General features: G+C 53.6%; 21 protein-coding genes and 1 long non-coding RNA gene across 38 annotated transcripts in view; 12 read left to right on the forward strand and 10 right to left on the reverse strand.

Annotated features, from left to right (window-relative positions):
* Positions 1-969: 969 nt before the first annotated feature.
* On the forward strand, positions 970-12082 carry LOC117643018 (protein phosphatase PHLPP-like protein). Its single transcript, XM_034381655.1, has 14 exons — positions 970-1221; positions 4363-4513; positions 4616-4765; positions 7702-7855; positions 8054-8114; positions 8228-8491; positions 8636-8848; positions 8920-9360; positions 9502-9880; positions 9960-10118; positions 10203-10403; positions 10477-10692; positions 10780-11142; positions 11314-12082. Exons 1-14 carry the CDS (start codon positions 1064-1066, stop codon positions 11560-11562), a joined length of 3159 nt encoding a protein of 1052 aa, XP_034237546.1. The 5' UTR covers positions 970-1063; the 3' UTR covers positions 11563-12082.
* A 12-nt stretch (positions 12083-12094) lies between these two features.
* LOC117642678 (trichoplein keratin filament-binding protein-like) lies at positions 12095-15147 on the reverse strand. 3 transcript variants are annotated; one of them, XM_034381102.1, is made up of 11 exons: positions 15036-15147; positions 14722-14928; positions 14505-14619; positions 14256-14417; positions 13938-14164; positions 13727-13855; positions 13408-13644; positions 13220-13325; positions 12958-13116; positions 12730-12876; positions 12095-12646 (listed from the first exon to the last, which is right to left on the reverse strand). In XM_034381102.1, exons 2-11 carry the CDS (start codon positions 14889-14891, stop codon positions 12614-12616), a joined length of 1485 nt encoding a protein of 494 aa, XP_034236993.1. In that variant the 5' UTR covers positions 14892-14928; positions 15036-15147; the 3' UTR covers positions 12095-12613. The 3 variants fall into 3 exon arrangements, with proteins under 3 accessions (XP_034236993.1, XP_034236992.1, XP_034236990.1); XM_034381101.1 differs by having other exon boundaries at positions 14722-14952; positions 15036-15143; XM_034381099.1 differs by having other exon boundaries at positions 14722-15142.
* Positions 15148-18774: 3627 nt separating this feature from the next.
* LOC117642681 lies at positions 18775-24243 on the forward strand. Its single transcript, XR_004587587.1, has 3 exons — positions 18775-19027; positions 23971-24063; positions 24212-24243. It is a non-coding gene; the product is annotated as an uncharacterized LOC117642681 (long non-coding RNA).
* Positions 24244-24526: 283 nt separating this feature from the next.
* On the forward strand, positions 24527-28891 carry LOC117643019 (WSCD family member AAEL009094). The gene is made up of 5 exons (XM_034381656.1): positions 24527-24872; positions 25834-25849; positions 26102-26369; positions 26503-26754; positions 26986-28891. The coding sequence occupies exons 1-5, from the start codon at positions 24559-24561 to the stop codon at positions 27324-27326; spliced, it is 1191 nt and encodes a 396-aa protein (XP_034237547.1). The 5' UTR covers positions 24527-24558; the 3' UTR covers positions 27327-28891.
* A 116-nt stretch (positions 28892-29007) lies between these two features.
* Positions 29008-35402, reverse strand: LOC117641967 (fructose-bisphosphate aldolase). Of its 5 annotated transcripts, none has more exons than XM_034379675.1 (6): positions 31692-32077; positions 31416-31606; positions 30959-31309; positions 30801-30878; positions 30478-30552; positions 29008-29803 (listed from the first exon to the last, which is right to left on the reverse strand). In XM_034379675.1, the coding sequence occupies exons 1-6, from the start codon at positions 32068-32070 to the stop codon at positions 29711-29713; spliced, it is 1167 nt and encodes a 388-aa protein (XP_034235566.1). In that variant the 5' UTR covers positions 32071-32077; the 3' UTR covers positions 29008-29710. The 5 variants fall into 5 exon arrangements, with proteins under 5 accessions (XP_034235566.1, XP_034235562.1, XP_034235563.1 ...); XM_034379672.1 differs by lacking the exon at positions 29008-29803 and adding an exon at positions 33506-33654 and having other exon boundaries at positions 30208-30552; XM_034379674.1 differs by lacking the exon at positions 29008-29803 and adding an exon at positions 33220-33347 and having other exon boundaries at positions 30208-30552.
* A 107-nt stretch (positions 35403-35509) lies between these two features.
* Positions 35510-37023, forward strand: LOC117641968 (glutamine amidotransferase-like class 1 domain-containing protein 1). Its single transcript, XM_034379676.1, has 7 exons — positions 35510-35695; positions 35789-35865; positions 35946-36051; positions 36130-36237; positions 36314-36462; positions 36546-36754; positions 36838-37023. The coding sequence occupies exons 1-7, from the start codon at positions 35647-35649 to the stop codon at positions 36860-36862; spliced, it is 723 nt and encodes a 240-aa protein (XP_034235567.1). The 5' UTR covers positions 35510-35646; the 3' UTR covers positions 36863-37023.
* On the reverse strand, positions 36868-38102 carry LOC117641969 (actin-related protein 2/3 complex subunit 3-like). Of its 2 annotated transcripts, none has more exons than XM_034379677.1 (4): positions 37943-38102; positions 37576-37758; positions 37304-37499; positions 36868-37215 (listed from the first exon to the last, which is right to left on the reverse strand). In XM_034379677.1, the coding sequence occupies exons 1-4, from the start codon at positions 37946-37948 to the stop codon at positions 37058-37060; spliced, it is 543 nt and encodes a 180-aa protein (XP_034235568.1). In that variant the 5' UTR covers positions 37949-38102; the 3' UTR covers positions 36868-37057. The 2 variants fall into 2 exon arrangements, with proteins under 2 accessions (XP_034235568.1, XP_034235570.1); XM_034379679.1 differs by having other exon boundaries at positions 37895-38079.
* A 22-nt stretch (positions 38103-38124) lies between these two features.
* On the forward strand, positions 38125-41354 carry LOC117641966 (ubiquitin carboxyl-terminal hydrolase 14). Its single transcript, XM_034379670.1, has 11 exons — positions 38125-38286; positions 38833-39011; positions 39095-39202; positions 39313-39427; positions 39516-39688; positions 39771-39859; positions 39949-40105; positions 40203-40268; positions 40345-40527; positions 40616-40901; positions 40985-41354. The coding sequence occupies exons 1-11, from the start codon at positions 38271-38273 to the stop codon at positions 41116-41118; spliced, it is 1506 nt and encodes a 501-aa protein (XP_034235561.1). The 5' UTR covers positions 38125-38270; the 3' UTR covers positions 41119-41354.
* A 2631-nt stretch (positions 41355-43985) lies between these two features.
* Positions 43986-44975, forward strand: LOC117642307 (cuticle protein 16.5-like). Its single transcript, XM_034380381.1, has 2 exons — positions 43986-44073; positions 44559-44975. The coding sequence occupies exons 1-2, from the start codon at positions 44062-44064 to the stop codon at positions 44844-44846; spliced, it is 300 nt and encodes a 99-aa protein (XP_034236272.1). The 5' UTR covers positions 43986-44061; the 3' UTR covers positions 44847-44975.
* On the reverse strand, positions 44894-47069 carry LOC117643020. The gene is made up of 7 exons (XM_034381657.1): positions 46929-47069; positions 46680-46856; positions 46443-46577; positions 46086-46337; positions 45814-45888; positions 45497-45586; positions 44894-45291 (listed from the first exon to the last, which is right to left on the reverse strand). Exons 1-7 carry the CDS (start codon positions 47067-47069, stop codon positions 45235-45237), a joined length of 927 nt encoding a protein of 308 aa, XP_034237548.1. The 3' UTR covers positions 44894-45234.
* Positions 47070-51094: 4025 nt separating this feature from the next.
* LOC117642454 (cleavage and polyadenylation specificity factor subunit 6-like) lies at positions 51095-52005 on the reverse strand. Its single transcript, XM_034380692.1, has 2 exons — positions 51900-52005; positions 51095-51524 (listed from the first exon to the last, which is right to left on the reverse strand). Exons 1-2 carry the CDS (start codon positions 51909-51911, stop codon positions 51228-51230), a joined length of 309 nt encoding a protein of 102 aa, XP_034236583.1. The 5' UTR covers positions 51912-52005; the 3' UTR covers positions 51095-51227.
* A 3240-nt stretch (positions 52006-55245) lies between these two features.
* Positions 55246-57206, forward strand: LOC117642616. The gene is made up of 4 exons (XM_034380947.1): positions 55246-55471; positions 55719-55908; positions 55997-56125; positions 56247-57206. The coding sequence occupies exons 1-4, from the start codon at positions 55398-55400 to the stop codon at positions 56691-56693; spliced, it is 840 nt and encodes a 279-aa protein (XP_034236838.1). The 5' UTR covers positions 55246-55397; the 3' UTR covers positions 56694-57206.
* LOC117642617 (alpha-crystallin B chain-like) lies at positions 57151-58783 on the reverse strand. The gene is made up of 2 exons (XM_034380949.1): positions 58564-58783; positions 57151-58155 (listed from the first exon to the last, which is right to left on the reverse strand). Exon 2 carries the CDS (start codon positions 58153-58155, stop codon positions 57421-57423), a length of 735 nt encoding a protein of 244 aa, XP_034236840.1. The 5' UTR covers positions 58564-58783; the 3' UTR covers positions 57151-57420.
* A 954-nt stretch (positions 58784-59737) lies between these two features.
* Positions 59738-69138, forward strand: LOC117642731 (nuclear pore membrane glycoprotein 210). Its single transcript, XM_034381215.1, has 26 exons — positions 59738-60000; positions 60202-60473; positions 60589-60782; positions 60864-61004; positions 61083-61384; positions 61461-61748; positions 61835-62043; positions 62134-62363; positions 62447-62677; positions 62758-62901; positions 62996-63295; positions 63376-63621; positions 63700-63981; positions 64061-64300; positions 64383-64625; positions 64703-64885; positions 64998-65147; positions 65236-65399; positions 65491-65695; positions 65777-66133; positions 66213-66434; positions 66517-66790; positions 66870-67105; positions 67200-67367; positions 67458-67668; positions 67759-69138. The coding sequence occupies exons 1-26, from the start codon at positions 59843-59845 to the stop codon at positions 67932-67934; spliced, it is 5826 nt and encodes a 1941-aa protein (XP_034237106.1). The 5' UTR covers positions 59738-59842; the 3' UTR covers positions 67935-69138.
* Positions 69139-69294: 156 nt separating this feature from the next.
* On the reverse strand, positions 69295-71142 carry LOC117642736 (glycine-rich protein 3-like). Its single transcript, XM_034381226.1, has 2 exons — positions 69963-71142; positions 69295-69832 (listed from the first exon to the last, which is right to left on the reverse strand). Exons 1-2 carry the CDS (start codon positions 70029-70031, stop codon positions 69575-69577), a joined length of 327 nt encoding a protein of 108 aa, XP_034237117.1. The 5' UTR covers positions 70032-71142; the 3' UTR covers positions 69295-69574.
* LOC117642735 ((Lyso)-N-acylphosphatidylethanolamine lipase) lies at positions 71143-75136 on the forward strand. 5 transcript variants are annotated; one of them, XM_034381222.1, is made up of 11 exons: positions 71143-71234; positions 71402-71415; positions 71450-71604; positions 72027-72065; positions 72278-72357; positions 72444-72650; positions 72739-72913; positions 72994-73142; positions 73229-73352; positions 73442-73628; positions 73727-75136. In XM_034381222.1, exons 3-11 carry the CDS (start codon positions 71561-71563, stop codon positions 73907-73909), a joined length of 1188 nt encoding a protein of 395 aa, XP_034237113.1. In that variant the 5' UTR covers positions 71143-71234; positions 71402-71415; positions 71450-71560; the 3' UTR covers positions 73910-75136. The 5 variants fall into 5 exon arrangements, with proteins under 5 accessions (XP_034237113.1, XP_034237115.1, XP_034237112.1 ...); XM_034381221.1 differs by lacking the exon at positions 71143-71234 and having other exon boundaries at positions 71360-71415; XM_034381224.1 differs by lacking the exons at positions 71402-71415; positions 71450-71604 and having other exon boundaries at positions 71147-71234.
* Positions 75137-75252: 116 nt separating this feature from the next.
* LOC117642734 (synaptic vesicle membrane protein VAT-1 homolog-like) lies at positions 75253-87525 on the reverse strand. The gene is made up of 9 exons (XM_034381219.1): positions 87072-87525; positions 77823-77952; positions 77473-77688; positions 77123-77265; positions 76931-77034; positions 76789-76844; positions 76508-76702; positions 76253-76430; positions 75253-76174 (listed from the first exon to the last, which is right to left on the reverse strand). The coding sequence occupies exons 1-9, from the start codon at positions 87314-87316 to the stop codon at positions 76104-76106; spliced, it is 1338 nt and encodes a 445-aa protein (XP_034237110.1). The 5' UTR covers positions 87317-87525; the 3' UTR covers positions 75253-76103.
* Positions 87526-87641: 116 nt separating this feature from the next.
* Positions 87642-90341, forward strand: LOC117642733 (protein O-linked-mannose beta-1,4-N-acetylglucosaminyltransferase 2-like). The gene is made up of 2 exons (XM_034381218.1): positions 87642-88134; positions 88219-90341. The coding sequence occupies exon 2, from the start codon at positions 88330-88332 to the stop codon at positions 90100-90102; it is 1773 nt and encodes a 590-aa protein (XP_034237109.1). The 5' UTR covers positions 87642-88134; positions 88219-88329; the 3' UTR covers positions 90103-90341.
* LOC117642732 (retinoblastoma-like protein 1) lies at positions 90339-98949 on the reverse strand. 2 transcript variants are annotated; one of them, XM_034381216.1, is made up of 17 exons: positions 98520-98949; positions 97655-97794; positions 97372-97572; positions 97095-97285; positions 96862-97022; positions 96636-96771; positions 95915-96004; positions 94548-94648; positions 94295-94467; positions 93964-94186; positions 93680-93886; positions 93243-93594; positions 92921-93117; positions 92548-92842; positions 92270-92442; positions 92001-92171; positions 90339-91914 (listed from the first exon to the last, which is right to left on the reverse strand). In XM_034381216.1, the coding sequence occupies exons 1-17, from the start codon at positions 98658-98660 to the stop codon at positions 91744-91746; spliced, it is 3123 nt and encodes a 1040-aa protein (XP_034237107.1). In that variant the 5' UTR covers positions 98661-98949; the 3' UTR covers positions 90339-91743. The 2 variants fall into 2 exon arrangements, with proteins under 2 accessions (XP_034237107.1, XP_034237108.1); XM_034381217.1 differs by lacking the exon at positions 95915-96004 and having other exon boundaries at positions 91744-91914.
* Positions 98950-102026: 3077 nt separating this feature from the next.
* On the forward strand, positions 102027-112542 carry LOC117643021 (short stature homeobox protein 2-like). The gene is made up of 6 exons (XM_034381659.1): positions 102027-102211; positions 108472-108637; positions 110011-110068; positions 111692-111848; positions 111957-112002; positions 112106-112542. Exons 1-6 carry the CDS (start codon positions 102027-102029, stop codon positions 112304-112306), a joined length of 813 nt encoding a protein of 270 aa, XP_034237550.1. The 3' UTR covers positions 112307-112542.
* Positions 112543-119891: 7349 nt separating this feature from the next.
* Positions 119892-124697, reverse strand: LOC117642032. Of its 2 annotated transcripts, XM_034379813.1 has the most exons (13): positions 122924-124697; positions 122760-122849; positions 122487-122668; positions 122202-122397; positions 121948-122128; positions 121635-121874; positions 121406-121528; positions 121230-121319; positions 121064-121146; positions 120777-120981; positions 120607-120698; positions 120408-120516; positions 119892-120328 (listed from the first exon to the last, which is right to left on the reverse strand). In XM_034379813.1, exons 1-12 carry the CDS (start codon positions 124475-124477, stop codon positions 120412-120414), a joined length of 3141 nt encoding a protein of 1046 aa, XP_034235704.1. In that variant the 5' UTR covers positions 124478-124697; the 3' UTR covers positions 119892-120328; positions 120408-120411. The 2 variants fall into 2 exon arrangements, with proteins under 2 accessions (XP_034235704.1, XP_034235703.1); XM_034379812.1 differs by having other exon boundaries at positions 119892-120516.
* Positions 124698-124838: 141 nt separating this feature from the next.
* LOC117642031 overlaps positions 124839-130098 on the forward strand; it is an 8236-nt gene continuing 2976 nt past the window's right edge. The window contains exons 1-9 of one of the 4 annotated variants that reach the window (XM_034379811.1): positions 124839-124862; positions 125469-128118; positions 128215-128339; positions 128425-128685; positions 128767-128965; positions 129049-129249; positions 129380-129527; positions 129639-129758; positions 129851-130098. The exon at positions 129851-130098 is cut by the window's right edge and continues 2231 nt beyond it. In XM_034379811.1, coding sequence (XP_034235702.1) covers positions 125478-128118; positions 128215-128339; positions 128425-128685; positions 128767-128965; positions 129049-129249; positions 129380-129527; positions 129639-129758; positions 129851-130098 — 3943 coding nt within the window. In that variant the 5' untranslated portion in view covers positions 124839-124862; positions 125469-125477. Of the gene's footprint in view, positions 124863-124915; positions 125045-125131; positions 125250-125468; positions 128119-128214; positions 128340-128424; positions 128686-128766; positions 128966-129048; positions 129250-129379; positions 129528-129638; positions 129759-129850 lie in introns of those variants that run through there. The other 3 variants (XM_034379809.1, XM_034379810.1, XM_034379808.1) reach the window with 3 other exon arrangements.

Consider the following 130098-nt stretch of genomic DNA (forward strand, 5'->3'; position numbering starts at 1 on the left):
CGCCTCCTTGGCACACACGCATCGGAAGGGTTGGCCGAGCACGCCGAGCAGGGCCACGGCCACGACGACGGCGACGTCGCCAGCCTGGAGGCTTTTTATTTCGAGTCAAGAGGGTCTGCCCGTTTCCAGGTTTGATTCCTGCTCGAGGATGACGGGGACGGGCCGGGGGTGGGAATGGGAGTGGTGCGTTTTCGGGGCAAGGCCAACCTACACTGGGATGGCATTGGGGCACTGCACAGGGCACAAGGCTAGGCGTTGGCCGTGGCGCCGTGGCCGCGTCCTTCTGGAACGAGCCGCTCTGCGCGCTCTGCTGGAGCCGGGCTGGAGGGCTGGAGGCATGCTGGAGGCGGCGCTGGTCTCGGGGCACGCCAGGGGCAGGCCGTGCGGCATGGGCTTGAGCCGCGCCGCGCTGCAGAGTGACGCCAGTGACACGGAGGACGCACATGGCGACGGACCGGCGGCGCGACGTCGGTGCCACATCGGCGTGCTCGGGGCCGCCAAGACGCCCTCCGCGGTGACGGCCTCCGCGACCTGCCCGCCGCGACGCGCTCCCTGCAGTGTAGCATGGGCTGTGTGCCCGCCGTGCCTGCGCCTCGCGGCCACTGTCCGAAAACCGTCGTGTTCCCGGCCGGACAACGGGCTTGCGGCGCGGCCGACGCGGCTGTGACTGCGACTGTGACGCCGACGCGCCGGTCTCTGACACGTCACTGACATGGCCGTGACGAGGCGGCGCCAGGCCGCCGCCGGGCTCAGACACAGAGTGAGCTGAAACATCGCGACGTTCGGCCACCTAATGGCTAATAATGGGCCGCGGTGTCGGCGAGTGTCGCACGACGGCGCCGTGGAACAACAAAAACAACAGAAACGCGCTAACAGTGGTGCCTCGTCGGCCTCGTCCTCGTGTTCGCAGGCCGCGGCGGCGGCGCGATCGTCCCCGGGGCTGCTGGACCTCACGTCGGGCGGCCTGGAGGCGCTGCCGCAGGCGTTGCTGTCCTTCCAGGACGCCGTCGAGGACCTGGTGCTGAACCGCAACGCGCTGGGCAAGGCGGACGACCCCCTGGAGATGCTGACGCGGCTGCCGCGGCTGCGGCGCCTGCAACTGCGACACAACCAGCTCCGCCACCTCCCGGCGCACCTGCCCAAGCTGGTGCACCTGGTGCACCTGGACCTCGGCGACAACAACATCGACGCGCTGCCCGATGACGTCGACGGCATGGCCAAGTGAGTACCCGGTGGGGATTCGAACCAGCCGCCCCCGCCTCACCCCTTCCCCTGGCCTTGCCGCTTTGATTCAGGGATTCAGGGATTCAGGGATTCAGGGGCGAACGGGATGGGTAATTATTGCCCCGGCACTGGAAGGCGGAGGCAGGCAGTGGCAGGCAGTGCGCCCCGAGGCGTGACTCACCGTGACATTCCGTGACATCCAGCGCACAGCCACGGCAGGGCTGCAGGGCCACGGCACTGCGCACGCCAGCGCGTCCACCGAGTCTACGCAGAGCACCGCGCAGCACCGTGCAGCGCACGCGTCGAGTGGAGTGGGGGAAAAGCGCGCTGCCTCGTCCGCTAAACCGCTGCCACGTCCTCCTCCATGAACGCTGTCTTCACGGTCCAGCGACCGACTCCGTTTTGGTCTAAAATAAAGAAATCTCAGAACGAAAGCGCGCGTGCTGATCAACCTGGCCGCGACCGGCGTGACCCTCCGAGTCCTATGGAGTCAATCTCCACGCGTTGCAGAGCAGCTGACCGGTTCCGAGGGTCCGTTTTGTCGCTCTGTCTCTGTTGCACTCGCGGGGCGTGCCGTGTGAGTGCGAGAGAGACAGAGCGACGAAGACGGCTTTTGGAATCAGTCTCCAGGCCGGGGGCGACAGGCTCTACTGGCTGCCGAACAATCGGGCATTGTTGGCCTGGATCCTAGTCTGCTCTGGCGGCTCTGGCGGCGTGGACCGCCACCCAGTGGCCTAGGCGCCTGCAGGCTGACGCCGAGAAAGGGGCCTGTCTCTATCGCACCCACACGAGACGCCCCACGAGTGCGACAGAGAGAGCCCATCTGCTTGGCGTCAGTCTGCTGGACTCGGTTACCGACAAAGGCCGTACTTAGTCGCCGGTCGGCCTGACCACTCATTTCATCTCGCTCTCACAAACGGGAGCCGCGCACACGGTCTGGCGGCCGTCTCCACGCTTCCGACTGATGACGGCGAGGGTTCGATTCCCGGCCGCGCCGGCCCCTTTTGTCAAAAACGCGGAGTCACCCACCGCCCTGGCTAACGTGCCGCCACACTGCCCCCGACTCATTTGACCAGAGAGAGAGGAGAGAAACCTCTCCGGCTCGTGGCACGGCCGGCCCGCAGGCCGATTCCGAACAGTCGCTTTGTCTCTCTCGCACTCGTGGGGCGCTCTGCAGGGGTGCGAGAGCGAGAGAGAGAGCAGCGAGCCGCGGTGGAATCAGTCGGGTGGGCAGTACGTGCCCCTCATTGTCTGGCGCCTCGCAGGCATTTAGGCCCGCCGCCGGCCGCCGCCGTCCCACTGATACGGCCAGGGCGATATGACGGTCCGCTGCGCAAGGGCCGCTGCAACAAAAGGCCGCGCCGGCCGGGACTCGAACCCGCGATCCGAGATGGCAGCGCGCGGAGCGAAGCGCAGTGGAACGCCTTGGGGCTAGGCGATCCGCCGACACGGCTGCGCCACGGGACTGCCTACACTGCCTCTGCACAAGGGGCCATGGCGCCTGTCGGGTGGGCAGTCCCGTAACGCAGCGCTGTCGGCGGGACGGCCTATCTCGGGACGACAAGGGGCCCGCGGCCGACGAAGCTTCTTTCTTGTTTCACCAGGTGTTTTACCTGGTGAATGTTGTGGTGAACGTAGCAACGCGCATCAGGCAGAGGGGAAGGGTGCAGGCAGGGGGAAGTCTCTACCGCGCCGCTGCCCTGCGTATCCTCACAGTGGCCGGCAGACTTTCGCTTCCGCGGCTCCGCAATCCACCCGGTGGCCGCCCTGTCCTGCCAGTGCCGGCGGTGCGTTGCGGTGCTGGTGGTGCAAAGGGTGCCGCTGGAGGGGGTCTCTCCGGGCCGGGGGCGGCCAGGGGCTCCGGTCTGGCACGCCTGGGGCACGCCGCCAGTCCGCCCCGTGACGCGCACGCGTGCTGCCGAGTAGCGCACACCGCGCAGGGACGCCAGGGTCCAGAGTCGCACCCAGTCTCGAAGTGAACATCGATTGAACAAGTGGGTCGTGTGCACGTCCATCGCGCGCTCTAGTACACTGTTTTTGCATCAAGCGCAAAAGGAACCGAGGATTTGTGCATCTTGCAAAGGACACACGCGACAGTGACGTGGTAGACTGTCGCCTTCGGGCATCGTGCGTTCTAGGACACGAAGTGCTTCGCGTCGTGGAGGAGGAGGCACGTGATTGCCCCGTCGTGGACGTGTTTTCGCGAGTGCCGTGGACGACGAGGACGACGAGAGTGTGCGCCGATCGGGACGGTAGTGCAACACCGCGGAGAGGATACATTCATCGTTCACCAAGGATCGGCTGTTCGCGGCGCATCGCCGTGCCGCGTGCGCCAGTGCACGGCTGCACGGCCTGGCCGCAAGGTGCCTGGCGGTGCGCGGCGCGCGGCGCGTGGCGGCCGGGGATGGCGTAATTCGGGGCCATGGTTTCGCTGGCGGCTACACAGTGTAGCGTCCGCAGCGTCCGCGGCGTCCGCAGCCCGGCCGTGGCCGCCCTGCCGCCGCCGCCCCTACCCATGGACGCGATGGACACCCCCGGGGACACCGCGCGTCGTCTGCCCGGTGAGCACGGGGACGCTCAGCGACGCCCAGACCGCCACCCCGCTCCTTCCCCTCCCTCCTGTACTCCCTGAGTCCCAACACGTTGCCACCAGAAAGCGGCAGGTATGGGGTGAGCAGGGCATTGGCACAATTGTAAATTTTAATTTCCAGCTTCAAGCGGCTTGGCAGGAGTTTGCCCAGGTCTTGAGGTATTTTGCGAAGCAATATTATTGTTGTTTCTTTTGCTATGTGCGTGTTGCATGGTGTTGTCGTCCTTGTTTCTCTATTTCAATAACACGCCGCCGGTCACCGCCTTCATGGAATGGAATGCTCGGGTTTCATAAGATTCCGGCTGTCAAGCAGCGCCGGGTGGACGTGGCGCGGCGTGGTGGGTGCAGCGGGGCGCGGCGGATGCGGATGCTGTTGCAACGCGTGGCTCCGCGTGGCTCCCACCGCCGAGACCACGCCGCCAAAGAGGCGGCCGACAACAAGCACGCCGACGAATGAATAAGCAAGGCGTTATTTGTTTTTGTGCACAACAATGCGGCTGGACTGGTGGACGGACATGACGGGCGTGTCGTTGGTTCTTCGGTTGCAGCCTGGAGGAGCTCCGCCTGGACCGCAACTCCCTGCGCGCGCTGCCCGCCGCCCTGACCCGCCTGCCGCGCCTGCGCGCGCTCTCCGCGGCCTACAACCTGCTGGAGGCCGTGCCCGCCTCCCTGCTGGCCATGCGGGCGCTCACCCTGCTGGTAAGTCCATGGCCCATGGGCCTCATGGCGCCCAGCAACGGGCAGCGAACGGACCCTCACCTCGGTGCGGTTGCTCCAATGCCACGCCCCTTCCTGCCGCAGGACCTGCAAGGGAACCGGATATCCGAGGATGGACTCCCGCTGCCGGCCCCGGTGCCCGACAAGGACAACCTGGACCCCCTGGGCCCGCCGGGGAGGGTCAGCCTGCGCGCCAACCTGCTCAAGGGCCACATCATCCTGGGCAACTACGGGGTGAGTTCGGTCGATCTGTTTCCTCGCTCTCTTGGGGCTTCTCGACAGGAAGACACGGCAATGACAAGACCGTGGCGCCCTGCTCGAATAATCAGACTGGCTGCGGACAGGGGCAGCGGCACTGTCTTGCCCTGGAGCCCTTCTGTGGCGCAGTCGCCGACTGTGGAAAGAGAGCCGCTCGAAGATGAGAGTCATGCTGATGCGGAGAATCGTCGCGCTCTCTCCCACCGCGGGGTGCCGGTCCGCGGCAGGCTTTGAGGCGTTGAGGCGTTGCCGGCACGCCCTGTGTGATAACCACACATAACCTGCACATGAGGAAGCCTCTGCGGCTCTGCCCGGCTCTGCCCGCCGCGATGCGAGTCACGCGGTCTTCCCCGCGGTCTTCCCCGCGGCCTGGCGCCGTCCTCGTCGCGCTGGCTGCGGCCAGGCTGCGGCGCCGCGGGTGCGAAGGAGACGCGCCGCGGCCGTGGCGGACGTGACCCGGGGCGGCGAGGCCCGGGGCGGCGTGCCGCGGACCGCGTGGGAGCTTTCCGTACAGCCGGCGAGGCGAGGCGAGGCTCGTGCCGTCGCGGGGCGGCTGGCGGGCCTGGCGGGGCTGGCGGGCCTGGCGGGGCGGTCGCGTCCCGAAGCAGCGAAGCCGCAGGACGCTCCATCTCCCTCCGTCATTACAGCGCGGCGGGGCGCGGGGCCGGCCCGGCCCGGGCTCGTGGGAGACACACGCAGGGCGTGCATTGGCAGGTGCAGCTCCATTGCGGCCCTGCGGCCCTGCTCGGGGCTGGGCTGGGCTGGCCCCCTCCAGGCCACCGCACTACTCTTGCTTTCCTACGAGGCGGGCGCGGGCCTTGCCTTGCCTTGCCGCGGCCGGGGCGGGGAGCGGCAGGCCGTCATCCAGGCCGAGCAGGCCAGTCCAGTGCCGGCCTTCCCGACGCGCGCCGTCGCCGCTTCCGTCGCGATGCTGCCGTCCGCGGCGTCCGCGCCGCCACCGCCGCCACCGCGCCGCGTCGTGATCTAGGACCGCCAGGATGCGCTCCCTGCGCCGCAAGCGCCGCTGGCGGCTGCTGGGTGCGGCGACGTCGTCGGCCAAGAGGACGTCGGCGTCGTACCGCGACTGCGCCCTGTGCGTGCACACGCCGCAGAACCAGCACCGCCACCCCCTTCACCGGGGCGGCGAGGAGCGGCGCAGCCGGCACCGCAAGGCCCGGCACGGCAAGGTGGCCGCCAAGGCCGTGCGCGTCATCTGCTACTGCGACACCAACGCGGACACGCTGCCCCTGCTGCACGGCAACTGCTACCGCAGCCTCAACACGGCCGTTGGCGAGGAGGGCGCGGACAAGGCCAAGGCCAAGAAGAGGCCCGCGTTCCGTTGCCTCAACATGGCGCGCGACCGCAACCTCCGCGACAACCACCCCTGCCCGTGCGTGCGCGCGCCCAACGCCTCCAACGGCGACCACAACTTCTTCTTCGGCCGCGTGGACCTCAACAACAACGGCGGCCAGGGCAAGGACGACGAGCACGTGCTGCTGGACGACACGTGCGTGCGGTGCTGCGTCGTGTCCACGCAGCCGCCCCCGCGACTCTTCTGCTTCGACAAGGGCGGCGCCCGGGCCGCGCCCTGCCCGCCCGCCCCCGCCGCCGCGGACTGCGACTCCTGCTGCGGCGACAGCTTGGCGTCGTGCTGCGGCGGCCCGGCCGAGGACGCCGAGGACGCCGTCGCGCTGCGCCGTCCGTCCAGCCGGTCGCGCTTCACGCTGCCGCTGCCCGTGTTCCTGCGCAACCCCAAGGCCCTGCAGCGGGCCTCCACGCTCGCCCCGTCCGTCATGTCCGTCATGTCCGTCGGCCGGACTCCGGTGGCGCCTCCGGTTGCGCTTCCGGGTCCGCCCCCCGTGCCGGCCGCGCGGAGCACGGCGCGGAGCGGTCCGCAGTCCGGCCAGCCCGGCCAGCCTGGCGGCGGGGGCGTGGTCAGCAACCCGCTGTACCAAGAAGCGCCTCGGCCGCTTCCCCCGTTGCCGGAGGGCTCCGTGTCCGAGAGCACGCCGTCGACGCCCCCGCCACCCCCCGAGCCGCCGGCGCCCGACTTGGACGACGAGCCGGAGACCGAGGGCACCGAGGACGGCCCGGCGGACGAGGGCGACGACGAGGACGAAGACGACGACCGGAAGGACCGCGGCAACGGGCGGGCCGAGAGCGTGGCCTCGGCCTCCACGTCGCTCACCATCGGCCCGGGGGACGCGCTGTCCCCGGGGTACTTCCTCGACTGCGACGGCGTGTTCAAGGTAGCCAATGTGCTCGACGGTAGGTGACGCGACGCGACGCCACATCACGCTACTTTTGGACGGTAGGTGAACCAGGCAATGGCCACCAGGACGACGAGGACGACGACGACTGCGACACCCATCGAGTAGTGACGCCCCTCGAGAAGCAACGAGATAGCTTTCCTGCTGGTTTATGCACAGTGACGAAACGCCTTCCGGATGAGCGCGGGCGGCGCCAAGCCCCATTCGCGGATGAAGTAAGAATATAATTGTTCCCACGAGCGGCGCCGCTGGACGCGTGGCACGCGTGGCAAGGGGCGGGGCGGGGAGGGGCGGGGGTTCGGTGTGACACAGTGCAGCGGCTTTCTCTGGGAGGATGCTAATATCAGACCTCGCCATCACACGCTACTCTGGAAACCGACACCCCGCGCCTCCCCCTCCCCACCGCCTCGCTCTATTGTGTTATCATTCATTCATTCATTCATGAAGAATGGAACCTCCTTCTCGCTGGCCTGCAGTGGCGGGGCCAGGCGGGGCTCGGCGCTCCGGAGGGCAGGCGTCGTCCCCGCGGCGGAGGCACTTCTTTGACAGGAACAGAGTCCCGGCACGGGACGGGAAACCCTGCAAAATAAATCGGACCGTGTCTTCGACACCAAGCTGACAGATGCGTTTGCGTTTGCGCAGAACTTGACCCAGCTGGACGTGAGCGAGAACGCCATCGAGGTGCTGGACCTGAGCGCGCTGAGCAAGCTGCAGACGCTGCAGTGCTCCAGGAACAGCCTCCGGGAGCTGTCCGTCAACGGGCGCCACCTCACCTCCCTCATCGCCGGCAACAACCGTAAGTGGAACCAGTCACTTTCGCGATATCCGAATGAGCCGTTTGTGGACAGTGGCGGATCCGGAGTCGGCTTGGGGGGGGCCACTTTTTGCCTACTTCTGGGACAAAGTGTTGCTTTTTGCCTTTATTTAAGGCGGCAATATAGGGAGGGAGGGGGATTGACCCTTTGTGAACGTCGGTGTCGTGTGTGTCCTGCAGAACTCCGGACGCTCAACGCCTCCCCGACGCCGCTGCAGTTGGAGCATCTCGATGTGTCTTAGTAAGTAAACGCGAAATTTTCTCGAAAACGAATGGAGAGGTCCAAGCCCGTTAACTAGAGCCGCCCTGTGACTCTGTGACCGCGTTCTGACCGTGACTGTGCTCTCCCTGCAGCAACTGCCTGGCCTCGCTGCCCGCGTGGGTGGGCGGCTGCTCGCGGCTGCGCGCCCTGTTCGCCTCGCACAACGACCTGACGGCCGTGCCCCAGCAGCTGCTGAGCGGCCAGCTGCCCCACCTGCACACGCTGCAGCTGTCCTACAACCAGCTGCAGCAGCTACCGGCCGCCAGCAGTCGCCTGCCGCTGGCCCTGCACCACTTGTTCCTGCAGAGCAACCGCCTGGCCGCCCTGCCGAGTCACCTCTTCGCCGTGGCCACCAGGTGGGTGTCGGTCGGGGTGTTCACACTGTAGTTTTGTCGTCGAGTGTCACGTCCCCAGGCGCAGATCTAGGATTTTCCGAAGAATGGGATGAAGCAGTGCTCTTGCCTACGTAGGTTAGGCTACCCCTGTTGCTTTCGTTCCAGGCTCCGCGTGCTCAACGTGTCCAACAACCGGCTGGAGGAGCTGCCGCCGCCCGCGCCTCTGCAGGACCTGGAGGGCGACCGGGGCAGCCCGCTGGACAAGCTGTACCTCACGGCCAACTGCCTGGGCGACGCGGCGCTGCGAGGACTGGCGGCCTTCCGAAGGCTGCGCACCCTGCACGCCGCCTACAACCACCTGTCGCTGCTGCCTGACAGGTATTCCACGTCGGGGTCACATTCCACCCTCCCAGCATCTGACCCTCTGACACTGTTTGTCCGCCTTGCAGCTGCGTGGCGTCATGGCCCGACCTGGAGGAGCTGGTGCTGTCGGGGAACACGCTGCGCAACCTGCCGGAGAACATCGTGCAGCTGCGCCACCTGCGCGTGCTGCGCGTGCACTCGAACCAGCTGCGCAACAGCCCCTGCTTCGCCCGGATGACGTCCCTCAAGGTGCTGGACCTGTCGCACAACCAGCTGGACCGCGTGAGCCTGGCCAAGCTGGCGCCGCCGCAGCTGCAGTTCCTGGACCTGTCCTGCAACTCGCGGCTCCACGTCGACCCCCGCCAGTTCAGCGTGTACCGGTCGCAGCGCCAGGGCGGCCCCGCCACCATCAGCCTGGTGGACGTCTCGGGGCTGAACCGGAGCGCGCTGCCCACCGCGCCGCCCGTCCGGTCGCCGCCCACGCCCTGGGCCGTCGGCTTCTCGGAGACGCCGGGGCTGCGCGAACGGTACGTCTCCGGTGCGCCGCTGTCTCTTTGGTTCACCCCGCGAGTGCGAGAGAGACAGCGACAATGACTCTCGAAATCAGATTACTGGACTCTGAAAAGGAGCAGCGCTTGAACCCACGGCGTCTTCTCGATGGTCTGCAGGTTGTACATATCCCAGCTTCGACTGCCGGCCTTCTGCAGCTCGGAGGGGCTCTTCGGCCTGTTCGACGGCGGTGGCGAGGGGTCGCTCCCCGCCGCCCTGGTCAAGGCCGTGCCCCGCATCCTGCTGGAGGAGCGCGCCGTGGCCGAGACGGCCGCCGACTACCTCAAGTACACGCTGCTGTCGGCGCACCGCGAGCTGCGCGAGCACGGCCAGAAGCAGGGCGCGTGCGCCACGCTCGTGCACGTGTCGCCGCGCGGCTCGCGCTACGTGCTGCGGGTGGCGAGCGTGGGCGAGGCCAAGGCCATCCTGGCGCGCACCGACGGGCCCATGACCCTCACCAGGGAGCAGGCGCCCGGCAGCAGCAGGCATCCCCTGGAGGTGAGCTCCTCTGCCGTACGAAAAGGACTCAGTTAGGTCCCAGTGCTGTCCATGACGTAACTGAATGCCTCCGCCACAGAGCGCCGTGCGGTCGCAGCTGGGGTGCTCCGCGCTGTTCCCGCTGGTGCTGCCCGACCCCCACGTCGTGGAGCTGGAGCTGCGGGAGTCGGACGACTTCCTGGTGCTGGCCAACCAGCGCCTGTGGGAGGTGGTGTCGGAGCGGGAGGCGGTGCAGGAGGTAGGTCCACCAGTTGTATCCGCGCCTGGTTCATCGTGGTGTTTTTCTCTTCGACGGCATCTGAATGTTCTCTGTGGCGTCCAGGTCCGGGCGGCCTCCTCGCCGCTGCTGGCGGCCAAGCGCCTGCAGGACGTGGCGCAGAGCTACGGCTGCGAGGACAACGTGAGCGTGCTGGTGCTGCGGCTGGGGGCGCTGACGGCCAGCGTGCAGGGCCAGCAGGGCCAGGCCCACTGCGTGGTCACGGACTTGAGCTCCACGCTCCGCAGCCACCGCCACACGCTTCCCGTGAGTACACAGCGCCGCGCCGCCGCCGAGGGCAGAGCCCAGGGCTTGAACGTGAACCCTTCCCTGTCCCCAGGACGTCGCCGACGACAGCATATCGCCGTGCTCGTGCTGCGCGCCGTGCTGCCGCTGCCGCCACGACCGCTCCTCGCCGTCCGGGCAGAGTGACCAGGCGAGCTGCGAGTCGCGGACCGCCCTGCCCGTGCCGCACATGGCCAACGTGACCATGGCGCCGCAGCCCGCGCCGCGCCGCCCCACCGGCACCGTGTCCAGCGGCACGGGCATCTTCAAGGTGAGCCCGCGCAGCCAGGCCGGCCAGGCCAGGCAGGCCGCCCCGCCGTCGTCTAAGGCGTCTAACCGGCCCGCGTGTGCCCCGCAGTCCGTGCGCTGCCGCGTGGACAACGGTTACAGCCAGGGCTACAGCCAAGGCTACAGCAGCCACCGCGGGACGGGCACCAGTGGCTCGGGCGGCTCGGGGTGCTCCGACTCCGGCGGCGACACGAGCGGCTCCGGCGGCTCGGGCTCGGACCGGTCGCACCTCAGCGAGGAGCAGTTCCGCTGCTGGGAGTACATGCTGGAGCAGAACACGCAGCTGCTGTTCGACAAGGAGCTGGACACGCTGTCGAGGGCCTTCACCAGGACGGGGCCCAGCAGGCCGCTCGCCATGCCGGTGCACGCGGCCCGCGGCCTGGGCCAAGGCCTGGGCAGCCGCGCCCTGTCGTCGTCTTCGCCGCACCTGGCGGTGGGCGCGGGGGCGGTGCCGGCCCTGCCCACCGTGACGGCCACCCCCGCGCCCTTCCTCTCGAGGCACTTCGGCTCGGCGCGCTCCCTCAGCACCTCGCTGACGCCGGCCTCGCGCCGCCTCGGCCCCGGCGGCATGGCGCTGGGCGGGCTGGGCGGCCTCGGCTTCGGCGCGTCGGCGTCCCGGCCGATGCAGCTGCTGCACACGGGGCCCAACGCCGCCTACTTCGGGTCGCTGCAGCGACTCATGCCCTACAACCTCGAGTACGACTTCGACGTGATCCACGAGCGGGCCGAGAGCCGCAGCGCCAACGGACACAGCATCAGCTCGCTGGCCGACCGCGACCGCGGCGACCAGGACTCGCTGGAGCAGGACGGCCGGATGAGGAAGTACTGGGACGTGGCCACCACGGAGCTGTAGGCCAATCGGGCTCCAGTGTACAGATGTAGACAAGTCTTCGTGTATCTATATGTGAATATGTGTAAATTTGTGTGAGGATGTTGTGCGTGTTTAATTTGACACTGATGACTGATCTGAATGAGCATGAGAGACTCATGGCATGAATCATGAATAGCCAATTACGGTCATGGAACCAAAATATCGGGGAGTTTTCTTCTACTGAAAACTGTCTTAAAAGCAGTATTAAATGTATTTTTTGATCTAGTCGATTCATAATAGTTTCTTTTAGGCCGCTTTGCTCGCGGTGCAGCGAGCTCACCTGGTCGTTCCTCACTGTTGGTAGCAAAGAGGAATGACATGATCACAAGTGTTTACAATTTGAATGTACAATTTTTCAGAGCAGGTATTGTTAGGCCTATGTCCACCCTCTTGTGGCCCATTTGCTCTTTTTGTTTCCAAACAGTAAATGCTGGTAATTTTTTCTTGTTCCAATTGTGTTGTTTGGCTTTACTGATTGCTTTAAATTTTAACTGAATACTTAGTGAAGGTGCTTTAATTTATTGAAACCAAGTTCACACTTACCTCACACTGAACCACTTCATGCATTAATCCAAATATAGTCCCCCTAAAATATAGCTTTGCTTAAAAAATTTGTCATGGAAGTAAAGGGGGGACTATCTTTGGATTATGTACAGCAATGTCTTGAGCAAGATCAAAAAAATTCATAATATTTAAGTGCATATTTTACAAACTTAAAACAAAGATTAAATAGAAGTCACATCAATGCAGTCAAACAAACAAAGTGCATATTTAAAAGAGACTTCATTTGTTTTTGTTTAAGAACAGAAAAGAAATGACCAATAAAGAGATATCACAGTAAGCTTTGAAGTACCCTCTCCATGAATACTCGCTCTACACAATGAATGAAGTCCCCCATGAATTCTACCCATATTGCCATAGAGACGTGCTTACTCAGCCGGTCCCTTTGATCACCATGAGATAGCCTTCTCTGAAATGGAGGCGATTTTTGGTGCATGGAAATACAGGTATGACAAAACATAATAATAATAATCTAACATGGAATGAAAGATCTCCGCCCAAATGTCTGAATTGAGAAAGAAAAAAAAACAAGTTAGTCACACCGACAACAGAAAGAAAAGACATTTTAATTTGGTTCGTGTAACTTACAAGAGGGTGTTTCGGATATTGAGTATTGAGACGCTTGAATTCTTGAAGAAGCCTTTCTTCCTCCTTCTTCATTTCTTCTAAGCGAGCTTGACGCTCTTTCTCTTTTTGCCTTATTTCATTGAGACGTGCTAGTGATTGGTCCTCCATCTGTAAAAATATTGGATTGAAACACACATTTTAAAATGGCTTAGTTTGAAAGCAAGCGCCTTTTGAAGCCAAGGACAGTACCTGTGCATTCAACACATTTTGCAAGCTTTTCTTGGACATTATTTCTGCTTCAACTTGCTCCATTTCAGTATTTCTAGTCTCTAACTGTTTTAAAATATCTTCTCTTTCTTTCAACAGATTCTCTTGAGCAAGACGATTTTTTTGAGCTCTTTCCTGAATCTACAAGAGGGAAAAAAAATATTTTGAAAAATAATAAGTTGTTGCATATATGAATTACATTGTTTTAAAACTATGTATCCGTGAATTTAATGACTAAACTTGCCTGGAGTTGTAAGGTCGCCAATGTGTCAGCCATTAGCTTGCTTCGAGCCTCTTGTTCTTCTTTCCATCGTTTCTCTTGCTTGTCCCAGAAAAATCTTGCTTCCTCCCTTCGGAACATTAGTGGAGTATAGATAAATATTTAACTCAAGTAGTTACAGGAATATGTGTATAGGTAGCTGGAAAACTTACTGAAACATGACACGTGTATCTCTTTCTATTAACTTTTCAACTTCAGCATAAGATGCCAGAACAGCATTGGCTCTGTCAAGGTGCCTACGGGCCTCCTTTCTGTCCTCATCCTCCAGGTTGGGGTCAGCTAGGCGAGATTCTGCCTCCCTTAGAATCCTCTGATCTTCCTCCAGGGCATCTCGCACTTCTTTGGCCCGTCGCTTCAGCTTCAGATTATAGTGCTCATGGAAATACATCCTACAAGAGAACAAGTTTTCATGACAACAAAATCTGCGAAAGAACCTTTGCATGCAGACAACCCTCAGAATTAGTTTCCTACCCTAATTCTAAACCACCACGCTTGGCTTGTGCTTGTACTCGTTGCTGAGCAAGTTTCTCGAGTTCTTCTTCCCTTCGTAGCATCAACTCTTCTTTCCTCTTTAATTCATCAGCATACTCTTCTTTAGCTCTGAAAACAAGTAAATAATTTGATATGTTGTTGATTGACAGAATCTTAAAATCTGTAAATCAGTATTTAAAATTGTACTCACTTCAAGAGATCTAATTGACACTGAAGGGCATGTTTAATTTCAACCAACTGCGCTTTCTTTTCTTCAATAAATGCTTTTTCTGCTTGTTCTTGAAGAACAAGCTGGGATTTTCGTTTTATGTCCATTGCTTCCTCTTCCTCTGCAATCTTTTTTTCTCGAGCCATCTTTTCTTCAACCTGCTCTACCCATGCTTGCCGCACAAATGCAGTTTGGTTCCTTTCATCAACCTGTTGTTTTCCACAGGAACAAATCCAAAGAAAGTTGTATGACAGCAATTTTGAGTTGTCTGTCAAAAACATATACTTGGATTATGCTTACATGTCTTAGAAGTGGCTGGTCATTCCGCCATCGGTGGTAGAGGCGTAGCTCAGCCTCACGAGCTCTTCTCTCCTCCTCCCTTCGTTGAAGTTCTCCATTAATACTTCTTAGATGTCCAACGTCATAATTATGGTGCCATGGCCTTTTCTGCTGTTCAAGATCCTGACACATTTCAGGGAATCAAAGTTAACTACAAACAAACAGATGGAGTATGATTCACAGCACAACGGAAATTTGAAAAATAATTACCTTTAACTCTCTTTTGAGGTTTTCGTCTTCTTGTTGAAGTAATGCTGACAGCTTCTCTCGTCTCAACGAAAGACGTCTCAAACGTTCTTCTTCCTTCAATTTGGAGAGTCTCGAGCTGGAGACAAAAAGTGAAGATAAGAAAAGCCCCGAAATGTACAGCAAGTAGCCTAACTGAAGATTACAAACTTTATAAACAGAAGGATACAAATTTAAATACCTTGTTGGGTCAAACTGATCCCACATACGATGTTGGTTTGTCATAAAATTAACTTTCTGGAAATAGCCATAGTTGGCTGCATTTTGCTCTGAGTTCTCCCATTGGTGCAGCCTCTTTTGTACGTTCAAATGCTGCAATTTTCGGCCTCTGTACCTCACACTAAAAGCCATCTCGATGAAACGGTGTGTAGCTCTGAGAAGGGTTGAGCTGTCAAACGATGCACACACAACACTACTGTATGATTAATGGGAATCTTCTACCGGAGAGATGACAAAATTACGAATCTGACCCGCAAAACGAATTAAGTGCCTTACTATTCCAAACTGACAATCTACAAGTCCATTCAAACACAAATGTCAAAGCAAGATTGTTTTGGTTTGGACGTTATTTGTATGTGTGCAGTGTTTTGTTTGTTTGTTCAGTGCTGCCAGCCCACACATGCCCACACAGTCAGTGGAGCATACCGAAGAGGAGAAATATTTACCTCAATGAAGTTATGAGGCTAAAACAGCATTCAAAATAGCATTTTCATGCAAGTGAGAAAAATAGTTAAACTTCCTTTCATCGATTCACTAAGAGACAATGAGTTAAACGAAGTGGTAGGTTGGCAGCATTGAACATAAAGTGGAAGGCGGCGTGGCGGCGGTAAAATTAATCCACAGCCGCTCAACCAACTCGAAAGTGGACATTTTTTACGACGTTATAAAGGTTTCAAACAACACACAAAACGTCACCCGCTGACACAGTTTACATGAGATTGAAAAGAGAGCGGCAGGTTTGGAGGCCTCTAGTAGAAGGTTGCCAGCCAGGGTGAAAATAAAACGTTGACAAAAATGTTGGTTTCCATTGCAAGAAAATATCTTGACGCGAGATTGCTTTTGAAGGCGTGACCGTGTGGAAAGCTTTGAAATTAATGCACAGGAACGATTGTGCGAGGTTATTAATTAAGTGCGGCGGACCGACTGCTCGATACAAAGGCGGCACACGCGGTGTATCGACGCCGCGGTGTGCCGACGACGTGGTGTATCGACGTCGCGGCCGGGCGCTGGATTCGGCGTTCGGCGTTCACAGTGCCGTTTTTTGGCGCTGCCGGGCATTATTGATGTGGACGTGTGCCGACACGTTGTTGACATTAGCCGTTGGTGCGGCAGTGACGGCCCTGCGGTGCCCTGGCGGTGCCCTGCGGCCTCGCGGCCTTCGTGTCGCCGTGCACATGCTGTAGTACGTCGAGTAGGTGCAGGGCGGCGAGGGCGGCCTGGCCCGGGGCACAACGGGGGGTCGATGTTGACCTTGTGCGAGCACTCTAGCACCTGCCGAGCCGGCAGCCCGGCACCTTCGACAGTGCAGAGGCAGGGGGCAGTGCAATTAACAGCGCACCCCTCGCCTGGAGTCGCGCCACGCTCCGCTCCGCGCCCGGCCCGACACCCCCGGGCCGACACGCCGACACCGCAAGGCGGCAGGCGGCACGCGAAGCGGGCGAGCGAGGCAATCCAACACCGTTTGCTCCACTTCCCTTCCTAGAGCTCCCCCTCCCCTGCACCAGGAAATGTCGCTGCAAATGACAAGTCCCCTGTGATTGAAAAATCTATCACTGCAGGCAGCAGCAGGGGGACACTGGGGGGAGCACTGCAGGGCGGCCGAGAGGGCGGCGCTGCGGCTCCCCTACTACACTGCGAATTAGCCAGCCGGGGTCCTCGCCGACTTTGAACGTGGCACGTTTTATCGCCCAACTTGGATCGAGGTTCGTTTCCTGTCCCAAATATGGAGAAGAATAGAGCCTTGCTAAGCATACGCCAATCCTCTTGTAAATGTCGTTCAGTTTGGAGCCACGACTACCGTTCACGGTGGGTAAGCATGATTTACTCCGAGTGGCTTGGTGGAACAGCCGCAGAGCTTGCCCAAAGCCCCTTCCAGCAGCAGGGCGGCCAGGGCGGCCCAGCACACCGATTCCGGAAGCCGTTTCCGTCGCTCTGTCTCTCTCGCACTCACCAGGCGTCCCGTATGGGTGCGAGAGAGACAGAGCGACGAAAACGACTCTCGGAGTCAGCCTGCAGGCGGGGCCGACCCAGGAGGACGCGGGGCTGCGGGGACGCAGGGCACGTAGCACGTACCGCGTGCCGCACACGCCCCGACACGCCCACACTCGCGTATTCCCGGTGCCGGGGCCACCAGGACCACGCCGAGGGACAGGCCCGATCCCCCAAGACAAGAAGAAGTGCTCCGCAATGGATAAGCCCGAGACCACACGCCCAAAACTTGCTGTACTGCAGGCAGCGGCCGGCAAGCCCCACTCCAGCAAGGCGGGCCGCTAGCCCTTAATGGTAATGGCAATGCGCGGTAGGCAACCCACGCGCTGGCGCGCACAGTGGCGTGGCGGGGTGCCTACACTGCCTTCCGCAGGCGCGCTGCGCGCTGAAGGTGACTGAAGGCCGTGCTGGCCGTGTGAGCCGCCATGTGAGCTGGCCGGGCCGAGTGGGGATTAACAGCCCGACAGGCCGCCACACGGGGATCAGCCGATGTCTCTCTCGCACTCACGGGGCGTCCCGTTGCAGTGCGAAAGAGACGGAGCGACGAAACGCCGCCCAGTCCGCTGCACTGCACGGCTCGGCACGGCCTCCTGGAAACGAAAAGTGAACACGACAACGGGCGCGAAGTACGCGGAATGGCAGATTAAGGGCCTGCAGGGCCACTGCACTGCTGGAGGGCTGAAGGGGGCGACACCACAAGTCGCGGCTGGCGGCGGCGGCACGCAGCCAGAGCCCGGCAGCCAGATAGGCAGCCAGCCAGGCATAGCGTGCAGACCTGCAGCAGCGTGTTGCGCCTTGCATCAAATGACCCTCGAATGAGACCCTTGCAATAAGGCTGGAGGGACCTCACCCTCCTCACCCTCCTCACCCTCCTCGGCCTGGCTCGGCTCGGCCTGGCTCGGCTCGGCCTCCTCGCCGCCCGGGCCGAGCTGCAGGTCTGCAGGTTCCAGGGGCAACACGGCGAACGTGGCGAGGCGATAAAGGCCAGCCGTGTCGCCACTCTATGCCACACGGCATAAACCATATTTTTACGGTGGCATTAACTAGTGTGTACGCCATCCGTAATCCGTACACAAAGTGCTTTACGACTTTCACTTATTCTTGCAAATTTTTAATGGCGCTGATTGTCGGTTGTTGTAATGCCGGCGGGCGGGACCGCGCCGCCTATCCTCGCCGCCGCCCCGTCTCTCTCGCACCTACACGGGACGCCCGGCGAGTGCGAGAGAGACAGAGCGACGAAAACGGAGTGAGTCTGCTGACGGACGTTGGCGGACGTCCGGGACGCGCGTTGTCACGCCGCGCCTTTCGTTTTTTGGGGGGTAACGGGGGAATTGGGGATGATGGCATCACGCTGGAATTGCGCCGCACCTTTACATATTCCACTCGCGTTCGCCGCCCCGCCGCCCACCCCGGCGCCTCCCTGCAGGCCCGGGAGGGGGAGGGGGAGGGGCTGAGGGATATGGCATGAGGAATGGTATTAGAGCTGGCGGCCTAAAAATCCCGCCATGTACGAGGGGGTCCCCCTCCGCCGTGCCTCCGCCGTGACCGTGATGGATGCCAGGCGACGCCCGCCGGGCCGCCAGGCCGTCAGGGGCTTCGCGCTTCGCGTGGCTCGGCCGCACGACGGCAACCCGACCGGACCGGACAGGCGTCGCGGCAAGTGAAGCAGGCCGTCAAGGAAGTGCATCCGATTGACAGGCCATCCTGGTGCTCCTGGAGGGTAGGTCAGGGCGAGGGGGCGGGCGGGTCGGGTAGTGATTGTTGATGGCATCGGATGGGCGTAGGGCAGGCGTAGGGCTGGCAGGGATGGGCGGCGGGCGGGTCTCTACTTGTGCCCCGTGCCTTGGCCGCCGTGCCGTGGCGAGCCGCGCTGGTGGCGCCGGGTGGGGGGTGTGGGTGGCGTCGCCGAGGGAGCCGAGGGGTGGCGCGGTGGGGTTGGTGGGGCGCTGGGAGGGCGAGGCGAGGCGAGGCTGAGCTGCTGCTGCGGCCCTGCCCGCGCCAGGCCCTGCCAGGCCCTGCGGCCGCGGCGAGGCGCACGGACACGCCGTGGCACACACCACTGGCACACGGCGCAGCCACGGCACAGCGCTCAGACAGGCGGTCGAGGCAAGCGGAGGGTCTGTGAGGCCCGCGTTCTATTCTCGGCCTTTGTGCGGCCTCCTCCAACGACTGCACGGCGCTGCACGGCGCTGCACCGGCCTGGCCTGCACGCCACGGCCTCGGCCTCCACGGCGAGATGACGGCGAGACGAGCGTCTCCAGCGGCCACCAGCATCCGAGGTGAGCAGCAGCCATATGCGTGTTTACGTGTTCGCGTGTTTGCCGCGCCTGGCGTGCGGGTTGTTGGACAGCCCCGCGGTTGCACGGCACCGAGGCCGTGTCCACCCTGACGAGCCTCGACCCGCAGCCCGCGCTGGACCAAACCGCGGGCAGTCGCCCACTGTGCGGGGCGCCATAACCTCTCTGCTGCCCAGCCAGGCAGGCAGGCAGGCAGCCAGCCCGCGTCCGTCGCGGCCTCGTGCTGCAGGCCTGCAGGCCCACGCCGCGTTCTGTAACTCGTTTATAATGGCCCGGCTGGAGCAGTGGCGCGCCACTCGAGAAGGCATCAAGTAAATTTGCATCGACGGTTGTGTGCACTGCAAATCGAAAGACGTCACCCACCTCGACGTCCCTTTTTATTGCTTTTGACAATCATTTTTATTATTTCCTCACGGTATGTATTTTTATTTTTCCTAATTGAATCAAGAACAGATCGAGCGAGGGGGCGAAAAGACAGTGTGCCTCTCCCCCCCCCTGCCCAGGCCGGCTCTGGATCCGCCACCGAATGAGATAAAATAGTACGGACCAGTAGCTATCGTCAGGACAGGGAGAAACTTTCGACTTCCATGAAGCGCCTAGGATGCCCCTACGCGAAGTCTCGCCTTCAGCCTAACCGTCTCGCTTCTCTCCGCACCGAGAACCTTATTTTTTCCCGTGGCGGGCGCTGGGTGCGAACTGACCACGAAAACGCGCCTTGCGCAGCGACGCTGGGCTCTGTTTACCCACTGCTATTCCTGCCACCGCAAGGCCCTCGGCAAGGCCGAAGCCGAATAGTCAGGGAGGCCGGCCGGACCGTATCAAAGTAAACTGACGAGAAAAAAGTGGGACGAGTCGGAGGGGCAGACTGCGCTGCAGACTCGACGGCCTCTCTCTCGCACTCGTTGGGGCGTCCCGGCACACCGCTTGGGCGCGAGGGAGACAGACCGAGCTGTGTGCTTAGTTAGGCCGCAGATGCTACAGCAGCAGCGGTCCGCTAAATAATGCACGTCTTATTTGCGCTCAGAGAGTCCCGGGCTGCCTCGGCCGCGGCGGACAAGCTGGCCAGAGTCCTCGGACAGACCAGCAGGTTGTCTCTCTCGCACTGCAACGGGACGCCCCGTGAGTGCGAGAGAGACATCGGCTGATCCCCGTGTGGCGGCCTGTCGGGCTGTTAATCCCCACTCGGCCCGGCCAGCTCACATGGCGGCTCACACGGCCAGCACGGCCTTCAGTCACCTTCAGCGCGCAGCGCGCCTGCGGAAGGCAGTGTAGGCACCCCGCCACGCCACTGTGCGCGCCAGCGCGTGGGTTGCCTACCGCGCAGGCGGCCCGCCTTGCTGGAGTGGACAGGCCGGACGGGCAGACCGGACGACGCCCCGCCGGCAGTGTGGCCGCACCGCGGGGCGCCGCAGCCTGTGTTGATTGGCGGAGGCGCCGAGGAAGGCCAGAGGGGCCAGAAGGGCCATCCCCGTCGTCGACGTCGACGTCGTCCTTGACACATTCCGAGACGCGGACGTGAGGACGTGGAGGGCCGTCCGGACGACGGAGGGGCGCGCGGGCCGAAAAGAGGGCGCGTCGAGGCGGCGGCGAATAAAGGCTGCCTGTCGGCCGCCCCGCCCCCGCCTTACCCCGCCGCGCCCCGCACCGTCTTCGTGTAGGGCGCGACCTTTGCAGCCGCTCCACAGAGAGGGGCTGTTCTCGCCAACAAAGTTTGCTCAGATTCACTTGGCGAGCGTGACAAGCGACGTGTTTTTGTTTTTGGCGCGCCTCTATTTCTTCTTCTTCTCCTTCTTCGCCACGTGGCTTGACGGTGTACTGCGCGGCGGGATGCGGTGCCCCCGCAGGGAAGGGGGAACGCAGGGCACCGGGCCACCCGGGGCGGGGCCACGCGGCCCTCAAGTGCTTGCGTTCGGCGCGTGGCGCGTGCACTTGACAATCGATTTCCGATTGCAGTGGTGTGGTCCGCTCTGCCAAGGGCTCTGCGTGCTCTGCGTGCTCGGCATTGCGACGAGCGTGCCGGGCGACTCCGGGCAGGGACACGTTGGCCCGGATCAACGAGGCCGACCGCGCGGCCACGCGGCTTGCCACGCGCCCACCGACGTGATTAGCGGGGCGGCCCGCATCCGAACGGCGGCGTCGCTCTGTCTCCCTCGCACTCATGGGGCGTTGCGCTCGCGTGCGAGAGAGACAGGGCGACGAAGCGCGCAGCAGTTCGGAACCAGCAGCCGGCCGGGCGACACGTTAACATGCGGTGCGTTGAGCACGGGAACAAAATAATTGCAGGCCGCGGGCTGACCATTTAGGGAGGCCTTAAGGCGCCTTAAGGGGGGCACTTACGAGGGCCCCGCCGGCCCCGCCATCACGTAACGCGCCTCGTGATAGGGCACGGAGCACAAAGCCTGGACGCGGTGACGTCACCGTCCGCGAATGGGACGGCAGGACGGCCGCCACGGCGAGGACCTGCGCGTCGCATTGTCGTCAGCGTGTCTGTCGCTGTCCCCGAGCCTGTCTGTACCTTCCCGGCCCTTCCTCGCCCTGCTGCTCGAGGGCATGCACGCGAAGGAGGAACGGAGGGGACAAGGACATGAGCAATGTGCCCCAGAAATACGAAAATATGATCCAAGCTGTTGGGAAGGGGAGTGGGATCATGGTTTGTGCCAGGCATGGTCCCTGTGGGAACGGGGAGAGTCTCGGCGGGCGGTGGTGCGCTTCGACCTGCTCTACGAGTCTGCGACGGCCGCGGCGCTGTCGTAGTACACGACAGGAGGAGGGGCATCCCCGCTTTGCTTCTCGGGTTCGGAAGCAGGCCAGCGGGCCAGGCCAGCAGGCCGGCCGATGTTGTCGCCGCGGGCGGGAGTAGAGTGGAGCGCAGCCCTTCCGGTTCAGCCACCGCGACGGCGTGGCGCTCGGCGACGCCATCGACGGCGACGGCGTGCTCCCCGTGGGCCTTGCCGTGTAGGCCGCAGCCCCGCGCAGCCAACGCCCTGCCCGGCCCTGCCGTCGCCGGCCGCCGCGTCGCCTTGATTGATCACTTTGCGGCGCTTTGCTGCCGCCGTCTTGGAGGCCATGCAGGGTAGGGCCCTGCCAGTGTGCCAGTGCTGACGCCGTCACCGTCGAGTAGGGCTGGCGAAGGCGCTGGCGAGGGGGTCCCCTGACGGGACGCCCCGTGAGTGCGAGAGAGAGAAAGAGAGATCGACTGTCGCGGTGCGGCGCAGTGGAGTGGCCTGCAAGCGCTGCAGGGTGCCGGCCCGGCACCGACACTGTAATGCTGGATTAGCTCCAATTTGTGAGTGATCGACCGGCCGCGCGGTCAGCAGCACGCCGTGCAATTCCGCGCCAACACGAAGGTCAGCGTGGGCCAGCCCGGCCGGCCAGGCCGAGCAGCCAGCCAGAGCCCTCCGAGGGCGAGGAGAACGACGACGCGGCACGTCATCACTGACCTGTCACTGACAGCGGCAGTGTGGACGCCCGCCAAGCAGCACACTGCCTCCCGAGAGACGCGCGGGGCCCCCGGGCGCCGCGCCGCTTTCTGTAACGGCTACCCCTTTGTTTCGCGTGGGTTACATGCCTCGGCTGTCTGCAGACCAAGCACGCCCTGCTGGACACGTACCCTCCCTGCAGGGCAGACACCGGAGGGGCCCACCCGCCCCCGCTTTCCAAAAACGCCCCCCAGTTTCGTTTTTGCGTGCAGGGGGGCCCTCCGACCCCGGCGGGTGGGGCGGCAGCCCAGTCCAGCCGACACCCCACGCCTCTGGAATTCAGCCTCCCTACACCGGTCTGGCTTCGGTGTGCATGACCCGCCTCGAGGGCCCAACCCCCAGAGGGCGCTACCCCGCCCCTATCCATCTTTAACCAGGGACTACTTCTCGACCCTGCGGATGATGTGACGCGGCCGACGCGGGCCCCGAGGCCGGGCTGGCCGACCTTCCCGGGGGGAGGGCCTGGCAGCCCAGTCCTGTCCACCTCGACGGCAGCCCAAAGGCCTCATTAATTACGGCTCAGCCATCCTACACCGGTCTTGGCTTCAGCGTCCGCATTACCCTGCCCCCTTGGGGCCCCTTTACTCTCCACGACTCGAGTGACGCTATGCCGCCGCAGCCGTGAGCCAGACTTTAACCAGGGCTACCTTCGGCGACCCTGCGGATGATGTGACGCGGCCGACGCGGCCGTCCTCCAAGACCCCCTGCGCGCCTTGCCGCCTTGCCGCCTTGCCGCAGCCGTGCCTGCTGCTCCCTGCTCCTGTCCACAAACATCGATCGGGCAAAAGGTCCTAATGAAGTACGGCAAAGTACAAGCCACCGGGCTGACGCGGCTGACGTCTGTCGCGCCCTCAGCCTCAGCGTCCGCGAGCACCCCCTGCCCCTTGGCCTTCCCCTCCCCGCGCCGCGCCACCGGGCGATATCCGCCGGGAGGACAAGCCGTGGGGCACAGACGGAGAAAGAGGCGTAGCCATGGTGACGGCGTACCGTGGGTTTACCTGGCCTGGCGGCCTGGCGGGGCCATTGTCTTTGTTTTGCGCCCTTCAGCGCCGTCCCGCGCACCGCCACGCCGCGCTGCGCCCTCCCTATAATAGCGTGCGCCCCGGCCCCGCCGCCGTGCCCCGCGGCCCGTGCGCCTTGAAAGCACCACGCCGCCCCGCCACGCCCCGCGAACCGTAAACCAAACAGCCCGCCCCGCCCCGCCCGCCCCCTCCGTTGTTCGTTGCCTCCCGCGCAGGTCGCCACTGATCGAACAGTAAGGAGCAATTATCCCTGGGAACGGGCCGGAACCTCCGGCACCTGCTGGCCCCGCCGGCCGCCACCGTCGGGGTGCTGGCGCCACCCGGAGCCCCTATGCGCCGCCCGCCTCCACCACCATCACCATGGCCATCATGGTGCCCGTCACCACCGACTCCTGCCTGACACGACGCCGTTTTTCTTTTGCAGGGTAGGTGCAGTCGGAGCTCGCGATGCCGCCCGCGCCTTGAGCACCGCCCGGCACTGCCCCGGCACTGCCCCGGCAGGGCTCCATGGGTGCAGGTGAGTAGGGCTGCCACACTGATAGACTCGCGTCGACGCGACGGAAGGGGGACCGCGTCGTCGGTGTCGCCGCTATCGTCCCGGACGTCCCGGACGCGCGGCGACAGCGACGCGGCGACAGCGTTGACAGCTGCTCTCTCTGTTCCAGCGGATGACGCGGCGGCCGGAACATTCCTCTGGGACGCGGCCCTAGTGGGGTGAGTCTCGGCCTCTCGTGCCTCCGCGCAGGTTGGCGGTTCGAATCTCGGGGGAGTGGACTCTGTTTTGACAGTGTGTTGTTTTGTTTTTCTCTCGGCAGCGTAGCGCGGTGCGCTGCGAGGGGGCGCGACGCGCTGGGTGGCTCCCGGCCCCGGCTGGGGCCCCGGCTGGGGCCGGGGGGGCCTCCTGCTCCCCGGGGGGCCCGGAGGGGGCCGCGCTGGCCCGCCCCTGGGGCTGCGGGGGCTACGGACGCCCCTCCGGGTGCCCCTCCGGGTGCCGCTGCCCGGGCGGGCGAGCATGTCCAGGAGCCGGCTCTGGATCCTCGTCGTCGTCGTGCTCGTGTACCTGCTGGGCGTGCTGCTGCTGTCCTCCGTCAGCTTCCAGACCGGCCCCAACGGGGAGCGGGTGAGTGAAACCAGCGAAACGGACGGCCTGGCCCTCCGAACCGTAATGCACCGCCTTGTTCTCGCCCCCTCCCCACACAGGGAATTACCAAGTTATGCCAATACTTCGGCAACAGTCGGGACGGGACGGGCATCTTCGCCTCCTCGCGCATACTCGCGTGTGACGGCGCCCCGCGCCCCGCTCCGCTTCGCCCCGAGGCATCCGGAGTGAGTGGCTGTGTAGTTCCCAGGGCGCATATCTTTCTCCGTAAAAGCCCCCGCTCTCCGTTTCGGGGGCGCCGCGCCGCTGGCTGCGCCAGTTCCATAACTTTTACAATGTGGGCAGGCATTCCCCCCGCGGGCCTGGCTGCCTGGCTTCGGCCCCAGCGCCTCAATCGCCCTTCCGCCCCATCGCCCCCTCACGGGCCCCACTCTGCCCCGCACTCCCTCACCTGGGAGCGAACGAACCGTCGGCCCGTCGGCCGCAACTCATCCCTGGTCGGCCATCACACTGTCGCTTTCTTATTCGTCTGCCCAAGAAATGAGATTGGCCAATTTTCGAGCGAAAAGAGTTTTGTCCCCACGTTGTTTTTTTCTGTCGTCCGTCGCGAAGAAGATGAAACTGTCTACGGGGAAGCATCCTCGTTGAACGTAGGACCGCCCGCCGTTAAACTCCACTGACAGTGAGGAAACTTTCACTAACAAAATTATCTCATCAAGCATGTTGGCATGACAAAATACTGGTCCCTAATCATTGGAGCACACCGGGGCACGCACTTTGTCGTCGGTCCGACAAAAATAGTCGACAGTGTTTCCGGCGCGCAGCCCCCCCTCCCCTCATTTCCCCCGAGGTTCGACAGCGTGGGGATGCTCGTCAAGTCGTTTCCCTTGGTTGCTCTCCCGCGCTCCCGGCCCTCCCGGCCCGAGGCGCCCGAAAAAAGTTGATCTCGTTGGGGAAGCTGGCGCCACTTGTGAATTTTAATTTGCTCATGAATGGCATGCAAAATGCAAACTAACCACCTCCTGCCTGCGGTCCTGCGGTGAGGGTTCGCGGCACTGCGCGGTGCCCAGCGGTGCCCTCGGGGTCGGATGTGCGGGGCGGGGCACAGTGGACGAGAAGACCGGTGGAGGCTGCCACTGTGTGGGGCCTAGGGCCACCGGTACGCTCCACGGGTCCTTTGGCCTCTAGTGCCTCGCTCCGCAGGGCAAGTGCCTGCTCCAGTGCGGTTTGGAATGGTGCCGGTTTGAAATGGCGCCAAATCGACAACACACAACACCCCTCACCCCCCAAAGTTGCCGCGCACACACTGGCGCGCCAGACACTGCAGACACCTCCACTGCCTCGGCACAGCGGCGACATGTCTGTGAAATACGGCCGCCTCTGCCGCACTGCCGTCCAAAAGTCGGAATGAATAACGCCTCGCGCTTTCTGGCCGTCCTGGCCGTTCTGGCTCCAGGCCCTGCACGTCCCTGAGCTGTCCGGCTTCCCGTACGCGCTGGCGGGCGGTCGCCGGGTGCCCTTCCCGCGCGGCCCGCTGAGCGGCGCGTTCGGCAGCGTCCTGGGCACCGGCAACGGCGGCGGCCCCGTGGCGGGCCGCGGCCGGCTGCAGTGGTGCCAGGCGCTGCGCTTCCTGGACAACAGCACGCCGCGCGCCGTCACCGCCCTGGCCTCCTTCCCCGGCAGCGGCAACACCTGGCTGCGCTACCTGCTGCAGCAGGCCACGGGTGAGTAGCTAGAGAAACAAAGACTGCGACTGTACCGCGCTGCACGGCAGTGTGCCGGGCTGCCTACCCCGCGCCTCGCAGGCGCTGGCGCTGGCGGTTCCCTCTGCCTGACGCCTGACTCCTCCTGCCGCAGGTGTGTACACGGGCTCCGTGTACAAGGACTTCGGCCTGCTGAAGAACGGCTTCCCCGCCGAGTCGGTGGCCAACGGGTCGGTGCTGGTGGTCAAGACGCACGAGTGGGGGCCCGCGGCCAGGGCGCCCTTCCACCGCGCCGTGCTGCTGGTGCGCGCGCCCGGCCCCGCCATCCAGGCCGAGTTCAACCGCCAGAGCGGCGGCCACATCGGCTTCGCCGCGCCGGACCGCTACCGCCTCAAGAAGGGCAGATGTGAGTACCCGACGTTCTGGTGGCGACGCGCACGCCACTGCTTTCTGGTGGTTCCGGCCCCTCACAGTCACAACAGACTGATTCCGAGAGTCGTTTTCGTAGCTCTGTCGCTCTCGCAGTCCCGTGTAGGTGCGAGAGAGACAGAGCGACGGAAACGACTCTCGGAATGAGTCTGCGGACTGGGCGACTCGAGCGCGAGCGGCCAAGTTTGACGTGTGCCTCCCTCTGCAGTCTGGGCCAACTTCGTGAGCGCCAAGCTGTCCGCGTGGCGCCGCACCAACATGGACTGGCTGAGCAACTTCACGGGCCCGACGCACGTGGTGCAGTACGACGACCTGGTGGCGGACGTCGAGACCACGCTGCGCGGCGTGCTCGCCTTCCTGGAGTTCCCCGTCACGGAGGAGGCGATGCGCTGCGCCATGGAGCGGCGCGAGGGCATCTACCGGCGCAAGCGGCGCGCGCTGCAGCCCAACTTCGACCCCTACACCGGCCCCATGAAGTCCCTGCTGAGGGAACACCAGGACGAGGTGTTCGGCCACGTCAGGAAGTACCAGCAGCTCTCGGCGGGATGAACGGACCGTCCCACGCCCTCGTCAACGGCTAGTCACCAAGGATGTCGAACCAAAACTCTCCGTCTCCTTTGTAAATTGATGACCAAAGTATGGCCCTCGGCGTTGGCCGCCCCTGTGCTGTAGACTCATTCCGAGAGTCGTTTACGTCGCTCTGTCTCCCTCGCACCCATAGGGAACGTCCCACGAGTGCGAGAGAGACAGGGCGACGAAGACGACTCTCGGAATGTGTCTGCAGGCCGAGCATCCTGTCGCGTCGCCGGGACGGAGTCCTGCATGGCCTAGCAGCGGCCTAGCAGTGGCCTAGTGAAACTGAGTGGAACGATGCGGCCTCTGTGGAAGTGGAACGTGATATTAATGTCGCGCGCGGGAAGGACCCCATCGAGGGATGGACAGCTTCAGGGAGTGCACCACACTCAAGAATTTTGTTATTTTTTAGCAAATCTGGCGATCACGTGAGCCTACAGCGCACCTGGCGTTGGCCTTCCCTCGGTTGACAACCACACTCTTGTCAGACGTTACTGGTATTTAACAATAAGTTAAGAAGTTAAGAGTATTACTGGGTAGATTGGTAAGAGAATATTGTGATCATGTAGAGTTGATTTTTATCCTGTACAAAATGTGTTAGGGCCTCGGTAAGGGAACCTAATGCAAAATTCGCTCAGAGTATGTTGTAAGTACCGCATTGGATTTCGGATTCAGCCAAAATCAATATTAATTGCTAGGTGCTTGTCTGTGATGTGCTGGCCTTAATAATGTTGTTGTTGATATCTTTAGGAATTTGTGTCAAGGTGAAATGTTGATTTGATCACTAATTTCTAACAGCTAGTACACTGCAAGGTAATGACTACATATGTAGCAGTCGATATCTCTATTGACTGCAATTGTGCACAGCTATAGCAACAAAAAGTGTTTAGTCTTCGTGGTTGAAAACAAGACTGTCAAAGGTTTGAGACTCTCCGGTAGGTGGTGCTAAGATGAGTCTTTTTAATTTTCCGCACCTGTTCTAGTCTCTTTTAATATGGCTCCTATTTGTATCTTACCCAATTATTTAAAAGGTTCCCAGATGCAATCATGGATTGGATGCCATTGTAATTTTATTTTAATTATCATAGAGATTGCTACATACCTATTGTATTTTAAATAACTGCAATTTTATACATTCATAACTCAGTATTTTATCTTTTGTGGGTTTCTGATTTTGGAACAAAGTTGAACTGCCTCCTATGAGGGTGAAATTCTCTCTGAACTCGGCACTCACATTATCAGTATTATTGCATGTGAAAGTAAAGTAGGTTTAGATTTGCTGGTGTATTAAATAATGGGTTGAAGTGTCAACCATCTGAATCCTCACAAAACCATAATGGATTTGCTTGCTCTCTGATTTCCCCTGAACTTTTGTGTACCATTGCTCCCCTGTTGCATCATGGTATAATTTGCTTATTCTACTGCTCTATACTTTTCTATATTATTTATGTATGCTTTAGTTATAATGGTAAGATCACCTTGTTCGATTGCACAAATATGTAGACCAAATAAATCTCTATATATATTATAAACATTTTTAACTTTGAGTGTTTTTATTTCTCCTATTTCAAGTTGCGATCTCTGTTGTCATAAGACAGGTACAAACTGCATGGAGGAAAGCGAGAGGCACGGCACAGTGATAAACAATACACAAACAAAATTTGGATTTTTGGCTTTATTGTATCTTTGTCAAGTACGTTACAACGTAAAATATGAATGTATGATGTCAAACAACCATCAACAAGACTAGCCGCACACACATCAACAATACACAATAACAAAAATACTGCACTCCACTCTCAAACAATATGGCAAAATTTATCAATAAAAATAATACTTCATGAGCAACCAAAACAGGAGTGTACAGTTTATGCTCAAGAAAAACAATATCATTTACATGAAATTTACAACTTTACCACACTTATTTCATTTGCCTCGATAAGCATCACAATAAAAAGTGTGTCCATTGCACATGGCACCACCTAGTGGACTAGGACCAGAAATTAAATAACTTCGCTCTGAACTAGACAAACTTAACAAAACAGGAGAGATAGAGAGAGACAATAGAGGTAAGAATGGAAATATTCAATTAATTTTAGGATTCAATTACACTAGTAAGTTGAATATTATGAAATAAAATATCGGGAGAAGATCACATCTAGAATCCTACGCATTTCCGAAACTACTTTTCCTTTTACTACAGCTCCTCGCACTGAACAGTTAAGTTTACGCTTGTTTGAGTCAAAAGACTTTTGCACTATCAGCACAATAAGTTAAACTGTAGAGTGTTCTGTTGTAGATGCAAAGTACCGGAAAGCAGCAGACACCCACAGTACTGGTATGGCAGACGCATGGGCTGCTTAATAGGCATGATCCTTGATGAAGAGGGAGCTGTCGCCAGCGGCACCAGCCACACCACCGCCGTACTTGCCAAGAGCAGCTTCACCATTGGCCTGGATTAAGGAGGAAAGGATTACAAAATCATTCAGAAATAAGAGGGGCTGAATGAACTGACAGAAAAGAAATTGCTGGTTTCACATGCATTAGGAGAAATTAATTCCATTAGAAGTTAAAGTAGGCAAATATCTTAAACTTCAATGTATGTCTTGCATGCACACCTCACCTTAGATCATCCACAATGTGTTCATGTCAAGTTCCACAAAATAAATTGTAAATTGAAGTGGATGGAAAGTGGCAGAGTTAGAGGCAAACGATAAGCATGTCTCATAAAGCCTATGTAGAGTGTTTAAAAATTGACAATAGTGGAATCCAGGCACAGTTGTGAGAAATGTTGAAAGAGTAAAAGGAAAGTGCATCAATGGAGAAAATGGGTCAAAGCTACAAAAAGAAATCTAGGTCAAATTAATATTTACTGGCACCTATAAAAATGTGCACAATACTCAGTCTTTATTCAAATCAAAACAGTAGTGAAACATTCATATCAACAGTAACATAATCCATGCACTCTAAAATTCATTCAAATCATGCACTCATAAGTTGATTTTAGTACGGTAAAAAAAGTTAAAAAATATTTCTTTAAAAAAATAGAAACTTAAAAAGCAATCTAAGGATTCAGAAGCGTATGTGGTGGAATGTGCAGTGAAGTCTAGTAAGCGTGGGATTTGACAAAGTTGGACTTGTCTCCCTGAAGAGAGCCGATGGTGCCAGCCTCGTATTTGCCTTGGCAAGCCAGGGCGTTAGCCTGTTGGGAAGACACATGGTAAGCACAAAGTGTTGCAAGTCTAAAAGCTTAATGCGGTGAGAAGTTATATTAATGTGATAGGATAAAGCAAAAGGAGCAAGTGCAAAAGGCACAAAGAAAAGTCAAGGCCAGATGCAAGAAACAAAAAGAATAAAAAAGAAGACATACAAGCAAGTATGATAAGTTACGTATTAGGAAACCTAGGCTTTCGGATGAAATCTACGAAAAACAGGAGGACAGGAACTCACCTTAGCACGCTTCAGGAGCTCGTTCTGGCCTGCAGCGACGTTCTCGGGCTTGCCTCCCCATGCGCGGAGGACGGATGCCTGGAAGTCAAGTTTCAGCATAAAAAGCGAGGAAAAGCAGTAAACGTTAAAGAGGTAGGAGTCCCAGGACCACAACGCACCTGCAGGGCACGGCCGTAGCTGAAGGTAAGGGGCCATGGCTTCTTGCCGTTGAACTTGTTGATGGCGTCCAGGTTGACGGAGGCCTCCTCCTCGGACTGGCCACCAGACAGGAAGGTGATGCCAGCCACGGCGGCGGGCACGGTGCGGTTCAGGGCGGTCACGGTGGCGCGCGCGATGTCCTGGGCGGAGTACTTGGTGGGGCAGGACTGGCCGGCGGTGACCATGTTGGGCTTGAGGAGGGTGCCCTCCAAGAAGACGTGGTGGTCGTTCAGGGCCTTGTACACGGCGGCCAGGACGGTCTCGGTCACCTTCTGGGCGCGGTCCAGGTCGTGATCACCATCGGGGAGAACCTGTCGACAGAGCACAAGAGGGTGACGTGGAATGGCTGCACATAGCGGACTCGAAGGGACAGTGACAGACGGTGGCTGGCGAGGCTGGCGAGGCTGGCCTACCCACCTCGGGCTCGACGATGGGCACGATGCGGTTGGCCTGGCAGATGGAGGCATACCGGGCGAGAACGTTGGCGTTCTCCAGGATGGCCTGGTAGGAGGGGGTGTTCTTGGTGATCTTCAGGACGCAACGCCACTTGGCGAAGTGGCAGCCGTCCTTCTTGTACTGGGCGCACCTCTGGGCGAGGTCATCCAGACCTGAACAAGTCAAACAAAAAGGGTTAGCTGAGTGGGCGACACACGGTAAACTCTGACGCGGTTCGAACGCGATGCAGCAACGCACCCTGGGTGGTGCACTCGTCCTCGGAGCCCATGAGGGGGACGACGCCCTTGTCGACCTTGATGCCGGGAATGATGTTGCGCTTGGCGAGCAGCTCCACGTAGGGGGTGCCGTCGTCGGCCTTCTGGTACAGGGTCTCGTGGAACAGGATCACGCCGGAGATGTTCTCGCCGATCTTGGGGTCGGTGGTGAAGAGCAGCTGGCGGTACTTGCGACGGTTCTCGTCGTTGTTCTCCACGCCGATGTCCTGCAGGCGCTTGCCCATGGTGGCGGTCGACTCATCGGCGGCCAGGATGCCCTTGCCGGGGGCCACGATGGCCAGGGCGATCTTCTTGAGCTCCTCCTGGAGGGCTGGGGCGGGGTAGCTGAAGTGGGTCGTCATTTTGGATCTGAAACCAGACGCACACATCGGTTAGTCTAGCCGCCAGCATCTCGGGGCGCGGGTCGGGGCAGGCCAGCCAGACACCGATAACGACAGAGTATCGATAAAGCCAATCGGAATCCCTGGAAGACCGAGGCGGGAGGCGCAGGCAGCCGGCAAGCACGCGGGGCAACGCGGAGCCTCTCGGCCCTTGGTTGCTGGACGCCCTGCCACATTGCATCAGCGGCTGGATACCCCTCCCCCGCACTCTCCCTTGCTGGATGACGAAACTGCCTGGTCAAATTTGTCAGAGCAACACAAACAGCCCGTTTTTTTGAGGAGGGGAGGGGGCTGCCCGCGGGGGCGTGTGGGCCCCACACTGAGGGCCCTGGGGCTGGGGTGGAGCAGCGGCGTGCCAGCGGCCCCAGACGCCTCTTATCGCGACAGGGCACCCGCCGGACCGCACGCCGCGCGCCGATAGTGGTCGCAAACAAAGAGTGTAGTGCGCGAAGAGGCAAACGTCACGATCAAAACACATTTCCAAAGGTCGGCGGCAAGGTGGCGCGGCGGCGCGGCCCCAAAAGAAAACCGGGCAGCGCGATGACGGGTGGCGTTAGGGCAGGCCCGGGGCGGGGCGTGCGCCGTGCGCGCAGGCCTTGAACTTGGTGACACGTTTATCAACACGCCGTCGCCGCCCTATCGCTTTCCTTTACGTAAGCCCGTGGACCACCGAGACACCCGAAGGCCGAGGGCGGGCGCGGACACCCGGGTGGCGACACGTGTTCGCTTACGCCCCAAACGCGCCGCGGCTGCCCCGCCCACGCCGCCAAGGCCCAGGGGCACGCCGAGGACGATTCGAACGCTCTACGATGGCCGCCGCGGTGCGCCGAGTAGGCCGGGCCAAGTTCTCGGCTGCGGGCCGCCAGGGCCGCGCGGCTCGACGCCCTTGTCCCCACAACCAAGGTCACTACCGCTACTACCGACCGCCTGCCACCGCCGTCGACGCGCTGCCTCGCGAATGCGGAGTACGCGCTGCGCTTCCCTAATGAAGACCAGGACGCCGTCGGCACTGCGGCCGCGGTGCACAGCGCAGTACAGATCGCGGAACGGCAGCGGAGCGAGGCTGCTTCCCGGACAGGCGCGACCAAAAGTCGCAGAGAACAGACCCACACAGCACTGGTCCACTGGGGCAGCTTCAGCAGCCCGCAGAAAAACACGGCGAGGTTGACGGCAGGGCACTGGCAGGGCACGCGACCGCAGACAGACCAGCACACCTGCACGACTGTACCGCGACGGGCGACACCGAGCGAGGTGTAAACACAGACTGACAAGTCGCCGACGAGTCGCGGACCGATGATCGCCGCATCGCCGCCGGCTCCAGACCAAGAATAGCAACACACACGGCCACGGCGGCCACGGCTGTACACCCAGGCCGAGCTGAGCTAGGAACACTCACCGAGAGGTTTGGGAATGACAGATGCGACGAAGGGTACCGCTTGCCTGCCGTCAATCGACTGTGCCTCGGACGCGCCGCGCGCCGGCTATATATGAGGACACAGGGGTCAGCTGCCGCTCCCCTCCCCTTCCCTCCCCTCCCGCGCCAAGCGCCTCCGCTGCGTCAAAAACGCTCCCGTGCCACACACCGGGCTGAGAGGGGGCGGTGCAGTCGGCGGCGATCACCGATCACCTCCACCGAGATGTTAACAACCGACGAAATTACATCACATTCATAAATTACGATCAGAAATTTTGGACAAGGCGCGTGATGGGCGAGCGCAACCGATGGCAGGCCAATTTCGGACTGCACTTTGGACTTCCCTGCAAGGGACGGGCTGTTATCGGGGTCGCTGTTTGCGCCATTTCTCTTCGTTTTGGCCGTTTTTAATTGTCACTTTTACTTCGTGTTATTTCGGGCGGGACGGGGGCGTGGACGTCCCACACACGCACCGGGGGAACAGGATTGCGAGCAGTGTGGGTGACAGGCGGCCGACACTACTCGGAAGGGTGTTGCGATCAAACAATCGGTCACAGTGCACCGGGCGTGGGACCCGCCCCCGCCCAAATCCTTACACGACAAAGAAAGTTCTCCAAACATTTACAGCAGGTTCAGACCCAGGGAGCGGCCTGTGTCAACCAAGCGTTAAAATTAGAATTCCGGCGAAGAAAAATAACTGGCCCGCGGGTGCAGTACACCGCCTACAGCCGCGCTCCAAATCCACCCATCGGATTGGCCAGAATGCCCCTCCCTTCCCCTTTCCCCGCGCCCTGCCCGCCGCCATCTTGCGGTCCTTCCCTCGGGGCCGTTCTGCCGCGCGCCCGCGCAATGTCCACTCCAGTTTAAGCAGAAATCGACACTCGGGAATTTTCCCTCTCCGAACGAGATTGGTATACCAAATCCGCTGACCCGACATCAGCTGACGAGCCGGGCGCCCGGAGTTGCCTCAAGGCGGTGCAGCCCTGGATCGGCGCTGGGGCGCTGGAGACCGGAGGGGTGGGGGACGTGGGGGTTGCGGGGGCTCCAGGGCGAACCACCCCAGGCAGGGGCCCCCAAAGTGGGGCCCCACCACGCACGCCCATCCCTTCTTCCAGCTGGTTCCAGCACTGTGCGCGTACCTGTCATGGGCACCTCGCCCCAAAGAGGGAAAACCAGATGGCGCCCTGCACGGCGCAAGGGTCGCTGTCCCAGGGCAGTCTCAATTTCTTTGTAGCCGCGAATAAATGTACCGCCTGCACGCCGATAACCTCACAATGCCCCAAATCGATACAGACGTCCATAACCTCCAACACGGGGGAAAACTTGAGTTTAAATGTGACCCGTCGCAAGATGACCTTTAACACGTGATGGCTATTAACGCATGATTTAATTTTTTATCGGCTGCAGGAATTTCTAATGGTTGGCAACAAAATTTTGAAGTACAGGCCGAATTGATGTACTCAACAAGACTCGTTAGAGAAAATATCCGTTCGTTCGATTCTTGTGAGTCAACCAAAAGTCAGTGACAAATATCGCAAAATGCAGACTGAATTAAAGGTTTCATTTCGAACATAGATCTAGAAGTGTTAAGGGGATAGCAAAAACCGCACATGCAGTACAAACCTAATTGCATCACATTTTTCGAGCCCTTTGATTCCAGCATTAACGTTTAACTCCTTAATGGCAACAAGTGTAATTAATTCTCTTTAAAATTTTTCAAAATAAGTACGACTTACTTTGATAGGTGGTGCTCGCAGAGATTTGAAGAAGGACAGAAAGCTGAGTCAAGGGCGAAGAGGACGAGTGGTACCGCAGCAAGTGCGCGGAGTGGGGAGGGGGGAAGTGGTGAGGTGGTTTCGTACGCGATCGTGCTGCTATCTCAAGGCTTTTTGCTGAAGCTTGCTCCGCTTGCTCGACACGAAGCGGCCCGAAGCCCTTCCGAAGTCTTGCCGAAGTGACTTCTTCTTGCTTCTTGCAGTTCAGTTCACTGTCGTGCCGAACTGCAATCTGCTGCTCTGCCGTGCTCTCTCTGCTGCTGATGTTGACAGACATTTGATCTGTCAAACGTCAAACGAGGTGTTTTTAATTTAACAGTCACTGTTTCAAGCCGCAGCTCATCTAAAATGGCATCCAATACAAAATTGAATTGCCTTATTATTTTAAGCAAAGAGGGTCAGACATCATCATTGCTTTTATGACTATTTTGTGTTATGTATTAACCTTGCGTCTATGTCAAATTGATTTACTGTCTGATATTTCATCCAGGTGTTTCTGCCCAGTCCTTTATCCAATGTTTTACTATGACTCACACAGCTTTTAACGTTCAACTTGCCACACCTGGCGTAAGTATTTTCGTTCATTCCTTTCAAAAATGTAAACTGTTTACATTAGTCATTAAAATAATATTGAATTATTTCTCCAGGGTAAACAACCAGAATTTTTAAGTACAGATGACCAAAGCCGCCGCTGGCTTAGTGACTTTAATACCAAACCGTTTTCCGTTCCTCTGTGCCTTGAGGTCATAGATGGTAAGATCCTGTCTCTAGGATTCAACTCAAAGTAAAATTTCCATTTCATATTCAAATATTTGACTGATTCTCTTGCAGCTCAGAGATATTCTTGTCTTATTGTGCCTCATAGCCCTGGTGCTGTTCATGATCTCGCAAACAACACAACACTTGGTGAAATTTTGGCTCAGTTTGTTAGAGATCGAAGTAAGACATGGTTCCAATTTTTAAGTCATTATTTCTGTGACATTTTGATCGAAACTGTTCTTTGTTTCTTACCCAGAACTTGTTTGTGCTGTTGGGCTGGGAGTGGCTGCCCTATTATCATGTGTGGAAATGCCCCGTGATTCACAAAGCCAGAGCATCACAGATATTCAATCTGAGAAACTCAAGAATTCTTCTTGGATTTTTAAATCATATTCTATGACTGGGGTAGGTTTTTGATAAAATGCAATCTTAATATTTAAACTAACATCAACAATTTAAAAATATAAAATATGTTTTTGTTGTTGCAGTCTACGGTTTGTGAACTTGCTTGTGCAGCAAACTTTGGCTCATTGCCAGTCATAGTTGAGGATGAAGTGAGAGATAGAGGGGGATCATTTAGTGCTAGTGGAGAAAGTGGAGCAGTTCATGTTGTTGTTGACCGTCACCTTGTCACTGGGCAGAACGAAGCATCAACGATTACAGCTGTTCAAAACCTAGTTTTGCTTGCCAACCAGCGGTAAGAGACGAAGCAACAATTAAAAGAGATAAGATCTGCCTTTGCATTCAATAAAGTTCATAATTGCTTTTTTTTTGTTCCAGGCAGGGTAAATCAGTTGGAAAATAAATGGGTATGGCTCTTAGATATTTTAATATGATGCTCATCATTGAGCTCACCATTTTTATACATAGTTAAAAAAACTGCATGTAGTTTACATTTTTATATAACAAAAAAGTTAATAATGTGATCTGAAATTATTCAGCAAAATAATAAAAATAAGAAACAAACTTACAAATTCCTTCGATGATCAAATACATTGGTCTATTGACCTGGTCCACTGAGTGATTTGTCCATGAACTTCTTTTTGCCAAAGCACAGCCACCACTTTGAAGGCTTGCCATCTTCTGTGCCAAATACTTTCTCACAAACACGCATTCCTGTTTCTTGGCGTAACTGGGTAAGGTACTGCCTCATAAGATCTGCATAGTGTGAAGATTTTTATTAAAGAAACAAAGCGTGAATGCAGGATAACAATATGTGAGAGTGGGAAAAATGTATATTACTTACCAGCTTCACTGGGATTAGCGGGCTTTGAATACACAGAATTCAAAGGGAATCCAGCTTCACCAGGCAAATCAAATCGTGATATTGCTAAAGCATACATATCCTGCATGCCTTGCTGTTTGTTGGAGCATTTCGATAACTTCTTTAAGCACTCTGTTATGTATAGTGTAAGGTAAATTAAAACTCTATCGGATTCACTCTGCAACAAACAAAATCAGTTAAAAATATGGATTTTCTTCAAAAAACCAACAAAAACACCGATGACAATCACATACCTTGATTTCATATGTTCTGAAGAACACATTTGCCTTAAAATAGTATAATGCTTCGTCAATAATGTCCATATCAGTTGCTGGGGCAGTGAAGGGCGGTGCTGGTCCTCGATGTTGAGTTTTGACGGGCAGTAATGACATGTTCCCAACAACGGCATTGTGGTCCAATAGAGTCGAGTGGTATGCCTGAAATGAAGATAAAAAAGAATTGCAGATGAAAAGTTAAAATAAGTTAACAATAATAATTTATGCCTAGAAACAGAAATTTAGGACAATGTGGTTGAAGATAAGGCAAAGTGGACCAAGTTGTTAACAACTTAACCTAAAAACAGGTGCTCCGGCTAGACGTCTGCGTCTAGGCTCAGCTTACCGGCATGATGATGAGGTGCAGTGAAAGCGATTAGCGAGTGACAATGACAATGAATGGAAACCTAATCTTCATTCATTTGCCTCAATTTGTTGTTGTCATTTCTTGGTTGCAGTGTTTTGACGTTTCGATGATGTCTTCTGTTCTTCTCCCTTCCTTTTCGGATTCGCAGAAGGCAGTGCCACAATCTCGGTGACTGTCGTGTTTGTGTTGTGGTGCGGTGGTTCTTCTCGAGCAGTCTTTCTCTCCGGACAAAATTTTGCCGTCCAAACTCGTTTAACACGAGAGAAGATCTCTACCGGATTATTTAGAAGAAAATTAGCTACTCAAAATGCCCAGCTTCAAAGGCAAGGTGTTAACGTTTTGGTTGGAACGGGGTGCCGTGCCTTTAACCTTACTTTCATTCTGTTGAATCACTCCGGGACCCCGGCATGAGCCTTCAGAGTTGTCATGAAAATAGTTACATTTCGAGTACAGTCCTTTTGAATGGCATGTTCAGGGCCATTTGTTTTACTTTGCATCCGTGCTTTGTAACCTACAAGGTTTCTTCTACTTTGTATGAACTGGCTGAAACCGTATGTCATCATGTCTAGGTTAAACATTCATGTCATCCTCACCTTGACTCAGTTTCTAAAGTTCATGGGGTGCAAATTTCGATTTTGGCACATGTAGTTCTATGTTAAAAGCCTTATGTCGTGACCAATTCTAACATGGCTCATTTTGTCCTCTGGCTTCATTGCCAGATCTAATTTCTGACTTTGTCCGTTTTATTGGCACTGTCACAATATGTGTTGCTCTCACTGTCATATATTTCACACTTGCTGCACCAGTCTATAAGTTCAAATATTTGATCTGTGTCAGTTTGTTTCTTATTTTTCTCTTTGATGTTCCAGTGAAAGTAAAGTGGGGGAAAGAGATGTTCCCTGATGTGGAAGTCAACACAGAAGAAGACCCACTGTTATTTAAAGCTCAACTGTTTGCTTTAACCGGAGTCCAGCCAAATCGTCAGAAAGTAATGGTGAAAGGAATGACTTTAAAAGACACAGAGTGGGGCAATATGCCTCTGAAGGACGTAAGTTCAACAATTATGCTTGTGATTCATTCAAGGTTCAATGAAATGTTTCTCACCAGTCTTTCCTGTGCTCTTCAATGCAGGGTGTGATGGTCCTTCTGATGGGGAGCAAAGAAGAGGATGTACCTTCAGAGCCAGCAGTGAAACCTGTATTCATGGAGGACATGAATGAATCAGAGCTAGCCTCAGCCGTAAATTTCATTTTAATTATTGGTTCCCATTTATGGAACTTTTATGTCATTTTTAATAGAAAGTCAGTTTGTTTCATAATTTAATACTTATTAATTTCTTTTGTTTTCAGATGGACCTCCCTGCTGGCCTCACAAACTTGGGTAACACTTGCTACCTTAATGCCACTGTTCAGTGTTTAAAAACTGTCCCTGAGTTGCGAGATGGGTTACAAACCTTTGAAGCAAGTATGTTCTCTGAAATAGTTCCTGTCTTCAAATTTTTTGTCTTCAGTTGAGGTTTTTAAGTTATTGTTGTTTTTATTATTAACAACAGGTGTTGGAGGAGGATCTTTTGTTCCGTCACAGTCAATTACAGTAGCTCTGCGGGATCTGTACTCTGCGATGGATAGAGGAGCATCTTTTTCTCCAGTGGTCCTGCTGCAAGTACTTCGACTAGCTTTCCCTCGCTTTGCAGAAAAGGGTGCTGGTGGCGTCTATATACAGCAGGTTAGTGATTGTGATCAGACAATTAATATTTTGTGGCTTCTTGGTAACTTGACACCATTTATATTTTTTCATGTGCTGGCAGGATGCCAATGAGTGCTGGACGGAACTTGTCAGAATGCTTCAACAAAAGCTTCCTGCTAAGGCGGTTGAAGGAGCCGTAAAAGCACCAAAGTAAGTTTATTTTAAGTGCTACTTTTTGAAGCTGCAAGTACTTCAATTTTAAACTAACTTTCTTCCTTTTTTTCTTACTTTGTCTTAAGGTCTCTCATTGAGCAGTATTTTGGTGGGCAGTTTGATGTTGAGTACAAATGTGTTGAAGCTGCTGATGAGCCACCTACACGCACTGAAGAAGACTTCTTGCAGCTAAGCTGCTTTATTTCACAAGATGTGCGCTATATGTTGTCAGGCCTTCGTTCGGTGAGCTTTTTCTCTTCCAGGATTAAAGCTTGAAATCTTAATTTTTAGTTTCCCTTGTATCCTAACATCTTTGCTTCCTCGCTTTGTCCTTGTGTAGAAGCTCCAAGAACAGATTACTAAGAACTCCCCTTCTCTTGGGCGGGATGCTGTGTACACCAAAACTGTAAGCACTGGAAAGATCATTAATTTCTTTGTTTCTTCACTCTTTCTTCCTTTCATAAATATTATTTGTTTTCCAGAGTAAAATTAGCAGATTGCCTGCATATCTTACAGTACAGTTTGTACGTTTTTATTATAAAGAGAGAGAGTCTGTCAATGCAAAAATCTTAAAAGATGTCAAGTTTCCCATGGAGTTTGACGCAGTTGAATTATGTACCACAGAACTGCAGGAAAAGCTGGCACCCATGAGGGACCGCTTCAAGGTAAATCCTTGTTTCATTCAATTTTATTAACAGCTTATCCTTGTTGTTTGCAAATGTTTGTAAATACCTCCTGTTTTTATATTTTTAGCAATTAGAGGACAAAAAAGTTGAGGAGCAGCTCACTCTCAAGGACAAGAAAGGTGGTGACACCAAAGTGAAGACAACAAAGGAACCATACTGGTTGGAAAATGATCTAGGTTCCAATAACTCCGGTTACTACACACTCCAGGCAGTGCTGACACACAGAGGTCGTTCATCATCGAGTGGTCATTATGTTGGCTGGGTGCGACAAAACGACAACACATGGTTGATGTGTGATGATGACAAAGTCACCCCTGTCTCCTCAGAAGACATCTTAAAGCTGTCTGGCGGCGGTCAGTATTCTGTCCAGCTAGCTGTATCTCTCATCATTTTGTCATCCTCTGAATTATAATTAAAACTTCTATTATTATTTCAGGAGATTGGCATTGTGCCTATGTTTTACTGTATGGGCCCCGTATCCTGGAGCTTCCTGAAGGAACAGTCCTGAAGGCCCCTGAAAGAACAGCAGAGAAGATGGAAACTGAAACTGCCAGCACCCCTCAAGAATAATGTTCCATTAATTCTTTAAATGCCTCAAATGGTTTGTTAGTAAATCAACCAAATGACTTCACTTTGGGAAATGAACTCAACTGTGCTATCTTTCAGAATTCCTCTTTATCTCAAGATATTATTTAAAACCAATGTACTAACAATTTTCCTCCACAAATTTCTGAGATATTTTATATGCCTGCTAGCATTTGTGGAATCTGTCTTGTTGCCCACACCTGATTATAATAAAATTAATTTAAAAAGTTGCATTTTTCTCATGTTTCTTTCTGCTCCTGAAATCCTGTGGTGACAAAGGAATTAGAAAGAAAGACCAGGAAAGCAGATTGCCGAGCGAACATTACTGCGAAACCATTCCCACTGATAAAGAATGCCTTGATGCGACGGTGTGCTAGGCCCGTAGCGCCTAGCCAGCGACTGGCCCGCAACACACCAGTGTAGGGGCGGTGGCAGCGCTCAGCCGACGCCACGCCACCGGGAGCACTGCCGTCGCCACCGCGCTCTGTCCTTAATTAATTAGATCTTTAAATCTTTATAAAAACTTTATACACTTTTGCAGCTCTTTATAAAGAGTCAGTATCTGAAAAGAAATCCCAAATACAGTACGTGTATGGTTTGTATAAGGTTTATATAAAGATTAAATAAGAATGTCCATATATGCCATATAAAACTTAATAAGACACATTAAAATGAGTAAATTGAAACAGCCCTTATACGTATGAGTCTTATACAATTTAAATAAAGGCCAAATAAAGGTTTATAAGATTCCATTTCGCGGGTCTGGAGCGTCGCTTTTTCGGACGCTCCCACTTCGGGCGCTCAGCCCGTCCGTGATTCCGTGACTCCGCGGCAGGGCGGGCCTCGGCCGGGCCGCTGGACCGCCAGCTGGGTGTGACCGTGGCCGAGGCAGTGCCGGCCCCGCGTCACAACGAGGGCAGGTTCGACGCACAAATTCGCTCTGAAAAATGTATCCCCCCCCCCACTCCTTATACACGCCTCTGGCTACGAATAGGCTCTATCATGATCAGCACCGTGTGGCGTGCTGAGGTTCGTTCCCCTCGGCCGGCGTTCTTCGAGGGCGGCCGGCCGAATGGCCGAATGGTTATTTGCGCCCGGCCTCAAGTCAAGTCGTAGATCGGCGCGGGAACCAACCTCAACCCGCCGCGCCGCGCCGAGTCCGAGTCCTGGCGAATCTCCGCAGCGTCGTGTGCTGTGCGTGGTCGCGTCCACCGGCGGGCGGATTCCGAGCAGCGCCATCTGTCTCTCTCGCACTCACGGACAGTCTCGCAGCGGTGCGAGAGAGACAGAGTGACGGCTCAGAATCGAGCCGCTGCAGGTTGCGCTCCGGGATGCGGCGCGCGTCCACGCAGTGCGTCTGCGAGGCGGATTCCGAGCTCTCTCTCGCACTCATGGGGCGTCTCGCACGGGTGCGAGAGAGACAGAGCGACGAGCAGTGCGCTGCCTGCGCTGCAGCGCGTCATTAAAACAGGCAGGCATTGTCCGGCCGGCCGGCGCGGCGGTTTGAGCAGTGCAGACTTTAAGGACGCACCCCGACCGGTTCCTCGCCAAGCCGTGCCTTGTTAAGTCCATCCTGCAGGGCTGGCCGGCCGAGTCGCTCTGTCTCTCTCGCACCCTTATGGAGAGACGCATGAGTGCGACAGAGACAGGGCGACGAAACGACTCTTCTGCATCGCTCGTCTGGGCTGTCCAGGGATGGCTGCAGCGGCCGCCGGGCCGGCGCACGCGCGTCTCCAGGACTATCCGCACTTGCTGACCTGTCAATTTGAGCGTCTTTCTACTTGGGATGGCCCGGAACCTGGAAATGAATGTGTGGAAGGATATCCCTCCCACGGAGATTGCAAAACTTAAATTTCTATCAAAGTAAATCATCTTTGCAAAAAAAAAAAATATTGAAGCAAAATTTCAGGTTTTTTTTTCACGTATTTTTCCGTAGCCGAGTACTTCAATGGGGAAAATGTTCTGTTTGGTGTTTGGACCGTCCGGGTCCGGGGCCAGACTGAGTGTGGTCCAGCCAGAGCACGCTCCAGGATGCTCCAGGACGCTCCAGGACGCCCCGAGCGCGAACAAAGGAGCAGGATCACTGCCAAGGCCACGACGTTCCTGCGTGCGTAGCGCTCATTGAGAAAAAGAAGAGGGGGGAGGGCTGCGAAATACGCCGAGAATCTGATCATCCAAATTTGGCTGATAATGCGTTCGACCTTTTATGTAGCAGACACACCCACCGAGTGAGGAAATCTTCGTTAACCAAATTTGAACGATAAAACAATCCTCACCCAAAATTTGGGCAGTAATGTATGCCTCATCCAAAATTTTAGTCCTGGTTATGACTCTTTCATTCTCCGTGAAATGTAAACAAAGCGCGATACTAACAACAAAACAAAGCTACCTGTTGCTCCAGGAAGAAGACCGAGCGAGGCGTGGGCGTGTGGTTCGCGGAATACATAACGTAAAACTGTTTTAATGCCGTCTGACAATGTATTCATATTTTGAGAAAATTATGCTTTCCGGTTGCTGCGTTTTTCGGTTTTCCACTTCCAGAACAGACACCTTCTGGGTCTTTCTTCGGCTGGCCAATAAGTCATTCAAGGAGTGGACGTCCGGGCGCAGCGCCGCGGCGCGCGGAGTCCTGCGGGGGCGAAGTGGGAGTGCCCCCCCCCCTCTTTCCGTCTCTCTTCCTCCGACAGTCGGAGGTAAGCATTGAGTGAGAGAAACGCCCCGAGTCTCTCTAGAGGAGAGGCGCCGCGAGGCCCGGCCGGCGTGGTGCCGGGCGGGGGGAGGGGAGGGGGAGGGGCCGGATTTGGGCGCGGGGCGCGCTTACCCGGACCAGTATAAAACGCGCCGGCCCGGCCCAAAAGCTGTCAGTACGTCTTCGTGCAACACATCAGTCCGTGCCCAGTAGCCCCAAGCACCTCCACAACCAGCACCATGAAGGCCGTCGTAAGTAACTAATGCAGGAACCGAGGGGGGAAGGGCTATACCTCGCTTCGGTCTCATGGGAGCAGATTTCGGCAGAGCGTCATTTACTAATTGGAGCAAATTTACCAAATGTCATAAAATTAAATGACTGTGGTTCTAGTGCGCTAGTTCCCCTAGCAGTCGTTCCCAGGAATTTTCGTCAGTTGTTCCCTACAGCGCATGCCGTTCAGAAAGTACGGATGCCCAAAAGATACCTTCATAGTTAGAATACAAACCCCAGCCTCGCAAAAAAAAAAAAACTTGTCCGACCACTCAATAAAAAAAATTGTCTTCTTAGATAAAAAAAATTATCTTGATTTTAAAAAAAATATATATATTGAGATCAACCATGTTTGATAGTGTGCACTGAATACACGGAATAAGCACTTAACTTTTCAGTGAGACACATTTCTTGCTCCCTGTCGATTTTGTTTGGTCAGCCATTCATTCTTCCCGTGTGATTGCAGGTTGTCGCCCTCTTCGCCCTCCTGGCCGTGGCCTGCGCCATGCCCGCCGCCCCTGCCGCCCCCGCCGCGGCCCCCGCGGCCCCCGGCCCCAAGGATGACCTGAAGGCCTCCGAGGCCGTGTACGTGGCCTCGCCCTACGTGGCCTCCCCCTACGTCGCCGCCGCCTACCCCGCCGTCTCCACCTACGCCGCTGCCGTCCCCGCCGTCAGCACCTACTCCGCCTACTCCGCCCTCCCCGTCGCCAGCTACGGCTACGCCGCCGCCCCCTACTCGTACTACTACCGCTAAGCCGCCGGAACCCCGCAGACTGGAACCACTGAAGAAATTTGAGGCCGTTGAGAAATTGTGATTTGTAATTTATTCACTCCATGAAACAAACCATTTGGCAATAAACACAGTACAACGCATCTTAAATGATTTGACATGTTTCTTTTCTGTTGAATGCCATCCGGACATTCCCCTGTAAAACACAACAAACAAAGCACACACTTTTATCTATCACAGCGTAAGAAACTAGTGATGTTCCTCCAATTTCTTTCCTCCAATCAACTGAATTTCGATCAAACGGGACGATTTCACGTAAAATAGGCGTCACGTTGGTTGGCGTGTTCCCGCTAGGCTGGATAAAAGCTGACGATGATGGATGGATTCATCATCCATTTTCACTGGATTGTGACTAAGTCTGATCGAATTGGAACAGGATGACCAGGAAAGTCGCGAAGGAGCCGAAGACCTAAGAAAAGGACACGGTATAAACTCTCACACAAAAATGCCCTTAGGCACCACCCGTTGATTGAAAACGGTGAACCAAATATGCAATCTTGAAAATTATGAACCATGCTGGGCCCAGCCTCGAGGCAAGATCACAAGGTTACTTTGTGTCGGTGGAAAGATGGGACAACGCATTTTTTTTCGGCGCAGAGCCATTTGATACTGACCCGGCCCATGGTGGTGAAATCGAAGAAGAGCAGATCGAAGACCCCGTAGCGGCAGTCCTGCATCTGCAACTGGTGGCTGAATCCCTGCACCTGGGAGATCGCGCGGGGCGTCAGCCAGTGAGTCAGTACACTGTGTTTTTCAACAAATGAGCCGTCCACGCGTTCGTTGGAACGTGAATCGACGCTCAAACGATTTGTGACGTGATGTTCAAACGACACGACTCACATTCTAACGGACGTGACGTCTCTGTCATTGAATACCACATATGTAGTTCCCAGTTTGTTTTTTTTTTTCACTCAAAGTAAAAATGACTCACTTCTCTATTCGTCCTGTTGGAAACAAGGGCGTTTCTCGCCAGGAACCCATGGAGCGTATTGAATATCCTCGAATGCTTGAAAAAAAAGAAAGAAGCGAGGCCATCAGTCGTGGAAGCGCTCTAGCGCCTGCGAAAGTGGGGGTAGGCCACACTGCGAGACGCGCGCGTGTTGCGGTACGGCCTACCCGCCACTCCGCAGGCGCTAACCACACAAAAAGGTTTTTTTGTTTTTTTACCACAACGTGGTGCAGGACGGTGGTCCCGGTACTCACGCTTTTGCGCAGCTGCTGGCCCAGGGTGCAGCTGGCGATGAACCTGAGCATGATGACGATGCCCCAGACGACGGTGCTGGCGCCGTAGGCCTCGAGGAAGCTGGACGCGCTCCGGACGCCTATCTTGCCCTGCAGGTACACGATGCCGCCGAAGGAACTGATGCCGGCCTCCATGACGGCGACGAGCAGGCAGCACAGGCGGGCGGCGCCGTGCGCGCGGTTGCTGGTGCGCACCACGTCCTGCAGGACCTGCTGCCGCGTCCGCAGCGCGCGCAGCTCCAGCGCGGCCTGCGCGTCCTCCTCCGCACTCACCGCCTCGCCGGGCCGCCCCGCCAGGGCCTGCACCCGGTCCAGGACGTCGTCGGCGACGTCCCGGCCCAGGAACACGCAGGCGGTGACCAGGGCACCCAGCTCGCCGTCGGCCAGCATCATGTGGAACGAGGGCAACATGTCGGTCACGTAGAGGGTGACCTCCTTCACGCTCTTGAGGGCCTGGTTACGGAAAACAACGGCCAGTTCACACTCTATTTCTACGCGGTTCTTAAGAAAGGGCCCCGGAGGTGCGACGAGCGACACTTCCGCCAGTCTACGCACCGACATGTCGGCGGTGGCGACGCTGAAGGCCGGGACGAAGATGGAACTGATCAGGAACCACGCCAGCACCAGGGCCATGCCGCGCCACGAGCGGCGCGAGGGTGCACACCACGACAAGTACATGACCAGGCACTGCACCAGGGCGGCCTGCTCGTAGCGGCGCAGCAGCAGTATCAGCTACGACACAGGCATGCAGAGCTGACCCTCCAAAGCCAACCATCCCCGTCCGCTTCCCAATGTTTGTCCAACCTGCAGCATCGCGGAGGCCATGGCCTTGACCACGACGTCCAACGAAAACAGCCTCGACACGTAGGGCCCGTCGCCGCCACCCAGGATGTCCGGGAGGTGGGAGTACACGACGCAGCTCTTGAAGGCGGTGAGCAGGACCATGACGACGACGCAGTAGCGCGTCCAGCCGCGCGAGGGCCTCGGCGGCCACGCAGTCCCGCAGTGGTGGCCGCCGGTGAGGAGCAGCAGCAGGATGGTGCGCCACAGCAGCGTGCACAGCCTGGCCCAGCAGGGGCTGGCCGGGCCGCCAACGCCACCCCGACGGCCCCGACACCAGGGCGACCAGCACCTCACCCGCGACGAGCCGCCACCGTGGCCGCCATCCCCGGCCACGGCCATTGTGTCAGTGCCGCGGCTTGCAGTGCACCCCGTGCACCCCCGGCGCCTGTTGGGGTTGTTCACGGCGCCGCGGTCGATATCATCAGGTGAGTGAATCGTGAAGGGCCCCGTTCGATATTCGAGAGTCACCGCGAGAGTCGCCCGCCAAGCCCGCCAAGCCAGCCAAGCCCCAGGGGAGCAGAGAAGGTCGTTCAGACTGTTTTGACGGACGATAACGATAACATCAGCGAGTCCGGCGGCAGGACGGGCAGGGACAGAAAAGCACGGCGAGGGGCGAACATACATTGTACGAAATATGGACATATTCCATAAAACGTCTGGAGGTAGGCAAAACTAGTGGCAAATACAGCAGAAATCTTGCGCGTGCCTCCACATTCCCACAATCGTCGAGCACCAAATTGTACTGTGAGCTCCCCTCGGATAGAGAAGGGTGGGGACGGGAAGAGCCGACAGCTTTCTTATCGACTTCACAGGTGTCTCCGTCCGACTCCCCGACAAGGGCAATTTTCCTAACAGGGCCGCATTGAGGCGGGTCACAATAGAAAAATTGCTCTTCTTGGGTTATACGGAGTTGCTTAACAAGCACACACCCCCTCCCCCGGGCCACACACCTCACCGGGCTGAACCACTGCCTCTGGATCTACGCTTTAGTCAACCACAAGACACGCACTAAGTTGCCTGGTCGCGTGGCACTCAACAAACCGACTCCCGAACCCTCTCCCGTTTTCTCAGGACTAGATTGTCCTCGTGATTTACGAGTGTCGCGGTCGCGGTCGCCGTTACGGTGTGCGCGCTTATTAAGGACTAAGCTCATTACCACCGCCACCGTTCGATCGCGAACCCCGTATTAGACTGGGGCAGGCCAGAGGCCGAAGCCAGAGGCCTAAGTGAGCCAAGGGCCCAGGGCGGCCCAGGGAGGCCCAGGGCGGCCTGGGACGGCCTGGGACGGCCTAGGACGGCCTGGTGCCGGCCGCCGCCTCATCGCCACTCGTTTGCCCGCACCCCAGACACGTGCACGCGCGTCGGCCGCCGCCTCCACCGCCAGGAGGAGGAGGAGGATGGCGTCGGCGGGGACGTCGGCGGGGGCGTCGGCCGGGGAGGCGTCCTTCGGGGGGACGTCGTCCTGGGGGCGCTTCGCCGAGTGGAGCTGGCGGTGCTGGCTGAGCGCGCTGCGCGTGTTCGGCATGGCGCCGCTCGCGCCGCTCTCGGCTGGCGGTTGCGAGGCGCCGGCCGCCTCGACGCCCTGGCTACGGTGAGTCCCCCAATTAACTTTTTACAGTGTCGAATTCACCATGGACGCAATGGCATTCAGAGTCTTTTAGTGTGGCGTGAAGTGGTGCTCTTCCTGGGACTTAGCGCGTTCGGCTGGCCACCTCTGCAGGTACAGCGTCCTGGCGACGCTGCTGCTGCCGGCGGTGTGCGCCGCGATCAACCTGGACCGGGTGCTGAGGGGCGACTACGCGAAGCTCATCTTCGTGGAGAAGGCGCGCAACAGCATGCTGGTGTTCAAGGCCCTGCTGGCGGCCGCGGCGATGGCGGTGTCGCTGTGGCGGCGCCGTGAGGTGCTGGTGGCGGTGTTCGGCCTGCAGCACGCCATGAGGCACTCGCTGCGGCGCGGCGGCCCGTCGTCGCGCGCCTTGCAGCGGGTCGCGGCCGCCAGCGCCGCCTTCTCGTTGTTCACGCTGTTCTTCGCGGCCGTCATCCTCCACCACCTCTACGACTTCACCCAAAGCCTGCCCAACAACAGCTGCGACGCCTTCTCGGTCTGCATCACCGCCACCCTGGCGGGGGTCTTCGCCTTCCAGGCGGCCACGCTCTGGGCGCTCGGCGCCGACCTCCGCGACGACGCCGTGCTCCTCGTGGAGGACGCCCTGCAGGCCGTGCTCCAGGAGGCGGGCGCGGGGAGTTCTGCCGCCGGCCCCAGAGTCAGCGCGTGGCCTGTGGGGCCTGGGGGGCCTGGGGGGCCTGGGGGGCCTGGGGGGCCTGGGCCGTGGCGGGGGCTGCGGGTCCGGCAGGCCCTCCTGCGCGACGTGCAGGCCAGTACCGCCACCACCCTTAGTGACGTGCAAACACTTCTAACCCGAATCCAGCTGCTTATCGCATCCCCTTGCAGATGAGCATGTGCAGCGCGTTCGGCGTCCAGAACGCGGCCGTCGTCCTGGGCGACGTCGTGGACTCCGCCTTCTCGTTCTACGCCATGATGTCCGTGACAATGTCCGAGCCCCTGACGGCGGACCCGGTCTGGGGCGCGGTCACGGCGGTGCGTCTGGCCGCCCTCTTCTTCCTGTGCCAGTGGGTCCACGCCGAGGCGAGTGTCATTCTGCCGCCATTTTGACTTGATTTTGACCACCCTTCTCCTTGGGTGGTGTTTTTTCTCTTTTTTGACGAAGGCTTTGCGTTGCAGCACGAAGCCCTCTCGCACATCCTGAACAGCTTCCTCGCCACCAGCAGCAGCATCCCCCCGGAAGTAGTGCAGGAAGTACTGTAACGCCCTAGTATTCTTAAGACCCTACTCTTTCATGCCCTGTATCGGGAAGACGTTGACCACAACGATTTTGCCTTTGACCGCAACGATTTTGGGACCAAAGTTGGTCAAAAAGTGGTCGAATCTCGGAAATTTGCTGATTTTGCTGACTTTGGGCGGCCACTGTGTCCAATCTAGTTGCCGTAAAAGGCCTCCCTCGACGTCTTAGTATTCTTAAGACCCTACTCTTTCATGCCCTGTATCGGGAAGACGTTGACCGCAACGATTTTGCCTTTGACCGCAACGATTTTGGGACCAAAGTTGGTCAAAAAGTGGTCGAATCTCGGAAATTTGCTGATTTTGCTGACTTTGGGCGGCCACTGTGTCCAATCTAGTTGCCGTAAAAGGCCTCCCTCGACGTCCTAGTATTCTCAAGACCCTACTCTTTCATGCCCTGTATCGGGAAGACGTTGACCACAACGATTTTGCCTTTGACCGCAACGATTTTGGGACCAAAATTGTGGGAAATCAAGTGTCCTCGGGCCTGTACTCCGGATCCATTTTTGTGCAATTCAGGTGAGGGGCTGTATACTTCAAGTCCGTCTACTCGACCACAAGTGCACCGCAGCCGGCATGTTCAATTTCGACCTGACCACCATGCAAGCGGTGAGAACCGAGTCCAGTGCCAATCCGACAAAACTGCACTGTCATGTGTTTAGACACTCGATCGTCTCTCTTTTCGTAACACGGCAAAAACAGTTCCTTGTTTTCCCAAAGACTCCTTGTAAATCGCCATTGTCTTGAAGCCTCTAGGGAAGACCAGCACTTGTTTTTGCCGCGTAACTCTCCAACCATGGTTCTTAAACACACTTCTTTTCCAGGCCATTTTACTCGTCCTCAGCAACTGCCTCGTTCTCGCCCAGTTCGATCGGACAACTTGCACTCTGAATGAGCTTCCAAGCCAATCCTGAAGGTAACGCGGCATTTGTACTAAGAAGGCTTCCAAACAAACTTCATGAAAGTATTTTCATCCCGTTCCGTCCTGCCCGCATCCTTTTCAGGATCGGAAACAATCGCGTTGACAATCTTTGCCTACATCGTCTATCGTGAAAAAAATAAAGAACAAAATTATTGCAAATTAGAAAAAATGTTTTTTTTTATTTTTGTAATTATTTCTCCAACGACGGTCTCCCGCCGCATGGCGTCGTCGTTTCAAATAGATTGGCCCTGATTGATAGTGGGTGGATTTTTAATTGACTTTCACAAGCTTTGACTGTGACAAGCGGACAGAGTACGGAGTGCAACACATTGACAAGAGATGATGGTGTGTTTTTCAATAGTTTATTCATTGCTTGAGTTTTGTTTTTTTATAAATCGATTGCACATTTCCTTTTTGTCTTGTTGCGCGAAATGGAGTCAGTCTTTCGGAGGGTCGCGGGGCGGTGACGATGAGGACGCTAGTAGTAGTAGGGGTAGCCGTACTGGTAGCCGAGGTTGCCGTACTGGAAGCTGGGTTGGTAGCCGAGGCTGGGCAGGGCGTTGTAGTTGTACATCGAGTAGGGCAGCGAGTAGGCCGAGTACGGGCTGGCCAGGTACAGGGCCTCCTCGCCCTTCAGGTCGCCCTTCTCCGACGGGGTGCCCACGGGGGGCGTCATGGGCGGCGTCATGGGGGGCGCCATGGGGGGGCCGGGGGGCGCGGGGGGGCCCGGGCGGGGCATCGCGGCGCAGACGGCCACCACTGCCAGGAGAATCACCTGCAAGACGAAGCACAGTCATTTCTCCAGCTCTCGTTTTTCGGGGCACACTCTCAGGGTTAACGTACCAATCATGAATCGCTGTTCCAAACATGGGTCACTATGGAAGGATGAACAAAATTGAGTAGCTGAATGTCCAGATAGGAAATAACAGGCAGTGATCTATGTATGGAACATTGATTCATGTTCAGCACGTTACCCTACGCTCACCCATCCAGCAAGCCTGACACACACGCACCACTCGCGACTCGCGCACACCCTCCCCTCCCCTCACTCCACACACAATTATCACTAACAGAGACAGACACACAAGTGACTGGAAGAAAGTGAGGCCGTAGGGGCGGCACAAGCGTCCGTCAGCAGCTAGGTACTCACGCAGGCCTTCATGATGTTGGCTGGGCTCGAGATCACAGCGTTGTGAGGACCAGGGCGACGGCGAGGGCTTTTATACCTTCCCGGCGTGCACCGCGCCACCGCGGTCGCCTGCAGAACCTAGAGGGCTCGGGCTGCTGCACTGCTGCACCCCCCGCGCCCCCAGGCAGGGCAGGCACTGCAGCCACTGCAGCGACTGCAACCTGCCTCCTCCAGCCCCGAGCCTGGCGGAGTCAGCGAACCCGAACCTGTTCCCGGCGCAGCCTGCCGAAGCCTGCCCCGCAGGCCTGCCCCACGACGGCGGCGTGCACGCGGTGCATTGCTCCTGCACTTCTTGGCCTTGGCCGTGGCCGCCGTTGGTCAGGTTCGCCGGCAGAGACGCGACGCGTCGGCGTGGTACCCCCCCCCCTCCTCAGCTCACGCAATACCCTGCCTTTCGGGTCCGCGATACAGGTAATCGTTGCGGTGGATCTTGAACGGGTTATGTGTCTTCCAGGCGTCTTTCTTTTTGTTTCGGAGGGGAAGGGGGTAATTACCCCTCCCTTGGGTGCGAGTTGGGCCGCCTGGAAGGCAGGCAAAAATCAATACTATGTCCCCGTGACGAGGAGAAAACCACTTGCTCGTCTGCTCGTCTGCGGCACGGACTCCCAGACCGCGGGACCGCGGGGCCGTAGAGCCGCAGGGCGTGGTCCATCAGGGTCCACGCGGGGCGTGGGCGTGGGGGGGGGGGGGGGGGGGCACGCCGCGGCACGCAGGCCACCGACAGGCCACGTACGGACATCGTCTCGATTAGCATTCGCCACTTGTGTGGCGAGGGGCCGCCACTCATCCCGAGAGCCGTTTTCGTCGCTCTGTCTCTCTCGCACTCGTCCCGTACAGGTGCGAGAGAGACAGAGCGACGGAAAGCGATTCTCGGAATGAGTCTGCAGCGCGGTGCGATCAATAAGATGCCCCTTCGGCGGTACCTCGAGCCCCAGCACTCCCAGCAAGCGCATCGCCGACGCCGCGGGTAAGCCCAGGCTGAGACGCGCGGGTGGGTCCACTCTGAGACGCACAGGTAGGTCCAGGCTGAGGCATGCCAGGGCGACCAGGGCATGCTGAGGCTGAAATGAGCAGCTGGCCCATCACGCCATCACTCTTCGCTTCGGCTCCAAGGCCACGGCCACGCCGCACCGCGCCGCACCGCCACGGACACCATTCATCCAGGACAATCAGGCCGCTCTCCCAAAACTCCAGTCACTAAGTCGCCTTTGCCAACTGCCCGGCGTGGCGAGGCGGACAGGGTGGGCGTGTGCGCGTCTGTGTGTGTGTGCGCGCGCGCGTGCGTGTCACTACGAGCGATGCATGTCAACGTGGGAACCTCTCCCCTCTCTGCACACACACACAAAACACACCAGTGGCGTGCGCAGAAATTTTGAAAGGGAGGGGTCAAGTCGCGCTTTTTGCCTGCCTTCAGGTGAAATGTTTCACAACTTGCCTACCTCGCAGGCGGCTGTCAAGTGTCAAAAGGGGCACACACACATACACACACACAGCGTGATGAAGAGGCGGCCTGGGCTATTCGCGCAGGTGCTTTTTATTCGGCGTCATGGGCTGTTTTTGTTGGCGTTGTTTTCTCGAAAGGGGCGTACGAGAATCGCAGAGCGGCACAGCGGCAGAGCACGCCGGCACGCCGCGGGAACCGGATCGGGAGGATCTCCAGGTCCGGCCCGCCCCGCCCCGCATGCCCGTGGAGCTCCGCGTCCTGCAGACTGATTCCGAGAGTCGTTTTCGTCGCTCCGTCTCTCTCGCGCCTGTGTGGAACGCTCCGTGAGTGCGAGAGAGACAGAACGACGAAAACGACTCTCGGAATCAGTCTGCAGCAGAAGTTGCTCCAGGGTTCGTCTTTTGTCTGGAGACATGTGCAGAAAAAGGGTGGCTCCAGGTTCTCAAAAATAGGAAAGGGGGATCAAGCATATTTTTTTGGTCTCAAAAAGTTCTCTAACATTTGTAGTCGTTTTTGATAAGGTGGTGCGGGGACGCTCGCCTTTGTTGTCTCGCATCGCTTGGATTATCCTGGAGGTAACAGGAAATCGTCAGGCTCTCATGCAAAAGCAAACTTTCCGACCCATGCACACACACCTGCACACGAAATCGGCGGATGCGGCGGCGTCTCGGCGTCAAGGTCTAGGGTGAAGATTTTGGCCGCGATCGCAGTGAGCATCGACTCACCTGTGCCCAGAGGGACCAAACCGCGCCCCGCCGTTTCAAGCCCGTGACCACCCTTAGAGACCGACGAAGGGGTAGGGCTCCAACAACCCCGTCTACTGTCTATACCAGCGGTTCCCAACCTTTTGCGGTTCGCGACCCCAAATTTGTAGCCAAAACTTTCCGCGACCCCCAGGAAAAATTTCGCGACCCCACGCGACCCCTCCTTTAGCATGCCTTTGTTATGGAGTGCGATTATCTGCCTTAGTTTGGGAGCAGTATTGCCGCAAAGTTGATCAAAACGGTCACAAATGTCTTAAAAAATCGTGTTTTGGGCCGACTTTAAGCATCTACTGCGTCTGATCCGAGGTCGGTATTCGTCGCTCCGCTCTCTCTCGCGTCCTTGGAAACGTTCCGTGAGTGCGAGAGAGATAGAACGACGAAAACGACTCTCGGAATCAGTCTTGCAGCAGAAGTTGCTCCAGGGTTCGTCTTTTGTCTGGAGATCATTGCAGAAAAGGGTGGCTCCAGGTCTCAAAATAGGAAAGGGGGATCAAGCATAATTTTGGTCTCAAAAAGTTCTCTGACATTTGTAGTCGTTTTGATAAGGTGGTGCGGGACGCTCGCCTTTGTTGTCTCGCATCGCTTGGATTACCTGGAGGCAACAGGAAAATCTCAGGCTCTCATGCAAAAGCAAACTTCCAGACCCATGCACACACACCTGCACACGAAATCAGCGGATGCGGCGGCGTCTCGGCGTCAAGGTGAAGATTTTGGCCGCGATCGCGGTGAGCATCGCTTTACTCACCTGTGTCCAGAGGGACCAAACCGCGCCCCGCCGTTTCAAGCCCGTGACCACCCTTAGAGACCGGCGAAGGGGTAGGGCTCCAACAACCCCGTCTACTGTCTATACTCTGCATGACCCGGTGGCCCGGTCCAGCTCGCCCAGCTCGTCCTGGCCTGTGTCTGTGTCGATCGCGTCGGGGAATGCGGTGTTTGGACGGCATTCTGTTCGCAAAAGCCAAGCCGCCTGCTACGCTACAGTGCCTCACGTCGTGCACGGCTGCCGGATGGGTTGCCTGCCCCACAGGCGCGCAGCGCGCAGAGGGCTCCAGAGAGACGGCGCTGCTGCTGCCGGTGGCCGCATCGCAAACTAAGGACGTCAACAAAAACATCCGTCCGCCTGTCCACCCGTCTGTCTGTCTGTCTATCTACCCACCGCGCGAGAAGCGTGCCGGATGCGTTTGCTTATAAAGCGAATAACGAAACAATACGCAATCTGAAAGATTCTTTAAAATCTCAAGAGAATAGACGATGGCGAAAAAGTGCGAGGTTGGAAGCTGCCGCTCTGCCGAATTTCAGATGCCAGTCGATTGCTATCTAGTTCCGTAAGTTTTTCGTAGTGTTTCGTTAGGTTAAAGGTCCCTTTGTTTACCTGTTTGAGCAACTTTTTAGTCGACGTGCTTCTTTTTCGAGGCAGAAACACTTTTTATTTGTGCGAGTTTGTACACTTCCCATGGCTCAGTGTATTTTTGAGTGGCAACATAATTTTTACTTTATTTTTAAAGGATGGTGAATTTGTTTCAAAAACCATGCTCTTTCATTATTTATTATTTTCATTTCTTTTCTTTTAAGGTTTCCTGATGACAAAGACGGAAGGCAGCCTCTGTGGATAGAGTTTGTCAAGGGTAAAGGTAGTACTTGGAGACCAGGGGCTAAGTCTAGGGTTTGTACGCTGCATTTTGCATCTCATAACTTCTTCAACAATGGGAGGAGGAGATCGCGTTTACTAAGGACTGCCGTACCAACGTTAGAACCAGATCTGGTAAGATCTCTTTTGATTTGGCATTGTTATTTTTTTAATGGCTGTGTTTATTAGTGATTAGTGCTATATTCCTTGTTCTTCTCAACAGGTGCCTTCCTCAACCCTTCGGCCATCCTGTGACGCCATATCAGAAACATCGTCGTGGTCGGCAACAGCCAAACCCATTCTTCCGAAGCCCTCTGTAAGCCTACAATCAAATCTTCAAACAAAATTTAATGTAAGTGCCTTAGTTTCCATACTCTGCATTTAAATTTTTTTCTTTTTTATTAATGTTTTTAAAATACTGTCTTTGTTATTTTATCTAACCAGTCTTTGACCAATTTTTACTCTGTTCTCAGGGCTCAAGTTTATCAGATGTTCTTAATTACATGAAAGTTGAAGAGGAAGAGTATTTAAACAAGGTGCAATTGAAAAGAAGCATCAGAGGTTTGTTAATTCATGTTGATGATCTCTGCAAAAGGTTTCAGAATGATCCTGTGAAGGAGCCAGAACTAAATTCCATGCGATATATCCTTCTTAAAGTACTGAACAACATCAATCTTTCACCTCAGGAAGCATTAAGTATGTTTCAAAATGAGGTGGCTGAAAAAAATTACAATCATTTGAGGAGACTGGTGAAGGTAGAAAAAAAACAGTTCAAGGCTTTAGTTAGGTCATTTTCATTAAGTTTGCATTTTTTTTCTCAACCAGCTTATTCATACATAAGGCAAAAGCTGAGAGGTGCTGTACCGCATCCTCGTACCATCCAGGCCTGGTACACCACAATAGATAAATACATGCCTTAGATTTTAATTTAGCTCTGTGTCTTAATATTTTCATTTTAAATTATTGGGATGCAATATCTTTTTCTAACTCGTAATCAAGAATTTACTGTGTACGATTCCCTGAAAGAGAATATTGTGTCATTCTAGAGCCATTCTTTCTCATGCATTGTACCAACATGAAAATTGATTTTAAAATTAGCAATTAAATACAATGAATTGTATAGCTCATGGTTTTGCTAATCGATAATTATCCTATTCTTACTTTACCTTTGTTTACTTAATGTGGTCAAGTATCAAAGGTTGAATGAGTGATTTTTTTGTTGTGTGTGTGTTCATTGAGTTGTTTGAATTTTCTGTCAGTTTCCGAAATTGTTGTCCAGTGCAGTAGCACAGTATCTAACCTAAAGTTCCATAACTTCTCCAAACTTTGTAAAGTGTCAAATGGCATTATGGCATGTGTGAAAGAGAAAGACCTTTGTAGTTTTTAGAAATTCCTTTTAATGTAGCAAAGAACAATTAAACAACTAAAAATAACTTAAGACTCATTCTACTGGTGAGATAAGGCAAAAATAAACCTACTTCTGATGCCACAATCTAACACTTAAATAATACATGAAGTAATCAGTCTCAAGGGAAAGGAACAATACAGATAAACTGAGATCTGCAAATTCAGCGGCACTAGAAAGAGAACTCTGAAATGGCAATCGCTGAAAGACACTACGGTCTGTAGGTTTCCGCTCTTCACTCTTCAGGACTCGTTCTGCGCCTGAGCCTTGTCCTCGCCGCCGGCCTGCTTGTCCTCCTCGGCGTGGCTCTGGTTCTCCTCCTCGGGGTGCTGCTGCAGCAAAGGCTGCTTGCTGCAGGTGATGGGCACCTGGCGCACCCTCTCGTCGGGGGCAGGCAAGGCCTTGAGCGGGGCCGACACCTGCAGCACGCCGTCGGCCGTGAGCTTGGACTTGATGGAGTCCGGGTCCACGCCGTCAGGGAGCTTGTAGCGGCGGGTGAACTGGCGGCGCACCAGGCCGTGCTCGTCGGGGCGCTCTTCGTGGCTGCCCTCCACCACGACGTAGCCGTCGTCCTTGGTCACCTGCACTGACAGCTCCTCGGGCCGGTAGTCCTGCACGTCCACGTTGACGATGAAGGCGTTCTTGCCGTCGTCCGGGCGCGACATCTCGCCCAGCTCCCTCTTGAGCAGCTGCAGGATGCTGGGGCGGCCGGGGTACGACTGGCGGCGCACGGCGCGCTCGCGCTGCTCGGGGGCGCTGGCGTCCACCAGGCGCACCACGCCGGGCCTCAAGCTGGCGCGGGCCACGGGGCGATGCAGCAGCAGCTCGTTGAGGAGGTCGGCGACGTCACCCTGGTAGCCCTGGTGGTGGCCCTGGTGGCCCTGGTGACCATGACGGCCTTGGTAGCCCTGGAAGCGGCGAGGTTCCTCCTCGTCGAAGGACAGGTCGCGAAGCTCGCTCAGGATGTAGGGAAGCATCTGGAAACAGAAAGTCGTTCGTTTTACTCGTCTGAAAATTTTACAGGGAAAGTACACGAAAGTCAAGGTGCCTTTAGTGACAACTTTGACAGCCCTGAACGGCGAACGCTGAACTGTATGGTGCGCGACGTTTCAGCCTGTTTGTAAAGCCCGCGTTATACACCTGTCCTAATCTTTTCATACTAGGATAATCACCGCGTCCGACTGTATTTCGCATCGCAATCGCGAGCCTCGGCTGTCGGCTGTCGGCCAACTTGCCTCGGCAAAGAATCCTCAGTGCCAAACGTTGCTCACTTACTTTCGCGCATTTCAACAGGAACAGCACTCACAATGGCACAGGGTGCGCCAACATCAACTAGGCCCAGCCGGCAGCCGGCTGCACAGCTTTGCGTTGCTTTGCATTCTTACCTTTGAACGTCGGAGGTTTGCAAGAAGGAACGGAACAGCTGGCTTCAACAGGCACGGTGATCGACAGCAATCACTCGAACACAACACTGGTTCACGAACTCTCGATGAAGACGACGGAATCAGACTAGGGAAGTCCTGGGCGTAGTGCTGACTAGCAGTCAAGGATCACTCTTCACTCGTCGGTCGCTTGGGATCAACTGATGGTGGGGACGGGGGCGCGATCGCTTTTATAAGTCGGGCCTCGCCGGGGTGCGGTCGCGGTGGTGGGGGGACTCCCCACCAGCCGCTGGGCCATGCTCGGAGCGCGGAGAAGGTTCGGGACGCAACCAGGGAAGGGTGGGGAAGGGCCGCGATGCTTCTAGTCGGCCGGTGGAGGGGGGAGTGAGGGAGACGACCCGCACCGCGGTTCGACGCGGGGGCTGGAGAAGATTCGGGATGACAGCTACGGGAAGGAGCGGGAATGATGCAGGAGGGACAGAGTCTTGCGCCGAAGTGAAGGTAAGAATTCTTGGGAAAGAACTTTTCCCTTTACGACCTGACGAGGCAGGGCTGGCAGGGTGGGTCCTTGATTTATTGCATATTTTTGGTTTTGGTAGACTACCTACCATCGCAGCGTGTCTTGAGACCCATGAGTCTCATGCGTCTCCCATGAACGCTTATGCTGGTCTCATGCTTGTGAGGGCCAACATTTCTCTACAACGCTATTTCGTCCAATTTTATGGTGCATAGCGTTATTAAAAGGCGACACAGATATGTATTCATAGTTTTGCTCCTACGCACCGACAGGTAGGCAACCAAGCCACCCTCATTGGATCGCACGGAGCCCTCGTAAATTGACCCAGGAAACAGGGTATAGGTATATTTGATTGAGTTATCGGGTTATCGTTCTTCTGGCCCAACCGGGCTCTAGCCTTTACATTACCCGGCTTTCCCCAGGTGTCTTGCACCTCTGGCACTCTTTTTAAATCTGAGAGTCGCGGAAAACGTTCAGAGTACCAACTTATTTATCAAAATCACGTCTCAATGAAAAGGCTTGTTCTGCGACAAACATTGTGAATAAAACACTGTTTTGTGTTCTGTTTAGACAATTTTCTGTTGTGAAATCTGATTTTGTTGCACCTTGTTCATGTTTTAAATACAAATTTTGTGTTGGCTGTTCTGCGTAAGAGGTGCCGGGCGGGATCACAACAGAATGAAAATGTTCAAAGCGTGTGTGCATTGTCGTGTCTAATTTTCGCAACATTTGTCCGTTTACCGCTATGCCAATAGTTTTATTACCATGGCGCACTTTAATTTTGGCGCATGTGTCGTAGTTTTACTCAGTGCTGTTTTGGTGGACTCGTCAAAGCTGAATGTTCCAAGAGTCCTCCTTCCCCTATTCAATGATGTTTCTACCAATTTTACTCTAGAAGTCACTGATGGTGGCTGTTATAAGTGGTTAGTCGGATGCTTTATGTTGTTTATTACGCCATTTCAACGGTGCCATTTTCCGCTGCTGTCAGACTTGTCTCGATTGTACCTCGGTTGCAAAGGATCTGGCCACCCATAGACACTATAACCTACAAATTGTACATGCTAATTTTGGTAAAATGTACGACGCTCCTAATGTTCCTTTCTTTCCCGCTTGTTTCATTGTAGGACTCTGTCTCGTGAAGATGTAATTCAGCTAACCCCAGTAAATGTGCAGCCGGGCACTCAGTGCTCTACCCAAGTGCTGCTCTCACCCATCACCAAAGAAAGGAAACGGAACACTGTGGTTGTCTTTGCAGAAGAAGTTCGCTCTCGACAAATTATCCCCTGTGATGTAGATGTCGATGTCATTGACACCCTGCAAATTGTTACTAGGACCCGAGAACTATATGTTGAAGAAGCTCCTCAGCGGTTTGAAGTGAGCGCGTATGATGACCAAGGTAAACTTCAGGTTGAAAGGTGTCCTTTCAATGATATTTTGAAAAATATTTTATCTTGTCCTCCATTTTTTCATACTAATTCTTATGTGCTAACTGAAACATCTTGTCTTCTTAGGAAACCAGTTCACAACCCTCTTGGGGGTGGAAATGGATTGGGTTGTTTCTTCTGTCGGCACTAGTGGAATTGTAAGCTTCATGACTTTTAAAGAATCTCCTTATGATACCCCTCCTAGTGTTGCTCAATTTGATCAAATTGGTGTAAGAGGACATATTATACTATTGGAAGGAATCAAAACAGGAACTGCTAAGGTAAGGATATAATAAATTGCGTAGTTGGCAATTCAATTTAGATGTTTTAAAGATGGCTCATTGATTTGTGCTTGTTTTCAGGTGTCAGTCAAGCTTCCTCAAAAGGAATATGCTCATATTAATCCAGTTGAAGTCCAATTGATGGTTGTAGCCAATTTACTGATAGATCCAGCTGATGTGTACTTACTGCCGGGTGATACCATTAAGTATAGGATCCTTCAGGTAGTTAACTTATGAAACTACTGTTGAAATCATCTGTTCATTCCTTGTTTTATGACATCTGCGTTCCCTTTTCTGTAGATCCGCCATGGTAGAATCCATGAGATTCAACTTCCTTCTCAGCAGTATTATTTGGAGATTGAAGACAGTGAAATTGCCAGTATTGATTCTTATTCTTCAGAGGCACATGCTTTGGTTGTTGGTCGTACTAAAGTTTCTCTCCGTGACAAGAATGTTGACCCTAATGTGTCTGGAGTTCGAGTCCCTCAGGCCACTCTTAATGTTGCCCTCCCAGCTTTCATCCACCTTGTGTTATTGCCTCATCGTCATTGGTCAGTCCTTGTGGAGGACACTCACGCTATTACGGTTGAGGTATTTGATAGGTAAGGATAGTCAACATCTCTCTCAAATACTTTCTTTAAAGTGTCACTGGTGTTCATTTTATGATTATCATATCAGGTCCAATCACAAATTTTACATCAATGGCGGGCGAGTAGATGTAACTGTACCCAAGGAGCATTTTCTTGTTGAATCTACATCCTTAAATGGGACTTACAATGTAGGACGGGCAGTGAAACCTGGCACTGCTCGTGTTCAAGCAGTCTTGACAGGTGTTGTGTCTCCCAGTGGAACTGAATACCCTTTACTCGATAAGGTATCAACAGAAGAAGACATGCTCATTTATCCTAGGATGGAAATTCATCCCAAAAATGTTGTCTTGCCCTGGGACCCTCGTCTTCGGTCTAGGTAACCAGCAGCTCTCCAAAGGAACTTGAATTTTCACTTGTCTTTCAAACAAACAGTTTTCTTATTTTATTATTGTTATGTTGAAGGTATGAAGTGCCTCTAATTTGCAAGGGAGGAGATGGTGCTTTTATTTGGAGCAGTGGAAATACATCTGTAGCAACAGTTTCTGCTTCTGGATTGGTTCGCACTTTGACTCTTGGCCAGTCAACCATCACTGCTGTTATGTTGAACAACCCACATAATCAAGCCACATCTTCAGTCACTGTTCTTCCCCCTAGCAGACTAGCTATTTTAGGTATGCTCAAAACGTCCTTTTTCATCTTACTGCATCCTCTTCCTTGGGATGAGCATTTTGTTTTCATTTGTTTGATTTTGTTTGTTTTAGATGCAGGTCTTGAAGCTGAAATTGGAGCACCTATTTACCTACAAATAGCCATATTTGCTAAAGCAGTCTCTGATACGGAACAAATCCCATTCACAATGTGTCAGGACTTGCCTCTGACAGTGACAATTTCTGATGATAATTTTGTCCGAGAGGAGTCTTTGCAGGGTTCTCTCATAGATGGTGCTTGCACCATTGTTCCCATTTTAGGGAAATCGTTTGGGTCTGCAAGGGTAATTTTCAAATTTGGATATTGATGACCTCTAAATAGATAGTTTAGAAAACATTTTAACTCTTCAAATTACTTGTTCTTAAGGTAACTGTGTCATACCGGGAGGGTGACATTTTCCTGGAGGATAGCGCTATGGTGGCAGCGTTCCGCCCCCTGACAGTCCTCCATCCACCCTCTGCAGAGACCGTTCTGGCACTTGGAACCTCCAGGCAACTGGTCTTTGTGGGTGGCCCTCGGCCTTGGCCGGGCCGTGCGGCCGAACACGGAAAGAGCATGGCACAAGGAGATGCCAAAGCTAAGAAGGAACTTTTAGAGGTAAATACAAGGTGACTTTTTTGCAAGGCCTGTTAACACTGAGCTGAAAATGTTTGCAACTTTATTGCCTTTTCTTACAGATTGCAGAAATGCCCAATTTATCAACGGACATTCGGGACAGATATGTTTACACTATACTCTGCAGAGTTTTAGGAGAAACTAAAGTTACTCTCTCAGTGTTCAGTGAAGGAAGATCTGGAGAGAGAATTCAATCATCAGCTTCTGTAAGCAGTTTTGGTTCTTGTGGCATAAATGGATGAATCCAAATGAATCTACAACTATAATTTTTTTAAATATCTACCTTTATTCATTTATCAGGTTAAAGTGTTTTGTGCGAAACCGAGATTTGCATCCTTGAAAGCTGTTCTTCAAACTGATGAACATTCATCGTGTCCAATGAATGTGAATGCTGAACGAGTTGCTGTTCAAAGCTCTAGGGACTTGCAACTAGAACTTCAAGTGACTGATGTTCATGGCAGGGTTTTTGACAATGTATCTTCCATTCATATGGAATGGACAGCCAGCCCCAACAGTCTAAGCCAGTTTTCCAACAAGGATGGCACTTTTGCTGAGCATGTTGAAGAAAACGGACTCATTTTACCATTGCGATACTATCAGGTAACAGAGAATATTTTAGAAGGCAGTTTATCTTTGTTTTCTCTACAACTTTCTATATTTGTGATTTTTTTGAAACACAGATTGTACAACCATTCGGAGAAACAGGAGCTGTCGATGTCTCAGTTCGGTTGACTGGATACAGGTCAGCTGTGCTGCGACCTAAACAGATCACACCCGAGTGGCCTCCGTTTGGCATCAAAGGAGAAAAAGGCTCAGTTACTCCAGACATCAGAGCTTCTCTAAGCTTGCTTTTTGTAAGCGATACTCTAGTCTCCCCAAACCAAACCACACTCTTCAACCATCCTAATAGCCAATTAATTCTCCATGTAAGTACTTTTAATGGTATGGAAAAACATCAATGTCATGTGTGCAGATCTCAAATGTATTTTTGTCGTTGCTCACAGGTGAGTCAGGGGTCTGGATTCTTTGAACCGCAGCTAGAAAGTCAAGATGTAGCTAGTGTTCGTTACTTGGAACATTCCCAGACCCTAGAAGTTAGACCAATATCAACTGGTGTTACACGGTTTGGGTTAGTGGACTTATGTTTGCCGTCAAGGCCTGCAATAGTCTCCATCACAGTTGTCGGTGTTCATAGTCTAGTTCCTGATGTGGCAGACTACTTGCAAAGAGGAAAGCAAACATTGTGCACTGTTCATATCATGGACACTATGGGTAATCCCCTCCAAGTAAGTTATGCCATTAAGAAATTTATACAATAATGAATTTTGGAAGTGTCTTGTCTAATTGCATTCTGTGGGCCCGTAGCTCCCAGATTTGTCCCAGTTGGAACTGCGCCCTCAGTTGGAAGGCAGCTCTTTCTCTATTATTAGTATTAAGGAATACCAATCGGATCCCAATGTCGACAAGCTTTTGGGTGTGAAGGGACCGCCAGCACCAGGAGAATTCCGTTTCATAATTCAAGGGCTGACTCTTGGTGATGCCTCTCTTCATTTCACTACTGGCTATGGACCCTATGAAGTTCGCAGCCCCACTGTGTCCATTCAGGTGATTTTCGAAGATTGATCTTTAACTGAGTCATTCTGATCTGTTGGTTTTTATAATTATTAACATCCTCTTTTTCCTTCAGGTGTTTGACCCTCTTCGTCTCTACCCTCGTAACATGACCCTTTTGGTTGGAAGTCAAATGTCAGTGGGAGTGTCTGGTGGTCCCAGCCTGGGATTGCAACTGGAATTTTCAGTTTCTCGTTCTGGCTTTGTCCAAGTATCTGATTTAGGAACTGTCGTTGGAGAAAAAGTTGGATATACACAACTGACTGGCAGAGCGGTTGGTGTGAGCAAAGTTACTGGCAACAAAATTGTATTTTCTCAGGTTTGTTATTGCCTGTTTGATGATAACATTTTGGCTCACAGCTGAGCATTGTTGCTTACTTGATTTTGCTTTTACAGGACACAATTGATGTTCATGTGGTTCCTCTTACTGGTGTGCGCATTGAGTCTCCTTTGACTCGCCTTAAAGTTAATGCAATCATGCCTGTGTGGGCAAATGGACTTCCAGACCCTTTGAGCCCTCTAGTCCTCGGTACAACAAAACCAGCTTTGGCATTCGAATGGGATTTGTCTTCTCGAGAGGTAACTTGAGGATTTTTCTTGTGTCAATTGTGTCACTTGTGAGTGCTTAGAAAGGCACCTTTGCCTCCATTCTTTTTCAAATCTGGTCCTTACACAATGGTCTTCTTTCCAGGTTGCAGAAGTAATAGATGTCTTAGTGGACACAGGGATGGAGGTGACTGATGAGCAACGGATTTCAATCCGGATCAGAGCATTATCTCCTGGCAAAACAACTTTGTCTCTGTCTGTTTTCGCGCCGGCATCTATGACGGGCTCTGCTGCGGTGAGACTTGATTGCCTGAAATTTTGTTTTTCAGTTAGTTACGCCTAGTGTGTGGTTTAACTAAGTGTCCTCTGCCTTTGTTCTGAAGGGTGAACTCTTTGAAGAAACGCTCCAGCTGGAAATTTATGAAGAACTTCGACTCACTCAACCTCTCACAATAGCTGAGAAAGATTTCTCTGGACTTCTTATTGCACCAGAAACTCAAATGCAGCTTCGTTCAAACCGGGATGGATTATCAAGGGTCTCTTACAGGTATTACTTAATTTGTTACTAATTTTTTTTAATTTTTTTTTAAATTGGTAAATTTTCTTATCTTTCTTGTTCTACTGTTCTGTTTTTCTAGCTTGCAGGGTCACCCTACATCAACAAATGTGGATATGAATGTGCGTGATCCAAGCACTAATACTGCTTGGACTGAACAGAATTCAATTTTGACCCTTTCTAATAATGGCTTTTTGACAACTCACACTTCCACTGGAAGAGCTGCAGTTGTCATTTCATCAATTGATGAAACTAATGTTCGGCAATCTCTTGGGCTGAGTGTAGAGGTACAGAAATGTGCTTCTTTCAAATTATTTACTGAGTTTTATTCAGTGTTCTTCATGTCCTCCCATTATTATTATTTTCAGGTCAAACCTGTTCACTATATCATGACAACTGTGCGATCAACTCTGCACATATCTCCAGGTGTTCCAGCAAAAGCATTGCCCAAAGGACTTGAATTACAGTTGGAAGTCACGTATCATGACAATACTGGATCAGTTTTTGCTGCAACTCGATCAGATGTAAATGTCAGAGCTAGTCGTGCTGATTTGGTTCAAATGCGACGGCCTTCTGATGCTGATCAGCTGTCCAGTAACTCCACTTTCTTCTCAAATCTGGTTCACTCTGGCGAGACTGTTCTAAAAATTTCTGATAACTTAACACCATCCCAAGCATCAGATTACATAAAGCTACCCATTGAAGAATTTGTTTACCCACCTAAGGTATGCCTCCTTCTTTTATTCATAGAAATTAAGTTGCAAGTTTTATTGTTGTCTTATTTTATTAATTGATTTCTTTCAGTCCAAAGTTGCTGTTGGAGATTATGTATGCTTTTCTATGCCCCTGGAGTTACCAACTGGGGAATCTGGCCTGTGGTCCTCAGACAACTCGCAGATTTTGTCTGTAGATCATGATTCTGGTCTGGGCCGAGCTCGCGTTCCCGGTGGACCTGTGTATGTAAAATATCATCTTGCCGGCCATGTTGTCTCAAGCACAGAAATTGAAGTGAGCCCCATATCATCGGTAAGTGTTATCTAAATTGTCAGCAAACCATTTGCACTGAGAAATTTGCATGCACTATAAATTCTTGTCTTATATTTTCCAGATGGCCTTTGTCAATAACCTGGGTAGTCCTCTGTTCTGTGGAGATACCCACCCAGAGGAGGTGTACAGAGTAGATTTGATATTGTACAGCGAGAGCGATGACACAAAATCGAGTAATGTGCTTGTTAAAAACAAGGAGGCCAGTTGCCTGCAGCCTGGCGTCGTCTCTCCATCTTCGTTCCCTTTCACTTGTGAGGCGAGGTTCAATAGCCCTGGCATCCAAATGCAGATTTCGGATGTGTTCAAAATTCAACCTGTGTTTGATTCTTCTTCTGGTAATTTTTTTTTTTAATTTTGCTTTTGTTTGGTTAGTTATGTTCCTTGCCCGGATTAATTTGCTCCCCTGTGCCGTAGGTCGCTATGCCTGTGAGTTGAGGCCCATCGGCCGGTCTTCGGAAGTGAGTCAACTCAGGACGAACGTGACACTGCGAGCGCGCGCCGCGTCCTGGGCCGGCGACGCCGCGTCCGCGCCCCTGGTGCTGCCCTTCATGCCGGCCTTCCATCTGGAGACGCAGGACGTGGTCCTTCCCGGCGGCGCGCCCGGCAAACTCGAGATCAGGGCTGTGCCGGAGGTCATTGCGCAGTTGCAGGTAGTTCGACTCGTTGGAAACACGACATGAGCATCACTCCTCGTTTAAACATACTTGTTTCTCAATCCTTGCTTGTGAAACTTTGTTTTTAAAGGTTCTCCCCATTGATGATGGATTGATCTATGTATCCGGACCGCAATACAACACTGAATTCAGTGTTGAGTATCAAATCAGTTTGACAAGCAAATTTTGGAGTAGTGCTGCTGTGAATGAAATTCAATACATTAATGTGATATCTCTCCTCACCAACCAAACGGCAAAGGTATAGTGTTGTTCTATTTTTGGTCATCTTCAGTTTTATGGTATGTCTCATGCCAATTTGAAATTATCTTGTAATTTATGCTGTTAACAGGTTGCAGTGAAACTACGTTTGGATCCAGATCAGTGGGGTGCTCCATGCATGGTGGCTCCAGTCAGCTCTTTAGTTGACATAGCATATTCAAATCGACACTTACTCATTATGGTGTCATCAATATTTGTAGTGTCGCTTGGCACTTTGTACATTTATGTTGCATTTGTTCAGCCCAACATGAGAACACCAGCTCAACCATTCCTTCAATCAGGTAAATTATTGTTCTTTTCTTTCTGTTTGTTTGCAAGGGCAACATGTTAATATATTTTTTTAAAATCAATGTATTTTTTTAAATTATCAGGCCCTGTTCATGGTCACTCTCCTGGCATACAGACTTTCTTATCGCCAAGAATGTCACCCAACAACACGTCACTAATTCGGTCTAGTCCTTTTGCTGAAACTGAGCCTGTGTATGGGGATCCACGTTTGTATTACAGCAGCCCTCGCCAACGTAATCTGTCACCTGAATATCAATGATGGCTCTCATAGAGTTTCTACATTTGAAGTTGTCTAGTCAGGGATGCTTCATGAGCGGAGTTGATTTGAAGGAGGACTGATCTGAAGCTTGAGCTTTGTTCACTTCCCCAGACTCACAGCCTTTATTTTTCAATTCTGTTTTCCTTTTTTTAATTATTTATGATGTAACAAGAAATATCTTCTTTTGATTTCAAACCAACATGATCACAAGGGTGGAGTGAAACAAGCGCTTATTGCATATTGACTTGACAATGTCCTGACTATATTTCAAGTGTTCCTGGCTGTGCCATGTTTTATTATTTTATGAGAACGCAGGAGTGATTTTTTAATTTTTTTGGGAAAAAAAAATTTGCGACTTTGTGTTATCTGTTACTGCTTACTGTTGTGATAGTATCATAATAATTGTAACAATTGAAGTTTGTGACTGGCATTTGTAATTCTGTCTTTTCTTTCGGCTTGAAGATACACAACGTGCATAATCATTCTAATCATAGGTAAATTGTGCACTATTTGTATAATGTTTCTATTTTTTTTTCTGAGTCTGTTGGCAGAGTTGAACTGCATTTGGCTTTTTAAATGTGGTTTCACATTTTCTACCCATTTCTATCCTTATTAAATTTCACACAAGTAAGCCTGAGCTGTGTTAAAAGTACATGTTTTCCATATTCTATTTTACAATTCTAAGGCTATTTATGTACTGTTGGACTGATATTGTAAGAATAGAAACTAGAAGAGGAGATGCTTCCTATCGCCTACAGAATTGAAATCTCAGGTTTTCCTTGTAGGGATTGTGTTGTGTGCATGTTACCTACTGCGATAAATGGTTTTGGTCATCAAATTTAGTTTTGTTAATATTCTTTTTGTTTGAGTTTAAGTGTTAGCACAAAGTAAGCCAGTGTTTTGTAAATGAATGGGATCAACAAATTTTGTCTTTGCCTTGATAATGTACTTAAATATTAATTTATTAGCTAAGCTGTCTGCCGCTAAGTTAGTTTTGTTAAGTGACATGAAACACAATTTTTTAATGATTTTAGACACTTTTTCATTGGAGTCTTAGAAGACTCTGAAAATGTTTAAAATACTTCAAACGATTTTGTACTCCTCTATATGTGTAAATAGTTAAAGTGAAGAAAGATTCATCACACTTGACCTTTGCTCAAATGTACCTGGAAATAATGTCAATAAAAAATTTCTTCCAAAGTAACTTTGTTTCAATTCTTGACCCTTCGTCCACTGCCTCTTCACCACATCAGAACTCAATTAGCGTCAGGGAACAAGTCATTTTTTTATCACCATTGTTACACCGCGCCAAACAAATGCAGGGGCTATTAGAGGTGGTGGGCTCATTGAAACTTTTTTATCAGCAGAAGACATATATAATCACATAATTTATTGGCAAGCCTATCACAGTTTCACAAAATTTGTTTTCATCCAGCTGCTTTTGGGACAGTCGTTCGCACAGTGTCCACTGGAGTTTGAAGCGCCGCTCGCTGCTCGACCCGGTCGAGTGCATCGACGCGTATAGGCGAGCCAGCGAGCCCCAGTGAGCTGGATCCGATTGGAGCTAACACGCCCAATCAGCGGCCGGGGCCGGCAAGCGGGGTGCGAGGGAGACAGAGAGATAGGCCTCGTCGTCGCCCTCAGCGTCGGCGGTAGTAGCCGCCGTAGCCGCCGTACCCACCTCCGTAACCACCCCCGAAGCCAGCGCCGACTCCGACGCCCACACCGACGCCGACGCCGAAGCCTGCGCCCACACCGACGCTGCCGTAGTGGTGGCGGTGGTAGTAGCGACGGTGGTAGTACGGGCCGTAGTAGTCGTAGTCGTCGTAGTAGTAGGCCTGGCAGGACGTCAGCACGGTCAGGGCCAGCACGGCGGCGGCCAGGACCAGGGCGGTGCGCTGCGAGACGGTAAGGGGCGTGATAACGGAATGTCTTCCATGATCCTTCGCTTCGTCTGCACGAGTCAGTGCAAACGAAGATCGGATGCTACGACGGCCGCAACGGCCCAGACGTCCAGAAGACACTCACCACGGAAGACGACATGGCCGGCGGACGAGCTGCAGTCGAGTGTTGACGCTGCAGGGGCGGTGCCATCATTTATACTGACCGATGTCCGGCGAGGCCGGCAGAGCGACAGAGAGCGAGATAGCGAAGGGATGCGGTAAACAAGGCTGAAAGGAGGCCGACAACAAAGACAGGACGAGCGGCGCCGCGCCGAATGGAAAGGAATAAATGAAACGGCTTGGAGGAAAATTTTGGCCAGGTGCAACGTCTTGGAGGCCTCCGGGGGCATGCCGAAGGAGGTGAACGCTCCCTGGAGCTGGAGCCTAAGTAGCATCGCGGGGAAAAATCCCTGATTCCGCAGGGGCAAGGTAGGCCGCCGTCTCCACAGGGGTGCGTTGCGGGCCTGTCCGCTGGCCTACCTGCCAGGCGCTACAGACTGCCGATCGCGGTGGCTTCTTTCGTACTCGCCCTGAGTTTATGTCGTTCTACGACTGGTCCCACAGCCTCCCAAGTTCAAGTCCATAGACAACCGCCCTGAACGACGGCATCGTCCAGCGGGTTGCCTACCCTGCCATTACCATTTCCAGTGGGCCCTCCACTTCAGGCCGACTCATTCCGTAGAGTCGTGTCTTTCCGTCGCACTGCCCTCCTCCTTCTCGCTGGGCGTCTCGTGCGAGAGAGACAGAGTAACGAGGTGCTGTGTGGAATCACTCCGCACCACGGTGCACGGCGTGTCGAGCGCGAGCCCAATGGTACTTACGCGGTCACAAACAACAACACCGCCAGGGGGGCCCAACGTACAAACGCTCCGGATTCGTCATTTCGCATCGCGCTCCAGGAACATCCATCAAAAGCGGTGCGGAGTCATGCTGGAGGAAAACACCCGAGTGAAGTGGAAAAGGGCCGAGACGGCCGAGACGGAGGCGTCTAGGAGAGGAAGATTCCCGGTGCAGCCTCGCATCTTTGTCCTTTCTCGATCTGCGCGGTGCCAACGGGCTTCTTTGGGCCAGAAAGTCCGGCTGTCCGACAGCGAGACCGCGTCCGTTCGTCTCCGTCTAGGCGATGACGCGACGGCCGCGGGAGGAGCGCGGCGCGGAGGCTGAGTCATGGAGTCATGGAGAAGCGCAGCGCTAAAGTTCAAACGCGCGCGCCGGCCGGCAGGGGGCGCCACCGCGGCCCGATTTCTCATACCAACCGCGCGGTGGTGTGCTAGAAAGATGAGAAGTTGTTAGTTGTTGTTTCGGGCCGTTTCTGCTGTGATCGTTATTTTCACGTCATGCATTAGTCCATGAATTGGTAATTGAATCGATGTCCTTTCCCTTTTGTGACAGTTTTCGGCGAACCTAGAGGCCGGGCAGCGACAACTTGTCGAGTCGCGGGGAAGCTGCTGACTAGGATTTGCTCTTGACCCTCGTCAGATAATTGCTCTAATCCGCTGACGCGCACTGAGACCCCTAGAGTAGAGCCGAGCCGTGTGGTCGCGGTTGTGGTTTACACGCGAATGTGGAGTGGACAAGCAGACGACGGACGCAGAAGAGGAGAGACCTTCAACTGTAGTCGTTTTCATGCGTGTTTCCGACGCGTTTTCGTGACGAATATTCAAAGTGAAAGCAAAGGACAGCATGACACGAGACTCGCTAGCCGTTGACGAGGTTCCGGAGAAAAGGTATTGCATTTTCGGCACCCTGCTAGATTCGAAAATCCGTCACTTTGTCAGCCCAGCCATCTTCAAAATCATGATGACGAACGTTGCGCAATGGTTGCCACACACTATGTCTGTATCTGTCTATCTGTCTTGTTTGCTTGCATCCTGAAGGACTATTTTCTGTTATCAGTTATCTATTTGTCAAATAACCTTCAACCCCGTTTTGCCCGTTTCGCCATAACCTTCACTGATTTAAAGTAAATTGTGAACTGTTCCACTACTCACTATTGTTTTCGTTTGGAGGTGGTGTCACTTCTTGTGTAGAATTAACCTTTGTTGTTCATGCTTGTTTGTAACACTCGTCTGTGTCAGTTGCTCCAAGTGCCAATATTTCTCACTCTGGAGTTCACATTTTCATCATGAATTTTCTTGCTTTCATACAGGCAGCTTGTGGAGCACAATTCAATATTTTCAAAACTCAGGTAATTTATCTATCTGGTACAATCCATACGTTATTAACAATATTAAAATGGATCTGCTTTCATCCCTTCCCGATCTTTGCTGTGGTTCTTCTTTGCTCTGTTTCTGTCATCTTACTCTTACAAATTTTTATCAATTATGAATCTGCTGTCCCTTATTTTTCTGTATCTTTATGGTTCTTCTTTTAACTACAATTAATCCTCTTCCTTTGCAGAAACTGGGTTTTGAGCTGGTTCCAGTGGACTCCAATGTCGCTGTCAGCCCTTAGAACTGCAGAAAAGAAGATCCTGTCATGTAGGTGATCTTTAACCAAACTAAAACTGCATCAACCCAAAATTTTTATTCCATTTTATAAAATTTCATTATATTATTATTTATAGGTCTGAAAACGGCATATCGAGGGTGGTATGTAGATATTGGACCGGCTGTTGGGGCTTCTGACAAAATATGGACCATCTCCTTGAATGAAGATTCGCCTAAAACTCCCATCTTACTTCTGCATGGCCTAGGAGCTGGAGTGGCACTGTGGTGCCTTAATCTGGACCATATAGCAGCTTCTAGGCCAGTGTATGCTATTGATCTACTAGGTTTGTATCTTTCGTTCTTCTTTCTACTGGCTTCAAGAATTTTACATAATTGTGCTTGCTGGAATCTCAATTGAACTCTCTCATTCAGGTTTTGGCCGCAGTTCTCGACCTAAATTTAGTTCTGATCCTTTGGAGGCAGAAGGACAGTTGGTTAAGTCGGTTGAAGAATGGCGCAAGGAAATGCAACTGGAGAAAATGGTTGTATTGGGGCACAGTATGGGTGGCTTTTTGGCTGCTTCTTATGCCATTAAGTACCCCGACAGGTAAGCTTGCACTATGCAGAATGTTTTTTTTTGTAATCTTCGCTAAATCAAAAATCACTAATATGTAACCATAATATCAGAGTGAGTCATCTTATTCTGGCTGATCCATGGGGCTTCCCAGAGTGTCCCAAAGAATACAAAAGCAATGTGCCAACCTTGTACAGAGTGATTGGCTCTGTATTGACCCGAATGAATCCACTTTGGGCAGTGCGATTTGCAGGACCCTTTGGTAGGTGTCTCATTTTATTTGTCCTTTTCCTTTTTTTGAAAAATTATTATGAACACTAGACTAATAAGATTTTCACCCTAACTTAGGACAAAGCCTTATTGAAAAAGTTCGACCAGATATCATGAAGAAATTTTCTTCTGTATTGGATGACAAAGATGGTCAAAGTATTATTTCTCAATACATTTTCCAGTGCAATGCTCAAACTCCTACGTAAGTTACTTCAGGAAAAAATCCAAAACCTAGCACATTTTTCCCTTTAAAAAGAACTTTCTTTAATTGTTGTTGTTTTTTTCTGCTAGTGGAGAAAGCGCATTTCATGCCATGATGGTTGGCTTTGGATGGGCTAAACATCCAATGGTTCACAGAATTCATGAGTTGCGAGCTGATGTACCAATGACACTTGTGTATGGATCACGCTCATGGGTTGACAACACTAACAGCCATATTATCAAGGAAAAGAGGCCCAATTCATTTGTCAATGTGCAGGTAAAGTGGTCTCAATTTTGCATAATGTATTGGTCAACTCTTTTTCCGCATCAGCCATGAGCTTTGCATTCTAAAACTGTCTTGTTTTTTTATTTTAGATAATTTCTGGAGCTGGACACCATGTGTATGCAGACAAAAGTGATGTTTTTAATAATCATGTAGAAAGAGCGTGTCAAATGGCAGATGATCCTTCAATCATGCTGTCCAAAGCAGCCCTTGAGGAGAAGGAATCTACTGAGAGTCAGCCTAGCAAGGAGCCAAGTGAAAAAAAAGATGATTAATACCGACCTAATCTATCTTAAAATATGAATACATCAGGAAGGTCTCTTCTTATGTATTCTGTAAAGAAAGGTTGTGATATTTCTGTTTAACTTCTGTGATGTGACAATTGTCAGTTAAACGTTAAGATAAATTCATTATATACTGAAGAGTTAATGCATCATCAATTTCAGATGACAGTCAGTTGACAGTGCCCCTGGTGTTTATAGTGAATACCTCTGGCAATAGTTTTTGATCAATTTTATGTTCCTAGAAACAGGGAGGTGAAGACCAGGTTGCCAAACTTGGTTTTCACTGTATATTATTATGCTTAATAATTTCTACGATCTATGCCTATATCCTGTCATTTAATGCACACTGTTATCAACTTTGAAACTGCTGGTGTTCATGATCACAATACTTTTCTTTGATGTCTTCAAAGGTAAGGTTTATTGTTGTCTGGTGATGAACTTTAAATGCAGAAGAATATTTCATCACCCATTTGTTAAAGTTGTATTTTTTTGATGTTGATTTTAATAATTTAAACTATCTACTTAAGACCCTTCTTGTTCAATGTGCTCACTTTTTGTGTTGCCTGAGCTTTATTAACAGTCTGCCCCATTTCCTTAAACAATGTTCCTTAATAGTATTTCTCATCATTTTCAATTTATTCTAAGAAGGTATTCGACAGATTTGTGATTGGGTCACACTATCTGTGAATTGGCTTAGTATATATTTGGGAATCATAGTGGAGAGCTAATAATATCTATGCACTGTGATATAAACCATGAATATATTGTCGTTATTTTGCATATAAATAGGTAAATTATAAAAAAAATCTTGTTAATTGTTAATTATAGGGCTGTTCTCTTGTCTGTATTCCAAGGAAACTCAAAGAAAATCACGAGTCCCTAGTACTTTTACTTCACCATGTTCCACATTCTTTGACTATGTGACAACAGACTCCATTAGTCATAAGTATTTTATTACAGTTGACTTGTTATGTGACGAGTAGGTCTAACTGTTGCTGGTCTGTCAATGCATTGCTTCAAAGGAAGTTCAGGTTGGGGCCAAGTCACTTTTGCTGGGCAATTAAAATTTTGCAGCTTGTATGTGCTTTAGTACAGGGTCCAGAGCTTATATTGCCATCTGTGTTAAGTCCTTGTTACCACTTACTATAAACTTTTTTTTTTGTCCTCTTTGTGTATGTGCACCGTTATTGTTTTATATTAAAGAAAATGCAAATCAAATTTTGGTTTCCCACGTGTTTTCTCTACTACCCTTGTGGAAGAATGCTATGCAGCAATACTTTCCTCTGGTCCCACAGATGTTGGACACAATCTTGCAAAAAAATGATAAAGCGGCATGGTTTTATTCTTTTTTATTGGGGAGGAACATACACTGCAAGCGCATACACAGACATACCCTCACATATCTTAATCTTGAATAGAATTCTAGTATATAATGCAGTATCTTACAGAAAAATATAACACAGCTCGGCTTTCTAACAATGAAAATGGCTCTGCAAACAAGTTTGTTCTGCAGGTCACCATTATGGCAGACTAATGGCTCAATGTACAATAGGAACGCATATAGGCCTACTGAAACATTTCAAGCCTAGCTAATTTTCAAGAAGGCAATAAATCAAACACTGCGCATAAAATTCCATATAAAATATATTAAATTACAATAAACGACTCTAGCGCTCCTCTAAACATTAAATAAAATCATGATATACCTGCAATGTCTGCTGCCAAACTTGCAGCTACAGAAAAATACTGTCAAATTTAAAAGAATTTGGGCATAAAATGTACACATAAATCTTAATTAAATAGTAAGTAGGTACAAACTTCCTGGTAAGGATCTCCAAAAATAAAATGCATGAAACCTAACTGGCCATTGAGATCATTCTTTGTCAAATTATTAACAGCTTAAAATTAAATCCATGATACAGACCAACAAAATCATTTAAATTAAAAGCATTTCAATCCACAGAACAGGAGGAAGAAGGGTTTAAAATCTGGTTTTGCATGAAAAGCTAATAGGTCACATAGATACATCATTACACTGCACACATCTATATCAGTCAAGCACTAAGGAAAAGAGCAACTTCCTCGCACTCATCTGTAAGCAGCTTCGAACTGGGAGTGTGACTAAAAGGACGGCGCTTGCGCCCACACATTCTTATTTAATTTATGTTTCTTTTTTAAAATTGATTCAACTTGACTCCTTTTCTTCCTTTTTCTCTTCTTTCTTCTTGTCTTCCTTCTTCTCTTCCTCCTTGGCATCTGGAACCAACAAAATAGGATGAGACACTTGTAAGAGGTCCAGTAAGTACAAACTGGGAGTGGAGGGAGGACACCTACCATTGTCACCTGATCCATTTTCATCATCATCCTTCTTCTTGTCCTCCTTGTCAATAGACGAGGATTTGCCCTTCCCCTTGGCAGGTGTAGCAGGCTTGGGTTTGGGTTCCAAGCTGGGGTCGAGCAAAATCTTGCCAACATTCTTACGGTCATGCATTTTTTGCATAGCCTCAGGCACCTAGAAAAAAATTAAACACATAAATGTGTTAATCAAGTACAACATTTTAAAATCAAACTGACACAAGAGAGACTTACATCCTCCAAAGCCCAGGTAGAATCAACCACAGGCTGGATTTGGCCCTTAGACCACATGGCAAAGACCTTGTCCATAACGCTCTGGATGTGGGCAGCACCCCCTTGCTGGTACATCAGATGGCGCATGTTCAAACCAGCCAAAGTTTTGTTCTCATCAAATAACTTGATAGGGGACACCTTATCAACTTGCCACCACTGAAACAGAAGAGCAAACACATCAGAATGAGAAGATCAAAGACATTCATAGCTGCGGAAGGAAACAGTAGCTTCATAACACTCACAGACTTGGCAAGGCTGAATAAACTTTTGGTTTCTCCAGTGACCACATTAGCAGAGCCTAATGGCAAAAACAAGGGAAAATTAGGCAAGTTTAAAAAAAGCAAAAACAGCTTAAAGTGTTGGGGTTTTAAGTATGTATGTTACCATAGAGAATGTATTTCCCCATAGGCTTCAGAAGAGAATAGCCACGATTGCACTCCTCTCCGCACAAGCAGTCCAGGACGATATCGACTCCCTCGGGGTACAGCCTGGAATCAAGGCAGAGAGACGGGTAAAATAAAAACTTAAACAGACGTGTCGGTCGGTCTAAAGACACTATTTGGAGACGAGACTTACTTGCGCACTTCACTGGCGTAATCGGTTCCCCGCTCGATGACGTGGTCCATGGAGCCCTGGATGGCCTCGTGCTTGCTCTTGCTGGCCACTCCGATCACCGTCACGCCCTTCACCGTGCGCGCCAGCTGAGCCACAGCTTGGCCCTGGAACACCGTGGGACACGGACACATCACGCATCGCTCACATTCAGCGTATCACCGCCGCTCGCTCTCTCTCTCTCTCGCACTCGCGGAGTACCCAGTAGGGGTGCGAGAGACGGAGCGATAAAAAGATCCGTCGGAATCAGGCGGCAGCTAGGCAGCTCTAGAGAGCCTCCACCCCTCCAGCGGTCACTCCACTCCACTACTCACCACGCCGCCGCCGGCAGAGTGCACGAGCAGGGTCTTCCCGGGCTGCAGGTTGCCCACGTCGAACAGCAGCATGTGCGCCACCACGTAGTTGATGGCGACGGAGGACGCGTCCAGGAAGCTCATGGTGTCCGGGAGGCGGTACACGTACTTGGCCGGCACGGCCACCAGCTCCGCCCACGCGCGGTACTCCGGCAGGGCCACCACCCTGTCGCCAACCTGCAACAGCCACCATCCATCAGCATACCGTCTCTCTCGCACTCGCGCCAAGCGCGCCCACAGAGAACAAAAGAAGATAGGGGTGTTAGCGTCATCGCCATCCTCCGCGCTAACGCGAGTCACCGCGCACGTACCTTGAAATTGTCCACTCCCTCGGCGACGGCCTCAATCTCACCGGCGCACTCGAAGCCCAGGATGACGGGGGTCTTGGGCGGGGAGTCTATGGCGCCCACGCGGACCATCAAGTCCTGGAAGTTGAGTCCGCTGCAAAGAGAATGGGACAGGCAGGGGCGTTAGCGTGCATGTCATGACGTAGCATCGGCGACGAACCGCTACACTGTACACAGGCAGAAAAACAAGGAAAGGCCGACAACGACGACGACGCGCACCCCGACTGACAAGGCGTCCCCGTCCGCCTCCGTCTTCTAATTGTCGCAAGTACTTCCGACCTGGGACAATGCAGTGTGCCGGTGCTTTCCAGGAAGAGGCAGGCCGGAGGGCAGGGCGCGCCGCGTCCGCTTTGCGTCCGCTGCCCCGCCCCCACCGCCCCTTACGCAACGGCCGCGGGCCGCGAGGCATAGGCCTGCGGTGCCTGCGGGCGGCAAGCGGCAGCGCGGCAGCCCGCTCGGCACACCTGTTGATTGCGGCCGCGGGAAAGCCCTTCAGGATGACGCCTGCACTGCAGTGCCTGCAGCCAGGCCAGAGCGCCTCCAGGATCGGGGCGGACGCGAGCAAGACGAGGACGGCGACGGCCGGCCGCGGTGCCGCGGGGGTGTGGCGGTCGCGAATGGGTCTCGCTGTCTCTCTCGCACTCGGTGGCCGTTCCGTAAGGGTGCGAGAGAGAGGGCGCCGCCAGCCGCCACACCACACGAGGCACATTCCACGGGCTAACAATAACGAAGCCGTCCGTCCGGTCGGCCCGCCGGCCGATTCGGAGGATCGGTTTGTCGCTCTGTCTCTCTCGCACCCTGACGGAGAGCCCCACGAGTGCGACAGAGACAGGGACGAAACGACCGCTCTGAATCGCCCGGCTGGTCGGTCCGATGCCCGATCCGCCGCCAGCAGGACAAAGACACACTTATCAAGGCTGACCGGCGTGGCGGGCCGGGCCGCGCCCAGGAGCAGCCCGACAAGCACCCCATCGACAGGACGTCGCATTCCTGGGCGCCACCCCCGCAGCGCGTGCCAAAGAGTCACTTCCGTCGCCCCGTCTCTCTCGCACTCGTGACAGTCAGAGACGGAGCGACGAAAACGGCTCTCGGAATCAGTCCACTGGCGACGCGATAGGGTGGGACACGGAATGCAGGCGATCCTGCGGCACGCCGAGGAGGACCTGGAGGGCCCACTCCTGCAGGTTCATTCCGAACCGAACGGCGCTCTCGCTCCACTACATACTCCACGCCCCTCAAGTGCGAGGGAGACAGCCGCGGAATCAACTTCCCGGCGTCGCCGGCCGGCGCCACGCGCGCCGCGTCGCCGTCGCCTCACATTAGTCATTCCCCGGCAGCGCGCCGCAGCGCGACGCGACAGTGAGTCAGAAAGGGAGAGGGAGCCGCGGAGCGCGCAGAGCCACGACGGGTGAATCACAACAGCCATTGCCGCCCCGGCCGTGGAGAACGAGAACGCCACCACACTGTCTCTCTCGAACTCATGGGGCGTCCCGTATGGGTGCGAGAGAGACAGAGTCAGTCTGCAGCACGGCGGCGAGGAAGCCCACACACGGCCCGGCCCGGCCCGGCCCTCCAGGACGACGCCGACGCCGTGCGACGCGCCCGGGGCGGCTCAGCCAAATTTATTCTCACAGAATGACTAAATGCCCCGACCGGCCCGGCGTCGTCCAGCGTAGTGAGGACTCCTCCACACAGGAGCATTGTCGGCGGGGCCGAGCCGGCGGCCGGGGCGTGGAATGGGACGGGGTTCCGGTCCAAGGACCACACGCCGACGGCAAGCCGACGCGACGCGGGGCGCGGGGCACGCCGAGGGAGGGGCATTATTATAATGCGCTTAGGCGTGAGACGCGTAGCGACGCGTAGCGCGGTCGGCGGCGGTGTAGGGCAGTGCAGCGCAGTCACATGTAGAAGCCGCATGCATAGGTCAGGCCTCGCAGGCCCTGCCGCCGAGCCGCGAGGTGCGAAGCGTGCGAAGCGCGAACGCCTGGTGCACAGCAGCGGTGGGCCAGGGGCCGCCAGGGAGGCGGTCAAAATCCCGGTCGCGTTGAGCTCCAAAGTCTGTAAACAGGACTCGAACCGAACGTGTGACCCCACCAATGGATTGCTCTCCAAACGAGGAATCGATTGATGGGGTCACACGGTCGGTTCGAGTCCTGCACAGCGACTCTAATATAAAACGCGTCTGGAGTTTTGGGCGCCGGCGGCCCACTGTGCGGTGGGGTCGCGGCCCCGCGGCGCGACGCCGGACGCCGAGCACGTCGCTGAATTGGCGGACATCCGGTGCAGGCGCGCTGCGCGCTCGGACACGACGGCCACCGCCACGTCCAAAGCAATTACCGCGTGGACGCGCTGCAGGTGCTGTAGGCCGCGCTTAACGAGGAGATAGGAGGGCAAGGCCACACCCAGCACACTCATTCCGACTGTCTGTCTCTCTCGCACTGATAGGGAGTCCCGTACAGGTGTGAGTGAGACAGAGCGACGAAAACGACTCTCGGAATCAGTCGGCAGATTCGGCGGCGGGGACAACCAACGAGAACCAACCCAACCCCGGTCTGGTCTGGTCTAATCACACGCATCGGCCGGCAGGCATTCCGAGCAGCTGTCGTTCTGTCCCTCTCGCACCCCTAGGAACGCCTCCAGAGAGCGACACACTGTCGGAATCAGCCCGCTGGCGGCCCCTCCCGGCGTCTCGGAGGTGCCGCGCGAGGGTCGTATCGCGGCGGCCGAGCGGCTCCAAGGTCACGTATCGCTAGCGATCCAGTGATTAAAATTCCTGCAGCGGCTCCGGGGCGACGACGGCGAACACCGACGCAACGCCCCACAGTGCGCCAGCGCGGCGGCACTGCACGCCGGGGAGCATCCCACCGCCACCTTCTATGCGCCAGTCCCCCAAAAGCAGGGCAAGGGGAACGAACGACCGCCACTGCCGGTGCGGCCGGTGCCCGATCAAACTGCTGCCGTGAAAATGCAACGACCGAGACGCGCGTAGCCTGGCGTAGCCACTGCCGTCGAGCCCGCATAACAGACTCTGTCTTTCTCTCTCTCGCGGGGGCGGGGCGGCGCTCGGCGCTTCGCTCTGCGTCTCGTTAGCCCAGCCAGGCAAGCCGGGCCGGGCAGCCGACTGCCGAGCGAGAGCCGTAAAAAGAGACGCGGGAAAGTGATAGAAAGCGGTGCGCCGAGATTACTCTGACACAACGCCCACGCGCCTCTCTCTCTCTCTCTCTCGCACCCCCACGCAACGCCCGACGAGAGCGAGAGAGAGGGCGCCGGCTTGCTCGGAATCAGGCAACAGGCAGCCAGCCGGCAGCCAGCCGGCAGCCAGCCCACACATAAGCCCGTCAGCAAGCCATCAGAGGCAGGCGGGCGGCCAGGGACTCCATGTCGCAAATAGAAGCCGTCAATGCCCCCGTCCCATTCAATCTGCCCTGTCACGCGCAATCGCCAGCGGCGGCAACGGTCGCGGCGTCGCGGCACGCAGCGCGCGCGGCGCCACCCCTCGCTCCGTCTCTCTCTCCCACCGTCTGCGGAGCGCCCAGCGCCCCGCGAGTGCGAGAGAGACAGACGACATCGCTCGACAGATTGACGCCGCGCACTCCACTTGGCAGCGAGTCTCCAACAGCACCCAACCCCCCTCCCTTTGCATCGATTGCTATCCGCGATGAGGTGACCTATGACCTCCAGGCGGCTCCGTGGAGTGAGGGAGACTGCTGGGGCTGATGCTGGCGAGGGTGCGGGGGGAGGGAGCTGGAGCTCAAGCTGGAGCTGCCTGGGGGCGGGGCGGGGCGGGGCGGGGGGCGGCCCGGACAGCTCAGCCTGGCTCAGCCCCCCGCGGGGCGTTTCCCCACGACGCGACACTCTATTAGGATTGCTAGGCAGCCCCTGGGTGCCCTGGGCAGCCCGCGGCGCGCAAACGCAAAGCAACGCAGAGGCAGCGGAAATAAGCAGCACGACGTCGGCAAGGCGCCTTCTGTCTCTCTTGCACCTCTAGGAGACGCCCCATGAGTGCGAGGGAGACAGAGCGACGGAAACGACTCTCGGAATCAGTCTGCTGGCTTTTCGGTTCCAGAGCGAGTCCAGGGCGCAGGACGCAGCGGCCGAGAGCCCCCCGGATTAATCAACACTAGAGGCCATTAAACGTGCTTGCGATTCAGGTCGTAAAACCGGCCGCCTGGAGACTTCCAACTTGGAAGCAACGGGGTCCGGCCGCGCGGCCCGGACGCAGGGCGCAGCCGCGCAGCAGCCGCAATCTCAAGAGAGCTTTCGTCGCTCTGTCTCGCTCGCACTCGCAGGGGGCCCGGCAGGGGTGCGAGAGAGACAGAGCGACCAAGCAGCTGGCGGCGCCCTGGGCTGCCCTGGGCCCAAGCAGCGTCGCTCGTGGGAAAACGAACGCTTTGCTCCGGAAAGCCGCCACCACTGTAGTGTACCAACGGCAGCGACAAGTGCCTTGGCTCAACACTGTGGTCTTGACCTCGAGCCCCTCGCTATCGGCAGGACGAGCCCCGGCCGGCTGGAGGGACTAGGGAGGGCGTGGGACTCGGGGCCGGCAACCACACTGCTTCCATCGCGCTCGTCCTGGGACGCGCAACCCGCGCGGCGCCCAGCATCGCGACCAGTGCAGTGGTACCCGGCCCGACCCGGCCGGTCAGTGTACCGCCACCGCCAGTACCCGGGGCACCCGGCCGGCCGGCAGTGCGAACGGCCGAGTGGCCCTGCCCTTGCGAATCGCGCCGGCCGGCTTGTCAAGGTCACCCCTTCCCTTCCCTTCCCCCGGGGTGCGGGGGGCCGAGGGGGCACCCGGGCAGACCGCACCACGGCAAGCCGGGCGGCCGGCCAGCGCGCCAGCACCGCCGCGCCCACGCCAGGCGGGTGTGCGATGTTTCCTGCTGGACAAGACCTCTCCGGACAGGCTGGACAGACCGCGCAGCGCGCAGCCACCTCGCCCAGTGTAGGGGCCCTGGCCCTGGCTGCCTGCCCTGCCTGGCCGCTGGAGCACGCTGGAGCCGGGCCTCCGGCACCTGCCCATCCACCACACGCATTCCAGGGCAGCGCGGCAATGCTTCGCCTCGGCCGGCCACTTCGGCTGGCCACCGCAGGCACCGGCACCGCCACGCCGGACTGGACAACGACAAACTAGGCCACCGCGCCGGCGAGGAGGCGCCGGCCGGGCCGACGCCAGCCGACACCCTCCTCGCCTCGACGCAGGAGAAGCCGGCCGCCAGGGATCGGCCTGAAGCGAGCCAGCACACTGAACACACCCAGAACCGGCCGGGCAGCGTCCCATTCCGAACAGAGGTTTCGTATGGTTTCGTTGCTGCGTTGTGTTACTCTCTTCCTCTCTCGCTCGCACTCGCGGGGGGTCCCATGGCAGCGCGAGACAGACAGAGCCGCGGTTCGGACGGAATCACTCGGCAGGCCGCGGTCCACGGCAGCCATTACATAAGGACGGGGCAAAAATAGCAAGACACGCACGTTACATGGAATAGCCAGCCAATGCCGGCACGCCGGCCTGCAGGCTGATCCCGAGGGGCGCTTTCGTCGCTCTGTCTCTCTCGCACCCATACGGGACACCCTACCAGTGCGAGAGAGGCAAAGCGAAGAAAAAGACTCTCGGAATCAGTCCGCTGCCGGTGGTGGTACAGTGCGTCAGTGCGTGGTGGGGGAGACAAAGTGTTTACCCGAGAGCAAGCGTGTTTATGTTGGGCTGCCTGGGCGTACGAGGCGTGCGGGGCGGCCTCAAAGCAAGGCGAGGCGAAGTAAAGCGAAGCGCCTCCCAGCCAAATTCAAAAACACCTTCAGTGCCATCGCAGACTTGTAATGCTGCTTTGCTGCTCCGAGTGTTTACGCGCCACGACTTTAATTCTTCCCCTCAACTGCCCCGCCCAAGTACCTCACCTTTCCGTCGCTCTGTCTCTCTCACCTATAGGGGGCGCCAACCAGTGCGAGAGAGGCAGGGCGACGAAAACGACTCTCGGAATCAGTCTGCAGGCAGGGCGCGCTGGGCACGCTGAGGCTGAGGACCTCGCCATAGCCCCGCCAGCGAGGCGTGGATTAGTACAAAGACTTTCCCACCCTCATCGACACCAGAAACTATTGTGTTGCACACGACCCAGCATGCCAGGCCCCGGCAGCCCCGGCAGCCCCGGCAGCCACGCCCAGACACATTCGCCAAATACCTGCGAGCGCAGAGCATGCTCTGCAGCGAACAGCTCCCCAGGGGGTCCACCGATAAATAACGACCGCGCTAAACGCTGCATCGCGTTCTCATTCCCAACAGTGCCTCGTCGCTCTGTCCCTCTCGCACCCCTACGCAACGCCCCACGAGTGCGAGAGAGACGGAGCGGCGAAAGCGCTGCTCCCGCCTCGTGGCGTCGCGCGGTCGCGATCCCCGGGCACGGCATGACGCCCGGGCCGGAGGCAGGCAGGCCAGCCCGCTGATTCCGAAGGGTCGATTCGTCGCTGTCTCTCTCGCACTCACGGGGCGCCCCCATGAGTGCGAGAGAGACAGAGCGACGAAACGAACAATCCTTCGGAATGAGGCGGCAGGGCGGGCACCCTGGAGGCCGCAGCAGGCTGCCGAGGGCGTGCAGGGCGTGCAGCCGGCCACGACATCCTGCCGGCAGGACTGCCGCAGGGCGTGCAAGACGCAAGGCGGGGCGAGGCCAGGCCGGGGGCACCGCGGAGACAGGCACGCCGTCGTCAGCTGCTTCCGAGGCACGCAACGCACCCCACGTCCCCCGTCTTGGTAATCGCACGCACATAGCCGGGGCGCGTCTGAAAAGCGCCAACGGCCGAGCACGCCGAACGGCAGCTGCCGAGCCATTCAGGAGAATCGTCCGCCTCTGTCGCACTCGTGGGGCGAGAGAGACAGAGCGACGAACCGCTCACGGGGGGAAGAAGGGTCGCCGTCGTGCGCACCTCGGCCTTCGGACGCCACCCTCCGCAGCGCTCCGCAGCGACGGGCGCAGAATAGTGAGAGGCAGCCGATTCATGACGAGACGAGGCTCCCCCTCGGCCCTCGGGGCACAGCGGCACAGCCACAACACGCTGCGGGAGCCGATGAGTGCCGTCTCTCTTGCACCCCATAGAACGCCCGGGAGCGCGAGGGAGACAGTGCTTCGGCCTCACCATCAGGCGCGAGAGAGGCGCAGATTGGCGCACCGCCGCGGCAGTTCCGCCGCGTCCCGCCGCGTCCCCGCGCCCCTCGAGCTCAAGCAGTACAAGTTGTCATCGACGCACACCTAATGGCAGGCGTGCCGATCGATTTCAAAGAGTTGGCAGCGCTAGGTGGGAGGGGCGGGGCGGGCAGGTCTAACGCCGCGTGCTGTCCGCGTCCGCCCTGCCTCCCCCTAGACTAGCGGCCCGGCGGGAGCGGAGCTAGAGCGGCCCGGAGCAGCAGCAACAGGACCGAGCTGGCGAGCTGTCTGGCAACAGCCGACCCCCCGTAGCGCCCCGTAGCGCCCAGCTACGCCCCGCGAGCAGCGAGCAGCAGCAGAGCCCCGGGCAAAAGCGCCAGCCAGGGCCCGGCCGGGGTTGCGATGCCAACGCTTTCCGGGCGCGGGCGCGAGGACGAGGGGCCGCCCTGGCCGCCCCGCCGCGGCCGTGCCATCGCCGTGCCCGGGAAGCTCGCGAACACCACCGGCCGCCACGCCACGCCAGACGCGAACCATATGCTAATCGCACGTCGGCAAGTCGGGCGGAACAGAGACAAAGACGCCGCGCGCCGCCCTGCCAAAGCATCTCGGTCGGCCACTGGCCGGGCCAGGTCGCGGCCGGGGGGCCGGGGGGCCGGGCGGTGCGAGTTATCGGTCAAAACGAGGCGGCCGGGCCGGGCAGAGAGAGAAGGCGCTATCGCCGCGTCCTCGCCGTCCTCGCCGTCCTCGCCTGATGCGCGCCGCGCAAGGCCGTAAAGGAGAGCTTCTCTCTCTCTCGCGTCACGCCGCGCCACGCCGCGCCGCCGATTCGCGAATGAGGCGGTGATTCAGAGTGGCCCAGCACACTGCCTGGAGGCGGATTCAGCGAGGAACGCCTCTCTCTCGCACTCGTGGGGCGTGCCGTCAGGGTGCGAGAGAGACAGCCTGCTGGCTGGGAGTCTATCGGAGCGGGGCGCGCTACTTTCCGGGGAATCAGAGGCGATGCGATTCACGAACCGCCACGCCGCGGTTATACCGACACGACATGATACTGTGTGTCACCCTCACGATGACAACACGACCCCACCCTGCAGGCCGGCCCGCTGCGCTGACCCGGACGGACGGCGCTCACGCAGAGGCTGGCGTCCACCAGACGGACAGACAGACGCGTCTCGTCACGCCCGTGCTGGGCCTGGGCTGGGCCCCACGCCGCACGCGTGCAGCCCGTCCGTATTGATCCACGGCCACACCCACAGGCCCGGCCCGGGCTGGGGCTCAGCACAGCGGGCCCGGCCAGCCAGCCAGCCCAGCAGAAGCAAAGCGAGAGAGCGCGGGATCGCCACCCCCCGCCCCCGCCCTTTTTCGAAACCACGCCCGCTAAACGGCGGCAAAGACCCCGGAACGCACCGGGCCCTCATGACAACCAGGGGCATAAAAATTGGCGAGGCAGAGGACGCTGCCCTGCTGGCTATGCTGGCCCTGCGCCGCGCCCTTCCGCCCTACCTGTTGCTGCCCACGGTGCCAAGGGCTGCGAGGACCCACAGCTGGGGCTGGCTGGGCTGCGGGCGGGCCCCGCGCCGCCTCGGCCCCGCGGCCCCGCGCGCCGAAAACCCCATATGGCGCGCCGCGTCCGGCCTTATGGCCCACTTGGGCCCCCCGGAGTAGCTGCCACCGAACGGCGGGCGGCACGCAGGCAACCCCAAACTGCACCGCACCGCGTCGCACCGCGCACATGGCGGCGCGGGCCACACATACGGCCTGCCTGGGGCCCGGCGTCCTAGAAGAAGGAAGCGCCCGCGGGTACCAGCGGGTACCAGGAGGTCACCAGGGCAGCAGTCGCCGTGCGCCCAACCCAAGAACGCGTCCCGCACGCCGGCCAAGAGCTGTAGGGTTCTCCGACGGCGGGCGACCACCTCCGAGCGGTCCATATGCTGACAGGCACGCCCCGCTACGCCCGCGACGCCCCGACGGCGAGGCCCGCGAGGGGCAGCCCGGCAAGGCAGTGAGCTCCGATGACCACGAGCAGGGCGAGCAGGGCGTACGCCAGGGTGTCAAAGCGCAGGTCGGCGACGAGGGTACTCACCAGGCCTTGACGCGGATCAGCACCTCGCCCTCGCCCAGGGTGGGCTCGGGCTTCTTGAGCACCTTGACGGACTTGAGGCCGCCGAAGCCAGTCAGCACCACGGCCTTCATCTCCTTGGGGGGCTCCTCGGGGGCCTTCTCGGGGGACTCCTGCTCGGCGTCCTTGGCCGGGGCGTCGTCCTTCTCCTGAGACTGCTGCTGCTGGGCCTGCTTCTCCTCGACGGGCTTCTGGTTCTCTTCGGCCATGGTCACGGTGCGGGGCGAACACCAAGACAGTCAAAACGGAAGCCGGCTGGTGCGGGTCTCGACTTGGCTTGGGCACGGCGACGGTACGAGCGGTCCGGTGCGGGCGGTGGTCGGCGCTGGACTGGCGGGCGGCTGACGGCGCGGCGAGCGAGTGTCTGCCTTGGCCTGTGCGTGCAGCTGCCGAGGTAGGTAGTCCGCGGCGAGGGACTCGATGGAGGACGACAATGTAACAGGTGCTGCTGCTGGTGCGGTTGTCTGGGTCTGGTTCTGGTTGTCTGCCTCAAGTGCAGTGAGTCGGTTCGGTGCGGACGGAGCGGGGAGCGCGGGGAGCGGAGCGGTGGGTGGAAGGCTTGTGGAGGGTGAGGGAAGCGAGGGGCTGCGTCCGCGGCAGTCTGACGCCATCCATCCGCCCTGCTCCCCGCGTGGAAGAAAGAGACGCCGCGTGGTCTTTTCGGACGCGGTGCCGGCGCAGCACACCGCCGACGCGCTTCCCTCCGACGTCCAGATGCGAAATAGTGCCGCTCGGAGACGCCCCCTTTTCAATGACAACCCGCTGCAAAGCGCCACGTCTGCCGTCCGGCCGAAAGGTTTTGCCAGCCACTGAAGGGCGGCTACCGCGAGGGTGGCCAAAGGTGTGAGAGAGCGCGAAAAGGTGAGCCGCCGTTTGGGTCCTCCAGGCGGATGGCAGAACGGTGAAAAAGTAGCGCGCCGGTCCTCCACCGTAGGCTAGGCCCGGGCTCATCGTCTGCTGCGGGGCTGTCTGCTGTTCTGTCCGTTTGTGTCCGTGAAGAGTGCTTTGATTCGAAATGCACAATGCGGTAGGTCCATCGTTTTATCCTGCACACTTTTGGTGCGTCGAGCTATTTTCTTGACACCCACTGAGCTTGGCCGTTTGCTTGCAGAGAAACAACTTCAAGACGTGGGGACTCGACGGGAGCTTGAGCAAGAACGCCGGCTGAAACTCTGCCCTGCCTGACGGCCTTACGGCCTAACCCTCTCTCCGCTCGCTGACCATGACAAGCCGGCACTACCGCAGGCCCGGGCCGGGGCTGGCGCCGGGGCGAACGCCCACGCCCTCAGAGGCTTCGATAAGGTACACGCGAATTGTTCAGGGCGCGTGTCTCTTTCTCACTCTGACAGCAGGCTGGCTGTCTCACCTCTTCTCCGTCTATCTCACTCAGGAACAGTCAGAGGCACCGACTGTCGATGTGTCTTCCTTGGTTTCCTCCGTCTGGTGCCACACTGGTTCCAGTGGGGAGAAACTGTGTAAATTTCGCAATATTTGTTATGATCCTTGGTTTCAAGAGTTCCAATTTACGATGAGTGAAGAATCGATTGTTTTTGGTATTCGGAATCCCGAGCAGTGGAAGGATATCGACATGTCAACAGTTTTAGATCACAATGCTTTCAAAATGAAAGTGTCTATCATGTCTCCAGAAAATAAAATTAAACAGAACAGAGCTCAGGTTCTGATGGACCCAACTTTCATCATTCATCGATTCAAACCTGACAATATTATGCATGTTATCCATGATGAATTAATTCCTTTGTTGTTTACCATGGAAAGTGTTTCTGAAAAGGACTTTGATGGAAAGCAATTTTCATTAGCTTTCACTGACGATCATAACATATCCACTTTAGATAAATGGTATGACCACTTTTCAAAATCACCTATAATAAAGCTGCCATATATCAGTGAGACTATATGTTTTGCTAATGCCTATGTTGGTATGCACAAGTCCACTTTGTGGTTTGATTATGGATTTAAAAAATATCATGGACCTTATATAAATAGGAACTTTCATGTAAATGGTTTGAAAAAATTTGTCAAATATAGTTTAAGTGTTTGGAAGTCAAAACCAATATTCACATGCTCTCTGGAGACGCAGTGTGTGAAAGTAGTTGTTGTGTCAAGGGAGCAATCTAGACGGATTCTGAATTTAAAAACATTATATAGTGCTATTGAGGAAGCTCACCAAAAGTCTTATAAGAGCTATGGTCTAGAAATAGTCACTATTGATTTGGCTAGGCATGATATCAGCTTTGTTCTTACTGAACTCAATCAAGCCACACTCGTGGTAGGTATGCATGGAGCTGCTATGATTTTGTCCCTGTTTATGCCACCCAGTTCTGCCATTGTTGAGTTGTTCCCTTATGCAATCAATCCAGACAATGTGTCATTTTTAAAGGCTCTCTTTCAACAGAGAGAGGTATACCCCCTTTATTATGAGTTTTGGAGGAACAAAAACATAGGTGATTCAAGGCCTGGTACCCATGCTGATCCCTTGATGGGGAAAATTTCCCACTTATCAGAGGAACTCCAAAACATAATTATGAGTATGACTGAGGTGCCACCTGTTCAGTGCTGCCATAGCCCTGCGTACCTTTACTACATGTACCATGACACTTATGTCCAAGAAAGTGTTGAACAGCCAATACTAAATGCATTGCTTAGAACCCAGTCTCATTCACCACATCCATCTCTTTTGTCAAAACACATTTTTCCAGCTTCACCTTCTTTTTTAAATTGTACATTTGAAGGACAGGAATTATCTGTCGCATGGGGAGAATCATCAAATCCTGAAGAGAATGAAAATCTTTGGTTTCAGTTAACTATGCTCAATGATGACATTATCAAGGTAGTAAATGCAACAGACAGCTTATCAAGGGAATTTTGGATGAAACTAAGCACACCCATCAAGTCATTTCAACTGTGGTTTCAACCATTCAGTGGTAAAGACAGGTCAGGTCATCTCACTCATCAAAACTGTACAAAATCAAGGTAGTAAACTCATCAGACAGGTTATTGAGGGAATTTTGGATGCAACTACACATACCCATCAGGTCATTTCAACTGTGGTTTCAACCATTCAGTGGTAGAGACAGGTTGGGTCATCTCATACATCTAAACTTAATTGTAAGAATCTAGTCATTTTCTTTTCTATTGTAATCGTGATCATTTTTATACTTGATGTAATAGTTGTAATAAATGGTTTAGCATGAGTTGAAGAAGAGAAACAGATGAGATTAAGTGTTATTATTGTGTTGACCTCAACTATACAATGAACAACACATGAAGAGCATCAAACATAACCATAATTTACACCAAGTAAAAGCCTTCATGAATAAAGAGAGTACCAAGGAGGTAAATGTAATACCAAGGTAAATTTTACTTAACCATTGGTCAGACCAACTTGGATGACAGACATAAATTATTGAACATCATACGACAGACATAAAGTGTTGAACATCATAAAATGAAAATTAAAGTAATAATGCTGAATTACATGTAGAAAGAAGAATTTACACAGCAGTGATAAAATAACATATATATATATAATTAAAAACACTCAACAAATATAGTCTTAGAGAGATGTAAAATGTTAAATGTAAACCGACGGACATGTGCACAATAAAATTATATTCGTTATTTAACTGGATAAAGAAATTGGTTTTACAACCAAATGGGGCTTTCTGCATCTTTCTACCATTATTTTCCTCTAGAAAAAGTTAAATCCAGTTAAAAATTTATTTTATCAAGCTTCATCAGAATTGGTTTCTGAAGAGGGCGTTCCCTTTCTTTCTTTAGATGAAGGAAAGGTCCCAAAAGTTCAGTTACCTACTAGATTTTAGTACCAAGTAAGTACACAACATGATACAAAAACAGTTAGTTCCAAGACAAAAATCCCTTACAGCTTCAAGATTCAGTCACTATAGCAGCTGCAGCTATTCCTTGCTAGTGCTAGGTGTGTACAGTTTCTCACAAAAGTGAATCTTGAGTAAATACAGCGATTTCCTTAGAGAAATTATAAGCCCATGATTGGAAAAGTTTATGGTTACTATAAGCTGTAGTTATCAGTATAACTAAACAACATTGTGAGTATACCTACTGTGAAAGATAAAATTCACCTAGGTATTGGTCCAATTTGAAAGAACATTACAATTTAACATTGTCATGTTACACAAGTTTTGAAATTTGAATCATACAACAGTGGTGACAACCAGTGTTTTGAAGTATAATATTGGTTATAATTAGGTTAGCAGAAAGTGCGCAAAGTCAATTAATATAACATATGTAGTTAACTGTCAGATCAATTGCTCTTCACTTTGCTCATAGTGTGATATTTAGAGGGGTAAAACTTTTTGAATGACTAGTTTCTAACCTAAAGAATAAAGGCAATCACTTACAATTTCATGATAAAACTATTAAAATCATAATCCTTGATTTATATGAGTCCATTAGATATAGAATCAGAACAAACAAAATTCTGAAACTCAGTATTTTCCTTCCTAATCCCAGGATAAAAGCTGTTTCCACCTTTACAGAGGGTATCAGGGTTATTAAAAATGGAGATCTTACAGGAGAATAAAGACCAAATGGGTCGAATTCTTCCAGTTGGGATGTTGCCATAAAAAAGCTTGAATCACTAAGCCTGGCCCATCCTATCACCAATGATTGAGTGCAGTTTCCGAGCTACTGCATCATTAGCAGGTACCTTAGCAGTGGGAGCATCTTCTGAAGTGTCATCAGCCAACAAGCGCTTGCACACTTTCCTGGAGCCATCCACTTGAATCATGTTGTTGATGGCACGCAAATCCTGAAAAGAACATTTTATTTAAAAAAAAAAGAAGTGAGTTGTGAAACAAGAGAGACTGATGCATCATTCCAATAAATGCTACTCACTCTTGCTGGACTACGACTGAATTTGTAATCCAGAAGTTTGGATGGGGAAACAGTGACATCCTGTGGGTTCAGTTGGCTGATGAAAACAGGCGCTTTGTCTGTGAGCCTGCGTCTTGGAACAATGGACTGACTCTTGCTCACAGGAAGAGGTGATAGTGGTAGAGAATCACTCTAAAAATGAGGAAGAGAAGACACTATAATTGTTATTTTCCATTTACACAGTATATGTACACACCTTGCAAGGTAAAAGACTAACACTATGTACCCACCTGAGAATCTGAGAATTTTTGAGCAAAAGCCTTCATTTCCATGACATACACAGTATTGTAAAACTTAATGAGGTCACCTCTCTCTTCTCCCATGAAATTATTGGAAGTTCCGGCAGCAACAGTGGGTGTAGCCAATTCTTTAGGTAAAGGAGCAGCAACAACTGAGCTGTCATCTAAAAATGTAGAAACACACTCTTTAAGTTTCAAGCACACCATTTACAAATCTAAATCCTCAGTAAGAGGGAAAAAGAAATGGATTGAAAAAATCAGGTACATACCAGTTTCTTCATCAGCTTTCTTCAGTAACACACTGCGATAGACATGGGATGAAGCTTGTGGTTGCATTCTATAGCATTTCATTACATCAGTGAAAGAACGATCATTTTTAGTGACTTTGCATATCACATATACTGCACACATCAGTAGCTGATCAATGTGTCTGTCACGCATAAGGTCAATGTGGTCTGTAATAGTATTTTGGAAACAAGTCCAAATTTTCCTTTTCAGTTCTGAATCATTGAGATTTAAACGTGTGCAAAGATCTTGCATCCTCACAGAACCCAAATGATAGAACTGAAAGCATAAAATCAAGTTAGAACCATATAAAGCGTACGTAGTTAAAGCATCTAAGATACAAAAATTAAGGCAAACCTTTCTGAAAAATAAGCTGATAGAACCAGTTCTCTTGGGTTTGTCCTCATCCTTCTTCTCTGAATTTGATTCTGTACTAATAACAACTTTCTTCACAACTGAGTTAGCAGATGTGGATGGCTGTGCTGAAATGATGACACTGTTAGTGCCTTGTATGTGTATGGGTATGTACTGCTGCCCATTTTCTCCTTTGATTGCTGCAATGAATTATGTCTATTAGAAGAGAGAGTCTACTGAGACAAGTCATTTGAATGCCTTGACCATCAAACACATTATTATTAATATTGTTATTATTATCACAATAGATATAGACAGTGCTTACTTGTAATTTGTATTCCTCCCACTTTGCTCTGAAGCAACGACTGTCCAGGTTTGATAGCGTGATCACCTTCAAACAGACGCTTTTTTGGCAGACCTTGATTTACTGGAGAATGGAACCTTTCAACAGCTGACACAGATGAAATGGGTGAGGCAGCACCCTTTTCTCCAGCTCCAGACAATCGTTTCACAATTGGATTTGCTGCAGGTTGTTGACCACCATCTCCATCAAAAGTTAGCTGGCTGGGAAGAGAGACATCTTCACAAGATGGGACAGATTCCCCAGATGCTGCTATGTTCTCCCACAAAGCACTCTCAGAACGCCATGCCATGGATCCCAGGATTTGTTCCTCAATCTGCAATAAATTAATCAATTTTAGTCAAAATGAGTAAGCAGACATTTGGCTACTTGTCAACTAAAAGCAAAGGGTCTGAACTGACCAAATTTAGATGCTTAATCATGTCTCTTGACAATTGATCTTCAGCCCGGACAATTGGTTCAATAACCTTGTAGAAATAAAATGGTTCCACATTCAACGCTTCCAAAATCCAGGGGAAAGTGCGCCGAGGGGCATTGTAAGAGAAAATCACAATTTCAATACAACAAGCAAGAAGCGTTTGATGGAACACTTCCTGCTCTAGTAAATTCTGAAAAAATTGGAGAAGACATACAATTAATTTCAAAAGACATAAAATACATAAATTAGCAATGGTATGTTCCTTACGCTGAAATCAATTTGAGGCTTCAGACGCCTCTCATCTGTAAGGATATTTTCAAGAATTTTGTAGTACAGAGTTTCTCCCAGCTGCAAACGCTTCTTCTCAAAATTCATGCTGTCTTGACTGGTTGTTTTGTCTTGGTCAGAAGCAGAGTAGCGCTCACAGAACTTCTGTCCAATTGCTGACACAAAACCTAAGACTTTCTCCTTTGGATTTCTAGAGCATGACCTGTGTAAGACAGTAAAAATAAAACATGGGTCAGTGAAGAATATCAATAATTAAAAATCTAATAGAAAGATACTAATCAAGAAAATTGTAATGACTAAAGGAACTTACTGGAAAATTTCTAACAAAGTTTCGCTGGGAGCAGCAGATCGTCCAGCCAGTATTGACTGCAGCCTGTTGACACTTTGGGTAGCAGTCAACAAAGGGGTCACTTCGCTGCCACCATCAAATCCCCTAAGGTATCTTCGGTTCGTCAATGGTGTTGAGACCAGCAGCTGATTACCCTTGTTAACAAAACAGAACAAAACTGTGATGGAAATGGAACCAGAATTCTTTCTAATTATGGAATTTTGAAAAGACTTACAACAGTCATGTTAGGAGTTTGTCGAAGACGTTTTGCTTGCATTTTTTCAGATAAATCACCAACAGCATGGCTAGATGTCCCAATATCCTGATCAGCATCGCCTGCAAAATTGTTGAAGGCAATAAGTTAGAATATGATTGTGATCGTATGTCACGTGTCATGCTAAATCATTCTGGGGACTAAATAACACTGGGTAACATGAGCCATTCCGAGACAAGAATATTACAGGAACAGAATACAACCCATTTCCATATTTGCAAGTCACTACCGTATTTCATGCAAAAATACTGCAGCACACATATGCAACTTGTTTCTTATGAAACCATAATTCCATGATGCTTTGTGTACATGAATCACTGCCTCATAGAATTGCTTGACTCCCTGCACTAGGTAAAACTTAGACAGGAAATGAGGGGGTGAAAACAATACAACTAAAGAAACATAGTAATGATTCACAGGTGAACTCTAATGTACCAAAAGATGAACAAGTTTGAGTTTGACTCTTAGCTCCTGATACCAGATAATACATATTGGGAACTGGAGCTCACTATAACAATGACATTTAAAGAGAGAAAGAGAACTAAGTAGCCACCATGGGAATAGGACAAAATTAATCCATTTCACATATTCCCTTTCGCCCCTTAAAAAAGATAAATGCCACAAAAAATAAGCTTTTGATACTTTTTTTTAAAGTGGCTGTGCAGACTAAACAAGAAAATAAGGTTAAAAAAACAATAAAAGACCAATAACATGCAGTGCATTTTCCCAACTAGCTACTGGAATAGATACTTCAGGACAAAGAAAAGATCTCCTTAACGAATTGAACTCTGATTGTGAAGATCAGGGATCCTTAACTTAACACAAAGGAACCCTTTAACTTGTAAATCCAAAAATATTATCAGACAATTAAGCTTTTTCCAAAATATTCAAAAAAATGAACCTGAACAATGCATATCTTTACATTCTTTTATTACATCTTTTACGTAACGTTTGTGTTGAGGTAAGTTGAGTTATGGACCCCTGATGAAGAATTAAAACTGCAATGAGAAGTATACGAAGAAACAACAACAATAAACATATATTTCTTTGAGTCGAAATTTTCAAATGAAGCGAACAATAAAGTAAGACAGCCTGATAACATTGCAGTAGATGTCCAAAACTTTTCTGAAGCAAAAACTAACAGGAGAACCATCAAACACATATGCTGCAGCCTACCAAATGTAGGAATTAGAAACTGATTTTCAGGTCTCAGCAGCTTAACCCCCACAAGCAAAAGAATAGACAGTACAAAGAATAACACGGAACAGGTACATCAGCAGTAGCAAACAGCTGTGTACGCTGTATGCGGTGCAGGCGAGGAATCTCACCTTCTACATTGAGAGCCCTGAGGACAGATCTGGATGGGGTAGTGAAACCTTGACTTCTTTTCAGCCACGCTCGCAAACGTTTAATTTCAGCTACAAAAAGCAACCCAAATTTTATGAAATAAGAAAAGTTTGCGACATAGCATTCCTAGTGTCTATAATGTGACGTAACAGGGTAAAAACAGCATTTGTCTTGACAAAGAAAGCATTTGACAAATTATCTGCGCCAAAAAAATCTACAAAAAGAAAACAAAAGCCGTTGAGTATAGATATAACATATTGGAACTACATAGTATTAACTTCTTAGGAAGATCAAAACCCCAAGTGTGATAATGTTAATGGTTTACACTAAAGTCAGATTTTTCTATGGGTAGTGCAGAGGAACTATTGAAAAATGTTGTATCAGGAAAACAGTTGCAATACATATGGTCTAAAAAAACAAAATTGCCAAGGGCCAGTCAAGGTTCAAATGGATCCAAAAGTCCAAATTAGCATGCATAAAAAAATTGATGTGAAAAACAAGTTATTTATCATGCTACAGAATAGAATACAAAATAAAATGCAACCAAACTGAATTTAAAAATTGAGATATTACAATGAACAGTTATTAGCTTAAGTAAGAGGCTTGTCCTGGAGAGAGCAGGCATAGCCACAGGTGTAGTTAATCGGCAGAAACAAGCTTAGCCAAAATAAGGACATGAGGACAGTAGCCATAACAACTCACCTAAAAATATTCTCTCATCGAAGTCTCCAACATTCAAAACATGCTCTTCATATTGCTTATTGATAGCCTTCAGGTTGGCTTCAAAATTGTTGACATCAAGAAGACCACTGTAAGTTTCAGCATTGCCTTTCAAAACCTGTAAGTAAGTAAAAACACAATTGGTACAAAATTCTTTTTCCATGGAAACTTGTTGCACTGTCAGAATGAATGTTTTGACTGAACTGACCCGTTGCTCAAAAAGTTTTTTGATATGGCTTTTCCAGCAATATGCTTTGATGCCTTTGGCCTCAAGAGGAATGCCGTCATGGTTTTCGCACAGCTTGTCAATTATGCATGGGGCCTCTTTGGGAATTTCATAATCAGGGCTTGAAAAGTCTCTAGGCAGTCCTAGAAAGAGGAATCATTTCAATGAAAAAAAGATCACATACAGTATAAAGGAGCCATAAATTTAACACTTACCAGGAAAAACAGGGTTCAACAGGTCTCGCCTATCAGCTAATAGAGCATTTGCAAAAATGAGATCACAACAGGCTAACAGCATGTGATATGAGTTCACAAGATCATCTCTAACATCTGGATAGTCCACTTTGATGCAGACAAACAGGGTCCATGTCAGTTCAAACACACGAGATGGAGTGCAAGGCTGGTTCCTTCAAAAGAAAAAAATGTAAAAAAAAAATAGACAAGGATAACACTAGAGATAGTGAAAGCAATTGAAAAATGAGAAAATACACACTTTTGTTTCCGAGATTTGGGTAATTGGGAGTGCTCTGAGGCTGTCTCCTGGAACAGGTCCTTGAAAATAGGCTGAAACTTCTTGAAAATTTCACGAGAAACTGCGAAGTTTCTCTCCAAACTATCTATTTTCCCGCGAAAATCTGCTGGGAGACTAGCCATGTCTGCCCATTTTTTGCACTTATTGAAGAAGTGTATCAACCTGGAGAGAACAAAGGGATCAATTCAATTAACAAAACCGTTAAAGGGTTTAGCTTGAAGTTGTTTAATTTAATAGGCAATACCTTAGTTTGCTCAGTCGAAGAAGTCTTGTAAGACTTACACAATTACCCTCAACTGATTCTCCCGGTTTCCCAACAGTTGGAGTGCTTGACTTCCTGCAGGAAACGTAGAGGGCACATGCTAACCAATGGATCTGGTCGCCCTGAAAAAAAAAATAACCATCAGTTGAGTGATGTGAATCTCGTTCCAAGAAAATGTGTGAGCTTGCAGACAATACGAGTGAGATAGTCTTGCCACTAAATGAAGGACAAGAAAAAAGAGCAACTGAATAAGCTGTGAAGGTTGGCCAAAGCAAAGTAAGTACACATTTAAAAGGATCTTCAGTTCAGAATTTCCAAAAATTTAAAGGTGATATTAACCCCACATCAACTGGCACTTAAAATTCAGAACATGAAAATATTGCATACAAATAGTAAAAATGGTAACCGCTTCGTAAGAACAAACTCTAATCAAAACAAGTCCGAAATTATCATTGTTTCCCTCTAAATTTCCGAGAAAATAAATAAAGCAGACAATGACAAAAATTAGTTCTGGTAACACAGTTTTAAAGACACTGCAACAACAACCAGAACAGGTCACTGTACAACACCGATAATTAACGCATTGTTATGTGAGGAAGATGTTTCAGAAAGATTTGCGGCAAACAATGTTATGGTTACAGAGATAATGACAACCGAAGAGAAGTGTTGTGTTAAGACCCGCCATTTGGAGGTTGGGCGGCTTCTGATAAGATCACTAGGGGAACGAATAATTCATTATAAACGGTTAAAACAATGCTCAGGAAAATAACGCGGATGGTTTTGAAACGAAACGTCCCCAGGTTTGTAAACAAAAACGCAAACAAATACCACACGCGGCGATGCTCACCTCCAGGACGTAGTTTTCCTTGATTCTCTCATAATTTTGCCAAGCCTCATCCGCCGTATCCTTATCCATGTTGAGCTTAACGCAAAGCTCTTGGTGACGGTCGTACACATTTTCGTCTGGGTCTCCAGGCGAAACACCCATCGTGAATATCTATCGCTTCTCACAACGGCACAAGACCGAACGCTTCAAAGGCCAAACTCACGACGCGAAGTCGGCTCCCCACCCTCCAATTTCAGTTATTACTTGAACACAAGTGCCACGATTTGGGCCGAGTTCGCAAGAGCTAAGGCGATGGAATAGGAAGGAAACCCCATGAACACTACTATAGCAAAACTATATCTTCACGAATATCTGGTGCCACAAGGACAAAGGGCTGAACTATGCTATCCCAAAGCACTTGGCGCGAATGCGGAGCAGACGGCTCGCGCCAAAACACGAGCTCCAATATGGCAACAGCGCGAACCGAAGACTCAGAACTGCCCACTGTCAAGCATCCGATGATCTTCAACCGTGAAAGGGAAAAGTTATTGTGACTTGCTCAAGTGAACTGAAATAAAATTATTTTAAATCAAATTTATTTATTCATTCAAAAACAGAGGGAAGTGAAAAGCTCGATTGAAAACTTCAAGCTATTTTGTTTGTTTAGTTGGTTGCGCTCTTGCCAACGCATCACATTTTCGCGCCAATTAATTTCAAATCTGAATAAATACCAAACGTTAAGAAGTTCAAATCCAACAAATGTGTAACAGAAAAGAGGGAATAAGAAAAGATATCCCTTCGGAACTGAGAGTAAATTGTTCTTACAATCGTCTGGCAAAAACGTGCACTGTGTGCTTCGACCAGACTTTGTAAGCAGTAAATGTTGTATCATTTGTGTGACGTCGCATAAAAAGTTACGCAGGAGTCGTTCAAGTTCAAAGGCTGTACAGGGAAAAATGGCAAAGCAAAAAATAAAGAGAAGAAAGAAGAAAAGAAAAAACAGCAGTTCGCCCGCCGCAGCAGCGCGCCAAGCGGCTCGCAGTTAAACTAACTGGAAATGATGTAATTTGCACGTAATTGGGAACCAGGACCCCCAGAGAAGGGGAAGGGGGAGGAGCAGAGGGGGAGGGGGAGGGTGGCGAGGGGCGCGTTCGGGAGTTGGCTGGGCGCTCCCGTCTGCGCAGCCTCAGACTGATTCCGAGAGTCGTTTTCGTCTCTGTCTCTCTCGCATCGTATACGGGGCACCCATGAGTGCGAGAGAGACAGGGCGGCGAAAACGACCCTCGGAGTTAGTGTACTGCTCCCCGCGAGCCTCGTGCCTCGCGACTCGCGACGAGACGAGAGCGTCCCTCGTCGGAGGTCGGACCGTTCGGACGCCACCCGGGGAGGAGGCAGACGAGCAGAGCCTCTTAATTGCTCGGGCAAACATGCTCACACCTCATTTCCCCTTCATTTTGCGGACACGCCGGAAGCGCCGCTAGAGGGGTGGGGTCGCTTCCTGTCTCTGCCTCCATGGGCTCGCTTGGTTCGCGCTGCGGGTTGCGTTTGACAACGGGCAATGCAGATGCCATACCTCGGCGTGCGGGGTAGCTTCATCACCTCATACGACGAAACTGAGCCGAGCAGCAGGAAAGGCCGAGACCAGGGCGCACAACCTGACTGCTGACTTCGCACTGCGTCTCACGCAGTCTCACGCAGTCTCACGCAGTCTGACGGCGGCAGCGGCAGAAAGGGGCAGAAAGGCAGTGCCACGTACGACAACAATGACGGAGAGGTTCGTCCTCGTCCCTGCAGAGGGCGCGCGCGAACCTGCGCCAACCTGAGGGGCACACGGGGGCACGGGCACAATCGGCACAATCCACGCCACTGCCAGCGTCCTCTGCTTTAGGACTCTGGCGTAGCTACTCTTAGAGTCCTAACGCCTCTAGGACAGGACAGGACAGCTGTCTGCAATCGGAAATGGATTCGCAGCGCAGCTGCAAAGATGATCACCACCATCCATTTGCACCCAGTCCGCGCTGACAATAAATTTGGCCATTTCGACTCGACAGTTTCCCTTTGATGGGTGAATAAATCGCGGCGCGAGAGTGGAACAAAGATGACGCGGCGCCGAGCCGTGCCTGGCGCCTTTCAAATACAGATAAGTGTGCGCGGAAAGGCTGGGAGGCTCCCTGGGGCCCGGTGCCGCGCCCCGCCGCGCCCCGCCGCGCCACGCCATGCCCTGCCGTAGCGGATCGTCAAGTTCATTCGACAGGCTTCAGACACTCCATCATGGTATCAATGTGGGGCGGCGTGCTAGGCGTGCTCGGGGCGGGGGCGTGCGGTGTAACGGAAGGGAGTGGGTGCGGTGGTGCCTGGTGGTGCCTGGTGGTGCGGTGCGGGGGTGCGCTCGCTGCCTCTCTCCCCGAAGCAGGGAAGCCAGCGCGGCGGTCGTCATTGCACCACCCATCCCACCCCATCCCCCGGCCCATCCCCCGGCCGCGGCCGCCAATGAGCGCGCTCCGCGGTGGCAGGCCCCGCCCCCTGCCGCCCCCGCCCGGCCCCGCCTCACCCCGCCTGGGGGCGCCTGTAATCACGGCCAGCGCCGGGGCGGGGCGGGGCGGGGCTCGGCCGGGCCGCCGTGACGATTGCTATTTTAACAGATGCAGAAATGATTGCGGGCGATTGGTGATGATGTGTGGGGCTGCCAGCGGGTTGATTCCGGACGTAGTGCTCTGGTCGCTCCGCGTCTCTCTCGCACCCGAGGCTCGTTCCGCTGCGGCGCGAGAGAGACAGAGCGCGATGAGGGCGCGGCGGCGCGGCGCTGTCGGCACGGGGGAGCCATAGCTGCCATGGCCATCGCCAGCCATCGCCAGCCACGGCCAGCCAGAAGGGCCGACGGCGGGGCCATCCCTCAGCCTGGCGTGAGCTGACAACCGGAACGTCGGAACGTCGGGGCATCGGAATCGGGGCGACCGCCATGTGGGCCAGCGAGGGGCCGAGGGACAGGGGCCGACCAGGGTAGTCACTTTTTCGGAATGAGGACGACACTAGCCCGTTTTTAAGAGCTAGTGAGGAGCACCTCCAGATTCCAGACTGCGTTCTCCAGGCCCACGTCAGCCCGTTCTCCATGCTCCAGCCGCTGCACATCCGTCCTCCAGGCCCCCACTCTACAGCCAGGTCCGCCCTCTCGGTGACACGCCGCCTTGATTTCGTTTTAATACTCCATTCGCATTCCGCGCCATTCATCATTGACTCTCGTCTTCATCATCGCCGCCCCGTCCCCGTGCTGGCCGTGCTGGCCGTGCCGCTGGAGGGGCGCGCCGCGCTGCGCCGCGCTGCGGTGGGGTGGGCGTGGCCTGCGAGGGGCGCGCTGCCGCCGCTGCGCTCGTTGCGTTGGAGGGCGGAGGCGCCATGGCTGGCCATGGCTCCCAGTCTCCCCGCGCGAGGCGCGCCATGGACACCGCTGTGCCGCCAGCAAGGCGAGCCCGCGGCCCGTAGCGCGGCCCGTAGCGCCCAGCGCAGCGCCGCGGCGCCACCAAGCCAGCCATGGAGCAGCTCACGCAGTTCGTGTCCAAGAGCTTCCAGGAGCCGGGCGGCGCGGCGGCCGCGGTGGCGGCGGCGGCCCGCTTCTGCCTGGACGTCGCCATCCGCGAGCCCATCAGCATCCCGGAGGACCTGAGCACGCTGCCGACCAGCATGACCAGCATCTCCATGATGCCGTCGCCGCCGACGTCGCCCTCGCGGTCCGCGTCCCCGGCCGCGTCGCTGTCGTCGGGCCGCTCGTCCCCGCTGGACCCCGTGACAGTGTCCTCCCCCGACCCCGCCAGCCCCGCCAGTCCCGCCAGCCCCGTCGCCGCGGCCAGCCCCGCCAGCCCCGCCAGGGCGGCCGTCGCGCTGCCGCCGCCACCGCCAGGACCACGAGCCAGCCCGTCGTCGACGCCCACCTCGCCCACCTCGCCCAAGTCCCCCGTCGTGGCGCACGCCGAGGACTCGCGGTCGTCCTGCACGTCCGGGTCGGCGCACGAGGACTCGCCAGCAGGTAAGCCTACGTGTGCACGTGTACTTCGTTTTTTCTTCCAGTGCATGTGAAAGGATTGCCCTTCGGGAGGTTCTGTTCAAAAGATCTTATCTCACCGTTTTCGGGTACAGATCTGGTCGTTTCCGGGTAGAGAATTCTGTCTTAGATGCTCGAGGATTTCTCTAAGCTTGATCAGTGAGACAGCTAGACAACAAAAATCTTTCCGACACTTTCCGGCAGCGCTCTGCCCTCGGCTCTGCCGCCCTCCACCAAGGTACCGTTGCTGCAGCATCCCCTGCAACCGGCCGTGCCGTGCCGCACCGCACTCACAGTGCACAGTGCACGCGCAGACGGGCCGCCGCCTGTCGGCCTGTCGGCCCGGCGTGTAAACTAGACACAGCCAACCATCATTTTATTAGATTAGTAATCAGTTTAATCGGATAAAGCTCCATCAAGCAATCCCGGGCCGGGGCGGCCGGGGCGGCGGGAGCCTCGGCGCCACCACCCTCCAGCACAAACAGGAAAGGGGGGCGGGGTGGGGGCGAGTACACAGTGCAGGTGCAAGGCGGGGCGGGGGCGGCGGGCACACTATGGGGACCGGCGAAAAACATTCCAGTTTTCGAGCTGCAGACTACTTTAGAGAGTCGTTTTCGTCACTCTCACGTCTTTCTCACACTCATGGTACAATATAGAAAAAATAATCAGTAAAGGTCTGAGAGTGAAGTGACAAAGCGCGAGTGTAGGCACGCCGAGGCACGCTGGCACGACCCGCAACAAAAACAGGAACGCGCGCAAACTCGAACTCGAACTCGACGGCGAATCGGCGCGCCTGCAGAATCCGCTTGTCGGCCGGATGAAATAGTGCTACACACCGCTATGCCACCAGCAGAGGGTGGAGCCAGAGGGCAGTTAGACGAGCCCACATAACACGGCCAGACATATGCAGAATCCAGGGGGCCGCGGAGGGCGGCGGGGCGGCGGGGCGGCTCGGAGCGGATGGGCCACATTTCACACGAATTGTGATCTACGCGGCCGTGCCAAACATCTCGTTGCCCTCCCGCTGTTTATTAGATTACGGTTCGTGTGCGCGGCGCGGAAAGGGGTGGGGGGAGTGGGAAGGGGTTGCAGGGGTGTGAACCCTCGGGCCTTAAAGATTCAGCCGCGGCCGGACAGGCTGAGCGAGGCGATGCAGCAGTGTATGCAGCAGGCTGTCGCTGTCTCCCTCGCACCCCTTCGGGCCTTGGGGCCCTCGGGACTTGGCCCGCGTGCGTGCGAGAGAGACAGAGCGATACGGAGGCAGTGTCCCGTATCGCCTGCAGCGCGATGCAGTGCCATCGATTCGTGGCGTGACATCGGCTATTACTCTGATCGGAATCTCGAGTCGCCGCCCCGGCCCGGCCCGGCCGGCCCCGGCCCCCAGGGAACCTCCAGGGAAGAGCGAGGCGTGCTTAGGGCGCCAGCAGTCAAGTGCGCAAGGGGCAGGGGAGGGTGCGAATCGGCAAAGATGGAGCGAGATGTTTGGTGTTGTTTGTTCGGTTGAGAATGCTGGCAGCTCCCGGTGGGCTTGGACTCGTCGGGCGTTGAGGTTCCCATTGCCCTGTAAACGCGCGTTTGTTTGGCAAAGGTGGACGAAAGGTGGTGTTAAGTTCGAGTTAGTTCGGAAGCAGTATTGTCTCCAAGTTGGTCAAAACGGTCACAAATGTCTGTGAAAAATCGTGTTTTGGGCCGACTTTAAGCATCTACTGCGTCTGATCCGAGGCGGGATTACGTCCTCCCTCAACGGGCATTTGGTCTTTGGACCTTCCTTTTGCATGCCTTTGTTACGGAAAGCGATTATCTGCCTTAGTTTGGGAGCAGTATTGCCGCAAAGTTGATCAAAACACGATTTTTCAGACATTTGTGACCGTTTGGATCAACTTTGCGGCAATACTGCTCCCAAACTAAGGCAGATAATCGCACTCCGTAACAAAGGCATGCAAAAGGAAGTTCCAAAGACCAAATGCCCGTTGAGGGAGGACGTAATCCCGCCTCGGATCAGACGCAGTAGATGCTTAAAGTCGGCCCAAAACACGATTTTTCACAGACATTTGTGACCGTTTTGATCAACTTTGTGGCAATACTGCTCCCAAACTAAGGCAGATAATCGCACTCCGTAACAAAGGCATGCAAAAGGAAGGTCCAAAGACCAAATGCCCGTTGAGGGAGGACGTAATCCCGCCTCGGATCAGACGCAGTAGATGCTTAAAGTCGGCCCAAAACACGATTTTTCACAGACATTTGTGACCGTTTTGATCAACTTTGCGGCAATACTGCTCCCAAACTAAGGCAGATAATCGCACTCCGTAACAAAGGCATGCAAAAGGAAGGTCCAAAGACCAATTGCCCGTTGAGGGAGGGCGCCATACCGCCTCGGATCAGACGCAGTGGATGCTTAAAGTCGGCCCAAAACACGATTTTTCACAGACATTTGTGACCGTTTTGACCAACTTGGAGACAATACTAACCTTTCCTAACTACACAGGGTGGGTGCCTCTCCAGGCGGCCCGGGGCAGTCTCTGGACGGCACCCGCCGAGCGAGACGGCGTGAAGCTGGGCCTGGGGCAAAGGGGCAAAGGGGCAAAGGGGTGGGGGAGTCTTGGGCTCGTCTCGCCGCTGCCTTGGCTGCCTTGGCTGCCTGCACCCTCTCTCTTCTATTACATTACGTTAAATACGACTGTTGTTGGTACTAATACCTCCCCAGGGGCCGCTCCACGCCGCTGCACGCCCGCCACTCCCCGTATTGCACCGTAGTGTGCGTGCGTGTGTGTGTGCGTGTGCGTGTATGTGTGCGCCCCGCTGCGGGCTTCCCCCACCCCTCGTCTCACGGCCTTGCTGGTCTTCCTGCTTCACGACCGCCACTTGTATCGCTTTTCCCTCGCCCAGGATGACCCGCTCGAGTCCCGAGTACTGCTTGGTCCTCCGCGAAGGCAGGCAGTCCGAGTGATTCCGAACAGAGACGTTTCTTCGCTCCGTCGCACTCGCATGGCGGTCAGGAAGGGTTGCGAGAGAGACGGAGTACGGAGCGACTCTTCTCGGAAGCAGTGTGCCAATCGGCGTCGGGGACACAAACGACGAGGGCGCACCCCATCGATACCCCTCGCTCCGGCCGCGAGCGTCGGTGTCGTGAGAGACGCTCGGTGGGGTGGGGTACCGCCACTACACCCCCTTCGCCCGCTTTGCCGCGGGGAGCTCCTCGGAGCGCCTCCCCCCTCCACTCCCCTTTTTCGGTCCCGGCGCGCCGTCGTCCCGGCCGACAGCAAATTTACACCCTCTTTAGCGCTAAATCCGCCCGCCCTGCAGGGCCTCGGCAAGGCCTGCAGGGCGCCCCGACTCCCCGGGCCGGGCCGGGCAGGGCCGCCTCGGTCGGGATCACCTACACTACAGGAAAGCACTCCACTTCATTAATTACGTTCCCGGGGAGAGGCAGAGGGGAGGGGCGGGTTGTTTGCCTCCTTGTTTCTCCGCCTTGAGGCCCTGGGGACGCACCTCGCCGACGGCGTGCCCAGGGCGTGTGCCCAGGGCGTGCCTCGCCTCCAAGGACTCCCCGCGCGGCAACCCGCTCAACAAGTTCCTTGATTAGCTTGTGTGTCCTTTTAATATCTGCCTGTCGCGGTGCGGCGCGGTGCGGGTAGGGGGAGGGGGAGGCGAAGGATGCCACTGCGTCCGATCCAAGCCGCGAAATGGTACTCGCTCCACGGCGTGCCAGTCCTCGGGCCCTCCTTGACGTGTGTCCCCGTCGGCGCTCTGGCCCTTGTCAGTGGCCCTGGCATTTTGGCCGTGCTGCGGGGATTCACCGTCCCCTTTCCAACGACGCGTCCATCTGGATAATTTTATTTTATCTTACGCGGAAAGGGAGGGGAAGGGGAAGGGGAGGGGGTCACCGAGGTTATAGGTGCATAAATGCACCCGCAAACTTTCATTACACATAAAATTCAATTTCCCCGGCAGTGGCGCTCGCTCGCGCTGTGTGTGCAGACAATCAGGGAAGAGGGACGGGGGGAGGGGAGGCAGGACCGAGGCAATCCAAGGACGGCCGAGCGGGGGAAGGGGGAGGGGGAGGGGAGGGGAAGGGTGGCGGACACACGTACCGAGCGAATACGCGCGCATCCGGGCAAATCGAATCAAATAAATAAAAAATAAACCGCAGCAATTTGATTACCGCCCACCCTCGCGCTGCTGCTGCTGCTGCTGGAACACGGGAAGGGCGCCAGCGGACTGATTCAGAGTGGGAGGTCGCTCTCTCTCTCTCTCTGTCGCACTCATGGGCCGCTCCGTCAGGGTGCGAGAGAGACAGACCGACGAAAGCACTGTTCGGAATCACTCTGCTGGCCCGGCCAGGTCAAGCGGAGAGGGGCGCAGGCTGGGCAACGCACCGCCCCGCGCACCACCACGCCACGCCGCGTCACGTTTCATTCTGATAGGCTGGCTGAGGCTGGCTCGCCCTGATTTGGCAACAACTCAACACAAACAAACACACTGGAATCAATGCGGGGGCGCTGCTGCCACCGACTGCCGCTGATTCCACACAGCCGCTTTTTCCTCTCTGTCTCTCTGGTTCGCGGCCCGCTGCGCCCTCGAAGCCCCCGTGCCGTAGGCAGGCCGCCGCCAGGGCTGCGTGGCGGCCGGCCTACCCTGCCTTCGTGAGGGGCACGCCGCCTGCCGGGTAGGCCGAGCCGCCACGCAGCCCTGGCTGTCGGCGGACTGCCTACCCAGCGCGGCGCTCGGGGTCCCCATCGCCCCCCGCGCTCGCACAAGATCAATCAGAATTAGCCTGCAAAAAAAACAAAAACCAACAACACCAGCGCAGAAGAAAGATCAGCATCGATTTTGCTCTTGGTATTTGTTCTGACGTTCGTGTCTCCTATCTATATATCAATATTTTTCTCCCGCCTGCACTAGTTGGCCGCTTCCGAGAGGAGACTTCGTCGTCGCGAACCCCGCCGATTTGTCACCATTAGAGCATAGTTTTGGAGAGCTCTTTGCGCGCGCACACACACAAACACTCACACTCTCTTTCTCTCTCTCTCACTCACGCGCACCAGAGGGCGGCTAATGGAACACTTTGTCGCGCCCGCGATTGCGCGCGAATTGCCCGGCGAGATTGCAGAGGCCATTGGGACAACGGCCGGCATGCACACACACTGTGTGGTACGTTGTGGCACTGTGCACACGCCTTTGTCCGCGAGGGAAAAAAAAGAAAGGTAATCATGCAAACTAATTTTGAACGTTCATGTAGGTAGGATGGATATTTAAAGGTTTAAAAATGAAAAAGAAAAAAAAAACAGGTGTTGACCTTTTTGCATTGCTTTTCCGCGCTGCCGCCGCGACCGTGTTCGACCGGTTCGGCGTCGCCCCTCAGCGTGAAGTCGTCGCGAAGTTGTTCGAACTGCCCCCCCCTTTCCCCTCGGCCGGCGCTAAGTGTTTCTGGACAGTTGGCGCCGAATTATGGCCGCCATGTCTCAGGCCCGAGGAAGGTCCAGCGGGCCGCCGAGTCCGAACGGTGCTTTCGTCGCTCCGTCTCCCTCGCACTTCATCACGCCAAGGAGCGGTCCGTGGGAGTGGGAGAGAGACAGGGCGAAGGACTCCAGCTCCTCTGGACGCGGTGGTGCCGAGGGCCGCAAGCATTCGATCAACGCCACCGGGACGAATAACGGTACTACTCGCCGTCGATGCCCCGCGCCTCGGGGACTTTGGACGCCGGCACCGCGAGGCGTCCCTGCAGCGCGGAGTACTGACGCCTTGCCCTTGTGTTGCAGACGCCAAGGACGTGAAGCCGGGCTCGCCGACGTCGGACGCCGCGCCACCGGCGCGCCCCGCCGACCGGCCCGCCAAGGCGACGTCCACGTCGACGACGTCCTCGACGACGTCCTCCGCGACGCACTCGCACCACCAGCAGCGGCACCAGGCCGCGTCGCCCGGCCCCCGGGAGGCCAGGGACGGCCTGCAGCAGCACGGCAGCAAGCAGCGCCGCAGCCGCACCAACTTCACGCTCGAGCAGCTCAACGAGTTGGAGCGGCTGTTCGACGAGACGCACTACCCGGACGCCTTCATGCGCGAGGAGCTGAGCCAGCGGCTGGGGCTGAGCGAGGCCAGGGTGCAGGTAGGTGGCACCGACGGACCGACGGCATGCTTAGGTCGTCGCACCTTCGGGGCACGCCAGTGAAATGTGAAAGCGATTACGGACCGCGGGCCACGTCGCTGTCTCTCTCGCACCCACACCGGCCGCCGCGTGAGTGCGAGAGAGACAGAGCGACGAAAACACTCTTCGGAGTCAGCCTGCGGGTCAACTTGCTGGGAACTCGAGGACAGGGCGTATAACTCAAGCAGTGCTCGCCCCTCCCCCGCCCCCCACTCCGCGTCCTTGGCGGGGCCAATCTATCAGCTTCAAAAGGAGCCGCTTTTAAAGTCCATTGGCATTCGCGGCGTGCCTCGCCGGAGTCCGTCAGGCCGCCAGGGCGTACACCGTAAACCTCCCCCGCGGAGCCCCAGCCCGCCCCCGGCCCGCCCCCCGGCCCCACGAGACGAGCCGCGACGCGGTGAGATAATTTAAAGGCCGCCCTCGGATGCCCGGCCAAGTCGAGCGATTGAATTAAGTGATTGAGGCTTACGTCAGCGACCCCTCCCCTCCCCCTGCCTTGTCAACCCCTTCCCCTCCCCCCTTGGCCCCCAGGCCGGGCTGGCCGCGCACTTTGTATGTTTAACGACTTTCCAGACCCGAGTGCCCATCTGCATTTCATCAGCACAAGCTTGCTCGCGGCCAATTCCAGCGGCCTGGGACTCCAGCGAGACTCCAGCGAGTAGCGGGCAGCTGCCCTTGGCAGTAGTAGTAGGGCCTCGTTGATGCGTTTTTATTTTTTGCAACACATTCTGAAACAAAAAAACAAGAACTGGTCGAGATTTGAACCAACATTCGACGTCCCATTAGCGAGCTCGATACCAAACACGCCACCGCTACCGCTCACCGCTTCCGACGCGGTGAGCGCGCACGTTCGGCTCGATCGCGCCCCCCCTCGCTCGGCCTTGGCGGATGGCAGATGGCGAATCCGTGACGTACTCTCGGACATTGCGGTCATAGGTTGCGCCAACGTAAGGGTCCAGACAGATGGGCCCCGAGCGGCTCATTATTTCCCGCCGGCTTCCTAGGGGGAGGGGGAAGGGGGGGTGGAGGAATGAGGAGGGCCGGAGGGGCGATCCGCTTCAACGGTCGATTGGTAGAATGCGATGGGGTAATCCTCGGCAACACTTACCCCCTTAGCACCCTCACCTCGGCCTGGTGGGCCGTCCCGCCGCCAGGGCCGGGGGCGGGACCAGGGCGGGGCGAGGGCGGGGTGGGGGGGGCGGCTGGCGGCCCACCCCGCCTGCCTGCTGGCACGCCCCTGGGGGCGGGCGGGGCGGGCGCTAAGAGCGGCTAAGAGCCTCCTGATGGAAATAAATTGGCCCGGCCCATTGCACTAAGTGAGCCTTGTTTTGCAGGTGTGGTTCCAGAACCGGCGCGCCAAGTGCCGCAAGCACGAGAGCCAGATGCACAAAGGTGAGTCGCCCGGACTGTCGGTGTACACACTGAAAAATTCAAACTACGATGACGTGTTTTGCCTATGAAAGGCGCTAGCAATATAGAAAAACCTTGGTTCAAGTAACTCCGACCTTCGCTGCACCGACATCGGTTAGGTAATTTTTTCTCGTTTTCAATTTCTCTTCCCGGATCCATGTTTAATTTCGCCGTTCCCCTACTTTCCCGCTCCCTTCCACTCATTTGTCCGCGGCGAGTTTTTCCTTTTTCCCGCCGTTCTTTGCGAGGAGGGCAGTGCAGTGGCAGGGCAGTGCAGTGGCAGTGCGTCCCTATCCTCTCACGGCGCCTCGCCGCGACGGCCCGTCGGAGGCGACAAACCTCTGGGGAGTAATCCAACAACTTGTTTCCCCGGCCCGTCGCGGCAGCCGCGGCCGGGAGGGGAGGGAGGAAGTGCTCTCTCTCTCTCTCTCTCTCTCTCTCTCTCGCTCTCCCAGGGCGTCCCGCGTGAGAGCGAGAGAGACAGCCTCGCCCCTTTCGGAATCCGCCTGCACCCCCCTCCCCCTCCCCGAGCGGCCCGGCGAGGCGCCCGAACGTGACGTGTACATTTCCTTCCGTATGTCGCGTTTTAGCGCGCCGAGCCCTCCGGTCTCCGGGTTCGAATCCCGGCAGTGGCGCGCGCAGTTCGCGGTTTTCCTTCCCGCCCCTCCCCCTGCCGCGTCTCCCCCTCCTCCCCTCCTCCTCCTCCCTCTCATCACCCGCGTGCGCATGCTCGTCCACGCCGACGAGAATTTCATTGCGCCACGCAATAAAACTGGATTATTCATGAACCCGGAGGATTACAATCAAAGATAAATAACGCGCGCAGTGCGACATTACTGATTATCCGGAGGATTTCATGCTGGTGGAGGAACGGGGGAGGGGGGAGGGGAGGCGTTATTTGCGCTTTGCTTAGCATGGACGTGGACAGTTGTCGGTCTGGCCTGCTGGCGGCGGCGGCGCGGGGAGGAGTGTTTTATAGAGTCGAGTCCATCCTCTGCCTGCGAAACAGCGGGCACTGCCGTAGCCGTGGAGAGGGAGGAAGAGAAAGAGAGTGAGAGATAATGGACGAAAACGAAACAAAAAATAAGAGGCAACACCGGGGCGTAAAAGAGAGAGAGGGGCGCGGTGGCGCCAGCAGTATAGCGGCTGGTGTGATCGCCGAGTTTCTATTGTCCATTTGTTTGATTAAGTCAAGTGTAATCGAATTAAGTGAGGCTGTGTTGAAGCCGAATCACGGCCGGGCGGGGCGGGGCGGGGCGGGGCGGGGCGGAGGGGAGGCTAAGCCGAAGGGCCAAAGGGTGCGTCCCGGCGCACGCCCGGCGCACGCCCACACCGTCTTGCTGGCACGGCCGGCAGGGCTGGCACACACGTACATCTGTTGTTGGCTCTCTTCCTCCTCCGCGCCGCCGCCACACCACCACGTCGTCTTTAATTAGACGGAAAATCCACCAGGTCTCCGTACTTGGCGAGGTGTGTCTGCGCGGTGGCTGGAGAGAATGCGGCCCCGAGACGCCAACATTGGGACTTTGCTAGGACCCACTATTTCTTGGCTCTTTGCTGCTCCGTCGTCGTCCGACGTGCTCTGACGCTGTGTTCCGTTGGCAGGGGCGCTGTCCGCGGCCGGCATGATGCTGGGCACGTCCAGCCACCAGCACTCGACGCCGCCGCACAGCACGGCCGTGTCCACGCCGCTGGAGCCGTGCAGGGTGACGCCCTTCGTCAGCCTGCCCAGCTTGCCGAGCTTGCCGAGCTTGCCGAGCTTGCCCAGCCTCCGCCTGCAGGGCCCCAGCGCGGCCTCGGCGTCCGCGGCGGCTGCGGCGGCGGCGGCCTCGGCGGCGTCCGCGGCCACGGCGGCCTACGAGAGGCTCAGCTTCCCGCCCTTCTCCGCCTTCGACCCGGCGCTGCTGGCCCACCAGGTAACGGTCGTTGTTGTGGTCGAACCGGCTGGCGAGGACGGAGTCCGAACACCCCCCACACTGTACTTGCTGTATTTCCCAACTAATTGTGGTTGTCTTGCAGTACGCCGCCGCGGCCGCCGCGCTGGGCTCGGCCCCCGGCGGCCTCTACCAGTACCCGCTGGGCCTCGCCAACGGCCTCGCCGCGCTCGCCGCCGTGCACCAGGACCGGCTGCAGTCCAAGAACTCCAGCATCGCCGACCTCCGCCTCAAGGCCAAGAAGCACGCCGAGGCGCTGGGGCTGGGCCGCGAGAAGGCAGTGTGAGGCCGGCCGAGGCCTGCACACCGTGAAGGCAGCGCGACACGCACCTGCCGTGCCGCGCCACTGTACATAGGCTTCTCTGTTTCGTTGCTGTTTTAGTAAAGTATTCAAATTGTTTGTTATAATAAAAGCGCCTGTTACGTTATCCCTGTCATTCTTCCAATACGAACACTACTGCCGAAAAACAGAAATAATAATTTTATGCAATAATTTTCTTTCATTCAACCAGATTGGAATAATGAGATTCTTGTTCACCGAATGGAATTTATAAAGAAAGGAAATAAAAAAGGCTGTACTGTTGTTCGCCATTTTTTCCTTCACCTCGAGAAGACATGTACAGAAAAACAAATGGTTTCCTTCCTTCTTTTCACAGTGGTGCGGTCAATCCCGGCCTTTATTTACGGCGCGTTTTAAGTCCGACAGTGGTGCCAACCGCCGCCATCTTTGCCGGGGCAAACTACCGCACAAACTTCCAGAGCTGCCAACTCCCCTTCTCCCTTCATTGAAATTAACGACTGGCTGTGCGCCGCGCTCCGCGCCGTCGCGTAGTTGGCCGCGATTTACTTACGCTTTGCGGGTCATCATTCTGGCATCATTTTCGCGGCCGCACTCGCTCCGTTTTAATGGAGATGAATAATGGTCCGAGCCTCGCCGCGATTCCGGCCGCAAAGATGCGAAGAAAATCACCGCTTCGTCTGTGAAAAATGAGTCCGGACGGCGGCGGCGGCCCACACGCACAGTGGGCCAGAAGACCGGTGGAGGCGGCCAAAATTCCAAACGCGTTTTGAGCTCCGGAGTTGCTAAAGAGGACTCGAACCGAACGTGTGACCACCAATGGATTGCTCTTCGAAAGAGGAATCGATTAGAGGGGCCACACGTTCGGTTCGAGTCCCATTCAGCGACTCTAGAGCTCAAAACGCGTCAAGACTTTTGGCGACCTCCACCGGTCCTCACTCGAATTCTTTCACGAAATTAATCTGCGTGTGACAGTGCCATCAAACGGCGTACCCTCCCCCTGGCCTCGACAAAGTTGAGGCGATATCGCCGGCGACGTAACTCGATTTGCCGCGAGGGTCGCGAGGGTGTTGCCGCCACCGCGCCGCCGCCCGGTCCGGCCTCAGGACATCCTGGTCGTGAACCTGGCAAAACGAGACCAGCCCGGTTTAATCACACCGGCGGCCCCGACTCTGTCTGGACGCCAACTCCGGATAGACAGTCCCCACCAGCGTCGTGTCCGTGTCCTCCAGGAAAGGGGTGGTGATTACATTAATTCGGTCGCGCTTCTTTTCCGCCTCCGCTGCCCACCGCGCGCCGCTCCCGCCTTCCCCGGCACCGCCTCACCGTCTCCGGGGTCTCCAGAGGGGCAGCGACAGGTGACGGATGGGGGCAGCTTGGCCCTGGCTTGGACAGCTCCAGCGCGGCAGGCGGCAGGTCAACGGCGGGCCAACAGCGGGCAGCGCGCGGACGGACTGCGAGATCGCCGCCAAGGCCGCGTCCACGTTCACGTCGGCGCCAAAAGCGACATCGGAGCCGAGCGGGGACAGAGCCGTCCGCACCAATAGTCGGATTGGACAGGAGGCCGAGGGGCCGACGGGGACCCCCGCGGCGCAGACAGGGGACGGCCCACGGCGACGCGCCAGAATACATTGGGAATGCGTCTCAAGCGACGCGCGCAAGCACGGCAGCAAACCCCACGACGATGCCAGTTCGATGACAAGGCGATCACCTTCCAGGGGAGTGTTACAAAACTTGGACAAGACTCTTCATTTTAAATTCATGTCTCTGATCGAAACTGGATCTCCTTTTTGGCGCCACTGACGTCGCCGCGCCGCGCCAAACGAGCCGCGCGTTGCCGCCTTCCGCTCCATTTGCCATGACGACTTGACGACTCGCGGCGCGGTCATCACCGCCCGCCTGCGGACCGGACTCATTCCGAGAGTCGCTCTCCGTCTCTCTCGCACTCACGGGGCGTCCCGTGTCGGCGCGAGAGAGACAGAGCGACGAAAGCGACTCTCGGAATCAGCAGTCCGCCGCTCGTCGTCGTCGGCATCCTCGACGTCCTCGGCGCTCCCTTCGACGCCCCGCGTGTTATGCAGCGACGGCGACGCAAAGTGGACAGCGGACAAACGGGGCCGATGTGGATGTGGATGGTCGGATGGCCGGATGGCCGGCCCCGGCGCGGGGCTGACTGATAGCGACACCCCGCAGACCGAGTCCGAGCGGCGCCTCCGTCTCTCTCGCACTCACGGACCGCTGCGTGCTCCGCGCGAGCGAGCGAGACAGCGACGAAACCACGGCTCGGAATCGGCCTGCAGGCCGCAACAGGACGCGCCGGCCTCGCGGCGGGGGGCAGCAGGGGCGGCAGGGCCAGCAGGACGAGTAGGGGGAAATATGTCGGGCCATCGCGGCGGCCCGTTGCCGTTGCCATCGGTCCCGTTGCGTTGCGTTGCCCGCATCCACGAGTCCGGAATCGAATTGCCGAGTCAACAGGACCACACATAAGTCAGCACGCTGTGCGGGGCGCGGGGTGTGGGGCAGCCGGGGAGGACGGGGGGAGGGGGCTAGGGCGGACCAGACAGGGGGCCGTTTGCCACGCTGCATGGCTGCCGCCAACCTCCCGCGGCGAGCAGCGCGCCTGTGAACGGCCGGGTAGGCTTGCCCGCGGCGCAGGGCTGCCATCGGGTTGCCTACCCCGGCGGCCGCAGGCGCGCGCGACTCTGGAGCTCGAAACGCGTCCGGGATTTTGACCGCCTCCACCGGGGTTCCGGCCCACTGTGCAGTGCTGCCCAGTCCGGTCGTCCGGCGGCCCGCCGAGGGATTCAGGGTTACAGGGTCAGTGGGTCCTGGCGGTCCTGCTGTCAGAAACGATGACGCTCCGGCCGTCCAGGATCGCGATGCCCGCACGCGGTTATCGAAGCCGTCACGCCCCATCGGGGGCCCCATCGGGGCACGTCACTTCCAGCAACAACTTGGCCGGCGAGGAGCCGCAGTGGATCGGACAGGTAAGGAGTGCGCGCCAGTGTGTGTGTGTGGTGTGTGTGTGTGTATGTGTGTGCGCGCATGTGTGTGTGCGTGTGTGGCAGTGTGGGTCCTTGGAGGACGATCCGAGGCACAGCCGGGCGCAAGGCAAATTGATTATCCCCGCCAATTAAAGGCTGCCTGCTGCGGCTTCCCGGGTGATGGTGATGGTGGTGATGGCGGAGGGGGTATAGAGGGCGGGGCCAGCGTCACCCCCAGCAAGCCCTGCCCGGCGGCCCGGCCCACACGGCCCCGCGGCAGGGCACGGCAAGCACGGCCCCAGCCTGGCCGGCTGTCCGACCGGGCCGTGGCGATGCGCGCCGAGCCTGGCCTGCCTGGCCAGGCCGCGCCGTCCCGTGCAATCTGCGGCCGCCCCAATATATCATCGGCCCGAGACGCGAGACAGTATTATGGCCGTCATGAATTTTGGATTATCTAAGATTGAATTAAAGTGCCGTTAAAATCGGGCAAATCCGACCGGCGGAAAAGGGGGAGGGGGCAATGTTTTTTGACCTAATAGAATCTGGTGCGGGCTCCGGCACTCCGGCCCCTGGACGGCCCTGATGCGGCAGGCACGTTTGTGTGTGTGTGTGTGACTGGCTGCGTGAAAGTGCTCCTAGCCTCCTCCAGCGCAGTGGCGGCCTCGCTCAGTCATCGACGACCTCCGCTACACCTTCACGTCGTCTGTCTGCAGGGCAGAGCACACTGCTTCCGCGTTACCGTCCGAGCCCTGCCATGGCCGCCGAGGACGGAGCGTTGAGGAACCCACGCCTCCGCGGCGCGCTCATTTATATCATTTTTTTCCTCCTTGAAAACTCGGCGCCGCCTGCTAATGCTTCTGGGTAACGACTTCCAAATTAAGAATTAAGGCAGATTGGTGCGGTAAGTTGGTAGCCCTGCTGTCCTGCCTCGGCCCTGATGCTGCAGACAATCCCGCCGAGGCGGCCGTCCTGCACACTGTGATTCCGAGAGTCGTTTCCGTCGCTCTGTCTCTCTCGCAGCTACACCGGACGCCGCGTGAGTGCGAGAGAGACAGAGCGACGGAAACGCCTCTCGGAATCAGTCTGCTGGGAGGCCCTGGACACGGCCTGGAACTCGAAGAAGGCCTCCAAGACGGGGAGCATGGAGGAGAAGAGAATCGCTCAATCCATCCCATCCGGCCAGCGCGGCGCTCGGCTCGGCGGGAAACACATCGGGGATGGAGCGGCGTGGTAGCGGCGCCGCCGTAGCGCTGTTTGGACAGTTTGTTGCGCTGCACGTTCCTCTGCCTCATGAACATTACGTATTAAGTCGGGTGTTGTTCCCGCCGTAAATCTGTTTGCCCCTCGCCCCGCCCCGCCCGCCGAGAGGGGCTGATCCGTGCCGGGGACGCGGGGGCCCCCAGGGGGAGGGGAGAGAGGGAGAGAGAGAGGCGATGCTTCTTGCGGGAGAAAAGAGGAAAAGTGGTAAAAAACGAGGGAAAGGCACGACGCTGCAAGACGAGCCTCCGCCGCGCCAAACAACGCGCCGCTTAATCCACAAGCAGCGCGGCAAGGCGGCGGCCCACCTGCAAACCGCTGCAAACCACGCCCGCGGCCCGCGTCGCCCGTCCACAACTTTCTCGCCGCCCCAGCCCCCCACGCCCCCCACGCCCCCACGCCCCCACCAAGCCGCGAAGCCGCACACGTTCTTCACCGTGTTTTTGCGTCGGTGTGCCTGCGCCCCGGTCGACGCCGAGGCCCCGAGCAGCCCCAGCCAGCCACCGCAGCGGTGCGACGGGGACGACACCGCGTAATTAGAGCCGTGATTTATCCGGCCGGCACACTGACGTCGCTCTGTCTCTCTCGCACTCGTGGGCGCCCCGCGCAGGTGCGAGAGAGGCAGAACGACGAGAACGACTCTCGGAATCAGTGTGCATACCCAGCAAAACGATGACTGGGACGCCGTGCCCCGCGAGCGCGGCCAGCGCGGCGTGGCTCCTCCTCCAGGACGACAAGCTGAGGTTAATTCTCGACGTGTGTTGCCGCCGACAGCCGCGACGCCGTGCACGGCGGCGAGGGGCGCGGTGCGTCTATCAATTAGGTAATTGAGTCGCTCCATCTCGCTCTCTCGCTCTCGCAGGCGGGCGCGGGCGAGGTGATCACGGGGAGCCGGCACAGCTAGCAGCACACTTGGGGGCCGTACCGGCGTGCCCAGGCCGCACAGGCGTGCCGCTCCGGCCCGGTAAATGGGCTGCGCCAGTTTGTTGCTCCACTTGGGGACGATACGTTCAACTCCGGCGCCGCCGCTGACATCATCCTGGAGCTCGTGCAGGCCGTGCAGGCCCTCATTGCGGCCGCTGGAATCACTGGACGGCACGGCCTGTACGGTGTGCGGGCAAGGCGGGCCCGCCCCGCCCCGCCCCGCGACATCAAACATTCATCCGAGCGGTGTGGGCCGAGGCCGGGGCGCGGTGGGGCGCGCTGGGGCGGGGTGGCTTCGTCGAAGCTTCGGGCGACGCGACGCGATGCATGCATGACACGACACAGTCCTCCCCACAGTGTGTACGTACCGAGGTACCGAGGTCAGCCTGCAGCTTGCCTGCGCTCCTTGTTCTGGCGCTCCCTCCCTCGCGACGTGTTCATGGCGAAGAAAACGGTCCGCAAAAGCGCAGCGACGCGAGTGTAAGTGTGTAAGTGTGTCGGCTGCCGGCCCTGCCGCGTGGAGGAGCGGCACTTGCCTCCCCTCCCCTCCCGTCGGCGGGACGGGGAGAGCATCAATAACTGGCTCCTTTCGTTCGATTACGCCAATTGGCAATTTTAGCGCGCCCCCTGCACGGCCTGCACGGCGTGCTTCGGCCTTGTGCTGCCCCTAGGCGAAGCGGCCCATCCGCGCGCGGGCTGGGCTGCCTACCCTCCGGGCGGTTCCTTCTCTTCCCTCTTCAAGTCAAGTCGCGGTGACGCGGGGATTTCCCGGCCACAAATCTCCGGGACTCCGGGAGAGGAACGGAGACAGAGCGATGGCCCTGCGGCTGCCTATCCACTGGCCGGCCCGGTCGGCACGGACTCCGGCACCGCGGGATAATGTGACAGAGTAGCGCTCGATAATGGAATTACGGTGGCGCGTCCTCCGTCCAGTCCCTCCAGCAGGCCGACTCCGAGAGTGCTTTCCGTCGCTCTGTCTCTCTCGCACTCACGGGGCGTCCCGTGTAGGTGCGAGAGAGACAGAACGACTCTCGGAATCAGTCTCCAGTCTGGACAAGTGGAGGCCGACGGACGCGGCCTGGTCCAGCACACTCCGAACAGTGCTTGGTCGTCTCTCTCGCCCCGGGAAGGGCGCCAGGCGAGCGCCGAGCGCGAGAGAGACAGAGAGAGCGAAGAAGCACTGTGTGGAGCCAGCCTGCAGCAGTGCGTAGCGGGGCGGCGTGGGGTCCGAGTGCTAACGACCTCCGTGGGGCCTCTATCTCTATCTCTCTCGGGGGCGGAAGGAGTGAAGCAGCCCCGCCGCGGTGAACGGCCAAAGGCGCCAAAGGACACGGCCGAACCCCGGACTCTCGGCTGGTCATTGACTACGCAACGCCGTTCTGGGGGCGGGTCTGCAGACTGGTTCAGAGAGTCCCTGTCTCTCTCGCACTGCTTTCGTCTTTCGTCGCACTGCCTCTCTCGTACTCACGAGGCGCCCCGCTACCGGTGCGAGGGAGACAGAGCGCGCAATGAGCCCAATTAGCGGCAATTGGCCGTTAGTGGGCCCCAGTCTGAGTCTCAGCGCGCGCTGCAGCACGGCCAGCACAGCGCGGTGTTTCCTCGCAATAGAATAAGCCTCCATAATTAAAGTGGGGCTCGGCAAGAGGCGATTACAAGAGGCGGCAGGATGCTTCGTGTCTGTCTCTCTCGCACCCGTACAAAACGCCCCAGGAGTGCGAGAGAGACGGACTTCGTCGGAATCAGCCAGCAGGTCTTCCCCTCCACAATCTTTTCCAGGGACATGGGGTGTTTTCATCAATTAGTCCTCCATTCAATTCTTTTGAAATAACTTTTCATTTATTTCTTGAACCAACAAGGAAATATTGTAAGGCATACAAAAATGTTTTGAACTTCAGGCTTACAACAACTAGTGTTTCACAAGTAAACATACAGTGATATAAAAAATAAATACAGTAAACATCAGTATCATATGTACTGGAAAATCATCAATTTCCATTAAAATATAGACAGTTGATAATAATTGTTTCAAAAACACAGCAGTTTGTGTAACAGTTCTACATGCATTTTCAAGCAGCATTTTTTTTTGAGTGGACATTTAAAATTTGTGTTTCTATTACAAATTATGTTGATGGTTTGACAAGTTGATTTTAAAATGAAGTGTGATAATTTTTCAAAAAGACTTAAGTAAAGTTGAGTGATTAAGAGAACTACTGTTTTGAACAGTTTTGAATAAGGTTTGTTCAAATTCATGAAACATGAAGGGCCTCTGCAATTCCAAACAAGCATCAAACTAACTGTGAAGATAGTCAGTGTGTTGAAGAAACAAACCTTTTTTTAGCACATAGAGAAAGTAGAATCTTTGACACAAAAACATCACAAAATACCTAGTGCATGTTACACAATAAAGAAAATATTAAAATATTTGAACATGTGGCATTTTACAAAACATTAAAACATTTAAAGAAATTAATTAATTACAGATCCTCCCAGAACTCATATACATTGCTTAAACAATGACTAGATAAACAATCTATAAACCATAAATCACGATAAATAGTTGAGAAACATGATAACAAAACTACAAAACAAAAGCAGCATCATTTCAAAGCATTTATGAATACATGCCTACTCATAATCTTTGGTCAGAATAGTACAGGAAACAGTGGCGTAAAGTTAGGAATGAAACAAAGATGCAGCTGCTACAAGAGCAACACGCAGATCATTCAGAATCAGAAGGTGATAGCACCACAGGTTACAAGGATAACTCATCTTAAAGTACGTAACTTCCTTAATATCACAGCATCAAAAGTGAGCTTCAATCTTGACAAAGCACAGCAAGAGAAGCCTGAAAAATGTTATTTCAAATACAGACAAAAGAAGAAAGACACAAAAAATTTGAGTTTGGCTTCCGACAGAGCACTAACAGTTTCACTCCAAATCTCTGAGATTTATGGTTGATGGTGCAAAGCTTGAATCCATACTTAAAATTCCATCCTCCGAGCTGTACAAGTCACTTGTAGTCGCTAAATCATCCTGTAATTTAAAAGGAAAACACAATTAGTAGTAAATACTGTATTTTAAAACAAAAAGAGGTTTTTGAAAAATAGGAGGTGATATAATTACAGGCAATAAGAGGTGAGCTATACTATCTTGACCAGATCCTAAGTAACCAGCACTGAGTACAACATCCAAAGGGGCCCGCCCGTTGGAGAGTCCTGAAATCAAATAAGACAATCTTTAAATAACATTGTTGCAATTCAAATATGCACAGTGAGAAGCGTGATTTGTAGTACCGTCTTGTTTGGTTCCTGAGAGTGGCGATTTATCAATCTCAACAGCATGGAGCCTCAACGAAGGCTTCCTTGTTTGCTGTGGTGGCCGCTTAGGCTGCCTTGGAGTTCTGATTGACTGACTTTGACGCACCTTCTTGAACTTCGTCCAACTGTGGATTGTGATTGAGCTACGGGCTGACTCAGGATGTAAAACGTGACTTATTTCCTGAAATAGAAACACATTGTAAGTAGGGAGTTGAATAGAAAATATTACAACAAAAGTACATCCACGAAACTTGTAAACATACCTCATCTTGTTCCACAGCATCACTCAAATTTTCCTCTGGCTCCTGGGTACAGATCAAGACTTGGGACATGTGGTTTGGAGTACCTGTCACAATAAGTCAATGTTTTTGAATAAAGAAACAAAACCTGAACCATAGGCAAGTGCAGGCATTTTGCAGTTTGTTATACCTGGATCATCTACATAGCCTGGTAAAGTATTTAAAACAATTGAAGAATTCTCCATGACTTCAGGTGATATATTACTGGTATCTTCAGACCCTATGATGAGAAAAGAAAACAATCATGAAAACAAAATGAATCCATTCTGAAACCACATCCCTACTAAAATATTATTCATGTCTTACTTAGAGATGCAGAGGCATTGTGTTCAAATGTAACAGGTTCCATACCAACTAGTTCAGCAACAAGAGCCTCATCTTCTGACAGCAAAGGAATCAGGTCCAAGGTTTGTGTCCCTTCAGGAATATCTATGAGATCAAAGTTGAGTGATGCATATTAAAAACGTGGAAATATTTGTCTTTCCCTTTTGTTTCAAGGATGTAAAATACAAAATGTTATTAACAGATAACACACCTGGTTGGACAGTGTTTTCACAGGGCAAGCTTTGAATGACAACATGGTCCTCCATGTTCATTTCTGGCACGCTGCTAACACTGCTTTCAGTGCAGATCTTTCCAGTACTTTGAATAACTTTCACAGGTATGGAGGTAATTGCTTCAGTGAGTGTGTCGTTGGGAACAGCATGAACTTTGGCTCGGTGCTTTTTAGAATGAACATACAAACTGCTTTTTGCTGAAAATTTCATATTACAATCTACAACAGAAAGAAAAATCAATAATCGTTGACAAACAAACAGATACCATGTACACCCAGACATTATACTTACTTGGATGAGGACACTGAAAAGTACGTTCGGATGAATGTGTTAAAGCATGTTCCTTAAGGTGCTCTGAGCGCATGAACATTTTCCCACATCCTTCAATAGGACATTGGAAATTGCGCACGTTTGTATGTTTGAATTGATGCCGTCGCAGTTTACTTGAGCTAGTAAAAGCCCATGTACAGCCCTGAAAGTAAATAAAAGGAATAATAAAATCTTGATTTTGTAAGCAATTTTCTTTTTGTCATGAGATAACTTACTGGATGTGTGCACAAGTATGGTTTATCTCCTGTGTGTGTGCGCATATGGGCCCTTAATCTGCATGGTTTGGTAAAAACCTTCGTACAGCCAGACCATTGGCATCTAATTTCATCATCTTTATGCTGGTGGCTTCTGATGTGAGAGTTGACTGAATTCACAGTGTAATACCTCTTCTGGCATGACGCATAAGGACACCTGAAGAGGCACGTACAGAAATTTGTAAGTAAATACAGAATACCATTTAGATAAAAGTTTTCTTTCTAAATCATAATTTAATTCCTTACACATAAGGTGCATGATCTGAGCCATGTTCTTTCAGATGAAATTCTAAGCTACGCCGAGTTTGAAAGAATTCATTGCAGTCTTTCACTGGACACATTATTTCTGCAGGCCTCTTGTGGAGTTTCTGATGAGTCTTCAGATTATATATTGTAGTGAATGAACGGCCGCATTCTGGCACAGAGCACTGTAAAAGATGATATAAGATTATAATTTACAATTTAGGAAAAAAGAACTCTTTGTAAGCTTTTATGTGAGGATGACCACTGGTAGGCTACCTTGAAATCCTTCCTTTGCAAATGAGTCTCTTTGTGCCTTTTCAGCTTGAAGTGGGTGTAAAATGCCCATTGACAGTTGGGGAAATCACACTGCAAAAAGAAAACCGAAAAATTTAACAGATGTTAGACAGATGTAAAGATATAATGCAATTGAAGAATATTACCTTATAGGGACGAACGCCATAATGACCCAGTATATGAACCTTCAGTTGGTTTAATACAGGAAAAAGTTTCTTGCAGCTTTTTTCAGGACAGTACCACAGCTTTTGATCTTCCGGTTTATTCTGTACCCAGCTTAATGTAGGGACTCCAAGTTTCTGTAAGGCATCAGTCACTGGTTGATATTCCAAAAGCTCCTCCTCTTCTAAGGAATTGTGGTCACCTGTTTCTTCACATTTTTTCCCTGAACTGGTACACCAAAGATTTGGGGTGGCGTTTATCAGCTCACTAGTCTTTCCTTTGAATATTTGATCTCCTTTGGCAGTACTCACAACAATTTCTGTGAGGTCTTTAGATTTATCAGAGGATATGGCCACTACTGCCAAAGATTGGGATTTAGACAAATTGCCCTTGACAACTTTGGATCCTGGTTTCTTCATAAGATGCACATTTTGGTTTATTTGCTTAGAGCTTTGATTTATTAAGGAAATAAAATGGTCTTCTTTTAAAACTTGCCTGCCTGATCCTTTAGGTTTTACTGCAGAATATTTAGCTCCTTTCTTAGCTAGCGACGTTTTCAAGACACTACGAGAGTGAGCTGAAGGAGTGGGCTGTACAGGTGCTTGGTTTCCAGGAGACTTGCTGCTGGGCATCTGAACTTGAGCAGTAACTTGATTAAGGATTGAATCAGGATGAGAATTGCGTTTGGTTCTTGCAGATGTTTGTCGAAGATTTAAATTTAGTTTTTCAGCATTTGGAAATGCAATTGAGATGACACTTGGTCTATCTTGGGATGACGTTTCTATGGATTTTCTTCTAGTACGTGACACTTGGGCGCGTGTTTCAGGTTTAGTTACATTATTGGAAGGAGCTGCATCAATGAAAACTACATTGTTTTCTAGTTTGACAGGGACCAAATGAGTGCCGCTGGGCTGAGGTCCGATAGATTCACACATATCTAACCCAACTTCAGGCAGTTGCTCTTGATCGGGAATCCAAACCTCATTGATGCTCTCCATAGTGTCAACCCCCAAAACTTCAACTGCACCAAGAACATCAGTGTCATCTTTAAAAACAATGTAATCGTCATCTTTATCTGTACTAAAGTGACAAGTGTCCTCTGGCAACAGTTCAGAATGTGAAACAATATCATGGTCAGAATCGTCCTTCGAAAACATGATGACTGGAACGGAACTAAGAGTTTTAACCTCACTGAACATGGTAACATCAGATCCAGTGATAAGTTTTGAGTCATCTGAGTTTGATGACATAAAAACAACATCTTTGCATAAGATCTGATTCAAGCTTTCAAAGTCTATTTCTTGGTGCTTCATGACTGCCCCAAAGTCGTTGGAAGTTCCAGTGATGTCTCTGCTATGCAGCATCGTTTCGCCGTCAAGGTCTTGAGGTATCTCGGTTATTCGAATTTCCAGCAGGTCGTTGGAAACATCGCTGCTAGATCCCACGACGCTCCCATTCTTGCACAAATTGTGGAATCTGCTCTCATTTGGAGGCTTGAACGGCAATATGTAAAGTTCGCTGCTAGCGTCAAGAGCCATTTTCACATCTGATTTCAAACCATTGGAAAGGGTAAATCACATATCAAAATACGTAACAGCATTGCACAACGGGCAACAGTAACGGTATTCTCAAAATGGAAGATGTAAGCACATCTAAAAGGGAAACTTCGATAATTTTGTCATTTCACATAACCACTGCAAAAAGTCACCGACCATGCAACTCTTTTTGTTATCCTTGTTATTGTTGGCTCTGTAGTTTTGTCTTTGTTGTTATAGAGAACACCGTCATCTCATTTCTGAGTTTCCATAAGCATTGGCAGTGCTTTTGAAGTATGCTAATGCAATCATAAACGCTCACAAGGAATGCAAAGATCATTTATTTCAACAAATTTCAACGTAAAAACGTGAAAAAACAACGAGCAAGGTGAACTTTTAACTTTGTTGTGTTACCTATTATCTTCATTAGCAATTTTTCATCATGGATCAATTTTGACTTTATTTCCATAATGGGTTGGCCTCTTTCAAGTTATCAAAACGTCGAATGAATAAAGTTAAGCTTATCTGTTTGTTTAGGCTACTGTTGCAAGTCTTAGTCATATTGTCCAGGTTTGTTGGTTTCGTTTTCGTTTCCGAATTCTACTCGATTTTATTTTTCATACAAAGCTACTTACTGCAATATGAATCTCAATAATCCCATACTCAAATGTCGCCGTTTGTCCACAAACAGTTTTGAATTTGAAGCAAGAAAATGAAGGTTTGGGACGTTAGGTTACATTGTTTGTGTATTTGTGAGCTTCTTTGAATGACATAGGTATGTGATTTGACTTACTGGAGGTTTTCCAAACTCACAACATTGTAATTTTAGTCACGAAAAGCACGCGTCAAGCGAATACTAAGATGCGTCATTTCTAGTCCAGGAACTTAGTTTCTTGTTAACATTTGTTCTGTCGCAAATGCTAGAAGATTTTCAACTATCGTTGGTTATATTTCGTGACATGTCTCTGATCTTCCTATTTTTATCCTTGTACAGTCATAAACCATGGACCCCAAGGCAACCAAACCTCATACCAAAAGAGTGGGCCAAGACCATGAGAACTTGCCAACCCGTCGTCCAAATCGTCTGTTTCTCAGCGAAACGATTCCACCAGCTACTCATCAGCCTCAGTTGAGCCAAAACCGAACCCATAATTTGTCTGACAGAATACATGAGTATTATGAAAATCTTGTCAAGAACTCTCCTTTGGCCAAAACTTACCCCTCAAGAGAAAGTCCTCAATTCTTGCCAAGCAATGTGCAAGACCGATTTGAAGACCCCTACCTAGTTGATCGAAGTGCTGTTACTGTACCGAGGTATGGAGAACAGCCACATACCTCCATTCGCTCAGCTTTGCAGCCTTCCAACAGCAACGCAAGGCAGCCATTTACAGTTTATGTTGAAGATACTGCGGGAGCTTTTCAGCGATATTCCAAACGAAAACCATTGACAAACCTGGCTAGATCTGCCTACCTCGATGCCAATGAAGCTTCGATGGATGTAAATGCTGCAGACCCTGCTCATAGCAGAGCCACCAGAGAGAGGAGCAAATCTCCAGTGATGAATCGAACGCAGTGTGTACTCTGCCACAGTTCCAATCATTCATCACAAAATTGTACCTTGCAGAGTAGAATGCCAGCCGAACATGATGGATTTTTCTCAAGCGCTGCTGAGATCGGACCCAGTTTTAGACATTTAAAAGGAAGTGAAGATAACCAAGGTGATGGATCTGAGGACCAGAAGAAGGCAACTTCTGCAGCATTCCCTAAAAAACGGTCTGTCCCAGCTAACATTAATGTTAGGTGTGAGAGGGACGTCATAGGGCAGGAGAAATCGCCTGTTTCAAAGTCACATCCGGGAAGTTCAGGAGCCTTGAGTACTTCAAGTAGCAATGGTGACACAGCACCTCGGGAGAGGAAGAAGTGGGTTAGGCCCCCTCTTGTTGGCCAAGCTGCATCTTCTGCCGACAAACCTCCATTCATCAACTTTGACTGTTTGGACGATCATAGCCGTTCTTTAGAGAAAAGAAGACCCAATGACGATAGTCTGCAGTTGTCCAGCAGCACTGGCTCAGAGCAGATTGACTCAAGAGACACTGCTAGGGGATTTTCTCATCCTAAAAGTTCATATTTTGATTCAAGCAATGTTGCAAGTGGCGTGCCTCATAGTAATGATGACTACTTTGAACCAGCCGACCATGATGCTTCGTCTGCTACATGCCATCAGCTTACCTCTGAGGGAGAACAAGGCTTATCTGACAGTTGTGCTGGAGGGCGTGTTTCTCCTTCATCTAGTGTGACATCCAGTCGACGGTTAGAGTGGGACAGTGGAGCTGATGTGGGTTACAACCAAATGTATGGCTCTCCCAATCCAGGTGCCTCAACTTCTGGCCTCTGCACCATTGAAAGAATGGCATTAGCGCAAGGCTGTTCCGTCGCTTTGCATTTAAGACTTGATCCTGAGGGTACCACAGTTCCTGCTTCCCCTGGCATTGCTCCCCCCATGCCTCCTTCGTCAGTGCAAGAGAAACCAACACCAAGTGCAGTAGGCAAGCCAACAGCTGAGTCTACGCCTCTCGGTCAAGCTCCATCCATAGCTAAAGCACTTCGCAAACATGTCAATGACCCAAAAAGTGTAATCTCGCCTATCTTTTACACCCACCAAAAAGATGGTACAGAAACACGGAGTTTGAGTGGACCACTACAAGAGGAGCAGGAAGAGGAAGAAGCTGTGGTTCATCCAATTTTACCAAAGTCCAAGAGCCCAGATGTCCAGGAATATTCTTCAGCCTCCACCATTCCTTTCCATAGACAACTGAGCAATTCTATGCAAGATCTAAGAAAGTGCATCAGTAAGCGGTCTGAAAATCAGTTATTAAAAAGCCAAAGTGATCCAGACCTGTCTGGGGACAGCCCAATAGCTGTGTCTAAGTCACGCAGGTCTAAACTTTTCAAAGAAATGCCAAAGGGTCGAAGCTATGCAGAAAGCAATGTAGCTGCTCACTCTATTTCGTCTGGATCTGATGCTACGTTAGTTCATGTAGGAACTGAAGAGGACCTGGCAACTGATGGGAGGGAGGAAAATGATTCTGTAGAGCATCCTCAACAAGGCCAAGACGAGTTAACTCTAACTTGTGAGACTCATGATCCAAACTCTGTGTCATTGGCCGTCAGTGAGTCAGGAAAAGTATTTGCTCCAGCTGAACCACAAGATTCAAATCAGTCATCAAGGATGGGTGGTGCTCCGCAGCAAGATGTGGCAAAGAAAGGAAACGTTCCACCTCATCCAGTGGAGACCAAGCCAAGCAGTAGTAATTCACATGTTTGCAGTGACACGGATCACAAGCGTGGATTGCATCATCACTTTGGAGTTTTGTGCTCAACAGTCTTAGGTGGTCACATTCAATCTAGTGGACAGCCGAATGAAGGGTCTCAACCTCAAAATATTGTCCATGGGTCTGATAGAGTGTTTTCTACCAATAGCAACCAGACCCAACTTCAGACCAAGGAGTCAACTCAAGACTCTGAGAACCCGATAGTTGAAAGTACAGGAAGCAGTGCCTTCCATTCAGATGCTCACCATGATGAAAGTGTTCCCAGAGGTAGCACACTAACTGGAAGAGCAAATAGTTTTGAATATTTACCAGGTAAATGTTAGGGTGATATGGTAAATAATTGCTCTCTTAGTCTGTAAACAGGACCAAACAAAAAATTTAATTTTTATTTATTATTGAAACTTACAGGTCATGCATACGAAAATAATTCTGTCTCAGGTCTTAGAAAACATGAAAGACCTCCTGGAATATCTACCTCAACAGAAACTGATTCAGAACCTGTCAGGCCTATCAGTAGGGTAATGCACAGGAAGGTACGTTCCTTTTTTTCAGTGCTGTAGTAGTATTTTTTTTAAGTCAATGTGTCTATTTAAATTAAATTTGAAATGTAATTTTCAGGTTGTGGACTCAAGCAGCCATGATACAGAAGATGATCGTCTTTGGGGTTCCCCCAGAACAGGATCGAACACCTTAGTTCAGGACTTGGAGAGAGGAGTAAATTTGCTGAAGGGAGTCATGGAAAATAAGTCAGCGGGCCGTCGATGTAAACGTGAACTCATACGGAGGATAATTAAGAAACTGGTAACTTCAGAATATGTTGAGGATATTATTGAGAAAGAAAGAGCCAGTCATGCAGCTCGCCCCCCTTTTTCTCCCAGGGTAATTTTCTCAGAAATTGTATTATTAATTTTGTAATCATATTCTTTTTGTGATGGTAATGCAAGTTGCTTTGTTTCCCAGAGAACCAAATATCATGAAAGGCAAGACAGAAATCTCAGGGCTAAGAGAACTGTGGGATCAGAGAGACAAGAGATTTCTGGGGAATCTGATGAGCCCAAGCAGCAAGCTGCAAGAGTCCACAATGTTCGACGTAAATTACCAACACATCAACCTGTTCATCACCCTCAAGCCCCAAGGACTTTGAGCACTTTAGCCAGTGGTTAGGATTAATTTAAATTAGTTTTCTTCACATCATTTATTTTTACTTAAAGAAATAATTTTAGTTTTACTGTTACTTTGCAGGAAGTAAGTCATCCAGTTTGTGGAGCTCTCATGGGGACAGCACAAGTGGCAGTATTTCATTGAGTGGATCTTCAGACAATCAGAAGCAGTCCAAAATAAGTGTGAAACCCAACCCCCTGTTTGAATTAAATCAAGAAAAAGCTGCAGATTGGTTAAAGCCAACCACCCAATCAGAAAAACTTTTTGAAATGAGAAAGAAAGGTATTTTATTATTATTAGATGAAATAAGAGCATAAAATAATTCTTGTTTGCATGTTTTTGACATAATAGCAACAGAAGGTATTTTTTTTTTAATCTAGCAAAGTTTATATTGTCTTTGCCTCTCTAACAGGTACTTCTCATGCTGAAAAGCACTTAGCTGGTCTGATAGGAACACATCCTCCCGAACATGCTCTGGATCCCATGCTGCTGAAGGATGATCCCCAAAAACAGCTGTCCTGGGTCACTAATGAAATCAACCACCTCAAAATCCTAAAGCAGTATGTATTTGTGTTCTCCTTTTTTCGGCTGTTTTTTGCTTGTCACAGTAAAGTGCCTTTGTTGGGCAAAAATAATTTAGCAATGGCATTTCCAAACTGCATTGTTTCCAGGTTGCTACAGAAACAAGAATTTCTTAAACAAAGTCTGAATCCAAATTTATGCCAAACTAATTTCACCACTATGCCTTTAACTGGGATAAAGCAAACTATGCAAATGGCTGACTGCACTTCGTAAGTTTATAACTTGATAGTAAAATTAGGGGAAAAAATACCTCAAAATTTACTACAGGATATGAATATTTATTTCAAAAATTATTTTGCAGGCCTGATATTCCTGAGGCTCGTTCTCCAGCCCTGAAACCTTCCAGACTCCAGCAGTGGATATCCTTGGAGAGTGATACCAGTGCTGGTTTTGGCTTGTCAAACAACACTGGAAGTTCTCACGATTCCCACTGGCAAGAAGTTGAAGTAGCCAGTGCAGGAGAGCAGGATGGTCATCCCCATAGGACCGTCAGTATCAGTGATGCTGATCAGATAACAGATGCTTCATGCTCTTTATCTAACAGAAAAT

This window comes from Thrips palmi, unplaced genomic scaffold, assembly GCF_012932325.1.
Source record: "Thrips palmi isolate BJ-2018 unplaced genomic scaffold, TpBJ-2018v1 HiC_scaffold_16, whole genome shotgun sequence".
Lineage (NCBI taxonomy): Eukaryota > Metazoa > Arthropoda > Insecta > Thysanoptera > Thripidae > Thrips > Thrips palmi.

Coding starts and splice junctions, on each gene's coding strand:
- LOC117643018 (XM_034381655.1), top strand. CDS start 1,064: ATGCTGACGCGGCTGCCGCGGCTGCGGCGCCTGCAACTGCGACACAAC. Junction 1,222..4,362: donor GACGTCGACGGCATGGCCAA/GTGAGTACCCGG, acceptor CTTCGGTTGCAG/CCTGGAGGAGCTCCGCCTGG. Junction 8,492..8,635: donor CTCTTCGCCGTGGCCACCAG/GTGGGTGTCGGT, acceptor CTTTCGTTCCAG/GCTCCGCGTGCTCAACGTGT.
- LOC117642678 (XM_034381102.1), bottom strand. CDS start 14,891: ATGGCTTTTAGTGTGAGGTACAGAGGCCGAAAATTGCAGCATTTGAAC. Junction 14,620..14,721: donor GATCAGTTTGACCCAACAAG/GTATTTAAATTT, acceptor TTTTGTCTCCAG/CTCGAGACTCTCCAAATTGA. Junction 13,645..13,726: donor CGTGGTGGTTTAGAATTAGG/GTAGGAAACTAA, acceptor GTTCTCTTGTAG/GATGTATTTCCATGAGCACT.
- LOC117643019 (XM_034381656.1), top strand. CDS start 24,559: ATGTCCAGGAGCCGGCTCTGGATCCTCGTCGTCGTCGTGCTCGTGTAC. Junction 26,370..26,502: donor CCTGCTGCAGCAGGCCACGG/GTGAGTAGCTAG, acceptor CTCCTGCCGCAG/GTGTGTACACGGGCTCCGTG. Junction 26,755..26,985: donor CCGCCTCAAGAAGGGCAGAT/GTGAGTACCCGA, acceptor CTCCCTCTGCAG/TCTGGGCCAACTTCGTGAGC.
- LOC117641967 (XM_034379675.1), bottom strand. CDS start 32,070: ATGACGACCCACTTCAGCTACCCCGCCCCAGCCCTCCAGGAGGAGCTC. Junction 30,553..30,800: donor AGCTCCTGAAGCGTGCTAAG/GTGAGTTCCTGT, acceptor TCTTCCCAACAG/GCTAACGCCCTGGCTTGCCA. Junction 29,804..30,477: donor AGGGAGACAAGTCCAACTTT/GTCAAATCCCAC, acceptor TCCTTAATCCAG/GCCAATGGTGAAGCTGCTCT.
- LOC117641968 (XM_034379676.1), top strand. CDS start 35,647: ATGGCATCCAATACAAAATTGAATTGCCTTATTATTTTAAGCAAAGAG. Junction 35,866..35,945: donor TTCAACTTGCCACACCTGGC/GTAAGTATTTTC, acceptor TTATTTCTCCAG/GGTAAACAACCAGAATTTTT. Junction 36,755..36,837: donor GTTTTGCTTGCCAACCAGCG/GTAAGAGACGAA, acceptor TTTTTGTTCCAG/GCAGGGTAAATCAGTTGGAA.
- LOC117641969 (XM_034379677.1), bottom strand. Junction 37,500..37,575: donor TCAGAACATATGAAATCAAG/GTATGTGATTGT, acceptor TGTTTGTTGCAG/AGTGAATCCGATAGAGTTTT. Junction 37,216..37,303: donor CGCTAATCCCAGTGAAGCTG/GTAAGTAATATA, acceptor CACACTATGCAG/ATCTTATGAGGCAGTACCTT.
- LOC117641966 (XM_034379670.1), top strand. Junction 39,860..39,948: donor GGAGCCGTAAAAGCACCAAA/GTAAGTTTATTT, acceptor CTTTGTCTTAAG/GTCTCTCATTGAGCAGTATT. Junction 40,528..40,615: donor CCATGAGGGACCGCTTCAAG/GTAAATCCTTGT, acceptor TTATATTTTTAG/CAATTAGAGGACAAAAAAGT.
- LOC117643020 (XM_034381657.1), bottom strand. CDS start 47,069: ATGGTCCTGCTCACCGCCTTCAAGAGCTGCGTCGTGTACTCCCACCTC. Junction 46,578..46,679: donor TCGCCACCGCCGACATGTCG/GTGCGTAGACTG, acceptor TTCCGTAACCAG/GCCCTCAAGAGCGTGAAGGA. Junction 45,889..46,085: donor GCCAGCAGCTGCGCAAAAGC/GTGAGTACCGGG, acceptor TTTTTTTTCAAG/CATTCGAGGATATTCAATAC.
- LOC117642616 (XM_034380947.1), top strand. CDS start 55,398: ATGGCGAAAAAGTGCGAGGTTGGAAGCTGCCGCTCTGCCGAATTTCAG. Junction 55,472..55,718: donor GTCGATTGCTATCTAGTTCC/GTAAGTTTTTCG, acceptor TTTTCTTTTAAG/GTTTCCTGATGACAAAGACG. Junction 56,126..56,246: donor ATCTTCAAACAAAATTTAAT/GTAAGTGCCTTA, acceptor CTCTGTTCTCAG/GGCTCAAGTTTATCAGATGT.
- LOC117642617 (XM_034380949.1), bottom strand. CDS start 58,155: ATGCTTCCCTACATCCTGAGCGAGCTTCGCGACCTGTCCTTCGACGAG.
- LOC117642731 (XM_034381215.1), top strand. CDS start 59,843: ATGGCGCACTTTAATTTTGGCGCATGTGTCGTAGTTTTACTCAGTGCT. Junction 61,749..61,834: donor GACCCTCGTCTTCGGTCTAG/GTAACCAGCAGC, acceptor GTTATGTTGAAG/GTATGAAGTGCCTCTAATTT. Junction 67,106..67,199: donor AGGTCATTGCGCAGTTGCAG/GTAGTTCGACTC, acceptor TTGTTTTTAAAG/GTTCTCCCCATTGATGATGG.
- LOC117642736 (XM_034381226.1), bottom strand. CDS start 70,031: ATGATGGCACCGCCCCTGCAGCGTCAACACTCGACTGCAGCTCGTCCG. Junction 69,833..69,962: donor CGGCCATGTCGTCTTCCGTG/GTGAGTGTCTTC, acceptor ACCGTCTCGCAG/CGCACCGCCCTGGTCCTGGC.
- LOC117642735 (XM_034381222.1), top strand. CDS start 71,561: ATGACACGAGACTCGCTAGCCGTTGACGAGGTTCCGGAGAAAAG. Junction 72,066..72,277: donor TCAATATTTTCAAAACTCAG/GTAATTTATCTA, acceptor CTTCCTTTGCAG/AAACTGGGTTTTGAGCTGGT. Junction 72,914..72,993: donor GCCATTAAGTACCCCGACAG/GTAAGCTTGCAC, acceptor CCATAATATCAG/AGTGAGTCATCTTATTCTGG.
- LOC117642734 (XM_034381219.1), bottom strand. CDS start 87,316: ATGGCCGAAGAGAACCAGAAGCCCGTCGAGGAGAAGCAGGCCCAGCAG. Junction 76,845..76,930: donor GGGGAAATACATTCTCTATG/GTAACATACATA, acceptor TTTTGCCATTAG/GCTCTGCTAATGTGGTCACT. Junction 76,703..76,788: donor TATTCAGCCTTGCCAAGTCT/GTGAGTGTTATG, acceptor CTTCTGTTTCAG/TGGTGGCAAGTTGATAAGGT.
- LOC117642733 (XM_034381218.1), top strand. CDS start 88,330: ATGACAAGCCGGCACTACCGCAGGCCCGGGCCGGGGCTGGCGCCGGGG.
- LOC117642732 (XM_034381216.1), bottom strand. CDS start 98,660: ATGGGTGTTTCGCCTGGAGACCCAGACGAAAATGTGTACGACCGTCAC. Junction 96,772..96,861: donor AAAAACTTTTTGAGCAACGG/GTCAGTTCAGTC, acceptor ACTTACTTACAG/GTTTTGAAAGGCAATGCTGA. Junction 92,843..92,920: donor TCAGCTTATTTTTCAGAAAG/GTTTGCCTTAAT, acceptor TTATGCTTTCAG/TTCTATCATTTGGGTTCTGT.
- LOC117643021 (XM_034381659.1), top strand. CDS start 102,027: ATGGAGCAGCTCACGCAGTTCGTGTCCAAGAGCTTCCAGGAGCCGGGC. Junction 102,212..108,471: donor ATGATGCCGTCGCCGCCGAC/GTCGCCCTCGCG, acceptor CCGGGAGGCCAG/GGACGGCCTGCAGCAGCACG. Junction 110,069..111,691: donor CGAGAGCCAGATGCACAAAG/GTGAGTCGCCCG, acceptor TTCCGTTGGCAG/GGGCGCTGTCCGCGGCCGGC.
- LOC117642032 (XM_034379813.1), bottom strand. CDS start 124,477: ATGGCTCTTGACGCTAGCAGCGAACTTTACATATTGCCGTTCAAGCCT. Junction 122,129..122,201: donor CATACTTGTGCACACATCCA/GTAAGTTATCTC, acceptor ATTTACTTTCAG/GGCTGTACATGGGCTTTTAC. Junction 120,982..121,063: donor ATGCTGTGGAACAAGATGAG/GTATGTTTACAA, acceptor TTTCTATTTCAG/GAAATAAGTCACGTTTTACA.